This window comes from Telmatherina bonti, assembly GCF_933228915.1.
Source record: "Telmatherina bonti genome assembly, chromosome: 24".
NCBI classification, from domain to species: domain Eukaryota; kingdom Metazoa; phylum Chordata; class Actinopteri; order Atheriniformes; family Telmatherinidae; genus Telmatherina; species Telmatherina bonti.
In genome coordinates, this window is record NC_136633.1 from 12911272 (window position 1) to 13055450 (window position 144179).

The following is a 144179-nucleotide window of genomic DNA, read 5'->3' on the forward strand; positions in this document are numbered from 1 at the left end:
TTTTACTTGTCTTCTTTGGGCATTATAGCAGCAAAATGATTGGCTGTGTTGTTTTTTTTCCTAATTGAAATTTTAAAAAAAGGCTAGCAAAAAATGTTTTATACATTTTTTTTTGTTAATTATTACTCTTCAAAAATCAGCAACATTGACGAATTGTGAGAATTGCAATTCAATTTAAATCGGCACCCAAAAAAAATCGAAATTGAATTGAAATGGGACAAAAGAATATCATCACAGCCCTAATACATGTGTATGTATGTGTACTGCTAACATAGGTCAATGTATGTGATTGTAGACACCGCTTAAAAGCCCTTAACCATGATTGTGAATGTCACTCTATGCCACACTGGTTAACGTTTACAGACAAAACTGTGGATATAAAACATTAAACAGCAGAGAAAAATGAGGAACACTGAGCTAATGGTCTTCCACTGCTGCTACAACTTCATTTCCATGTTGCTGCTTACTGTTAGAGCCCTGTCCTGAATTAAATAGATTTAATGCCGTGCTGACTCAAGATTTTTAAAACATGGCAGTCACAACATTTCAACTAGTCTATTTGGTCTCCATAACCACACCCCCAACCTACAACATAAGCGGTACTTTGCTCTGGTCCAGCAAAGAACTGCTATGGTTTAACACAGTTTTCTGAGCGCTTCAGCAAATTCTTACGCAGGCAAAACAGAAATGGCTCATTTTAGTTTAGGTTCTGGTTTCAAACCAGTACCAGGTCTGATTTGGTAGAAAAAAAAAAAAAAGTGAAATACTAGTGTGTATGTATGGACAACTTTGCATCACCATCACGTTTTTTGACAGCAAACATTGACACTGGTTTCATCTGCATCTGTCCAGGCAATATTCATATGCAAAAGCTAAGGTCTAGTTTATCAAATTAACGGGTTTTCCCTGTTTTTATATCACAGTGCGATCTGTGTGTTTACAGAGCTAAAGGTTACAGCTGTCATTTCAGTACAGCTCTTCAAAAATATTCTGATCAAATCAGCATTTGATGCTGCTGGCTTTCGAAAAAAAATGAACACAAACATAAAATGGATCCTTAAATTAATCCTTAAGAAAAAGGTCCCCCACACCAATTTTGTCCTCTGTGCACTGATGTGTTTTGTTTTTTTTACTTTATCATGAAAAAATGTTGAGAAGATATGCCTCCAATAAATGAGGAGGAGAGGTATGTGGCGCCTGACAACATCCCTGCAGAGTCATTGTCTATGATTACAGGCAAACAAGAAGTATTTCAGCCAAATAGGAATGCAAAACTGACCCGTCTGAAAAAAGTCAAAATGTAATGTAGCTGGTATTCTCACAAAACAGTAAGGAAAAGATGCAGCTCCGATGCAAACATCTGTGGGAAAAGTACAAGTTTTGGCAATCAGCTGTCTTGTATGTTATGGGAACGTCATTTAAAATTCCATCCAGTTCAAGACTTCATAAAACAAGAGGGGAAAGGAAGACATTTATGCAGAAAAACACTACTGATGCTTCAGACCAATACAGCCTCAAAAGGAAATTTCAAAATTGTTTTAAATGAGAAACCACATCAAAAAGATTTCTCATCTTGAGATGCTTGTGTTACTAAATCTGTGGTCCATTAAGGATGGCTGTTAATGAAAATGCTACATCTTGATGTCTAGATTTTAAAAGAAGAAAAGCACAGAAAGTAGCTTGTCTGCATTTCATAACATGGTTTTAAGTCTGGGTGTCATTAGGTGGTGCATACTACGATATCTGTGCAGTGTTTAACCTCTTATGGGAATAAAATGTGTCATAACAGTTATAAAGTCCAATATAAACTGATAATTAGATATGAACATCTAGTATTAAATGTGACTGAAACAGTAGTTTTTTTTTCTTCTTTTTTGCAAGTAAATAATATGTGATTCTTCACCTGCTACTCGTGATTCAGGTCAGACTATGACAGTAAAAGGATGCATTAAAAACCACTAGCAGCTGGATTGTGAGAAATTCTGGCCTAGTTCTGTACCTAGTCAATGACTTGAGTCTTCAGTGAGTTACAAATGAATAAAGCCAATTAGAAAAGATAACAGTGGGGTAAGGTGTTTTTGGATTTGTCAGACCAAGTCAACAACCAAAGCCCAAAGCAACCTGAAAGATTTAGATAATATGCTGACCCCTTGATGAGTCACATCAGACATGTTTCAATAAATATGAAAATTCTTTTGTTTTTGAGAACTGCATTAAAACTGCAGCTGAAATTGTAATGGGCAAAAAAAAGAGTATTTATGATGACAATGTTGCTGCCAAATGTGTATGATGAAAATTTAAACATGTTTGTTTAGATTGTCACATTTCATATATGGGGGCTAGCTACCTGAGAAATTAAAGGTTTAGGTGATAGTTGTGGGGTTATACTACATTTACTTCTTGTAAAAAAAAAAATAGATTCTTTCCTTTTGGTTCCTTGTTACTGCTTCCACATGTTGAAAACGTTTCATACTAACATTATATTTGTTAACATGCAGACTTAAAGGATAGGAGTACCTTCGGGAGAAGGACACCTCATCAGTCGTTTTTGAACTGTAAAAATGGATTGCATATGACATTTGTCTTCTGTGGTGCTGAAATGGTGGAAAGTCACTGTTTTTACTAAATAAATTAACATATGAGGTAAAAGGATGGAGGCAGGGATAAAAAAAAAAAAAAATTTAAAAAAAAAGAATTAAAAACAGTGATAAATATATCATGTAGGCTAACATTCAGAAAGCACTACTGGGCAGTTCAGGGCATATTTATAATCATAATGCCCTTAACTACTTTTAAGCATCTCTCAGGATTTACCATTGCATGCAGAGCTGCACATTTCACTGATGTTTTAAGTGCAAAGCAGGACCTGTCATGTTAAAGAGTAGGTGCCACTGCTGCACAAAGCATCTGCTGTTAGGTATGTGTAACTGTGGTTATTATAAGGGACACAGACTGCAACACAGAAAAGGACGAATCCCCTGATTTATACCTGGTTCACACCATATAGATCAGATCCTGCATTTCACATAATAGCATTCACATTTAGCTGTAACCCAGTGGAGCTGGCTAAGGCAAGCGTTAAGGGTAATTTAGCCACAACTATCCTGCAGCAGCCTTCAAAGTTGACAGCTATACCACTTGGCTTGATGACAAGACTTTACCCCCGGCGCTTGAGAGCATAACCAGCGCTGCTGAACGCCACCAAAACAACCATATGTGCTTAAACGTAAGATAATAGCCATTTAGCTTGGTGAAGATTAGCCAAGCTACCCATCAACTGAGCCAAATGTTGCTTAAATATTGTTTTAATGGCGTTTGTTGTTTTTAGTGTGAAGCAGGGCGAAATATACAGATTAAGCCTCCGTGTTGAAAAAGCACCGCTCAACAAGCCGCATCAGTCTTGTCTGACTGCTTTTTGATGCATTGGATCCAGCATCTGAATTAGCTTGGGGTTAGCATACGGCTAGCTACAGCTAGCCTGCTAGCCACAGCTAGCCTGCTAGCTTGTTGTAATGAAAATGAATTAGACGATCAGCTCGGCTACGCTAATCACCTTTAGGCAATTAATCAATAAGTCGTAACCTGGGTTGTACGAGTTGAAGACCCGCAGCCCAGATTTCGACTACAAATTGTCGAAGTAAAAACCACCTAGGGCCGCGTTAGGTTTCGAGCCAATGGGGCCAGGCAAGGCCAGGGCCAGGCCGAGTTAGCACGGGTTAGCTTAGCATGCCAGCTAACAGCCGTGCAAACCCGTTGCGTTTGCAGAGCAGCGAAGAAGAAGAGGAGACGCTTTTCAGGCACTATCGTTTCTGTCTGCGTCAAATCAAACCGCAAACTGCTCATTCCCACTCGGACAATTCAGTCAGTACGTACCTGTGCTGAAAGTGCAAAACAGATTAGGAACAGAGCGTTTCTAAGTGAAATAAAAATAGGAATAAGAAGCCTACCCATTAGTTCTCTGCCTCTGCTGGTTCTCCTACACTGGAATATTGGAAATGATGGAGAACCGCAGTGCGCATGCGCGGCGGCATCAGCCAGCAGATGGGAGAGGTGATGCACGTTTCCTCCAGAGCGCACATACGTGAGCTTTGCATGGCAAAAAGTTATGAGTAAAACCGTTACATGAGCGAAGAACAGCTGGATATGTGGGTGGGATGACTCACAGATCTGCAATAAGGTGGCACCGAGGTGTTAAACAATACCACAGTGGTCAAAACTGAACAATAATTGAGAAAACACAGCAACAAAAATATGGAAAACATTAAGACACAGCAGAAGAACATGAAAAAAGAAAAGAATCAAAAGCTTTTCACAAATTCACAAAAAAAAAATAAAATTTAATAATATATTTTTATGACTCACACAGATCTGTAATAAGGTAGCATCGAGTTGTTAAACAATACAACAGTGGTCAAAACTGAACAATAATTGAGAAAATACAGCAAAAAAAAAAAAAATCTGGAAAACAATAAGACAACATAAGAACATGAAAAAAAGAATAAAAAGCTTTTCACAAATTCACAACAACGACAAACAAAATAACATTTAATAAAATACTTTTATGACTCACAGACCTGCAATAAGGTGGCCGAGATGTTTAACGATACCACAGTGGTCAAAACTGAACAATATCTGAGAAAACACAGCAACAAAAATATGGAAAACATTAAGACACAGCATAAGCACATGAAAAAGAGAAAAGAATAAAGAGCTTTTCACAAAAAGAAATTAATAAAATAATTTCATAACATAAAATGTGATATGATTTTGTCATGCTTGTTGTATTTTTAAGATGTTTTTATTTTATTTACCTATTTTCCTGAAATCATATTTAATGTTCTCTCTGAAGTTTGTGCGTTTACAAATATTGTGTTTTTGCTGCTCAGAGATTTGTACTGTAGTCATCACTGGTGGTTTTTACAGTCAGGTCTGGGGGTCTCTGCAGGACCCCTGAAGTATCTTTATCCATTCTTATCTATTTTTCTTTGGCATTCTCTTTTTCTGTTATATTGTAAAGTAAAGACCGTGTCATTTTATTAACCATTACAGTAAGTCACAATATATTGTCTTGACCGAGGAAGAAGGTTATAAAAGCTGAAAATATGCATAAAATTAATAAGGTCACAGAAGTCACATATCACCAAAACATTCTTGTTGTTAACAACATGTATAAAAACAAATAGTACCACTTGTGAAATAAAAGATGCCCGAACAAGGTAATTAAAATTAATAAATGTCAAAAACAAGAAATTTGGTCACATGATGAAGATGCAGCTGTGAAGGTCAAACCTGAGGAGGTGTTAAATGAGTGCATGGCTGCAGCAAATGGAGAGTTTCATGTGTTTTTAAGGACAAACAGAGGACACCAAATGTGACCGGAGGGTAATATTTTACTGTTATATGACATCACAAATGTGAGCCCAAACTCGAAGAAGATTTGTGATTTAGCTGGTTGTTTATTGTGCTTTTTTTTTTTTCATTGGTCAAGAGAAACGTGCAGGAAGTGTTTGATGTATCTTCGAGGACCCTCTATTCATTGTGAAATAGACAAAAAAATGATCTTGTTAAGTAAAATATATAAACCTGTTTATCAAAAATGAGCAGTGAATATTCCATTAATTGTAGATTAAAAAAGCTTTTAAAAATATATCATGTTTAACTACATTTTTTAACAGTGATCAATAAATACTATTTATTTGACTTAGTTTTGTTGTAGCAAAATAAATAAGCGAGTTGTATAAAAATAAGTAACATAATACTATTGTGTATTTAACGCTTCCTTGGTGTAGGTTTTGCTGACAAGTAAAGCTCAGGCTTATTTTTCAGAACAAAATTGATGTTAAACTGACTACAATGCTGATTGGTGCTAGCTTTTCAGTATTACAAGGTTAGCTGTGATAATGATTATAATATAATAGCAATGCCATGACTACTATTGCTAATAATAATGATAATGACGGTGCATATTATTGTTGATCAATTATGTTGTTGATTATTCAATTCAGCTTTATTTGTATAGCGCCACTTCACAACAATGTTGTCACAGGGCACTTTACATACACAAATCAACATTCACATCATTTCAAGCTAATTCATACATATCCTATAATAGAAACCCACTGATTGCATCGAGTCATGACTTTGATCCAATCCCCCATCCTGAGCATGCACACGACGACAGTGGGAAGGAAAAAACTCCCCTTTAACAGGAAGAAAACCTCCAGCAGAACCCGGCTCAGGGAGGGCAGCCATCTGCCTCGACTGGTTGGGGTGGAGAGGACAGGAAAGACAGAACAACATGTACAACTGCACTTAATCAGGAAGACCTGCGGAAAAAAGGAGAAATAAGTCAGAGACGGCAATATTGTCATATATTTATACATTAATACATTAGAGAAATAAATCAAGGTACATCTCAGTTCATCAGGTAACGTCCCCATTGCAACATAAGTAATGGGATGGCTAGACTACCCATAACTAGAGCATAACCTGGATAGTTGGGTCCCGTACATGCAGGCTCCAACTCAGGAGATGCTCATATCCTAACTATAAGAATCATGAAAAAGGAAGGTTTTCAGCTCGATCTTAAAGGTGTGGAGGGAGTCTACCTCCCGAACCCACAGTGGGAGCTGGTTCCATAAGAGAGGATCCTGACAACTAAAGGCCCTTCCTCCCATAGCACTCTTTGAGACTCTGGGAACCACAAGTAAACCTGCAAGAACGATTATGTAATGATAATAATAATAATAATAATAATAATAATAATAATAATAATAATAATAATAATAATAATAATAATAATGATGATATTAAAACATATAACTATGTAACTATGGCGCTATAACACACTCTGCCAGCAGGGGGCAGACTCGAGCACAAAAGAACAAGACGTGTATGATAAAGTTACTTCCTTTGCCTCTAGGCGGCGACATTTCCACATTTGTTTCTTGAATGACTTTTACTAACTTGTATACGACATAAACTGGGTGTAGTTTAACAGAGAACAGTTAAAACATGCTGTTTTGTTGCTAATTAAGTATGTTTAATGACAGTATCACTGACGCTAGTATCTTCCGTTACACGCCACAGCCAATCAGAGTGAAGCTACAACCTAAGCAGGAAGTCGTCATCAAAAGCGGAGCAGCATTCCCGCGAAGATTGAGAGGCTGTCCTGCTGTTTATAAAGGTATGTTTGTCTATTTTTGCACCTTTATACATCTTTATTAAATATATTTCTTTAACTGGGTTGTCAAAGTCAGTCTACTAACAAAAACACAGCATGTTGCCAAGTCGCAGCCCGCTGCTTCACGTGCTGCTGTATGTAGCATGTACAGAAAAACTACGCCAAACACCAGTCTTAAATTAGGAGATATTAGTAAATTCTTCTTTTTGGCTGATATATTTAACATTGTAATATGAAATAAGACGATTTATAAAGCTTAAGAGTCGTTTTTAAATTCGGCATCCACAAAAACAACAAATAAGTTTTGCTATATTGTAAAATGTTTGGTTTAATTGTGAAGCAGATTTATCACAGTCCTAGTTTGCTCATTTCTAGTTAAATCTCTATTTAAATAAAGGCTATTTTAGGCATTAACTCTACGCCGAATGGGAGATATTTTTAGCCCTAAAATATTATTTCTAAAATAATAACTTTTACCAGTCCGTTTGTTCCCTGTATATGCTAATGTACTGTGATGAAAGCTTCAACCACAGTTAAGTCAATTAATAATTTATAATTAATGATTTATGTACCTGTACTACACTAATGTCCTGTCTCTATTTAACCTGTTTGCAGGTTTAGTTTTACATCATCATGAGTAAAAGGAAAATTAAAGATGTTCATCTGCCCACAGGGGAGTGCATCAATCAGGTTTGTTACTATTTTGTCCTTTATTATTATTTCTGTGCTGGTGCTGAGATGACAAGCTATTTTTTGTGTTTTTTAAAAAAAAATTATTTCTATTAATTAATTTTCAACTAAAGGTTCATCAGATTTTAAGGGAGCGGTTTTGCCATCAAAGCTTTCCTAACAAGCCAGAGGGAGTGGAAGCTCAACACAAGTAGGAGCATTTTTCATTATCGTTTTTTTTTTTTTTTTTTTTTTTGGTCATAGAAATTAGTTTAATTTAAGTTTAAAACATTTGTTAGTTTACAAAACAAAACACTCATTTAGCATGTTTTTAACCTGGACAGATCAGCTGTAATATTCCTGGCAGTGTTGCAGCTACAGATTTATCTAAAGTGCGATCTGTGGTAAAGACAGATCTGCAGCTTGGTGTGCTTCAGTGACCCACTTTAGTCTTACCTGGCTGCCATCCTGTCCCAGTTTGCAGACTGGAAGAGCTCCCAGCTGACTCGTGCATGGCACAGGTGCTGCTTCTTGAAGCAGATTGTGAAATCCACCTGCAACACTGATGCCGTAATGAATATGTTCTCATTACATGGAGTTGCTGCATTTAAAAGGAAGTAAACTCTTTAAAACTTTGTATCTCCAGACACCTGGTGGAGCTGCTGAAGCGGACGGTCTTCCACGGGGAGAGTAACTCGGTGCTGATCATTGGTCCCAGAGGGGCAGGAAAAACTATGGTGGGTGTCTAAGAGAATAAAGCAGGATTGTGTGTAATTAAAAAGACAATAGATTGATGAGTTAACTGTGTGTGTGTGTTATAGCTACTGAAGTGTGTGTTAAAGGAGCTACTAGAAGAAAAAGAAGTGCAGAAGAATCTTTTACAAGTTCATCTAAATGGTAACTTTTGACTGTGTCCAAGATTACAGCCTACGTTATTCATAAAATATAAATATTTTACCATGTTTTTTTTCCTGTTTGCTGCAGGTTTACTACAGACTGATGACAGAATAGCACTAAAAGAAATAACCAGACAACTCCAGTTGGAAAATGTTGTCGGTGACAAAGTGTTTGTGAGTATTCAATTTTATTAAGAGGTTTTTCCAAAGAGTGAGGAGAAAAAAATGCAGCCAAAATATATTTTTGTGTCATTTTAGGGAAGTTTTGCAGAGAATTTGGCTTTCCTGCTGGATGCGTTAAAAAAAGGTGAGAAAATGATTAATCATACAAGATTTGGCTCAAAGTTCAGCTTCTTTTAAGAAGGTGATTTCAAACTCGATGCTCCTTCTGGTGTGGTGAAGGTGATCGCAGCAGCAGCCGCCCAGTGTTGTTTGTCCTGGATGAGTTCGACCTTTTCGCCCACCATAAGAACCAGACTCTGCTCTACAACCTGTTTGATGTCTCCCAGTCTGCCCAGGCACCCATTGCTGTGGTCGGCATAACCTGCAGACTGGTGGGTCCCAAAAAACCATTATGCTTATTTAATTAAAGGATATATTAATTTTAGTTAAAATTTTTATTTGATACTTTTTTATTTTCACATTTTGTATTGTTTTTATACATTTGTGTTTGAAGTTACTTTACTGTTAATTTTATTTTAAACTTCATTTCATACTTTATTTCTATATTTTTATTTTTATATATTTGTGTTTTAAGTTAATTTAATTTTAATTATTTTAAATTTAAACTTAAATTTAAAAGATTTATTTCAAGTGAATTTAATTTTTTTTAAAATATTAATTTCAAGTTTAATTTAAACTTTTTTTTTTTTTTAATATATATATTTAATACTTTTTATGTACCATTAAGTTTTAATTAAATTTAAAATGTAATTATTTTAAGATAACATTTCATGTTTTTATTTCAAGCTATTTAAAAAAAATTTTTTTTTGCTTCCATTTAGGATGTTCTTGAGCTTTTGGAAAAGCGCGTGAAGTCCCGGTTTTCCCACCGTCAAATCCATCTTCTGAGCAGCCTGACGTTCACTCAGTACGTGGAGCGGGTGATGGCTCAGCTCAGCCTGCCAGACCATTTCCCAGACAGCAAATTTGCTCAGGAATGGAACGCTGGGATACAGGTGAAACAATGCTGCTGCTCAAATATAAAAAAACAAAAAACCTTTTCAGTAAGTTCTTACATTTAAAGTCCTTCTTTCTACCTTTAGAGTCTCTGCGAGGACAAATCGGTTGAGGACGTTTTGCAAAGACACTTTAATTCCAGTAAAGACTTTCGTTCTTTGCACACGCTGCTGGTGAGATAAACACACACACGTTATGACCGTGCACTTCTGCAGCATTTAAATAACAAACACTGCTGAATGTACGTCTATAGATGTTGTGTCTGAGCCGCGTTTCTGTTGCCAAACCCGCCATCAAAGCAGCCGAACTGCTGGAAGCCAGTCGTCTCTGTGTCGTCGATGCCAAGGCCAACATGCTCCACGGTGGGACCCAAGAGACAGAAACGTCTTTGTGGGAACTTGGAAACCTTTACACAAGCCATATCTGTGTTTTTCTGCTTCTCTCCTGTAGGTCTGTCAATCCTGGAGCTGTGCTTGATCATCGCCATGAAACACCTCAACGACGTCTACGAAGGAGAGCCGTTTAACCTCCAGATGGTTCATAACGGTACGACCTCATGTTTATATATGCAAGTCAAATAAAAGATTCAGACTCAGCTGGTTGTTCTGGAAATCTTGTGTTCAGAGTTTAAGAAGTTCCTGCAGAGGAAGTCGAACTCCATGTACAACTTTGAGCAGCCTGTTGTCATGAAGGTGAGAGCAAACGGGACAAAACGCCAACAATGTTCCAGAAACCAGCCCCGTCATTTCTTGCATTATATCACCCTACAGGCCTTCGAACACCTCCAGCAGCTGGAGCTGATCCGGCCGGTCGACAGCTCATCGGCCAAAACTCAGAGGGAGTACCAGCTCATGAGACTCATGCTGGATCACAGTCAGATCATGGAGGCGCTCCAGAAGTACCCACAGTGTCCCACTGATGTCAAACAGTGGGCCATGTCAGCGTTTGCATAGCTGTAGACGAAGCAACGGTCACATGGTGAGACATCTCCTGTCAACCAGAATTAAAGCTTCAATTCTTCCTGAGTGTTTAGTTCATACATGTAATGTAGGTTTTAATTCCTTCTATAAAACCAAGGTGGGAATCTGATGTTCAGCTCAGGTATCTTCAGGTCAGGTATTCCCTGCTGAGTGCTGCCACCTAGTGGTGGATCTCTGCCTCTACATTCTGCCTGCACAGCAGCAGAAACTCTTAAATCCTTGTGTTGAACATCATTTTCCTGCACAGCACGTGCAGTTTACATAAACTGTGAGCAGGTCTGTCAGTGCAAAGCCGGCAGGAGATTTCTATGGTTTATGATCATTAGTATCTGAGGGTTTTGCAATACTGTGCAAATGCCTATTAAACAAGGGTTTAAATTGAGTATACATTAAAATGAGTTGATAACTTCTATGTAGCAAGAATTTTTACGGCATGTAAAATTGTGCAGATTTTTTGTAAACATACAATTAAAATGTTTTTAGTTGCTTTTTCGAACAGTGGGTTGTGTTCGGACTCATTTTTGCACGTAGGAAGTTTCTAAGGGCCCCTTGACTTGATGTACAAACTATGTAAGAAAATCGTTAAACCTTCATTAAAAATACTTTTTTTCAAATGTTGTAATAAAATATAGCAGTAATATAAACTGATAAACCATTTATTTTAAAATAACCTAGTTAGATGTATGCACTGATTTAACCCTTTATTGGCCACTCAATGAAATATCTATAAATTAGAAATTTTAACCTAAAATTGTCCTGGTACGAACCAAGACCTCCATTCTGTTATATTAACAAAAAAAAAAAATAGTTTCATACTTAATATGAAAGGAAACGAAGTGATAAAAAATGGTAACTTGCCCCATAAAGGGTTAAACACAGCCCTAGATCTTTATTATTCCCACGAAAAGCTTTTTTTTTTTTTTTTTTTTTTTAAATCAGCTTGAAGCAAAAATAAAAACCTAAAATTTGCAATCAAATGGTGGGGTCCATGCTATTGTCTCTCATAGGGCCTTAAATTCCTGGCAGCACCGCTGCTGGAACTGAACGGTTTTCTTTGGCTGTGTGTGTTCAGGACTTCATATCTAGCTGAAATGACCACCTTCATTTCACTTCCTGGGCAGTGGCACCAGATTGCTGGTATGCTCATCCTTTCATCCACCAGTTAAAGTTTACTAGAACATCACACTGCGAACCAGCCCACACCATGATGCTCCCACCCCCCAGACTCCCCTGCTGCTGGTGGTTTTTGTGTCAGTCTTGATCTCGTCTGATCAGACTACAGCCTCCCAGTATATTACAGGCTTTTACAGCGAGGTTTAACCTGCATTTTCTTGAGTTCAACCAGAGTTCATTCTTCAAACAGGTACAGCTGCAAACCATTCAAGGTCTTTTAGAAGTGCTCTAAATGTGTAAATTCTTCACACACATCCTGTTAGCAAGGAGCTGTGGTCACATTATAGCTGAGGCAACATTCAGAGGTCTTTCTATGACATCAGTGTGTTTTACAAAAAGATTGCAAAGGTCTTAAGAGATCTTTTCTTTGACTGATCATGACGTAAGAGACTTTTTTTTTGGTCATGGATTGGCGCTAAACCTGCTGAATTTACCCCCCATTCCATTTTATTATTCATAACTTAATTTCTGATTATATTTGTTCATTGTATGGCTGGATGACTTCGATTTCATGTCAGTTGTCCCATTAACGATATATTCTCTGTAAAAAAGTAAAATAATTTTAGCCACTGTGTAAACGCACATAATAATACAAATGTACAATAATTAGCTGTGAGTACACCAACAAAAATATCTGCTTGGATAGTCTGTTAAAAAAAAAAAAAAAAAAAGTCCTTTAAAAAAACTTTTACCTTCAAGACAAAAACAACAAACATCCACAATCTAAAAACACATTTATTTACATGACGTGGATCACTTCAGCTGATAAAAACCACGGTTGGCCAACGTTAGCAGATAGCCACAGCGCTGATTGGGCATCGGCCGTCTCCTCCACCATGATGCATTCAGGGTCTTTTCTCTGCGCTGCTGATTTTCCTGCATTTCATACACTTGCCTGTTTGACATCAGACCTCAGTTTCCATTTCCACTTCTTTCATTTATTCAGTAGCATGAAATTTATAGTCCGGGGCGAGTCTCTTCCAGCTTTGAAAAGCCCTGCGAGCATCATAGTCATTGGAGGTTGCAGAGCTCAGATCAGCGCTGCTGTTTGAAAGCCTTGAGAACTGTGGGGTCAAAAACTCTTGTAGTGTTCATTACTTTCTGATTTTAAGTGTAGAAGTTTCATGCCTGGCGACCAGACTCGTCAGTCCCCGCAGCACGATCGCTGCAGTTCAATGTTTCCTCTAAAACTCTTACCAAGAGAGGGGAAAAAGGAGGCTGAGATGCTGGAGTAAAATACCAGTAGTGTATGATTGTACCATTACAAAGGGAGGGGGGTATTGCAACTGCTCTTTGACAGCAACCGTTGGGGGACCTTGTGGAATGCCTCAGGTTGAACGTTCAATACTTATAGTGCTTCTCTGAATGCTTTTAAAAAGAGCCTCTTGCTTTCAGCTTCCACAAAGCTCAAGCGGGATTATTTGTCACATTTGTTGGGGAGATTTTCTTTAGGGGGGGGGGGGCTTTCATGCAGCTAGGCCACACCCAGCCCAGCTGCTGATGAACGTAGAGGAAACACTGAAGTTCAACACGTACTTATAAAGATTCAGCTCAGAGTATATAGTCAATACAGGTATTTATGTCTGTACAGATCCTAGACTGCTTAAAATAGTATGGAGGAGGGAGGGAGGGAGGGGTTGGGGGAAGGGGCAACAAGACACAAATGTTTCACTGGTAGTTTATATGCACAGCAATGTGAGGTGCTGGGCTGGAGGAAGTCGTGGCAGAAAAACGTAAAAGCCTGCAGCCAGAGCGAACCCATCCATGCATCGGGAAGGGAAGGAAACTTTTTGGTGCAGTGAAAGACGAGATTGTCCGTGATCATTAAAACGAAGAGATTAAACACACACGGGAAGTTTGTTTAAGATGAACCGAAATGCTTCTTGCAGATTGAGGAGCTGTTGTTTTGTGCTGTGCATTGACTTGCTTGCCAATAGATGCATGAATGAGTCGCCACACGTGCGGCTTTTAGCATTTTGCTACAGGACAGGGCACAATCACACAACACCAGCCGAACGCGAAGCCCTCTAACGTTACACGGGGCCGGGGGCTTAATCCATCGAAGTACACACACTTATATATGGATTCAGGAGTCTGTAGAACATTCATTCTCGGTTGTTTTGTCCATAGACTTAATAGAAAGAAGCATGTTACAGTTTATATCTTTTTTTTCAATTAATGAAAGTGTTTCCTGAATTATTACCCCCCCCACCCCCCACCCCGACCCCAAACCCCAACCCACAACAACAACCATAAACATTTTTCTTAGTTGCACCTGATCTCTTATCCCCAAAACCTCAGGCCAGTAAATTAAAAAATAAATACAACATACCAATATGCAAGGTCACGTAGTTAAAAAGGAAGAAAAAAATATAAAGAAAAGCAAAAATTAAAATGCTACAAGTTATTTGCGTGTGTGTGTTTGCATGTATTGAGAGTCACTCCTGCAGCTGATCCTGCCGAAGTGTTGGGTAGGTTTGCAGCACTGGTTGCATATAACTCGCTTGAACTTAGAAAAGCATAGTACTGAATCCCTGAACGGTGTTTGTCGGCCAGGGTTGGTTTCCTGCACGCAGCTTAAACTCAACCCCGAATCTCTCTCATGCTGGCATTTTCTGTCAATATTTTCCTTTTTCCTGACAGACGATCAACTCGGTGGCTGAAATACTGTTTAACTTTGCATCACAAACAAGAATAATACTGATGTCTCCAAACATTTTGCTGTCAACTGAGAGGATGGATGGGGGTGAAAACGAGAAAGCTTCTTTAAAACCGTCTTTTGCTGCAATCTATTCAACTTTCTGAGCACAGAAACACTCGTTACTGGTGGAAAATGGCTCGAATATTTTGGTGCATTTTGGCCACAGTTTCTACCCCAATAGAAATCCCTGCAAGTGAGGTAGTACTTGTTGAAGGGCTGCTGGGGAGGTTTGCTGAGCTGATGATCCCTGACTGTTCAAAGCCTCATGACGACCTTAAGAGGATGGCGGGAAAAAAAAAGGAAGCAACAGCTTGCAAATATTGTTCTGGTGCTACAGAGAGTAAAATAAGATGATGGCTTCAACTTCCTTCAGGTTAGCTGAGTTGTTGCAAAAGCATGTGCGTAAATAATGTCTGAAACTCACTCTGAGGATCCTTCAGGGTTTTTATGTTTTCATGGGGAAAGCTTCCTGTTGGTCATAAAGGATTCATCAGGACACAAAGAAGTTTTCTCATCTTTCAGCCTTGATTTTAAACTGCGACCAGGGAAACCAACCCTGAGCTTGAGGAGAGACCGCACTTCTGCCGGCACCAGTGTTAAAATGTCCCTCAGAGGAAACAAAGACCCCCTTCCTCCCACCCAAAGAAAACACGTCACAGCAGTGACAGATACATCCATTTTGCCTGACATCTACAAGAGGAACTAACATGGATAAAGTAGAAATGGCACCAGGATGAAGGAGCTCATCGAACTGCCGTGTTTGGTTAGTATCGGCGCGACAAATAGAAAACTGCACCTTCATGGCAGGTTTTAGAGGCCGAAACGACAAAAAAAAAACAAAACATGAGATGATTATCCATCGAGGTTTGATGGTGATGAAGGTACAGAGAATTGTTAAGAAGGGATGAGCTCGGTCTAAAGGACAAATTGGATCAAAGCCGACCAGATTAGCTGCGGTTTGCAGTTTAAACACCTACAGCTGCTTATGTGTGAGGATGAGGAAGAGACGAAGGGTGTGGTGAGTAGCAAAGATTCCTGAGGTGTATCAAAAAGAGATCAGACGCTCTTAATGGTACGAAAAAAACCAAAGAAAATGTGCAATCAAATGAAAAACAAGCTGGCTCATCTAAGTTACAGAAAGGGCAGGAAACACTTCAAATCCGAAACCTCCGATAAAATCAGATCATTAGAAAAAAAAAAAAACGGGGCGACTTGTTCCACCAATCTGCTTTTTTCCTTTTTGTTTTTGTTTCCTCTTAATGAATTACACAACATGAAAGTGACTTTCAAAGTAGCAACAACTGTGATGACCTGACATCTCGGTTCATTCAGTTCTCACAAGCAAAAAGAAGCTTGTCAGCAGTCGTCACGGCAAACCCCCCAAAAATAACCTCTAAAACGACAACTTCGTCTTTATGTGGCTGTTTTTATCCCGCTGTCGATAAATAAAAAACTTTAAACCAAAGTGGAGCTAAAGTACATGACAAAGGGAGGAAAACCGTGTGTGTCGATCCACCGCTGACTATGTTTACCCATGAGCCGACATCGGCTCGCCTGATGAACGGTTGAGGTTGTGAGCTGTGACCGAGCAGGGAGAGGAACTAATTTTAACCATGTCCATCTGAACTGAGGTATACCTGGTTGAAGGAGGTTTATGGTTTTTTTTTTTTTTTTTTATACCGTCGTAATGCTTGAAAATGGACCCACCCCCCCTCCCTTTTCCAACCCCTCCCTCCCAAACCTTTAAAATAAGCTTGATTACGAAGTTGTCAGGGTCCATGATACACTATGTACAGCAGCATTACACTATAAACATTCAGAAGCTGTTGCTTATTGGCAGAACGATAGTCGTCTCTTCAAAAGAACGCACACAAGAAAACAGCAAATGTATCGAGAGCCGGATGCTCGTCTTTTTTTTTTCTCTCCTTGTTTTGTTGGTTTTCTTAAACACTAAAATGCGGCGAGAGTTCGTTTCTCTGCAGGATCGTCTCTGCATAGGAATCCGTGCAGAGCAGGTTGCCCTCCTATGTGTGTGTGTGTGTGTGTGTGTGTGTGTGTGTGTGTGTGTATGTGTATAAAAATAATACATGATACAAGTGTTTGTTGAGTGTCGTCGTCCCGTGACACAGCATCCCGAATTGTCCGCTGGGGGGGTGGATGAGTGAGTCTCAGCTTGCGGGAAAATGTTCAAATCCTCAGGCACACGTATCAAAAACATGAGGTGAATGTCGATCGATGTGGTGAGGTGGGCGCAGGGTGTTTCCTGAACGCGAATAGCGGCCCGCACTTAAAGGAACCAAGAACAAAAAAACGAAACAAAAAAAAACCAAAAGAACAAAACAAAAAAGAAAAAGTCTAAACTAGAAGAACCCCCCTGAGCCAACCGACCAGGGTTGGCTGTTCATCTCCTCTTGTCGATTTCCAGAAGCTCGTCTGGTTGTTGGCTGATTGGCTGATCATAAGCTGGACTCCTTGGGGGGAAGGTCCACGTTTGTCACCATGGTGACGACGGTGACTATCTCCTCTGGGCCGATGATGGGTGCTTGGCGCTGCATTTGGCCGATGCGCTCCTCGACGCAGCCGGCGGACAGGCGGGCCTCGGCCTCGTGGTCCCAGCAGTCCTCGATGGTTTCACAGAGCATGGTCAGACCCTGGAGGACAAAGAAGAGCCAATCATTCAGTTTGAACATCTCCTGCAGACACTCACTGAGCTCATTTCCTAAAAAAAAATGGGAAGACATAAACTTCCACCTTTAATTTGTTTGTTTGATGGAACCGATCGGAACAGGCACACGGGTAAGTTTCCGAGATGTGATGGCCTTATGCGTGCTTTGTGGTCATGGTGTCTTTATGTGAGCTGTTGCAGGAATTGCTGTCATTGGCTAATTGGCTGACAGCATTTATCCAGATTTGGAGCACCTAGAGCCCGAGAGCTTAGGACATATAAGCCCCAGTATTCACCAGCTTTATCTCTGCTCTCCTCTACCTCCTTTGTTTCTTTTTAGTTTGGTCAACAACAACGCAGCCACTCGCCATGCTCACTAATATTTCCAGTACTGGTTTTACTTCTCATCCATAACCTATGGTTTATATTTGGTTTCAAATAATTTTGTGCTTTTAATTGGCTTTTGGCCTCTGTCCTCTTTTTTTGTAAGGGCCCACAAGGCAAGTTGTGGCTGTTTTTACCATTTTGAACAGCTTCACTCCATTTTGAACTATACATGTTTTTGCAATGCAGAACATGCTCAACAAAGCTGGAAAAGAGGCAAAGAAAGAACGTGTCGTGGAAATTTTACGTTCTGACTTAGATCTTTATATATTTCATATATGGGCAGGTCTGAAGAGGTCACAATGAACTCAAGCTTGGTCCGCTTATCCTCCTTAAAAGGCATAGATAATGTGTAGCGACTGAGATGTCTGCATTCAGACATCTGGCATCTGATTAGCTAGGACACTCTTCCTTTGAGGAGTTTTACAGCTAGGTCAGATGCCATGGTGTCATTAGGGAGATTATAAGTTAGTGGTCAGGTTGGCCTCATATTATTCTGTTCTTTCTTATTTTCTGTTCAATAAACTTCGTAATCTTTTTCACTTCAGAACCAGACTCCTCGTCATTTTTGATTTTGGAGGATTTAACCACAAATTAGCTGGTGAACACTGAAAAACAGGTTCACCCAGTCTATACAGGCGGTCCTTGATTTGCAAACAAGTTCTGTTCCTATCACTGTGGCATAGCCTGAAATTCTGCACAAGTCAGATTTTTATCTTTAAATACCCCATATTGCCCCCTTGATCACTAAATGATTATCTAAATACATGTATTATACATCATTTTAATAGAAAAACAGTAGAGGCAATTAAAATACGCACTAGGTGTCGGCTCAGCCTCCTAGTCACACGTTGTAAGATAGATATTAACTGATATTAACCCTCGTAACTTCAAAACTTGCTTAATTTGTTTTAAATTTACATATATTTAATGAGCGTCATAAAGTCAAACGATGTAAGTCGAGAACCGCGTAACCCAAGGACCGCCTGTATACTGTATGCTTTGTGGACATGGAGAAAGCGCTCCGCTGTGTGGAGAGTGCTATGGGAATTGTGATTTGGAGTTGATTGGGAGCTGGATTTTGTTCATAATTTCAGGTAAGTAGGGCATCTGGTCAGGAGGCCTCCTGGACATCTCTCTGATGAGGTTCAGGTGAAGACCAGGACCTGCAGCTGCTTAAAGCTTGTTCCATACTCCACGAGAAGCAAGAACTGAGTTCTTGTTTTCGAGGCTGCAAGAACAAGAAAAAAACGCCTTGTTCGGCAGGTCCATACATACTCCACGAGAAGCACGTCTGCAGCGGGGAGGGATCACTGCTGGGGGGGGGCGATGTCTGCTTTATATGTGCGAACCAACCCGGTTGTTACCTCCGCCGAGGTGGTTGTTTTCCCCGGCGTCTTTTTGCTCAAGATAACTTAAAAGGTTTTTACAGATTTTTATAAATATTTCAAGAGTTGTTGCAAATGTAAAAATGAAAAACTGATTCAATTCTGGTGATGATCCGGATCACCGTTTGGATCCAGGAATTTTTTAAAAGGATTCTTTAAATATTGTGTTTTTCTAGTTTCATATTTAACGAGCAACTTTATCCGCAGCAGGGCTGGGTCCGAGTGTTTTAATGCCACATGTAAAAATGTTCGTACTTTCTCACCACCTCGATCAGCTGTTTTATCAAAACAATCCGTTTTGCCGGCAACAGCAAACACACGGAAGCAGCAACTCCGCTTCATGCTTTCTCCATGTTAACCACGCCCACCTCAAATGTCCGACCAATCACACGATACTTCTCGCAGCCCCGGAAGAAAAAGTTCTGCCAGCCCGGTGTGTCAAGAACTTTCCTCAAACACGTCCGCGAGAACAAAATGACGTCATTTTCTTCTCGGAGCCTCGAGAACAAGAAAAAAAGTTCTTGCTTCTCGTTGAGTTTGTAACAAGCTTAAAGCTGCTGCCCTACGACCAGACCTTGAATAAGCAGTAGAAGCTGGATGATGGATAGATACTGTTTGGAAAATAAAGATTCTGATTAAGAAAGTTTTTGCCACATTTTACAAAACTTTCCAGTGTTTTATGTGGCACAATTGTAGTCATGATAAATTATCGTTTCTCTGCATTTCAATGTTGAATATTTTCCTCAAGATGATGTTTCCACTGCGACAGCAAACATGAAACAAGCTGAACACACCACTGCTATTAAAAAAAAAAGAAAAAATAAGAAAAAGTGTCTTTTCATCGCTCACCGTGTGTTTCTGCCAACACTCCCGCAAGCAGGGTCGCAGCTTCTTATGCACAACCACCTCCTGCATGTCCTCCAGAGACGGGTGCTGACCCACCTCCTCCTCAAAGGGGAGCATGTACTCGTCTACAGGCCCTGCAAACAACCACGCAAACCCAACCTGAATTAACATGTAAAACATGGGAGGAGATTTTATTTTAAAGCATCAAACTCACCATCAGCTGCAGTGCACCGTGACGCGAGCTCCCAGAGAACAAGGCCGAAGGCGTACATATCGATACGAAGGAAGGAGTCGCGCTGAAAGTTGATAGCGCCCTCCAGTACTTCAGGAGCCATGTAGCGTCGGGTTCCCACCTGCAGGATTCATTCAGTCAGCACAGACTAAATAAAACTTTAAAAACAAACAAACATCCACACTCCCTAAACGCTGGAAAGCATACCTGTCCATGTGTGTCCCCTGCTGATTTTCCAGCCTCAAACTTCAATGCAAGGCCAAAGTCTGCTATGCAGGCTGTCAGGTTATTCTTAAGGAGCACATTCTTACTCTTAATATCCCTGAAATGCAAAAACATGAAGAGGAGAGAAGAAATACTTCAGAACAGATCTAACTAAAAGAAGAACATTGTTGTGCTAAAAGCTGGTGCAGACTTTATACACAGTGTACCTGTGGGCGATGGAGGGCTTGTGTCCATCCTTGTGTCCCGGGATGTCCTCGTGCAGGTAGGCCAGGCCCCGGGCTGCTGACTGAGCGATGTGGCAAACTTCATTCCAGGACACCACGTTGGCCTTCAGGTAGTCAGTCAGAGATCCCTGAGGAAGAAAAGAGTGAGCGTCCTGACTTTAGATTATTGATGATAATAGAGAACATCCAGTGGGTGAGTTCACTCCAACAGTAATAGTAAAAGGTCCTGAATATCTGAAGAGAGATGGGTGATTTGTAATGACTCCGACGTCCACATAAGATGCAACGTTTCCATGGTAACGGCAACCCTCCTGATGGATTGAAATGTTTGGGTGGGTCAGACTCCATAATACAAAAAAAAAAAAAAAAAAAACATTATCAAAGTTGTGCTTTATTGCAATCTGTTAACACAGGAAAAAAAAAGGCAGAATATTTATCTCCCGGGTGATAAAAGAGATTTACTACCTGGAGCTTTTTTTTTTTTTTTTAAAAAAGTTAAAACATTTCCCAACTTCCTGCACAGTTTTGGCTTTTCTGTGAAGAATGGGGCTCCGATAAACTGAATTCATTTATCTACCTGTAGTGCTCTTTGATCACTTTTTTATCAGTGTTTTTTATCAGTTTAATTTGCAGAGATTCATCTTCTGCCACATCTAGGAGCCAAATAAATCTAAATGCTGCATGCCGTTCAGCCTCATAAATAATGCATGTCAGTGTAACACAAGGTCACTTCTGCAGAGGCAAAAAGACAGATGCAGGTAAAAGGAAAGACCACTAGAGGGCAGGAAGCTCCAAGAGATGAAGAGAAATCCCATCGATTCAGCTGTTCTGCTTTTGGATTAAAGTGTCTGCTTATAACCCCCAACCTTTATCTGCTTTTGCTTTTTTCCAGTTGACAATCAGTCAATATCCCTTTGAAAGTTAATATTCACACTGTATAGACATAAAATTATAACTCGGGGAGTTTTGGAGGGCCTTTAAAGCAAGTCTCTGCACGCTGCTGCTGCTGAATGCATAAAGCTTCTCAGATATATCAAACACAAGGACATAAATCATTTCCAAAGACGACACTGAACTCTGATATCGCTGCTTCAGACAGCAGAGCTGCAAGTGTCCAATGTTTTGACACCTGAAACCGCAGCTTTAAAATCCTGAATTTATAATATGAGGTTGCACGACCCTTCCTCAAAAACTTGCTTCTTTAATGTTATTTCTTCCTGAGCGCCTGAACAAATCAGAGTGGCACTCGTAATCCCTCCTGGGTTAAGTGGCTTTTCCAAGAGCTGGATTGCTGCCTCGCCTCCACACCCCACATCCTTCAATTCCTCAACCTTTATTCACATAAGAGAGGCTTCTTAAGCACGTAGATTCACGTTTTGGGGTCTGGAGGGGAAATTTAGGTAAGCGAGGCGTGCGACAACCACTCTCAAATGACCCTCAAAACACAGAGGCACTTAAAGCCCTGAATGCTGCAAAGACTGCGGCTCAGCGAAGCACGATGGGCACAACAGAGATGAAGCCAACTTTCAAACACGAGGAAATCTTTAAGACGAAAATAAAGCAACACGGCGAAGTATGGATCATTTCTCAAGACTTTCGAACAGAATCAATACGATGCAGAGGTGTTATCTACATTCCCCCCCCTTTTCTTCTTTGTTTACAAGTTTTGCACTGGATGCCTTGGAGGTTTAAGATCAAGAAAATGTAATGAAGAGAGATAGTATTGTCACAAACAAGCTGGTATCTTGCAGAGAATCAGACATTTTGTTTACAAACACGGGGAAACATGCCGGAAGCCGATTTGTTATGAGATTTTTATACTTCATGCAGGTTTTTCTTCTTACGACTAAAGGAATAACCTCAGCTGTTACTCTACGTACCTTGTCATGGTAGGCGGTGATGAGCCACAGCTCCAGGTTGAGGTTGTTGTTCCTCTTCTCCACGCCGATGAAGTGGAGGATGTTTTCGTGTTTCATGCCGCTCACGGTGTAGATCTCATACTCGTTCTGCCAAGACAGCTTGTCCTACACACAGGCGCAGAGATGCAGAAGTTATGAAGATCATTGATAGACGGATAATTTAGAGTTAAAATCCGACTGGATGCGACTCTGAAACCTGGATTGGGAAGATCTTCACGGCCACGTATTCGTGCAGCAGCTGGGCCTTCCACACGCAGCCAAAGCGACCCCTGGCTTTCACCTCAATCAGCTGCAGCGGTTTGTGGCCCATCACCGGGGACGGGGGTGAAGGTCCGGGATCCTGAAGAGAAAGGAAAGACAAAAACAGAGGGGAAGTGTGATCATCTTTATTCCTCCGAAGCATTAAAAGCTCACACTGAAGGTGACCAGGCTTCTGGCTCAGAGACAACATTCCTGAGGATCTCAGGCCAGCAGAATCACCATCATCTTCACATCTTAAGACTCATATTTATAGACCTGCTTTTATGTGATCATGCTGTCCTCTTACTGTTTTGCCAACACCTGTTTTTAGCCTCTCTTTGTCTTCAACTGTGGCGCCTTGCTGCTTCCCCCCCCCCCCCCATATTAGGAGGTGCTAACCGTCACCATGGATGTGAAGACTTCTTGGCTGTGAAAACACAACGGACCCAGTAGTATTTTGGATCACTACGTTTTAAATTAAATTAAAGCCCTTCGGGGCTGCATTTGCTGGAGTTCGCAGGAGCAAGGCTGGGACAGGAAGGTTGCCAGCTGGAATCCAATGAGCAGCTGAGCAAAGCTTGAAGACTGACAATCTGGACTCTGGATATAAAGCGCGGATAAACTACTGATGTTAAGGCTTAATTACAGTTTATACTAAGCTCTGAGAATATGAATTTATTTTGTATTTTAGCCCAAACTTCACCTTTATTTCTATACTTTACTAATGTAGTTAAGGGATTTCATTATAAAAGGTTTCTGGTTTTGTGAGATTGTTGTGCCGTGTCGCGTATATTTTCTATAATCCATCGATGTTTAGGTCTGTTAAGGTTGGACGGAGGGAGCAATGCATAATCTCTTCAGTTGATGGGGTCGTTTTTGGATTTTCAGAGCGATTAGGATCGTAATGTAGCAGAGGCAATCATCTTTTCATCTTCATCTTCCTCTTTTTTTTTTTTTTTTTTTTTTTAACTTTTTCACTTTGATGCCGCTTGCATAACTTGCTGGTATTTAAAAAAAATCTATTCTTCCCTCTTCTTTCCATTAAAATATTCCCTTTGCCGCTGGCTATGACACAGACTAATTTCCTAAATGTGTTGGACTACAATAAACTTAATTCAGAAGTAGAAATTTAAAACCAGATTTTTTTAAATTGCAGACTAATTTTGCAGCCTCCAAAAGCCAAATTGACATTCAATCATTTAATGACAATGCATCAAAGATATTTGTCAGGTTAAAGACCCATTACGTAACTTTGTGACCTTAAAACTCTGGGACTTGTTCATTGACACAGTGACATCTATCGTGTATTTCTGGAGCTGCGTCCCGAAGCTGAGAAACTGCACTATACAACTTTATTTATCCAGGACGCTACATGACGTTACGGTAGAGTTTCACTTTACACTAGAAAACGCATCGGCTGTTTTCGACACGCAACGTTGCTGATTCATATTAAAAGAGAGAATGAGACAAAACAAGAGTTATTGTAATTGTAAGATTGTCTTCTGCTGACTGGAGAAAGCCATTAGGTCAGGTCGGAAGCAAGATGGAGGCTGAATAATCGTGATAGGGGGTGCATGACGGAGTAAATACCAAAGGTTCTGTAGTGTCTCTAAATGTTGGTAACCCAATGAGAGAAACACACCGAACTGCCTTTAGCTACTCTGTAATTAACCAGGCTTAATTCAGGAGAAAAGCAAATCTGAGGCTGCAAAACTAAAATGTGACTTAGATGTGTTCCCATTGACTGATTTGAAGAGAATAGACTATTTCCAAACCAGAAATTATCCTCAGTTTGGGGGAAAAAAACAAAAACAAAAGGAAAAGAAGAAAATGGAAAATGTTCTTTAATCTCAATGAATATCTGGGATGTTATATTTGGAAATCTGCTTTTTATTGGGGTAATTAAATATTTTAAAAAAAAAAAAAAAACTGATGGAAAGTTGCGTCATTTTAATGGTTACCAGATGAGCAAAGTTTTGTTTGATTCCCACCTAGGGGCAGTGGTTGCAGAGTGAAGGATTTTGGCTCATCAACCACCACAGATGGATTTGTGTGCAGTCTTTGAAAGAAAGTATTTCCCTCAGAAATACTGCTACATGTCGGTAACAGGCTAGGAGTAGTTTTCCTAATCACAAAGAACTGCAGTGGGAATCTACAAGAGAAAAGTAAAGAAATGAACGAATGATTCCTCCAGGAAAATGTTTTTATCTCAATAAAAGAGATGCTAATAGTTGGCAAGAGGCTTAAAGAGGCTAACAATGAGGACAGTGCTGCAACAAGCGGCTCATTCCTCAGATTGTTTCACATATTTCAGAGTCCGCTTGAGAGGCAGAACAACAGCAGAACACGTAGGAGGGGAGAAAAGAAAGACAAGGAAAACAAGAAAATTACATTATCTAGTTTCAGCATTACAACGATCCAACGAGACCAGCTACCATGGGGTCTGAGCACAGTTTCAGAGACGTTTATTTGCTAAATTCCTGCCACTGGATCTTGTGGTGAGTATGTAAAATAGCTTTTCTTCTGCCGACTCTTTAGTGAAGCTCACATCTGTGCTGATGTGGCAGAACTTCACCATTTAGTGGTTTTTAATGGCTTAAAAACCACTAAGGTCTGAGACAACGGAGGCTAAATGGTTAAGAAACTGAGACTTACGTTTGATGCATAGTACAAGGACGAGCAACGTGGAAACAGAGTTTGTCAGAGAAGTGAAACATGACATGTTTTTTCCAAATTACATGATTGACATAAGTGCTTGTTTTTTCCTTGATTAATACAGTAATTAGAGCTGCTCGATTATGACAAAAATTATAGTCTCGATTATTTTGACTGAAATTGAGCAATTAACGCAATTATCCAGTATTTTTAAACAACAGTGTGCGTCGTGGTGTTCTAGACTCCGTGTCGTGCATTATAACCGTCTAATGGACGGTTCCGAGTTCTTTAATCCGCTTTTACCGCTTATATAGGAACTATTTTATGTTGGCCTCGATGTACGATTTATGCCAAATAACCGCTGTCAGGCTACAGCGCGTTTCTCTCGTTCACCTTTTAAAAAACAGCTGATTAACGCGTTGCTATGGTAACGCTCCGTAATGGTTTAACTTTAGTGTTTAACTCGCCAAACTATGAATACGAAAATAATGCAGCCAGTTCTCACTGACAATGGTATAAACTATGTTTAGGTGAACTTCCACAACCTACTGCAGTTATTCTATATTGACCTGCAGCCGGAGCCGACTGAGACTGGCCGCCTGGGAGTGCTTTAGGACGGGAGAGGCTCCCGCTGCTCCTTCCTTACAGTAACTGCAGAACAATATGTGCCTTCAAGTCAGTCGTCAGAACACCAGAAAAGTCTCGTATAACTCCAGTAAAAGCTGCTAGACTTGTAGCTAGTTGCTTTTAACAAAAAAAAAAAAGTCGCCAGACTTAGCGAGAAAGTCGCCAAGTTGGCAACAGTGTCTGAATGAAACCAAAGCGGCTGTGGGAGCAGTACCCAGATCGTACCATTTATTAGGGGTGGGAAAATCGAATCGAAAATCTGGATTTTTTTGCTTCACAATTTTAAAATAGATTTTTTTTGTTAACAAATCTATTTTTTTTTTCAAACAAACAAAATTAATCCAGTATAAAAATGTTGTCATTTTTCTTGTTTTTATTTATCTTTTTACTTGTCTTCTGGGGCGTTAAAGCAGCAGAATGATGATCTGGCTACTGTGTCGTTTTTTTCTAATTATATTATGAGCAAAAAATTAAGTTTTACACATTTTATTTTGTTTTTAATCTACACAATAATCTACTAATTAGCGATATAAAAGAATTGTGAGAATCGCAATTTAAATCGAATCGGCACCCAAAAAAAATCGGAATCAAATCGAATCGGGACAAAAGTGTATCGTCACAGTCCTACCATTTATCACATTTTTTTTTTTTTCTTTTTACAATACTACAAGCAGCTCTCTCTCAGGTCTTTCATACCTCTCTGCCTCATCTCCACTGTTCCTATTAACTGCCATCTCTTAATTACATTAGAAAGTGCTTTGCTAACCTCTAATGGTCCTCTCCTGCTTTGTGGGAAGCAGGTATTTAAATTTTCAGTGTTAGGCAACTGCTTGGCGCTCATAACGCTTTCATATTTGCATCGCGTGGTCGTTTCCAATGGTTAGGAAAGGTAGCTTATGAGATACTGTAACAAAAATCAGACAAGCTGACATTTTCATGTCACTGTAAATAAAAAAAACAAAAAAAGGCATGAGTCATCGCGCCTGAGCGCCCTGGCAGGTCAAAGCGCCTCCATGTGTCCTGCGTTGATGCTAATACCATTTAAACAAAAAGCCAAAGCAAGGAATCCGAGCGTTCCAAATGTAAAGTAGGTTAAACATAGCTGGTGATCGGGATTAAGCTGATCACTTTCACATGTGACTTCACAGAGAAGGACGGAGGGCGAGCAGGGATACAGAGACGAGACACAGACGAGAGAGAGAGAGAGAGGGCGAGCGAGAGGGGATGGGAGGTTAAAAAGAAGCATGCAGTGCAGGAGTCACATTTCCAAAGGATAAAAAGGCAGGGGAGAGAGACGAGCACATGACTGATGGCCTTTGATGAAACTAGATATGCTGCTGTATCTCAAATCTCAACTTCACCTCCATGCCTCTGCGTGGCGTCTGTCAGGGGGGGGGGGGGGAGCTTTCCCTGTAAAGATGTTCATGTTTTCACTTGATCTGGAAGCGCTTGATAAGCGGGAGGAAACTTAAAAGACCCCGAGGCCTGAAGGATCATCCCAGACACAGTGATAATATATGAAAAAATGCACGCTTGTCAACCCCAGTCTGTTTTTCTAACCTCCCATAAAAAGCCTGGCCCCTGTTTAAGTTGCAAGGTTTCGCTGCAGATACAAGCCATGGAAACAAGTCACACCTATGAGCAATCTTTGTCTACTGGGGGAATAAAAGGAAGATCTTAGCACACACATATTATCTCTGCTTAATTCACTGGAGGACAACTGGTGGTGGCGTCCAAGAGTTCTTACTGTGGAAAAATAAGCTGAAGCCAAAAAGCACGAGTAATAAAACGAGAGGAAGCAGTTTGGAGGTTTTATTCCTGCACTGAAAAGGTTATTGTAGCTCGAGAAGCAAACTTGTATTTCAAATGGGTTTGATTTTTATCAAGTGGAAATTTTACAGGTGATCGTGAACTTGGGCCTTTAAATAAAGTCCACAGTGTCTGCAATTCACACGCTTTTACAGCAGGAATGGTTAAATTTTCATGTCAGATTGTGTGTCGGCCTATTCAACTAAAAGCTCTCGAAGAATAAGACATAAAGAAGGAATTTTTTTTTTTTTTTGTCCATGTGCTGCAAGAGTGAATGCATGAAGGGGGGGCTGGGATGGGAAGTCATGTTTACTTAGACTAACAGAGAGCTGTGAGGCAGACCTGCTGTCTGCATACTGCTTTCACACCAAACGCCAGCCAAATGACGGGGAAAATTACCCACCGTGGTGCTGAGGTTGGATTTCAGAGCAGCCCAAATGGGCTCAAATTGGAAACTTTAAAAACACTTTCTTGAACACATTGTCAGCACCAAAATAAAGCAGCTATGGTTTCACAGAAATGCTGCTCTTAACATCTGTTTCCAATGCTGTCTTGGCCAACAGTTTTCTCTTTTTTAACTTTTCTGACATCAAATTTCAGCAACCTTTTTGTCTACTGGCGACTATGCTGATAGTATGTGACCTGAAGTTGACTGGGTCATGATGACAAAGAATGTACTGGACTTGAGTTATTATATCAGAAAAAGGGCCTGCAGCTGGGATTTATTCATTATTAAAGTCAAAGGATTTGAGGCTTGTGAGGCCATTGTTCCAGATCCGGTGTTCTTGAAAATCTTGGGTCCTTTGGCAGCAGTGATGGCTTTTTCATTTCACTGAATGGACTCTGAGCTGGTTTTTTTTTTATTCATTATGTTGTTGTAGATCAAACACAGACTAGATATAGGTGAATGTGGGTAGACAGAAAACATGAACCTTGAAATCTGATAAAGGAATGAAGCATTGTCATCTTTCCAGTAACAGGCAGCAGATTTTAAACTTGATTGTTGGATGCTCTTAACTCTAAAAGGTTTGACTAACTCAGCCTTAATGAAAGAGTCTATAAAAGTAACCGCTACTCCATCCTCCCATGTCCCTTAGACCAGAGATCCCCAATCATGGTCCTTGAGGACCGGTGTCCTGCAGGTCTTCCAAGTGTTCCAGCAGCACCACACTTGATTTGAATCAATGTGTATTTAGCAGACATGTGCAGAGCTTGTCCGAGTCTGAGTCAGGTGTGTTCCACTTGGAAAACCTGCAGGATACCGGTCCTTGAGGACCAGGGTTGGGGATCCCTGCCTTAGACATCCAGAACTAATTCAGCCATCTGATCTATTGATCAATTCATTGTATCCATCGTATCCAGAAAGATCTAGAACTCACATTTATCAGCCCTGGTTTCAATGTTCCCACTTTTGAATTTTACTCAGCAGCTGTCGTGTTTTAGTTATTTTCACCATCACCACATTCCTGCAGAGCTGACATGTATTTTTCGACAATCCATGTAAAGTCCAAATGGCACTAGAGGTTTATGGGTTCCTATCAGCTTCCCATTTCATTTCTGTCCCGTCTTCTGCCAGTAAATGACACTTTTTCGGTATTCTCTGAACATTTTGCAACACTAGCACTGTGCTGTTTCCGTTTTTAAGCATTTCTGCCCATTAAATGTTTCTTTTAGTCAATTTTGCCTCCAGTAATAAAGCTCAACAAGGGAGGCCAATTTTGTAGCACACTGTGGTTCTTTTTAAACTTGTTACTGGGACTTCTGGAGTAATGATGCGCTCTTTTCACCCCTTTGTCAGAACATGAACTCATGCAATAGTAATGATTTGAGAACAAGTTTAACAAAGCATTATGTCTATAGGACAAGCTGCTTTTTTTTTAGAGAACAATAACCACTAGGGGTGTGACGATAGGCTTTTGTCCAGATCCGATTCGATTCCGATTTTTTGGGTGCCGATTCAATTTAAATTGCGATTCTCACAATTCTTCGATATCGTTGATTTTTGTAGATTAAAAAACCCAGATTTTTCAATTTGATTTTCCCACACCTAATAGCCAGTGTGCCAATGAGAAAATATAGCTTGTAGAGCTTTGAGTTGCCTCTGAATGGAGATGAAGAAATCAAATAAATTAAACATATTCTGACAGTTTAGTTTAGATCTGAACCTTTACAAACCTGCAAATAAATTTCTAACTATAATGTAAGTTTAGAGGGTGTTTTTAGTTAAATTAGCTTTAAAATAATCAACCAAGAAGCAACCACGACTCAAAAGAAAAATGAAACTTCTAGCTGGATATTTCTGAGAAATACAGAAACAAAGCTTCCTTTCTGTTGTTTACCAACTTCTTGTGCTTTCTGTCCGTTATCTGATCCATTTCAGCCAGTCCGTTAAAAGAGATCATGATCTCCAGTTGCCCTTCCTTCAGTGAAATGAGCCATTATTTCTAGATTACAGACTCTATTAGCAGCAAACACACAAAAGGAGTCTACAGAGCACGTCTCCAGAGCTATTAAATATGACAGGGAAGTGCAAAGGAGAGCATAACCAGAATAGAATACCTGCTCTCTGAGAATGTCGACACCTGTCAATGAAAATGGGTCAACGCTTGGTACTGAAGGACTCCCTTGGTGCCACTTTTAGAACATCTATTAGGGTTGCTGTCTGATACTGTCTGCTCAAACATTCCTGCTGCTTCTGTGCTTGATAACCCAACATTTTTCATTTCTTCTAAAATTAGAAAAATCTTCAGTCATAAAAGTAGCCGATGTGTTATTCAAGGCTTTAATCATTTTCCAGAAGTGCAACCAAGAAGAATCCATCTATGATGCCTGACAGGCTGAGAAAATAATGATCACATCTGCACAAATATCACAGAGAAACTCCCGTCCATTGAACATGCTCCATGAAAGGTGCTGAAAGCAGCAGCATTTCTCAAGGCTACAATAACAAGATGTTATCAAGCCTAAAGGTGAATTCCAGTGGAGTCACTAATCCAGGCCAAGACAGAGATGACTGACTTCAACCCTGATGTGGATATGAAAGATGACAGCTGGATCTGATGATGCCTGCCTGATCAGCATGGCTTTGTGTTTGCTGATACTAATCCTGGACCGCTCTAGAAACGTGTTGCTGCAGGACTCATCCGTCTTTTGTTTCAGGGCTTCGGCCTGCCTCGGCCAGGCCAGGTCTCCCGTGGGAGTCACCAGATCCGCTGTCCGATGGCAGGGCACCGCGGCCTCCAATGGAGGCACATTACACTTAGTCAGCAGACCACAGGAAACAGGAAAGCAGAATGTGCTGCTTCACACCGTTCTTCTCAACCTCTTAAGCATCTCTTATGGCCTAATCGGGTTACAACTTCATCTATCACATCAAAAGGGTCCTTCAAGCTTGGTTTAGTCGTTTTTGTTTTTTGTTTTTTTTTCTATTTCGGATTTCTCTGCAGATAAAAACACAAGCATGTCTCAAAATGTCAGGTATGATTGTTGGGTACAAAAATACAATAAGCAGCTATTCTGACATCTTAAGGTCACATCCTGTAGTTGCTATGCTTATAGAAACTTGAGGCCATGTGGAAAAAAAACTACATTTGTTGACGTGACCTTAAAAAGAGCACAGTTGAACTGACAGTAGGCCGCAGTCTAAACTTTGAAATGTTTTTGTTTAGTGAGCTATTCACATTCTTTATATAAAGAATTGTCTTGATGCCTGCAGTCATGTTTCAGCTCCAATTTGGTCAATTCTGAGCCAAAGTACATTTGAGAAGGGTTTTTTTTTCCCTCTCATACTTAAGTAATTCACACTCTCTGGCTTGAAAAATGTTGCAGATAAGTGGCAATGCTCCCACTTATGCAAAATGTATCTGTACTCCCCCTCAGTCTGTACATGAGATGGAAAAGCAAGCTGTGGTTTCAGTTTCAAACACCTCGGCTGTCTCTCCATATAGGAAACCAAAGGTCTTGCAGACACCACTCTCGGAACTGGGTCACATCACAAACAGTATGTTGCATAAACATTACAAGTGGACATTCATACTTAAAAAGATAAAATAAATAGAGGAGGGGCTGCATTCAAAGCCAAGTTGGCCATTTTCCACCATGCATGATGTAATTCAGCAGGGAACACAAAAGACATCCATCCATGCATTGAACCCAAGCAGAACAAGAACAAGTAAATAAGAGAAGCGGAAAGAAATGTATCAGCGACCGAGTAAACAAGACATTGTTTAAGCAAACAAAATGGAGGTGTGGGATTGAAGTGGACAAGTCAAGCTCTGAATCCAAAAAAGGGGGGAAAACTTTTAACTTCAGTTAAAACTGCTCTTACCTCCACCATAATGTGAAAGGCGTGCTTGTTGAGAAGGAACATAAGCAAACAGAGAAATTATTGCTACTTTCTGTCAGTTGGTGGATGAAGCAGAAGCAGGTTAAAAGGCAGGCGAAGATGGGCCGCGTATGAACGTCCTTTTGGTTCCCGCTCACACTCCAGAATGGGACTTCCAAAGGTTTAGTTCGACACTTGGTCCCAGAAGGGAGCTAAATGAAGGCAAGATGATTTAAACCAATGTGAACAACTGGAACACAGAGTGAACCATGTGTGAACAAGAAAAGATAACAGAAACCAAATAAACATGAAGCGTAGTTGACAGCATCAGCACACTACTTCAAATTCATGTTACCTCAATTCAATATTTTCAAAATTAAACTTGGTCATTTGTACTAAGAGCTTAAATAAAGACAATAATTGCACTTTTTAAAGATTTTTTGGGAGTTCCAGGATATGTTTAACTTTTCATCCAAAAGGCTTCTTGAGTTATAACTTGTTCACCTGACCTTTGTGTAGCTTGTTTAGGTAGTTTTTTTTTAAACGAGGGGTTGTTTACCTGGCTGATCAAAACTGGTTTGGTCTTAAGGTCCAATTCAAAAATGGTTGAGAAACTCAGGTGGTCTTCAAATATGCACTTAGTGTAAATGATCAAATCCTATTTAAAAAAAGAAAAAAAAGGAAAAAAAAGAGGATAATAACCCACTCGGTACTTTATTAGGTCCACCTGTTGATTGCTTGTTAACACATAACTACTCAGACGATCATATAGCAGCAACCTAATGGCTTTAGTCATGTAGTTATGTTCAAGAGGACTCACTGGGGTACAAACAGTGTCAGAATGAGGAAGAAAGGGGATTTAAGTGACTTTGAATAGGGTTTTGGTCTCATTATTTTAGAAATTGCTGATCTACTGGGATATTTACTCTCAACTATCCCTAGGGTTTGCAGAGAAGAGTACCGAGTGTGACTCCAGATGCTGAGGCTAAAACTCACAGACTCACGAGATGGAAAAACATTGCCTGTTCTGCTCAGAATTTGGAGTACACAATAAGAAATCCTGGCTCCATGCTGTCCTGTATGAACAGGTCAGGCTGCTGCTGGTGTAATGGTGTGGGGGATATCTTTTTGGCATACTTTAGGCCACTTAATCCACATTTCTAATAAGTGTTTTGGTTTGGGTTGGTACGTTTCGGACGTTTTAGTATGGACCAGACAAATCAAGTGAGCCTTCACCCAACTAAGGGCAGCCCAGAAATTGTGTAGTTTGGTTTGGTTGTATGTAGAAATTTTTGTAAAAATGTTGGCTCATTAAAGCTTTTTTTTTTTCTTTTTTTTCATTAACCTAATTTGTTTGATTAAAATGTGTTATGCTGTTTTGTTTTTGTTTTTTTTTTTTAGAGGAAAGATATGTTTAACAGTTTGTAACACACAACAGTGAAATGGACAGAAATGTAACTGTAGAGCTTGAAGGTACAGTATGAGCACAGAAACACTGTTCTGAAGTTATACTTTAAGACCACTTATTAAAAAAAAAAACAACCAAAATAAAACAGCCTCGGGGTAAAGGAGAATTCAATATGGTGCCAAAAGAGACCGGCATGTGACGTCAGCTTCACATTCTCCAAGCTGCTGATACAAGAAACAACAAGTTTTTGGTACCAACACCACAACGGTACATTCTTGATAAGATTAAACACTTTCGACGGGAGAGAAAAAAAAAAACACAACATAAAAATAAATAACATAACCTTTCCTATCTCAATTTCTCGCACATTTCAACAACTGCTGGAGGCAGTGAAAGAGTCAAGTTGAATCATAGCTCTGTCTCATAATTTCTAGAAAGGCACATGCCAAAATGGTACATGGAGCAGCACGCTAATCCCTTAGGACTGTTTTTATGGGAAAGCTACACCCAGACTAACAAAAGGCAAGACTGGCTCTGACATAAAGAAAGGAATGACATTTTGGCCTGAATTGATCAGTATGATTGATAAAAGATGAGGTTGACAAAAGAAGGCTAGAGTTTTATTTAAGTGCCTGAGCAGAGGCCTCTCAAGCTGTTTGTATAAGCTGTAAATAAGGACCTGGTGGCAAATTTGCAGCCCCTGATGGACTGCTGTCACTGCAACATAATTTGGTCTTTTGAACATTTTTTGGAGTCTAGAAATTAAATGTATGTTTAAAAAAAAAAACAAAAAACAAAAAAAAAACTACCATGCTTTTTTATGTAAAAAAGAAAAATCACCCATCTTCTTAATTTTGTGCAATTCAAGCATACTTGTGTAAAATAAACAAATAGAGCAAGAGCACATTTAACTTGGCTGGCCTTCACTCTTTCTTCTAAAATTTGCTCCATAAAGTTTTCAAGTTCATAACTTGGAGAAGAACGCTTGTTGTTTGATGCAGCTGAGAAATAAATATGAACAAGGCTGAAATGGCCAAAAACGCACAAAATGACATAGCATGAAATATTTGTTCTTAAGCTTACCAGGCAAAACATTCAAAACAAATTTTTATTGGCGCTGTTGGCCTGGCAAGTGCCAGAAAGCCCTTGCCAGGCCAACATGCCAGGACCTATTGAGGTCATTGCTGTGATTTATCCCTGATCAGGCTTACTGGGGATGCCCTAAATGAATAGGCCCCCGTCCTATCCCAAACAAACAAAGATCGAAATAGACACAATGATCATAAAGAGAGAACGGATAAGAAGAAATGCAAAACAGGAGATAAGAGACAAAATCACCAAAACCAAATGACAACTATTGAAATCCAACAAAAATGTAAACAAAAACAACCATGGGAGGACAAAACAAGAAAAAAATACACAAAAACGACTAAAATGAGACTTCAAACATGACAGAGAGACTACAAAGGGATGGAAAATATCAAAATCGGATAGAAAAAAATTTCCAGGGATGAAACTACAAAACCACAAAAACTAATAAAAGATAAAACAAAAGGCATAAAGTGGGTTTAAAGAGCTGCAATATGACAGTAAGGAAATACCACAATACAAAACAAAGTACATGTGAGACTAAAACAATCACTAACTAACAGAAAAAAGATTAGAAGCAACCTGAAATCTATTTCAATTTACCACAAATAGACACATAAATTATTTTAAAAAATGGTTCGAAAACCTCACAAAGGTCCTAGGACACAAAACAGTAAAAATGAGACGTGAAATGTGTCACAAGACAGCCACAAACTGAAAAAATATGATCAAAAAACATGAATGAACACAAACACCTGATTTAACAACCATCCTAAGAAATTCAAAAGTACCAACAATATCACAAAAGAAAGACACAAACACCCCAAAACTGATTACATACATTAAAAAACTGCTTGTTTGTGTTCAGATCCAAGCTTCTTGCTTACATCACAGCCAATTAGTTTTAATTATCTCAGATTAAATGTGCGCAAATGTGATGCAGCAGTTTTACAAGCAGAGCAGCTGCAAACAGGATGCTTGAAAATCTAACAGGTGGGGCCAATTTGCTGCTGTCACATTAAAAATACATGACTACCTATAGCACATTATGCTCCAGTGACTGCATTATAGAGCATGACGCAGCCTCAGTAAAGTTCTGACAAACATACAGCTGGCGTTTCACTCATCGCTGCAAGCTATGAAACAATTCCACATTTCTAAGTGTCTCTTTCAATGATAAATCATTCCAGGTACATCTGGTGAGGCGTTTGTTTGCACTGATAAAAATAAATTCAATAAGATCCAGTTTGTTCTTCTATGTGTGTGTGAGAGAGATCAGATTTGAAAAAAATAGGTGAAAATCAATATTTTCTTGTGTGTATTCATTAAGAAAGCTATTTCACTTTCTGATTCAGTAACTTGTGTCGGAAAACAAGGTGTTTCTGTGGTGTTTTAAGGTGGAGTATGTAAGATTTTCAATATTTTCAACATAAATTAACTAAAGAAATAACTACAATCATAATTAGATGTTTTTTTTAAACATGTAGGTTACAGTCTGTCCATATTTGATGTTATTAAATTACAAGTTTAATTAATGACAAAGACCCTTCTTAAATGTTTGCCTACCAGTAAAAAAAAAAAGTGCTTTTTGTCATTTGTCATTAATTAAACTTGTAATTTAATATTTTTAATTTTATAATTTAAATTTAATCTAATTATGATTAAAGTGATTTTATTAGTTAATTTATTTTGAAAATATTGAAAATCTTACATACTCCACCTTTAAGTCTTCCTTGTTGTATGTTTTTGTCCGAGCAAGCTGCGCGACTACCTCCCAGAGTCGCCTCGCTTCTTTTTTTAAACCACACAGCCCATGATGTTGTACAGAGAAGCGACAATCTCAAAATGAAAACTGAGATGGAAATGTTACAGTCCAAATCTTGCTCCTTAATCAGAAGCAAAACAAAGCATGCACACAAAAACAGCAGCGAGTAGGAACTACAAACATGTCTGCCAGGCGTTTACTGGCTGTTTACTTCATCAGAAATGCATATAAGCTGAGTTTTAAATACATTACTGTGTGTGTGTGTGTGTGTGACACCCCCCCTTCACGCACACACACTTCATCGGATTGCACACACCTAACATGACTTAATTTGCTCCATGACGGCTACTTCATTTAATTACATCCCCCGGAGACTTCAAGAGTCTTTCAGCTTGTGTTTTATTTTATCATTTGATACGCGATCCACTCCTTTTAAGGTCCCAATCTTGTTTTATGTCCGTCCCCCCCCCCCCCCCCCCCCACTCATTTATCCGTTTCCAGGTAAGATGCTCCATAAGCCTCTTACTGGTGTGGTTTTTCCAGTGCACATCAGCTTTGTTTCCACATTGCATTGTGTAACTGTCTTTTTATCTCTCTGCTGCTAAGCTCCGGCACTGTGCAAATACAATAAGTAAGTTAAGAGAATTGCATGTCTCTCTTCACTCCCCCCCCCCACCCACCACCTCCATCCTCGGAGGCAGAGCTGCGAGCTTCTCTGTGTTTAGTTTTGTTTGCCTATATAAAGCCTCATCAATAATGCAGAGGCCCCTGACTCCTCTTCCATACGGTGGAAAGCTCTGCATGGCTTTTCTTTTTCTCCCTCATTGCCAAGCTGCCCAGAGTATAGCTGGGTAAAAAGCAGCCCCCCCATCCAACAATCACAGAAACTAAATTAATCAGGAATTTGGTGAAATATCTTTCTTTTCAGGCCTGGAAGACGGGGGATTTGACAACTGTCTTAAAGGTTTAAACAGGCAGCGAAACCGTGCTGTTCCAACAGAGGCAGGGAAATGATCAAACGTGTAGATATCAGGTTTTTACATGAAAAGCAGCTATGAAGAAAAGAAAAAAAAAAAATGCTGGCAAGCAGAGCAGGAAAAAAAAGCAAAGAAGCCTTTGTGTCAGGAAGCCCGTTGTCTAACACAGGTGGAAAGTATTTTGCCAACACTTTTCCCCTGACTGTAACCACACAATTCGCGCTTGAGAATTTGATTATTTTGTGCTTATATACAATTAAAAAACTGTCTATCTCAACTCGGAGCAAGTCGGTGAATCTCACAAGAGATGTGTCTGTTCTCAAGGAGATGACTAGAAAAAAAAGACAAAAAAAAAAAAAATGGTTGCTTCTCCTTTGACTCAAATCTGAAACAAGAAACTGTAAGAAACAATTATCCCTAATTAGACTCTCAGCAGTGTCCCTTCTTGCTTGCTGTAGGCCCGCCCCTCTGTTCCTACAGACTGATTGAGCCAATTGATGAAACCAGATCAGGGGTAAGTTGAAGGTTGGTCACACAGAGAACGCAGGATGCATCAAACACCGTTCTGCATCCAGTTTAGGCTCTAAGCTTCATTCTTTTTTACTTTTGAGCTCTTGCATTTGTGTAACCATCACCCGAAACGATCTGACACGCAGGAACTGAGGCGTTTTACATTTCCCTTTTGTGTGCAATTAACAGATAAAGCAGGAGCTGATGGTGACTGTGGCTGAACAGACAGAAAGAGAAACTAACTGCATCCACAGCAGCTTTGAAGAAATGGGACACTACTGTCCTGTCACACGATATGACTGACAGCCGAACTCTGAAAAGACGAACACGGAGGCAAAAACAAACAAAAAAATTTAAAAAAAGAACAAAAAAAACAAGACCCCGTTCTGTTTTGTAACCCTCCATAGACTTACATGTGTGGGGACGAGGGCTGCTGGGTAGGCCAGTTTGTGGTGCCGCCACATCCAGAAGGAGAAGAGCACAACGGCAGTCAGGCCTATGATGGGAACCAGAGAGTACAGTAGAGTGCTGAAGAGCTGGGGCTTCTGGGAAAATGGGTTGGAGGTGGCTGCAGGGCAAAAGAAATAAAAAAAGAAAAATGATCAAGCTGGAACTTGTTTTTATCTTCACAGAAACTCAAACTAAAGCAAAAAAACATTGAAGAAAAAAAAAAAAACACAGAAAATCTCAACAAAGAGGCAGGAAGACAAGAAAACAGCACGCCTGATTGACTTGACATTGAGCTAGCTTCATGGCTAAGTGCAGCACTAACCCAGCTTACTGTGCTTAGAGATCATATCAATGCGCGCGCACGCACACATGCAGCAGGATTAGCAAATCCATCTCGTGACATAACGTAATCCTCCTGCCAAAAATAACAGAGCTCTGAACTGTGTCCGACCCTGCTGTAGTCGCCGGGTGACGCCTGCTGGCTCAGCCCGTCCTGCCATCACAAGGTGCGACCGTCTGATTCTGCAGTGCTGTCAAAGCACCGACGTCCAGACGCCGACCACTGCTGCCATTGTCGGGGCGGGGTGGAGTAAGGGGGAGAGGGAGAAGGGGTGAGGGGCTGCACCAGCTGCACCGACTTGCTTTCAGGGTATTTGTGAGGATTTTGTGTTTGTGAAAGTCAAATTCAGAGGGAATACAAAACGACAGAAGAGCCTTGTAGCGGTAAAGTGCTAAGTGCAAGGACGTTGGAGAAAATACAGAATATCTTCTACAGGTCAAGACTGTGACATTTTATTTTATCCTTTTAAAATAGACATGCATATGAAGGATCACCTTTTACATTATACAGGGAAATCAGACACCTTCCTCCTTTCATCCCTGTTATCCATCGTTCAGACCCGTTTTACCTGCTGCTTCATTTTGAGCTGTTTACCGTTTCAGATTTTTCAGATTTACATCAAAAAGGTGGCTTTAAAAGGCACAAAAACCTCATTTTACTCATAAAAACATCTACAGATTCACCATCCATAGGCAGCTTCCCATCACAAGACTGCAGACATGGTCCAGTCTGCATAAATTGAAGTGCATATTTCTGCCGATGACATAGCATCAATGTAGTGGAGCCTTTAGGTTGCATGTACAGACACTGATGAAACATTTGTGCACAAAGAGGGGTTGTGTAGCAAACACATGACAGCCTGCTGGTGAGTTAACAGAATTTCAGGGATGTAAAGCTTTAGTGTGCGACTTTATCTGCAGAGACGCGCTGACACAAAGCAATGCAACTGCTCATATATTTCTCATGCTTTTAAATAATTCCACAATTAATCTGACTGACAAATTTGAAGTGTTCACGTCTGCATATATATATATATATATATATATATATATATATATATATATATATATATATTCCTACTTTTTGGGTGTTGATTCTCAAAATTCTTTGATATTGCTCATTTTTGTAGATTAAAAACAAAATAAATGTATAAAACTTTTTTTTTTTGGTTTCAATTAGGAAAAAACAACACAATAAGCCACACCATCATTCTGCTGCTAGAATGCCTAAGAAGTAAAAAGATGAATAAAAATGATAAAAATGACTAAAATTTTTATAATGGATTATTTTTTATTTATTTGGAAAAAAAAAAAGGATTTTTCTTTTTTGTTTAAAGAAATTTGATTTTTTTATTTTTTTTTTTGACAATCTACTTTAAAATTGTGTAGCAAAAAAATGTGTAGATTTTTTTCCACCCCTAGTATATATACTAAAGTCACTTAATGTATCTGTGATTTTACACAAACATCTGCAGAGTTGCTTAGTTGTTGCTCAGCGGTTCACACATCCCATATGAACACGTGAACTTAAAGCCGTCCTCTTGTGGTTGGAGCAACCATGACACACAATGATGCTATAAAAATCAGGCCACAGCTGTCACAAAACAAAACCCATTAGTTTTAACCTGGCGGATGGGAAGCCCTCTTCAGGGAAGGGATTGTTAGCATTGTTAAAAATTATTACTGAAACTAGGGTTGCAACGATTACTCGGGTAACTTGAGTAATCAGAGTACAAAAACTGGCACAGTTTAAAATGAGACTACATCACTGTTTCAATAAACATAAAATATTTAAACTATTATCAAAATATATATTTAAAAAAACCCCAACAAAATCTGTTTCTTACGGTGTATGACTGTTTCACCCGCTTCTAAGTTTCTAAGCCCATAATGGTTTAAACTTTGAAAGTTGTGAAATAAAAAAAACCATTTCCTGAGAAAAAAACAGCAATTATTTGCTCATTTATAAAAATGCCTTTCATGTTGCATTTTACACAACTGATTTAATTGTTTAAGAAACAAAAAGTATGATAGTTAGAGTACTTGATTACTTGTAGAAATAATCAAAAGAGTACCCGGTTCCAAAAGTACTCGATAGTTGCAGCTCTAACTGAAACTTTGTCTGAAGCTACACCTCCTCTAAAACACTGCGATGGTTTTTTCCAATCAGAATAACCTGAAGTCTCACGAGGTCACTTCCACTAAAGACTAAACATGCCTGGAACGTGATTTGGTGAGGTGGAGTCATGCAGTGTAAAAACAAACACAGAGCCTCTGGACAATGGAAAAGGTTTTGAGGACGTCCATGCTGTTGAAAACAAAGGTCACTTTGGACTGTTGATCACAGCTCCTTAATGAATGGATTGGGGATTTCAGAAACTGAAGATTCAGCGTACAAACATACAAATTATGTATGTGACTATAAGTCTGCTTGTTATATAAAGTAGTCTCTCCCAGGACAGATCATAATATTCAATGTCTTTACATACCTAAATTACACATATCCAGCTGTACAATTCAAATATACATTTTTCCTTTTGTTCCCCTCACTCCTCGTGAAAAGATCCATTGTTTGGCGAAGACAAACTTAAAATGACAACTTCATTAGTTCAAATGCCATCAGATAAACACTCTTCAGAAGTCAAAGCATCGCTTTATTTTGGTCTTTACGCTGCCCTTTAAGCCCAAACCCGAGAGGTAATTTTCATCATTCCTCAAATGCTTATCTATATCTCAGCTCAGAAGATGGCAGCTGCCCAGCGTGCAAGTATCTTATGTCACACACTTTGCGCAACACACACCAGCACTTTTTTTTTTTTGGATTTAAACAACTGGTGCTCAATTTTATACACAACCTGTGTGGTAGAGCTACTGGTTTATAACGTTACTGGTTTAAGTAACTGAACAGAGTCAACCTAAAACACACAAGTCAGGAAAACTAAACGGATAGACAGCAGTGGGTGCATCTCCCAGTGGGATGCTGCTGTGTTGAACTCTACGTACTGTAGGCGGGTGATTGGTGCTTGTCGGTCTGCCGGGTCGCTTCGGGAGCGTACAGGAACCTCTCGTTGCACATGTTGCCTTCACAGCAACAGAAAAAAACGTCGGGACTCTCCTTCCTCTCCACACACTCGTTACTGTGAAGAACATGAAGGTAGGAATTAGAAAAACACACTAACAAATAAACTACCTGCAGTCCTTCTCTGGAAGATGAAAAGGGCACAAATAGGGGGTAAGGGGGGGGGGGGGTATTTCTCAAAGTGCATTACACAGAAATATATGGCATTATGCAAAAAGCATGAACACACACCTACTCACACACACTCCCCTACCCCCTCTTCATTCCCTTACAGCCGCAGAGGACATGAAACAAAACATTTATAAAATGACTCCTACGCAAGCACACGCACACACACGCACACACACGAATGCACTTCCAATCACACACACACACACACACACACACACACACTCTGTTTCACTTTCACACCAGCATCAGATAAAAGCCAAAGGATGTGGCAACCGCCCTCGACTTGCTCTGCACTCTCCAGGGAGGCCAGGCGGCGCCGTCTGAGCAGAGGTACCAGAACTGTGCGGGCTGCAGTTTCTGCTGCAACTTTATCTCAGGAATCAAAGGAAAACACAAGCTGCTTCGAACCAGCATCTGATGCTGGGTTCATGTTCCATCAAGCTAGAAACTTTACACCACCCTCGACTGATATCTGTCTTCTGCTTTGGATCTAGATGGCTGGACACATGCGACCAGCTGAATACATGGACATAATTCAAAGGCTTGTGCATAAGCGCTATATGCTTTAGTCCCGATTCGATTCTGATTTTTTTGGGTGCCGATTCGATTTAAATTGCGATTCTCAAAATTCTTTGATGTTGTTGATTTTTGTTGATTAAAAACCACCAAAAATTAATAAAACCTTTTTTTTTTGCTAGTAATTTTTCTTGATTTCAGTTCGGAGAAAACAACCTAGTTGCCAGACCATCATTCTGCTGCTATAATGCCCAATAAGACAAGTAAAAAGATCAATAAAACCAATAAAAATGACATAAATCTATACTAGATTAATTTTATGAGAAAAATAAAAATTTTTTTTCCCTTTTTTGTTTAAAAAAAAAAAAAAAAAAATCGATTTTAAAATTGTGAAACAAAAAATCCCAATTTTCGATTTGATTTTCCCACCCCTAGATTATATCCGCTTTTACCACAATGGATATCTCATCGGCTGAAGATGTCAAATTGTGCTAATTTTAAAATAAAAAAATAAATAAATTAAAAAAATCTCATTGAGGACAGGTTTTTACCGTCTATGCTTATTAGGGGTGGCAAAATCGAATCGAAAAATCGAAAATCTGAATTTTTTTGTTTCACTGTAAAATTGTAAATTTGTAAAATCGATTTTTTTTTTTTTTTTTTGTTTAAAAAAAATCGTTTTTTTTTTCAATGAAATAAAAATTATTCTACTATAGATTTGTCATTTTTATTGGTTTTATTGATCTTTTTACTCGTCTTCTTGGGCATTATAGCAGCAGAATGATGGTATGGCTACTGGGTTGTTTCCTCCTAATTGAAATCAAGAAAAATTACTAGCAAAAAAAAGGTTTTATAAATTTTTTAGGGTTTTTAATCGACGAAAATCAGCAATATCAAAGAATTTTGAGAATCGCAATTTAAATCGAATCGGCACCCAAAAAATCGGAATCGAATCAGGACTAAAGCACATGGTCACAGCTCTAATATAATCCATCTTAATCCAGCGTACCTGTCGTAGCAGTTGATATCATCCAGCCAGCATCCTTGCTTGACGATCTCGATGTTTCCCGAGACGTTCTTCCACGTGGCAAAGCAGTGCCGCCGCTTGTCGTTCTCGCCGTAGCACGGTTCGATGCCGCTGCGGTTGGTCCGCTCCTTCTCCCAGTTGGAGTTGTAATAGGCACACTTCTGCGTCTCTGAGCGTCCCAGGATGGCACCTAAAGAAAAATTTTTTAAAAATACTTTATTTGAACTGCTTTTATAGCTGAGAAAGCTGGCAGTTTTTCCATCTACATACTTCCTGAGGGAGACCAAACAACTTGTCAGGTAAAGCCTTAAAAACTCGGGGAAGCAGCTTTTAAATTAAGAAACTGACAACTAATGTGCCTTGGAGATGAAAAAGTTATTTTCCAGCCTTGATAATGCCTAGTCTTCTAAGAATAGTCACTGTAAGGAAGTTTCTTTCCGAGTATAAGATGAAGGGAAGTAATAAAATTCACTTCTGTGGCGTTTTTTGATTTGTATTCCAAGAATCAGTCTACGACGACAAACCAATGAAAAATGAAAGCCCCAAATCCAGAAACCGAAATCCGGCTCACAAACACAAAGCCAGTCGACTTCTTCTCCAAACTAAAATAAAAAATAACAGGGCCTCTCATTTCCAGCAGATCAACACCGGCAGCGTGTCTTTGGCAAACCGATATCTGGGGAAAAGACGGCGTGACAGCTCGTCAGTTTCCTGTTGCTGCGGCTGCCTCTCATCGCCCGTCAGACTTAGTCCAGTTTAGACTCCTGACAAGACGTGAGGACTGAGTCTGTTTGCTTGTGTGTTCCAGACAACAAAACAAAGACAAGTCCGCTTCTAACTTACACAAAAAGGTGTAACAGCGTTTTATTCTTTTATATATCAGAGCTGAATCTCCATTTTGAGCTCAGACAAAATTCATAGCTACATTACTGACGTATTTAATTTCTCTCAAAACCTTTCTGCTGAATTCTACGTTCCACATCCGCAGAAGTATTTCTGTAAAAACATATTAGAGCTCCCATGAGGAGGGTGTCAGTTTGTGTTTGTAAAATCTTGCTGAACCTGCTAAAAAAAACAAAAAAACAAAAAACAAAATGCTTCCTCTCAACCTGCAGGCCTCATTACAGAGCATGCCGCTAATGGCACAACTATATTTGAACCATTTCCAACAAACTGCTGAGGTCTCAGGTGCCAAAAAATATTCTTCTGCAAGTTAGATGCTGTATTTTGTGGTACTTATGTGCAATTACTGAAGTTTTGGAAGTGCTGGATAAAAACACAGAGGAAACCCCACCAGAGAAGAAGCTTTCATGGCTGCTAACGGGACATTTTCTTTGTTTATTCCTGTTTATTTCAAAATACACTCCCCGAGTTTTCTGCTAACATTTAACCCTTCTAGGATTTGCCTTCTTAACCTAATTACCTTTTATTTATTGCAGCTTTTAATGTCTCAAAAGCGCTCTATAATTTAAGAGAAAAGTACAGAACAAATAGAGAATAATGCTCCAATTGATGTGATTATCTGCTCTTTACTACAGGTGAAATCCAGCCGCGGAGGAGAAGCGTGCTGCTGTCTGTAGTTCCAAGACATTAGGGTTTAGCTTGAGTAAAGGAGGTTCATTTAAGAGATATGATGTATTTTTCAATAAGAGGAGCGCTTAAGTAAAGCCAGTTAATGTCACTCGGGCCCAGGAAGTGCTGCGGGTCTTTTTTTTTTTTCTCCCAACGACATTAACAGCTGCAGATGGAAGTGAGCACAAAGTGTCTACTTCACTGGCAGGCGAGGTCGCGCTGCCTCTTTGCAGCCCTGACAGCATTTTTCTCTCGTCAAATCCATTTCCCATGAGGCCTTGAACTATTTTACAGTAACAGGTGCAGCTGTGAACGGCAGCCTGTGTGACTGAGAACAAATGGCAAAAGAAAAAGAAACACAAGCTGGTAAATGAGTGATTTAGAAAAAGCAGAAATAATTGGTTACTTTCAATGGCAAAAAAAAAAAAAAAAAAATGAGCGTGGGAAAAAGATGGAAAAAAAATGTATGAAAAAAATGACCTCATCTGACATGTGGTTCATGCCTATTTTATTTCACTCCCATTTTTACTTTTTTTTTTTTTTTTACACCAACTTTACTCTAATAACATCCCCAAATTGAAGGTAAACAACCGCTTTAATTTGCGAAACATGAGCTACTTGAGCTGGAGAAAATGTATTTCCTCATCTTTTGTTATGACAAAGTACTGGCTGGAGAGAAGCCCTCAAGCAAAACACACACACACACACACACCCACAAACAAGGCTCGTGTGTGTGAAGAATAGTTGTTGAAAACCTAGGACTTCCTAAAAGCTCCTCATTTTGCCTTCGCATGATATACAGACGCTAAAGTCTCGGCCTTACATCATACTTTGATAACCTCAAATTGCCTCCAGTAATGATTCAACCACATCCAGAGAAAATTGAGATGTTTTTTGTCATTTTGCTGACTGATGGATTCCGACCACATATCACCTTAAAGCAACATGAGATAATAGGCTTTATGTTTAGATCCTGTCATAATTCACTTCTGTGTCAAACTACTGGGCTAAATATGCTTAAATCCCTGCAAGTGTTCCCCACTCAAACCAGCCCTTTTAGCAGGGCCTGGTTTCTGTAACTTTGCTTCACTGTAGGGAATGAATGAACAACTCTCCTCCCTAGACCCCGTGGGAGTTTAAGGTGCTAATGATGGAGAGGTATGCTAAGGGAAAGCACAAGTTTAGCTCATTAGCCAGTCCTGGTAGAAAGGCATTAGCCATGCTGGTGCTGATCCCAGTGGATGGTGTGCTGAATACCTGTTTTACAATGAATACAGTGGCTGGATAAAATCCTGCTTAAAGTTCAGCAGAGGCAACTCAGAATAATGTAAGTATGGAGGGCAGAAATCAGAGAAGCAAATGCTGGAGATTTGTGTTGCCAAAACAAAAGTATGAGAAATCTGAGATTATGGTGATACATTATTTAAAGCCCAAAGTTAAGTGGGACACGGGAACATAAAACTTTGTACTTTCTACTAATATTATTACTTCTTTTTTTTGGGTTCTGATATTGACAACCTGGGTTCATTAAGGTTCAGCTGGTCCCCAGCCCTCTGCTCGTTTATCCCTTTCAGAAAGGGTCACACAGTAAGGTTGCATTCACATCATGATAGTCCTCTAGACTCGGTCCGATTGGAGACTCTGCTCAGACCGTTCACGCCACACTTTGGTCAAATGCAAGAAACCTTTACAATAATATATCCCTTCCTACCAAAGGTGGCGCTGCACGAGTATGTAGCAAAAGAGAAGACAAGACCCGCATGAAGAAGAAAGCCCTGTTGTGAGTTAAGCAAAACTAACGCTGTGTTGGGTTTTTTTTTTATGTTGTCTTATGCAAGTATACTGTAGAAATATACTGCAGCAATGGACACAGTAGGAACAGACGAGGCAGAGGACTCTTAACGCAACCGCCATGTATTTACCCACAATGCAATGCTATTTCAAATGCAGAAAGTGACTTTTTTTGTCCACATGAAATGGGCTGAGACTTGCTTTTGTAGAAGGACCAAATCCGCTTCTTTGGTCCAAATCAGAATTTGCTTGGGGTATTCAAATTTGAACTCAGATTTGAATCAAAAAGGTTGATGTGAATGTGCCCTAAGAAGGGTATCGCAAGCAAGCATCAGGGTTTTCTGCTGGCTGGGGTGATTCTGGCGCCTTTGTTTGTTAAAATCTGTTTTCACAGCTCATACTAACCTTCATACTGGAGTTGAAAATTAAACAAGAACAAGTAAAAATTTGAGAACTATCCAAAATTGAAGAACAAATAAAATCTTGGTCTGTTTAAAAAGTTGAAGTAAAAAGTGAATTAAAGCCTTCCTTAAAAGTTTTGCACCTCTTTGTTTGCATTTTTACCTTTATAGACAAATTCAACCTTATGTAAACTGACAAATATTAAGTGTGATGGCTCTCATATTTAAAAAGCAAGACAAGTATGTCGCCTTTGTTCTCCAGTCAAGGCAAGCTGCAGCACTTCAACAAGTCCATTGAGAACACCTCCATTCAGGTATTAGACCGTCTCTGAAAGCGCCGTGAGCCATGTGAACTGCAAATACAGTGCTCTGTTGTAAATACAGCTCTTAAGAGCTCAAATCCATCACTTCTCTGAATCAAGCGAACAATACAGGCCAGCTGCCTATAGCGCTGAGTGCCAAAGGTGGGCAAGGACTGGCTGGCAGTATGGTGTATATGAAGGACATAAAAGCAGAGGAATCAATCTTCTGACTAAGTCGAAGCTTTCACTAAAGTTCACCAAAGCAGATAAGTCCCAGAATGCAAAGCTGACATGAGGGATCGTGCAAGGACGTACAATAGGACTTCCACCCACAAGCATACGGCCAGGCAATAAAGAGAGAGCCTCTTTGTCTCAAAGAGACATTCACACTTGCAAATGTCAAACAGAGTAACACAGGCTCACTTTGTTCATTGTAATAAGATTTGCCAGAGAGAAAAATCAAGAAAGAGCAAAAAACCTGAGGTGACTGCAGGTGCTACCGATGCAAAGTCGTTTTTCAGGAAACGATGCTTGTAACGTACATCAAATTCATTCCGCGCTAAATGAAAAGTCAGGGTGCATGGTTTTCCCCTTACTACTCTTTTCCTTTTCTTTTCTTTTGTTGGCATGGAGAGATTGGAGTGAAGTCACATAAATAAAAACGTTTTAAGATAACAAATCAGTTTGAATGATGTTGGGATTTCTGCAAGCAGCTAAAAACAAAAGTATCATAATGAGTAAATCTTAACAAATAAGGGTTGTGTGATTAATGTGAAACAGGTGCTTATTTTCTAGTCCCATTTCTTTCTTAAACATCCAAACGTTGTCGTCATTTTAAGTTAGGTCATGCATCAATATGGTAATTTGGTTAACAGAGGGACCGTAAGTCTTGCCAGCTTTTCTTTACAAATATCAAGTTAGACAATTTCACATCCCCGTAATTTCTACATACCGAGACGGCCGTTAAGCTCCCTGAAAACCCTGCCATGCCAGAATAAATGAAAGAAAAGCTGAACAAAGGAGTCAAAGCAAAGTATTGCTCAAAGGAGGGAAAACGAAGTGTCTAAAAGCAGCGGTATGCCATCTACTTTATATCAACATGTCTACTTACATGATAATAATGACTGACTGTGAAACGTTGCTAGAAGCTAAGTTAATGTGGAGTTTATTTAGAAAAGAAAACATCTATTTAAACTTCCCATGGAGCCCCCCATGCATCATGCTTTTGTGATGCTTAATTGATCATCTCTCGAGAATACAGCCCTTTGTCCTTTACTTCAACGCGAATCTTTGCCTCTTCCAAATGAAGTACAATCAGTCAAATCTCTGTATCACCTTATAAAATGCACCCCCCCTGACAATTTCCTTCCCCCTTGTGAAAAGAAATGACCTTACAGCATTAAAAAAGGCACATCTTTCTCTTCCACTTGAACAAGTGATTTATCAAGTTTAACCGTGACCTACTTTAACTGTGGACATCTCGGGAATGTATAACGTCTTAAAAACCTGACCCACTTCTCAATCCACCGGGACTTTTCGGAAAACCTGCCTTTCACCCTCCCCTTGACCCTCGCCGGACTCTTAAAATTCGCTCTGACATTTACAATTTTACAGTCTGGGCATGTAGCTGATGCTTGCATCTACATTAATTAAGTCTGTGGAACACAAGAAATAAGCTGTAAGGGCGCGAGATATCAGGAGGACGATACAGGAGCCTTTTTAAGCAGCAATTAGACTGCAAACATGTGGATGTGATTCACCAGGGAGAGCGCAATAGGAAGATGGAAAAGATGGGAAAGTTGACACGGAGGCTGTGACTGGAGGAGATTACTAATTATCTGCAGCCGCTATTGAAAATTCAATCTTTTGTCCGGCAGCCAAGAGGTCACATCAGTTGGAGGCAATTTGTAGCACCTGAATCTGAGCGTTACATACCCGCAGTCAGTCCCTGACACCGAGAGCAGGAAGAGGCAGAAGGTGATGTTTACCGCTATGATAACGAGATGTGATAGGCCCAAGACTGATAAACAGTCAAGCTCCTGGTGGCCTGAGTTCACCTGAAAGAAACCTAAAAACGCAGAACTTTCTGAGTTAAAGCTATTCAACTAAAACCTGAATAACTGACTAAATCACACATCAAGGAAAGCTAGATTATTTCTCTCTGATTACGTTATTTACTCATCTGTTACCTTGGAATAAACTACGTAAATGTACAGCAGGTCTTTCAACAATAAAGAACATCCATTTCACAGGAAAATAAAAGTACTGTTCGCTTGTGGCTGTGGATGCTGTTTTGTGAGACAACTGAGGCTAAATGGTTAAGAAATTGAGACTTACGTTTGATGCATAGCACAAGGATGAGCAACATGTAAATAGAGTTTGTCAGAAAAGTGAAACATGACGTGTTTTTTCCAAATTACACGACTGGCATAAGAGCTTGTTTTTTCCTTGATTATGCAGTAATTAGGGCTGCTCAATTATGACAAAAATTATAATCTCGATTATTTTGACTGAAACTGAGATCTCGATTATTTAAACACAATTATCCAGTATCTATAAACAACGCTGTGCATCGTGGTGTTCTCAACTCCGTACCGCGCATTATAACCGTCTAATGCACGGTTCCGAGTTGTTTAATCCGCTTTTACCGCTTATATAGGAACTATTTTATGTTGGCCTGGATGTACGTTTTATTCCAAACAACCGCTGTCAAGCTACAGCACATTTCTCTCATTCACCTGTTGAAAGATAGCTGATCTGAACCAGCTGATTAACGCGTTGCTATGGTAACACCCCGTAACGGAGGGATATTACAGCGTTTAAATCGCCGAACTATGTATACGAAAATAATGCAGCCAGTTCTCATATATGACAATGGTATAAACTAAGTTTAGGTGAACTTCCACAACCTACTGCAGTTATTCTACATTGACCTGCAGCCGGAGCCGAATGAGACTGGCCGCCTGGGAGTGCTTTAGGACGGGAGAGGCTCCCGCTGCTCCTTCCTTACAGTAACTGCAGAACAATATGTGCCTTCAAGTCAGTCGCCAGAAAATTCTTTAATATCTCCAGTAAAAGTCGATAGATTTGTCTCTAGTCGCTTTTAACAAAAAAAAAGTCGCCAGATTAAGCGAGAAAGTCGCAAAGTTGGTGGCACTGTCTGAATGAAACCAAAGCGGCTGTGGGAGGAGTTTACAGCGCAGCGCTGCAATGCCAGAGACGCTCGATTAGCAGCTGAAGACTTCAGGAGAGGAAACTACAAAGAGAAAAATAATCGCATCCTTTTATTTTTATGATTGTTGAAAACCTAGATCGCAATTGAGACTAAAATCCGATTAATTTTCCGGCCCTAACAGTAATATAGATGCAACTTGTTGCTGGACAGTAATTATTGTTCTTTCAAACCCTCTTTTGTATTTCCTACTGTATCTATTGTTAACTAAAAATGAATATATTATTGGTCATTTATTTAGAGCAAAGGAATCTGTCTTGATGTTGCATATGTATAGATAGAAAGAAGCACACAGACATAATTCTAAATACCAAAAGAGATCCTTGCAAATGTACATAATGTCTCAATTGGTTGATAAGCAACTGATCCAGACTCTATATATATTACACAACACCAAAACCTCTCATTTCCTTCAAAGAACCACAACGAATCCCCTGAAAATAAAATTTAGTTTGTGGAATATTCACTTAAATTTGTTTTCCATCACCTCCTTGACTCAACATATTACACAAATTGCAAAATATAATCAAGAGCAATTTCTCCTTGAAGCCTTTCCACAGATGTTGGCAGCTTCAGCTGATTGACACCACAAATTCTCTTTCTCATAGAAATGGCATTCTATGGAAAATACAGGCCAGATTTCCACAGAGGAAACTAAAAATTACAAGGGAGAGGTGCATCAGATCTGGTGTGTTGGCACAAGTCTTGCATGTTAGCACATGTTAGCAAAGTGAGAGGTTTTACAAGGTGTGAGCCACGAAGCAGAGAATGTTCTGGTCTGATCTGAAGCCAGGCCATGGAGGTGCATGCTGGGTGATAAATGACCACCAACTACCAGCCAAATGTTTAGAAAGATTTTAACTAAGCCACTTTGGCAGGTAGCCAGCCAACGCCTAGTGGTTTTGTTCCATCTACTCTAAAGCTAAAGCTGTCTGGTGAAACAGAAAGTGCTAGTTTCTGAGCCCACATGTCCCAAAAAATGCGTGTACATTTTTTCCCCTCTGTGTTATGGCAGTTACAACATCCTACCTTCACAACCCTGAAAATAAACCAAATTTATTGGCTGTAAACGACTCAGAAAAGCTTTGTCGTTAGCAGTGACGTTCTCCCACATGCCCTTACTTTTCAGGTTTAACTGACAGCTCATATCTGGGTCATGAAGTGCTACACAGTAAATGCTCAGCTGTTGAAATCCAGAGAAAAAAAAAAAAACCACACCAGTAATTCAAATTATAACTCCAACTTTAGAGTTATCAGTAAATAACTATTAAAATTTGACATTTCACACACATGAAGCCTCCATTGTGTGTGTGTGTGTTTGGCCTGATAACTTTCAAGAAACCCATTGAGTAATATCCATTTTTCTATCTGTAGCTGGTCACAGGGGGCATGCTGAGCAGCACTCTGCTCTGTAGCCTCGTAATGAAGTGGCATTTTGGCGGGCCGGGCCTGCACTCGGCACTGTGTGCACTGAAGTAGGTAAACAACTCATTCATCAAGGCTTTTTTTTGTGCGCCTGCCAGGAGCGGGGATTGTTCGTTATGATGGAATTTGTTCAAAGGATCAACTTATCATCTGTGTCCGGACATAGATTAAATACATCGGAGGTGATGTATGGTTGTTTGTGGCAGTGGTTTGTGTGGCCATCTCCAACAAACGATAGGAAATAAAGAAAAAAAAGGAAGGGTGGGAAAAAAAAAAGTCAGATTGAGTGATGATTTTTGAATAGAGTTGACTAATGATGTCAGGCGGAGGCCATGGGTCAGAACCTCATCCACAGAGCTGATCTCTTCCCTTCCCAGTAACGCCTGTTGTTGCTGCTGATGCAATCTGACACTCCTCAACATGCACAACTCAAGACTCAACTAAATACAGCTTTTGCATGTGTGAACAGCAGCATTCATTTCATAGAAAACTTGTAATCACAGTACTGTTAACACCTTGCTGCACTCACACGATTACAAATGTGCAGCAAAGCAGTAGAAGAAGAGACGCGTTGAATACATTGACTGTATAAAAAGAGATGGACGTAGCCTCCGTGACGTGACCCATAGGTTTCTGAAGAGCTGAATTGAAGCTCGGTGGGCGGTTCCTACCATCGCCATCTTGGCAGGGGCATGCGTGTCGTCTCGCCCGGAAAATACAAATATGGGCAAAGAGGAGGAGCTGAGAGGGGGGCTGTGAGCGTCATGGTGGATGATTGACATCGAGTGAACTCCGACATTTCGGTAACTAAGCACTAACCCGGAGATAACAGAAGCTAACCAGCTAACGGAGGTAAGCGAGCTAAAGCTAAGTCACATTGTTAACCGGCTAAAAACCACGGTTGTTCTACATTCTTCTTACTTTAAGCAGGAGATCGGGTACCTGTCAATCAAAAGGACACACCCCTAAATATGCAGAATTTCAAGATTTAATTACTTTTAAACGGGCAAGTTAGAAAAAATTCAATCTCCCCACAGTTGTCATGAAGGCAAACCTGACCTATAAAACCGAAAATGGTTTTTTGTACCAGGCTGTTATGTTTATTTCTGCTGTGAAGTTGGTCTTTTTAACATGGGAGTCAATAGGGATTTGCTCTGTTTTGGAGCCCTTAGTGCGGGGGTGTCAGAATCCAGTCCTCGAGGGCCGGAATCCGGCAGGTTTTTGTTGTTTCCCTCCACCAACACAGCTGATTCAAATCAATGGATCCAGTAGCTTCTTGTCAACCTGTTTGGATGTCGGTCAGGTGTGTGTTGGGAGCATGGAGACAACAAAAACCTGCAGGATACCGGCCCTCCAGGACTGCAGTTTGACACCCCTGCCTTAGTGCATGAAGGGGGAACTTCAGTTTTATGCACTTCCGCATAGGCTTCACTTTTTACCGCCGGAGGTTTCCGCTTGGTTGAGTACCAGGCCGGCTCACAGTGGGTCAGATCAGAGATATGGATGAAGAGAAATAAGAAGAATTGACATGCCTTTGGGGTAAAGTTGGGTTGAGGCTGAAATGTTTTGTAAGCTGTCAGGCCTGGTTTGAGCAACAGCCCAACACAAACCAGCCTAAATTTCATTCCTGTGGAATATTCTCCTTCAGAAGGTGGTTTGTCAAACTGTCTACTATTAAGACCATTTCACATAGCAACGTGACATTGTGGCCAAGCGTGTGAGAGTAGCTGATGGGTGAGAATAGTCCATATTCATACCAGGCATCTGTGTTGAGGATAAATCACATTTTTTTGTGGTAAGTTAAAACTAGGTCACTTCCTGAAAGCTAATTTTCCAAACACGGTTCTCTCTGATGTTAGAGACAATCTGTGGTATCACATGGAAAACATTTGGGGTTTTTTAGGGGGGGATGATTAAATTTGTTGATACAGGGTTTCCACGCAATGTCAAAACTTAAATGTAAAGTAAAAGTACTTGGCAACAGTCTGTTCAACAACAGACAACAGCCTGCTGATATTCTGTTGTTGCACCATAAATAATCAATGAAAAGTACATTTTCAGGTAATTTCAAGCCTAATAAAATGTAATATAATTTCCTGTTAGCCAGCATCATTTTGTAAAAGCAATAAGGACAATTACTCTGATAAACAAGCCTGAGACCACTTTAATTAAAACAGATAACATGAGAAGATTGAAGCATTTTAATTGTGTAATAATCTAAAATTCCCATTGTCAGGTTTATGTAGCCCTTTCCACAATCTGGTAACAGCCTTAATAATCCCTGCCCTTTTGAACAGATTGTGAGCATCGTTAAGTCATCCGATCGATGCATAAAGCACTGATTTTTGGCCTTTTGGGGATATTAGATGCCGAACACTTATTAAGAAAATCCATTAAAGCAATGCGTGTCTGTTTGTAATTTCCCTGCAAGATGGGGCATTATATTTGCAACCAAATAAAGCAAAAACTGCAGGATAAATACATATCACTAACAATCTAAATGCAGCTATATATGCCCACATCGGCCTTCAGTCCTGTCTCCCTGAGTCCAAACCGTGGGCACTGCAAGTTAGAAGTATGTCCCACCATTTGCCTTCAGGGCAGCTCCTACAAACACAGATAAAGATTTCTTTTTTCGTTTTTGTATTTTAAAAAAAAACTATGTATAGCGGTTTGCCATTCCCAGACATTAGGCACCAGGGGGAGCATAGGGGACCACTTGCTGGGAGTTAGCACCAGAGTACACAATGTACTGTTTTAAAGTAGCTAGTCTTGCGATCCCAAGTGTCTCACAATCAAACGACCTGTAGGAAAAGTAGGAATATATCAACATTGAAAGTTATATAATTGCATTTTTTTTTTCTCCCACCAGCAGAAATGGTAACCTTGCAGCTGAATGAATAGCGGTCTGAGCCTGGAGACGCTCACAGGCAGACACTACTTTACAGTAGACAGTAATTTAACAGAGCAGCCTGGAACTCTCTGGAGTGCTGCATTAATGCTCAATCAGATGTTGTCGTGACATGGCAGGGGTGGTTGGGTTGGCTCTGGTGAGCTGGTCACAAAGACTGCACTCTTTCCATGGCAGGGGAAGAGGAGGAGGAGGGGGTTGGGGCATTAAAAACCACCGCACTCAGCAACTGAATCCAATCCCTCTAATCCTCGCTGGTATGCCCGAGCCCATTGGTCTCCGCCTCAATTAGCGCTGATGGAGCTGGTTACTGGACAGGTCAGGAGAGCACCTGAGTCTCTCGCAGAGAGCCTGTGCATGAGAAGTGAGTAGCGCTGTCGCCCCATGTCCCGTGTGCACGACGTGCTGCAGTTACCCACTGCATACCGTACATTCCTCGAACGACGAGCAATTTAAAACGCCTTGTTATCTCTAGCAGGGTACTGTAGTGGGATCTGTAACTCCCCCTCCCTTCGTCTCCTCTCAATCCCTTCTGTGCTTGAATTGCTTGGATTTATTTGAAGGGTGTGTTAAGTGCCACTTGGGTTTAAAGCTGAATTGTGTATTGAACTTGCTGATATATTACAATATCTCTGAGCTTGCACTATGGGCATTTCAATTCATTTCTATAAAACAAGTAATCAATGAGGGAGTGGGACACACACAGATGGAGACTGGCAGAAAAGCCATTACATATGAAAAAATTGGCTTTTTGTGAATTCAGTGAGAGAGATTACCCAGAATTCCCTGCTGTAGAATGACTGAATGCGCTTCAAACATCACAAAATGATGCTGACTTGCATTATAAGTCATGAAAACACAAGAGTACTTTATCTGTCTGCAATTTGGCTTAAACTACACATCAAAACGTTACATAAATACACTCTGTGATAAAGGTTAGTCCACACTTGATTCCCATGCTGCTGTTGGTGTAACTAATGCATCATCCCAATGTGAGTCACCTCTCGTGGTCTCCAAGATATGTTGTGTGCCATTCAATAATGTCCACTGTTTGCACTCGCCAGCAACACATTTGTACAAGGCAAACCAACAAAAGCTGGAAGTCAATAAATCCCACTCTTTCATCCATCTAGCCATCCAACGACCTCACTGACTCCTGACTTTATATTTAGTGTAAACTAATGACACATACTGGTCACGAGGCACTGCAGTCAAAATAAAACACCAACACTAGTGTATTTTTATTTGAGATTATATTACAGGTGCAGGGAGCAAAGGATTTGACTGTGATGCATCTAAAGGGTTTATACTTTTGTTTATCAGTAGCAACGATGATGTCTAAGCCCCCTTTTGGGTTTCATTATCAAAAGAAAAAAAGATTTTAAGACAGAATGAATCCCTTCCTCAACTACTTGACACGTTGAAGGGCAGTGCTAGAAAAGAGCCACTAGTGTTAAAAGCCTTCTTCAAGAGCAGAAATGCCTCAGAATTGAAAGTTAGAAGGCACTTTTAAAAGCTCCAACATTCAGCACACATTCCTGTTGAATCTCTGTTGTGTTGTGTCTACTTTCTTTCAGTTTCTTTTCAGCTATAGCATTTTAGGGTAGCAAGACAGAAAGCAACAATGGCGGGATGATGAGTCCACAGTATCACAAGTAAACAAGAGTTCATGCCAGCCCACTCAGTTCCCAACACACCGTCAGTCTTTTGTGACTTTGATAAGAGTTAAAGTGACCTTCATAACAGAGAGAAATCTTAGCAGGAGGTGGCCAAAGACAAAGAAGAGGAGGAAGAGTCTAAAGGAGGGAGCATAAAGCAGGCGAGGACCCCTGAGAGAGCCTGAAACAAGAGCATGATGAATGTACAGCTCGCAGTTTTTAATCAAGGATCAAAGCTGGGCCTCTCCGTCTGAGCAGCCAGTCTGTCTAGACTAAAATTCTCCCAAGCACATAAAGCAACATCTGCAGGACGCATTAATTACAGTAAAGGACCAATCTCTGGGGTACCAGTAAGTCAAGCGATGTAGACTAATATAAAATAGTTCTGTATGTCTGGACAGTTTGCAAAGAAAACCTTTTGAAGCTCCGAACTCACTGGTCTCATCACTTCTACCACTCATTTTAGTTTCTGTTAGCAGTGAATATTACCTCCGTCAAAGACTATATTTTCACTCGTGCTTCACTAGTTTTTTAAGTTTACAACTTTACACAAAACTACTAGGCAGATTTTTACTTTTTTTTTTTTATCCTGAAATCGAGTTTCATCAAGATCCAGGGATTCTTTATGAATGCGAAATACAGCCATTTTTAGTGCACATAACGCTACAATAATCAATCAGATCAGGATGCGAGACCAAAAACTATGTAAGTTCTCAACTGGTTTTATAGGATATCAAAGAGTAATCTAGATCCAAGCAGAATTGGGGATATTATTATCCAGAACAGGGAAAAACAGTGGATCTTTGAAATTTTCAGATAAAATGTATTTTCATTATTATTATTAGGGTCCGAGCCATACAAAGTATGGCAAGGCCCTATTGTTTTTTATTATTATTATTAATGATCACTTATTATTAATGATCACTTATTTATTAATAAGATGAAATTTTCAAATAAAATGTATTTTCATTATTATTATTATTAATGATCACTTATTAATAAAATATAATAACAATAATAATAATAACAATAATAATAATAATAATCATTATTATTATTTTAAGTACAATTTTAGATTTAAACACAGAAACAAACATTGAATTGAAAGTGGGACTATAAAATTGGCCAGAAATCACTATACGAGTATAAATGAGCTGCTTGGCGGAGGTCTGCGCTCTCAGAGTGCTTTAGCAGTTACAAAGGTGGTCATACTTCAGACTTTCTGCAATTGCTTTTGTCTGGCAAAACCTCCAATAATCTCAGCAGGTAATAGTAATATTTGACCTTTTAGTCAAAGTTCAGGCCCCTGTGGTCTTTCCAAAACACCTGTCTCCTATGGCTACATAGATGAGGATCATCCATATTCTGTAATTATTTAAATCAATGTGTACACACACAGAGAGAGAGGATACATGAAAAAAAGAAAACAAAGATTATGGTGTTAATTCATTAAAAAACAATTACAATAAGAAAAGGAAGCGTACAACTTGAGCAGTCTTGCTCCGAGCATAGTGGTTGTTCCTTTAAGAAAGTGACGGCTGAATCAAATATGCATGACTATTATTCCCTTCAATGGTTCTTCACTGACGCCCTGTAACAACTCAGAGGCCTGCAGCATTTGCAAATAATCCTTTTTCATTTGCAATATCAAATATTTACTATATTAGATGGTGACAGACTAAGAAATCTGCACCTCCCCACACACAAACACACACCACCACAACCCCCACTGTCCTGTGCAGAAATGTTAAGTGGAATGATAACAGGAGCAAGTTGAAACACATCCCCACTGCAGAAGAAAATCCCCCTTATAACCAACTGGGGTGTTTTGATGATTTTTAATTGTAGTGAGTGTGTCGGCAGCCATTCATGTGGCGAGTGTGCTTAAGAAAGCCTTAGGTCTTGGAAGCACTGCTGTTCAGATTTTAAATTAGGTAGTAAATATCAAGTCCACACAAGACAAATAAGAGGAGTCAGGTTAGAAAGTGATTAAGGTTCTAATAAAAACAAAGGACAAATTATTCTAAATTAACATTTCCATAGTTATTCTCCACCAATTCTCTCCAAAGTTATGCCTTATCATCATCATCATATTATTATTATTATTATTATTAGTGCATCTTCTTCAAAGTTGGTCAATCAGTGATTCTTGAATCCATCTAAGTTACATATAGTGTGCACAGAGCACCAAACACCTGGCTGTGGGCTAAATTTAACCAGTACTCTGGCTGGGTGAGGGTCATAATTTCCCAAGCCAATGCTGGTAATATCCAGCCTTGGGTCAACATTTCACCTCAGCCAACATTACTGGAGGGGTGCTTTGTTTTTCATGATGTTGAAGCACAGAATGATGCACAGCCCAGCGAGGAAACAGTCTGCCTAGTTGGGCCCAATGGGAGATTGGGGCTACATCTGGCCTTAACAAATACACCTGTGCTTTTGGAGCCTAATGCATAATGCAGGAAAGCATATGAGAAATAGATAAGGGAGGGGAAAATGGAACAAGATCTGGTAGCCTGTCTTTGACCACACTGGAAAGAACCAAACTGGAGCTGGACGTTGTATATATTTGGCGAAATGACAAAAACCTGCTTCTTCAGTGTCTTCTAGCTACTCAAACCCTAAATATTCAAATATCTTATTAAAAATTCACAAGTATATCTGCAGGTAGGGCTGCACAATTAATCAGATTTTGATTGTGATCATCATTTTGGTGGCCACAAATAAACAAACCTGATCGTCAACGATATTTACATTCATAACGCAAGCTCTCCTGCATGTGTCTCTGATCACTGAGGTTCTCTACCAGTAGACTACCAACCACCAGGGGGCGAACGCATGGTTAAGGCTTCATTAAGCTGCCTAAATACCAAGCATGAAGTGGTAAGATTTTTCCTGTTGCAGGTATAATGGATTTTTTTATTTAAACAGCTGATTGAGGTGGTAAAAAATATGAACATTTTTGCAACATGTGGCATATATATATATATTAAATAATTAGTGTAGAGTTGCCAGGTAGGTTGTTTACAAGTGGTGCATTAAAAATACATGGTTTTTTTTTCCCAGACACAATGAATAATCGTGATTAATAATCGTGATTACAATATTGCTCAAAATACACAAAATAATTATTATTTTGGTCATAATCGTGCAGCCCTACTGGAAAGAACCAAACTGGAGCTGAAGATTGTATATATTTGACGAAATGACAAAAACCCGCTTCTTCAGTGTCTTTTAGCTACTTAAACCCTAAATATTCAAATCTCTTATCAAGAATTCACATTAGTGTATCTGCAGGTTTAATTTATCACTAATAAACATGACTTAAAAATTACTATGTCGAGGAAGGGGTGTCACTTGCCAAGAAAAGTAAAAGACAGTTTTCACCCTTATATTAAAAATAAACACTGATAAGTCTTACTTGGATGATTCGTCAACTTGACATAAAAGACATTAAAAACTTGGAAGCCTCCAAAAGACCATCTGAAGTAACCCTACCAAATGAAATAATCTGCCCCTTTCTTTCTTTAGGACTGAAAGAAATAAGAGTCACATATGTGGAGCATTTGATGACAGAAAACTTGATCTGCTGGTAGAAACATCTACCTAAATAGTGCAACTGGTTATCCCCAGTTTAATGAGACAGAACACATGGACACAGGACTGGTGATCTACGCAGTTCAGAATCTGTTTCAAGTTAAGTTTGATGTGTAGCAGAGCTGGCACTAAACCTCAAGATCAGTTCTTCTGCAGAGGATTGTTGAGAGAGGGGGAAAGAAAAAATAACAACAAACAAAAAACCCCAAAGCTGCTTCGTCCTCGCTAACCTTACACTGGTGGGCAAGAAGATCAATGGTTGTGTGGAACTGCTACAGAATACAAAACAGGAAAGGCTAAGGCCGAAAATCGAATTATCTATCGCTCATCTTCCTTTGAAGAAATATGACAGGTAGTGATGAATTACCAGAGTTAGAGTCGTGCCAGAGGAGGAGAAAGGGAACGGATTTCCTGTTGTTTCATATTTAAGTACGTTCAGCTCAGAGGATCATTGTGGGGGAAAAAAGTAATGGCCGAAGGATCAAACGGTCTTTTCACAGACAATTACTGCATAAAAAGAAAAGGACAAAAGCAAGTGTTTGCTGTTTGAGAACATATCCAAGTGCTCAGAACAGGCTCAAGTGTTGATACTTCCACATTTTTTGAAATGGAAAACATCAAAATGAAAACAAATCTTCACAACCAAGCTTCTCTCAGCCCTCGGCTCATGTTCACAGTGAATCTCTGGATGTGTTGTTACTTGTGAGGCTGTACTGTAAATATTTACCAATTTGCAGTTCAAGCTCACATTAGATCTAAGGCAGAGGTCCTGTCAAACAGATGATCTGGTTTCTGAATGCACAGACTGCAACTTCAAATTATCAGCTGCCTGAGAGAGAAATATCTCTTCCAGTTTTAAAACTCAAATCAGAAAAGAAGTGCCATTTACTGTCCTGCAACATCAACAAGTTGGTCCATCATGTGTTGTGGCAGCATTTAGACATTCCTGTGTGGACCAAAACACTGAGCAGCTGCTGAATGCAACATTACACCAGGTCTCTTCGAAAATAGGAGCACCGCTTATGTTATAAAAGCAAGTAATGTGTGGTTTTAAGGCTAATCTGGACAACATTAAAGACTAATAAAGAGGTAAAAATGCTGTTTAGGGAATACCACTTACTGCATACAGTTAGATTTGGCACAAGTATTAAATGATATGAACAATATTTTGCATGGGAGTAAAATAGTATAAAAGTAATACATTTACAGTTTCATTGCATGCAAACGGATTGATAGGTAGTAATTCATGACTGCAACAGGGCTACATGCAGCATGCAAAAACAGTTAGCAGAGGGGTGCAATCCGCATTTAGTGCAAAATTCATGTCAGTACTTTAGGTAACACTTAATTGGCAATGATTATAAAAGGTTTTGCACCGAACAATATTGCCAAAGAAAACACGTCGGTCAGCAACATTTCTCTACAACAGCCGTATTACACAACAGCTGATGTAAAAAAAAACAAAACAAATATCCTTATTGAGCCGTAATCGGTGGCCTTGGCACCAATCATTAAAAAAAAAAAAAAAAGAAAAAAAAAAGAAAAGATGAAAATAAAAAAAGCCCAATTTAAGTGGACTTCTGATCAATTGGTTGTTTTGGCCTGAGAAATGCAACATCCCTAATCGTAACACTAATTTATCAACGACCTTTCAGAAAACAGGTGAAACATTTATGTCACAGGTGTCAAACTGCAGTCCACGAGGGCCGGTATCCCTCAGGTTTTTGTTGTCTTCATGCTCCAACACACCTGACCGAAATTCATAAACAGGTTGACATGAAGCCGCTGGATCCATTGATTTGAATCAGCTGTGTTGGTAGAGAGAAGCAACAAAAACCTGCCGGATACCGGCCCTCGAGGACTGGAGCTCGACGTCCCTGATTTATGTCATTCATCATCAGTAACTTCAGTTTCATTATTAATTCATTTGTCTCATAATGTCAGCAGAAAATTAATACACAAAGCATGCTTATCTCAATTTCATCTGGAAGAGAGTACAATTTATCTGTCTTGAGGAAGTGTATCATTTCATTATTATTAACAATACAAAAAAAACCCAGCTTTATTTATCTGTTACGTAATGTTGCGACAACAGCTAAAACTACAGTATCTGTGGACAAAGTCCCTTTTAATTATTCATTCATTCATTCATTATCCTAGCCGTTTAGTCCGATTAAGGGTCGCAGGGAAGCTGGAGCCTATCGCAGCAGTCTTTGGTCAAAAGGCAGGGTACACCCTGAACAGCTCACCAGTCCATCGCAGGACCCCCTTTTAATTAGAAATACTGAATTTATCCTGACACCTGAACTATACCTCACCCACCCACTCCATGCAAAGTGCCCTGCCCTTATCAGAAGTTCCTTAGTGGCGACTTGAGCTGTGCCAATTCAACTTAGGTTTTATACAGAATGATTATTGCACCTCAAGTGGAAACCATTCATTTCCCCACTTCAGACAGTAATGAGCAAGTAGAATAATCATCTGCTGCACTCTGCAATACAGGCAGCACCTGGCTCACACTCGAGGCAACCCTGGCTATTACCGAATTTGAGAAGCCTTTTCATTTTCACCCGAATGCCTAAAGACACTCCAGGGCTCACTGAAAGTATTCTACTAAAGTATTCTACTGTGACTTGCCAGCTTATTTGACTTTTTTTCCACTCTTTAAGTTTAAGCTAGAGCTTTTTTTCCCCCTATAAAAATGCAGACATGCCGAATATTTCTATGAACCAGGTCATTAGCTTCTTTTTTTTTGTGTGTCAAAACTACATAGAAAAACAAGTTTCAAGCATGAAAAACAACGAGCTACATCTAGGAATTTTAAAGAAACCTAATTCTCTGTGTAATATTAGTGCATCCATCCAGTAACGCAATTCTTGCCCGCATACAACAAGAGAAAATCAGCCTCAAGGTTTGATTTCTATTTTGCAAACTGTGGTTAGGAGGCAATGCCTCATGCCAATCAACTTTGCAGATAAGACAAACGGCCACAGTTATAGCTGGAATCTACAATCACTGGTTTGCAATTTGGCACCTTTCTGTCGTGTGAGGAAGTTAACAGCACAACAAACCCACACTTGTCTCAACATACCACTGGCATTCACACTTTGCTGACCCATCTGAGAAACACTGCCTAATAATACAAGTGCCATTATGGTCATGTAAGGCTGCAAAAATGCCGTTAAATGTTCTATAAAACACCACTTTACATGGCACATACTTATCAGAACTGGAATCTGTGCAACTAAAATAAAAACAGCCCATCCATCTTGCTGAAGTGACATTTAAGTAGCATTTCTTTCCAAATGTTTAGCTAGTGAAAGTGGAGTACAAACCAGTAGAGGCAGATCTCCCTGTCATGCAAGAACTGACTTTCAAGTCCACCCACATCCATGTAAATGTTGTTGTGCAAGGTTAAAAAAAAACATTTTGAAAAGGCACTACTTGATTGACCTTTTCTCCTTTTAATCTTCTCAATGACCTTCATACATCCACCTTTCCGAACATGAGAAAGCGTGATGAATGTTTACCAAAACAAGAAAAGAAAACTCACTTTGATGCAAACATAAAACATGAGAAATTATAATTGCCTTAAACAAATGCTTTTAATTTATGTTTTTATGCAAGATATTATCTTTTTTTTTTTTTTTTTTATCTTGAATAGTACACATTAAATACAGTTTAATTTCACACCACAAACCTAGTGTTACCCAGTGTTTCAATCACTCTCATCTAATGTTAGATTAGATTTATAATCTAATCATTTTCACTACACAGGCTTCTTCATACAGTCTCATATTGTCTCTTCTAGCCTCCTAATGAACTTAGCTAAAGAAAACCCAATTTGTACCAGCATGTCTCACTCATAGCTCCACAAAGGCCCCTTGAGAGCCCAAGGCCCCATCTTGAGCTGGCTTAAATATGCAATATACATAACTACACCAGGAGGCTGGAGGATGCATAGAAAGGGCACGAACAATGAGACAGAAAAGCCGAGGGATTGTGTTTTTTCCCACCCTTCCCACAGGGCTGCATTACATTGCACTGCATTCTTCACACTGAACAAGCTGTGTTGCACTCTGCAGAGGTAAAAAAAAAAAAAAAAAAAAAAGTATGCATTGCATTGACAATAACCCATGTATACCCCTCTCCACACCCACCTGAAGAGCAGGAGATGAGGAAAACGGCGAAGGCCAGTTTTGTGGCGTCTCCCATTTTCCATCCGAATAGGATCCTCTCACTAGCAAGAGAAATAAAACAAGTACAACGCCTCCAATGTCACCAAAAAACAAAACAAAAAAAAAAAAAAAACAAGATGGGAGTTCTTTTAAATGTCTTGTTGCAACCTGGAGCACCGTCTCTGGAAAAAGGGCATTTAAAAAAAATAAATAAATCAAGTCAAAATCCAAAAATATCCCAGGCTCACTAGTCCAGAAAAAAGATGGGAGGATAGAGAGGAGAAGGGGATGGTTAGTGGTAATTCCAGGTTTTACAGGCAAGCAACCGAGGGCGACTTGATGGCACCGAAGCCAGAGCTGTCGTGTATTTGCCAGGTCTGCTGCTGCATTGTTATGAAAAGATCCCTTATGCCTGATAAGCAGCTATTTTCAGCACAGCGGCACAGACAGCCGAGCCTCAGCCGGGCAGGGCGAACATCCATCGGACTGGAAATCAAGCGCACTCCCAATCAAACTTCTCCTCAATAAGCGCATTTGCATTGCTAGAAAATGTCAAAATGCAGCCAAAAAGACCATTCCTACTATTTAATGTAAAATAACAACAGGTTTGATCGGTTTATTGTTGGTATATTCCGTGTGGAAGCTCCAGCTTCGTCCGACAGTCCGGAGGGGTAACCCGGCCACAACCACGGCTCCGTCCGCTCCGATCACTACGGATCCAGGCGGTGTGAAAACCCTCTCTAAAGTCAGTCAAACAACCGGCCACAGTCAAAGTGGCTTCAATAAACAAGCGGAAACGCTAAATAATGATCGCAATAACCACCAAAGCTGCGGTTAATCCGTGTCGAGTTCAGGACGAGCTGGAAGTCCGTCTCCTCCTCGCCTCTCTGGTCGGGACCATTTCAAAATGGCGTCATGGGCTCCTGTTAGGTTTGCTGAAATGATGCGTTCAGCTTCCGGTGGGAATTTCAGATCCAAAATGTTGCATTGGGAAAAAATAGAAAGATAAGACCATTCCCACTATTTATCACTATCAGGATGTGAATTATAATATTAATAAACACCATTACTTTAATTAGAATTATTCAGATCCGCATAAAAGGTACGAAAATGTACAAATTCACACTTAAAACTCTGAACAACTGTTCATTTTTTGGGTTTCGTAATCATTGCATATTGGTTTTCACATTTACAAGTCAGTACAGTTTAACACATATGCTTCTTTTATATATATATAAATATATATATATACATACATACATATATATATATATATATATATATATATATATATATATATATATATATATATATATATATATATATATATATATATATATATATATATATATCATATTCATTCATATCCTTTCATTAAAGAAGGGGGAAAAAGCTGACTGTAAAATAAGCTGAAATTGACAAAAGTAAAAATAAATGAAAAATTTATGAAAATCATTACAATATTTTCTAATTCTGGTTCAATAGAATTTTTTTTTTTTTTAAAGCAAACAAATAATACAATGTATTTAATATTACATCACTCATAAACTAATATTTTGTTGAACATGCTTTAATGTTTCAGCTCCAGTCAGGTGTTTTCTGTTCCTCTCAGTCAGACTTCTGCACCTGTTGACAGGTATTTTGTCCCACTGTTCAACAGAAAAGTGCTCTTATTTGTCCAGGACCAATTTGTTTGTTTGCTTTTTCTTGTCTCTTCAACTCAATTAAATGAAAAAACAGTGTCTTATATTACTAAATGATACTTTTGCCAATTTTTTAGTTATTGTTCCTTTTTTCAGTCCAGTTATTTGTTGTGACTGTTGTAAATTCAGTCTTTTTTTTTATTTATTTATTTTTATTAAAAGGTATGAATACATATGAGTTTTCTTTACAAAGCATGGTGATTTGAGAAGACACAATTAATAAACACTTTTATTTAGCAGTGACTTATAGGTTATCAAAACTGAAAACTACGATTAATCATACAGAGGTCATATTTCAGGGAAAATAAACTCTACAATCTCATCGATTTAGTTCGGTTTAATACTGAAGGAGAAATCTGCGAATTTCCGGTATGAAACTAGGTAACTATAACTAGTTTGCCTGAGCAGCTTTACGAGCTTAGGGATTGTTTTTGTTCGAGGAGGCTGTTTGCGTTTTACCCCGACGCGTGCCGCAGCGGGAAAAGGGGGGCGGAGATTTGTTAATAAATAAAGTTTGCGTTGTTTTCTCTTGCAAACGAATTTAAAAAAAAGACTATACAACCCATGTAAATGCAAACTACAGTATATATATATGAAATGGACACCATAGAAGCCTCCATAACCAATTATAGTGATGTTTTTCTGAGGTTCAAACCATAAAACATATCCTGTTTCCAACCAAGGGTATGCCCATCAACGCATTGGTATACTATAGCATCATGTTGGAATATGTGCTACTAAACACTCACATGTTATATTTCAACATGTGTTAGTTGCAAAGTAATAAACGCTGAGAATACCATGATGTACCAATATAGGTTTGGCTCACTCCCAAATCTATGTGACACTAATCTCTCTAATAGTCTGGAGCAGATCTCCAACTATAAGCACTGCTAAACGATTAGGAGGTCAAAGTTCTCGGAGGATTTCTCTGCCACGCTTGAAGCTGAGTCACCTGTTCTATATGGGAGTTTTGGCTTCCATCTTTACCAAGACATCTGGTTACATTCAGGTCTTTATAGCTAGAGACACCAGCAGAGACTTGGTTGAGGAGTTCAGTTTGTGCGCCCTAGCAGGGATTTCCAACTTCTATAAAAAGCAAAAACTTCCCTCTGTCATGGAAAAATGTGTAGTGTGGTGTTTCTCATTTAATTTATTAAGAGGTTTTCTTTGAAATACATGGCTCTCTTGTACGTCACAATGCTGTGAATAGCTGTGGTCACCACCACTGCATAATCAGATTACACTTCACCCTTCAGAGCCTTTCTTGCATCACAGGAAGTTCTTACTTTAACAATAGCTGCATGATCACCTTATACATCACCTGCTGGCTTTTGCATACTGCATATGAGGTTGAAGATTAGGTTTCCCTCTGAGGAATTTTCCATGCTGCATACTTGCATCAGCGCTCAGTGACAGCTCAACCTTCCTGCAGCAGCCATAGGGGAAGAGTTTGCTTCAGTTTTCTTGACTTCCACGTCTTACCTTAACTGCTGCTTTTCCATTCATTACAATCATTTCTCAATTTTTTTGCATGTGTTTTAGTCTGGTTTAAATTCCTAGACCAGAGAAGACACATGAATATGGATTATGTATATCTTCTATATATCTTCCTTTGTGGGGAAGACCTACAGTTCTGCTCTCAGAGATTTACTGCCAAACGTTAATCCCATTACTCAACTATCAAATGCCAAATCCTCTAATGGCATTACATGTGCCTAAATTACGTATGATGATGCTTGCTAATGAGAGCTCAGCTGATATACCTTACTGGAACCAGTGGCCCTTGTGCATGAGTAACCCCATGGCTCTGCGGCTTAATGGACTCAGTATTGAGTGTCAAGGGAAGTCGAATTTATCGACAAAGTGCTTTTAACAAAAAGCAGATTGCTTTCAAAGTGCATTGCAAAGCAACAAAGGATCTAAATACATCTGAAACTGTGAGCAAACACGGTTAAATGTTAATAGTCAAAGGTTCATAACGTGTGACAGTGAGAGCTGCAAGACAGGACACGGAGCAAATGGACACTTTAGGATTCAAGCATGAATGATGAATGGAGGATGAAGTTTCCCATGCAGACCTCAAATTAGGCTGCCATGTCGTATCTGAAAGGGTCACGTGAAATAGGCACTATGTCACTGTTTAAGTCAGAAATCAATATATGCATTGATACATAATGTATCACAAGAGGATAAATATCTTTTATTACTTTAGAAATGGTTCTGATGGGTCAAAGAAGTGGAAGTGCTTCCACCGGTTTATAAGAAAGCAGAAGTTCTTCCTGAAATAGACAAATAAATGAAATATTAAAATGCATTTTTATAAATAAATTGTGAATTTAAAAAAAATATATATATACATATTTATGCACTCTTCATTCATGTCTTTTTTCTGCTGCATTTAGCAGAGTCTTCACAATCCATAAAACAATTGGTAGCAATATTAAAGGTTGCTGTCAGGGGAAGTAGAAGTTTAGTTTAGCTTGATTTGTATTGTTCCAGTTAACAAGAAAGGAATATTAAACTTTTAAAGATAAAAAAAGGAAAGTTTGAAACTTATTTTAACCTCTTTTGTGTCATGCCTATTTTTTCACACATTGGCTTGAAAATTGCATGTAAAATGAATATATTTATGTAACCGCAGAGTCCATCTGAATACTTTTTTGGAGTTTGCAAGATTTGTTTAGATGTATGCATATCAGTACATGTGTTACTGTTGAGGAATAAATAAAGATGGTTTATTTAGATGTGAAAAGTTTCCAGCTCACCTAAAAGAAACAAAAACAACACTTTCAGGATGAATATAATTGGTGCAGTCTCTATGAAATAATAGCACAATATTTGAAGATTATCTCTGCTAAGGGCATCTCTGAAGTGAAGCAGAACATAATTAGAGAGGTGTTAGAGCAGATTGATTAAAGAAAGAAAGAAAGAAACAGTTTTATGTGTGAGCCAAAAGGCAGATTCTGGTACAAAATCACTCCAATGTTCTCCATGCAAAGCCAGGGTGATGCCATCCAAAGTCATTTAGACGGTGTCTGCATAAGTGCAAAGACTACAATCTTAGTTTTATTTGATTTTATAAGGATAAAATTCAGTCATCCAGGCCATCATGTCATTAAGACACCTTTAATCTGACTAACTGACTATCAAATTAAATCAAACTTTATTTATAAAGCCCTTTTCGTACAAAAAGCATCACATCAAAAACAAGTCTTTACACACAAAGATAAAACCTAACAATTTTTTAAACACACGTGATTATAGTTGCACTTTCTCTGTAATACAGTCATGCACTCACACACACACACACACACACACACACACACACACACACACACACACACACACATCAGTAAGAAAATAAACAACTGGTTTGACTGTGACTGTTTAGTTTAATCAGACTTTATGGCTGAGTATAGCGGAGGATCATCTGCATAGAATTGAAAAAAATGCCATAATGCCAAATTATTTTACTTAAAGGAAGCGTGTACAATGTGAAAAGTATCAGTCTTCACACAGAACTTTGAAGAACACCATGACCTACCCTGGTTTGTGAATAGCTTCCACAGTTTTCGTGAACAAACTAGAATCTATGTGACAGATGAAAAATACTTTATTGTGAATATAAAATAGTCATTATGGAAATATGACTTAAACCAGCGGTAAGTTTAACCAGCCTAATGCAGATACTTTGATTGCAAGAACAAGTTCAAGCCTCTGTAACACAATATTGGGGTCAATGGTATCAAATGCAACACTGAGCTCCAACAGGACAAGTATAGACACAAGTCCGTTACCTAAGGCCATGAAGGGAACGTCGGTAACTTTCACCAGTGCTGTTTCTTTGCCATGATGTGCTCTGAATCCTGATTGAAAATCATTAAACAGATTATTTCTGTACAAACGGACACATGAAATTAATTGAGTAATAATGTTCATTCATTTTCAGTCATTTTAAGAATAAAGGGGAGATTGGATATATGTTTATATTTAACTAAATGCGTTTTTTTTTTTTTTTCAAGTACCGTAAAAGCTTGATCACAACAACCTTGAAAGCCAGCAGTGCATAGCCTTTTAATAGAGATATAATGATTAATTTTCACATGAACGTATGAATTACTCAGTGAGATAAAAAGTCTGGCAGAGACTAAGTAATGGCTAAGTGGATGAGTACAAAACCAACACAAGTGGTTTCTCTAATTTCCACATTCAAAAGGACTCTAAATGACCGAGGGACAGAACTAATTAATAACTATGATTGGAAGTAGCTGCCGATTTTTTTTCTTTTGGCCTTCAGCTGTTCTGGGAACATGGAAATGTAAATAATTTGATTAACTAATGCTAACATGACCTTTCTCAAGCCAAGTTCTTGAAAGATAATGGGTAAATAAAAATGACAATCAACTAACTAACAACAGCAACTTATTGTCATAAAAGTTTGTTTTCTGACTTTTATAAGGTTTCAATTTTTATTTTAACCTTTTTTAGTTATTAATTGTGGTGATTGGGAAGCATACACAGTTTGTACGGCACTCAGCAGATGGGACGCTTCAGGGTGCAGGACAGCAACCATGTCTCCTGGGTTTAACCCTGAGATGTCATAGTTTTAGATTACTATTTAATTAATCTATATTCCAGATGTGAGAGCTGCCCCATTAAAAGGGTGATGAATACTTTCTTGCCTCATAAGACCAGGTTCTCTCTATATAGTTAGGCTATTATTGATGCAATCATTTATGTTTTCTGGACACCACTTGGACAACCAGTGGTTGAAGGATGACACACAGCCTAACATGTTATCGTTGGTGAGGGTCAACAGGGGTCCAAAAGAATACAATGGAGTCTGACACGATTTTGACAAAGTTACACACTGATGGGACATGAATTTTCTTCACCATTGATTGGTTTAACTAGATGTCAGTACTGCTAGCATGTAGCCCACTCTGACCCCTGGATGTATTTGACTGTGGTGGTTCTGATGCCACTTTTTTCTCCATGAAGTTGCCAATTATCACAAATGTTTTTCTTAGCATGTGTGTTGCTGAGTGGAGGATATTAATTGGTAACATGGACATGTTAGACTGCACTACACCTTGAGTACTCGTTGCATGGGAGGTGCAGAGGGACAACTAACAAGTTTAGCTAGGTGCTTTGACTACTTTTGACTTTACGTTCTACGTTTCCAAATTACAGCATTACCTGTGAAGCCAAGACAAAAATATGTTTATTCAATGTTTCATTATCATTAAAAAAAGACAACTGACTAAATTTCTAACACACAAGAAAGCAGGAGATGGAGTGAGAGAGCTAGCTGCCATGCTAATGGATAGACTTTATAAACCTATAAAGTAAAGATCCCATAACTAGTGGGTATAAGTGGAGCACAACACAGGGGTGTTAAACTGGTAATGGGGTGGAAGATATAACTACTAAGAGTAAAACAAGATTAGCTAATTGTTCAACAGAGAACAAGCAAGATAAACAGGAAGTGATGTAATACTCTTTACTGTGGATATCAGAACAAACCCAATGGGTACCGATAAATGATTTCAGTAAAGTGGCACTTATCAAGGTGTGGGACTCATCAAACAGAAAGGAAACTTCGGTTCTGAAAGCTGAATTGTTGGAATCAGGAAATATGGACCATTATAAACATGTTGCCAGGATATGTTGTGATTAAAACTTTGAATCATGTCATTTGTATAGATGCTACATAACATAACAATGTACCTCCACCCCTTCCTGGCAAAGGCACGCAGGATTAGCAATTAGGAACAGTAGAGCGTTTTGTACCACTGTTCTCCTTTCCAGTCCTCAGTTAATCCTTGACGGCATGACCACAGGTTGCATATTCACATGCGCATGCCCCCAAGAGTGCTCATCTTTCCACCTACTTCTTACTAAATATTTCTGATGTTTATTAGTTAAGTTTCTCTGCAGGTATGTTTGATAACGGTTGTGTGTGCGCGCGTGATTTTTTTTTAACCTTTTTTTTCTCTTTCTATATTGTTATTACTCCATTTTATATATCTTTTTGTACTGTAATACTGTAGTAGTTTATATTGTTTTTGCAAATAATGTTTCTTTTAGCAGCTTAGTCATACGTTTCTCTCTTTTTCTTTCCTTTCATTTTCTTTTCTTTCTTTTCTCTTGTTCTTTTCCCATATCTGCCATATCAAAACTGATAATGATTTCAATAAAAATAATAATAAAAATATTCAGAATATCAAGGGCATCCACATTGTACATGACATGTCTCCCTTGAAAGAGCAAATCTGTCTGGCAAAAATATGGCTCACAGATTGTTGTTCTGTTTGCTGTGATGGTGGACAGCACAGGTGTAAAAAAAAAAAAAAAAAAAAAAAAAAGCAACTAGGAACAATGTTTGGATTTGCTGCAGATATCTTTATTCATAGGTGGATACCTTTATTAATTTTGTAGAGTCCATGCGCCAGTGGTTCAAGCTGTTTCTGTGGCAAACAGCGGGGTATGTAGAATATTTGGCACCTGGAGCCATTTAGCATGTTATTTTGTTCCAGTGATGTAAAAATCTACTCCAGGGTGACATATTGATGAGTTGCTCATTTACCTGTCACTCCAAATAAGGCTTCCTTAATCTGCTATACAAACAAGCTTCATTCTTCTGTAAAGACTGGATTTTGGAAGCTGCATGCAGGGATTTTTCCCATTCATCCACGAGAGAGTAAGCGAGATCCAACACTAATGGCAGGCGATAAGTCCTGGATCTCTTTAGGTTAGGGTTTGGGGTCTTTTCAGGCCATTCAGTGAAGTCGCTGCAGCATTCATGAAGCTGGGATTGTTTACTGGCACTTTGTCACACTGAAATAAAGACCAGGCTGCTGGCACAAAGTTGTTTACAATGAATATTCCTCCAGTTTTTGGTTAATAAAGTACACAATATAAAAAGACTGCAAAAGTCTTATTTTCAGCTTCTTTTGTGGACCAGATTAAAACTAAGCACTTCTACAGCATTTATGCATCACTGGGAGCCCCTCCTGTTTGATGGAATGCATGTGATTAAAAATATGCTCCTAGCAGGTACTTCAGTAGCTGCAACCATGTGCGTTTTCCTCTCCTTTAGCTCTTAAGGCTTCCAAGGAAAATGATTTATATGCCTGCTTTGGGCTTGTCGTGATGCCACTCAGAGCGATTTATCTTGTCTTGGCACTGCTGCTTGGTAGCAGTAGCTGGCTAACCTCCCCCTCCCTCCTTTCTGTTGTTTCAGCATGAATGATCTTCTCCATTGACAGCTTTGTTCATCCCTGCAGGCAGACCTGCACCTGTAACCAAAGCCTGGTGGATACCGGCCTAATTACCGTTCTCATCTGGCACCCAGCTGCCTTCCTTGTCCTTGCGTGAACTTGCACAGCAAAACCTCAGAAGAGGAGGTATTAGCGAGTTAAAAATGAGCTCTGGCTGCTGTAGCTGCACCTCGATAACCATGCATCTTCAAAGCGGCACAGATGGAGCTGAGGAGAACGGGCTGTCATGTTCTCAAGGTCAGGACAGGACATCAGATCAGCCGGAAAAAAAAAAACAAACCCAAAAAACCCGCACTAAATCTTCAGCGGCATCGTCAATTGTTGACGACAACCCACTCTTATGTCATGGCAGTAGGTATCACTGTCTTCTTAATCCCCAGGGTGTCTGCTGTGATCACTGGCAGCTACTGTTTTTAAACTGAAACACGCAAGAGCTGTCAGCAGCAGCAGAGCCTCGCAGCGCCACGCTGTAAGGAGACCAAGCTGCTTGTGCGCCACAGGTTGATGAGTTCAGCTTGCAAACAGAAAATCAGCATTCAATAGGATCAGACCACAGTAAATGAATGCCAGTTTGTGTCCATGTTTACTGTGAAGGGTGTTGGCATTGAAAAAAAAGAGCATGCACCCATCTCACTACTTGAATAGAACTCAAGTAAACAATATTTCTTCTGCTAGGGTGAATATTTCCAAGCTGAATGGAAGTATTGAACATTGGATGATGATGCATGCAGCCGAGATGGATAATCTATGGTACATCTTTGAAGGACAAACTTATTGTGAGGCTTTAAGCTCTGGCCTTAAGCAGTGTTAATTAATTCTGATCTGAGCCCTGTGTTGTGCACACTCATATCAAGGCTTGCTGCAGCTGATTTTATATGCAAATCTTGACCTTTGTCAAGCTGTTAAATAAATGCTGTACATCTTGTTTCTTTCTTCCCATTCTTATCCATTAAACAGTTGTTTGCACAAGATTTGCTGAGTTTCCATTCAGATTATGTTTCTTTGTAGTCATTCTGAAGCACCAAAGCAGTCGTGAACCCTGATCGGTCTTTCATAAAATTAGATTTTTTTGAGGTTGGATCAGATGCCAAATGGTCAAACGCAGATGAACAGAGCTTATCACTCTTGAAATATGACTTGTCCTCTCCTTTTCTTCTCTCTGTGGAGAGGATTTGGAGGTGACACGGTGCTGACAGCTCTAAATTTAATATGCCGCATTCCCAAACATATGTGTCAGGATGACCGAGCTGGATTGAAAATAACACCACGTTGTAGACGTAGCAGCCGCATGCTCCGAGCATGACATGACTCTTATGCAAGAGCACAATGAGACCATGATATCTGGGGAATGCAACTCAACACCCTAGTACTTTTTTAGACAAGTTGTTGCCAGCGTTTAGGACAGGGGTGGGCAAGGCCGCAGTCTTGCAAGTGTTAGCAGTTTCCCTGCTGCAGTACACATGACTCAAATCAATGGCTTATTAGTAGACCAGTGCAGAGTTTAATATCAAGCTCTGCACAGCTCTGAAGTCTGATTTGAGTCAGGTGTAGGGAAACTCCAAACACTCACAGTACTGCGGTCCTCCAGGAACGGAGTTGCCTACTCCTGGTTTTGGCTGGCCGCTGGACATCTTTTATAAAAGAAAGTGGTGCAGAATATGGTGGAAGTGTGATTGGAAATTGAAATTTTATATTATAAAGTGATAAGTTTTTTTGTAAAACATGGAACTTCAGTGGTATTGTTTGTAATAATACAATTCTTTGAATGAAGAAACTGTGCATGCAGCAGAGAACGCCTAATTTTACAAAATATGATGAAGCTGTACTCCATATCATGTCGAGACCATAGACTGTATGTAGACATGGACGAAGCCTCCGTGACGTCACCAATAGGTTTCTGAAGAGCTGAATTGAAGCTTGGTGGGCGGTTCCTACCGTCGACATCTTGGCAGCGTCATGCGCGTCGTCTCACCCGGAAAATACAAATATGGGCAAAGAGGGAACTGAGAGGGAAGCCGTGAGCATCATGGCCGAGCTTTCTGTAGCTAAAAGCTAAGAGCTAACCCAGAGATAACTGGAGCGGGCTAAAGCTAAGTCACGTTGTTAACCGGCTAAAAACAGCGGTTGTTCTAAGTTCTTCTTACTTGAAGCGGGAGATCGGGTACCTGTCAATCAAAAGGACACACCCCCAAATCTGCCGAACTTCGAAATTAAATTACTTTTAAACGGGCAAGTTAGAAAAAAATTCACTAGCCCCACAGTTGCCATGAAGGTAAACCTGACCTATTAAACCTAAAATTGATTTTTGAACCAGGCTGTAAACATGTTTATTTCTGCTGTGAAGTTGGTCTTTTTAACATGGGAGTCTATGGGGATTTGCTCTGTTTTGCAGCACCTAGTGGATGAAGGGGGAACTGCAGTTCCGCATAGGCTTCACTTTTTAAGGAGGTTGTCGCTTGGTCGAGACATACAGAGATTCTCCTGTTACATGTTGGATGACATCATAATGTTGACGTTGTACCCCTAAACCAGACAGGACTATATATTTGTGCCCGGAGCAATGCAGTATAATTTTATAGTAGTTTTTAGAAGACAGATAGGACAAAGCTTTACAACTGGTACATGTTGTCCATGAACAACTCATACACACACACAGACACACACACTGTGTGCAGACAAGTGACTTACTGTGCACCTCATAGCTGTCCCACATTCCTACTCTGTGTACGGCAATAAATCAGAGTAAAACAATTAATCATTGAAAAAAAGAGCTTAAATGTTTCTGCTTGATGAGGATAAAAATACAAACTCCCTAAAACATGTTTCTCCGACATTAGTAGGTCATAGAAACATCTGCAAACTTTATGTTTCACATTTTGACATGAAAACATATCACCAGGCAGGACTCCAGATGCAGACTGGGAAAAAAGGAACCCATGAAACAATCCGGCACGTCACAACGGGGTGGAAGATTCTGGCAGGCAATATCAATGATGTACTGTATCTTCAAAACTGCATGTATCTTATCTAAAAGATAGCAGTACTTTGTGTCTGAATGACTTAGAAAGGAATTATCAGGCCTAGGGCTGAATTGTGGTGTGATGATTAGCATTGCAGCTTCACAGCAAGAAGGTCACAAGTTCAAACTATGGCTGGAGAGGGATTTGAACAGTGGCCTTTATGTTCTCCTGATGTATGTGGGCACTCTGGCTTCCTCCCACTGGCTAAAGACAGGCATGTAAGGTTAATTGGTCACTTTAAACTCTCCATAATACTAAGTATGAGTGGTTGTTTGTGTTATGGTGTAGTGGTTTCATGTGTTTTCTCAATTCTGCATTCCTCTTTTATTTTATTCCTCTCTTTTGCCATGTTCATGAGGTTTGTTTAGTTCATCCGTGTCACATGTGTCTGGTTGTGTTCTGTGTTTTTATACCTCTCAGCTGTAGTTTTACTTTGCTGGTTCATTGTATGAGTTGTAGTTGTCTGCCTTGGTTTAGCCATCAAAAGAAGATTCCCAGAACCTACTCAGCATTCTGCCTCCATCTCTGCATTTGGGTCCTTACCTCCACGTCTCCACAGTATCCCTTGACAGTTTGTCTCTGTGCTGGTCCTGCGATGAGACTGGTGATCTGTCCAGGCTGCATCTTATCTGCTAATCACTGGAATAACTAACCCCATGCAATGCTAAACTGGACTAAGCAGTATAGAAAATACTTCATCATTTAAAAATCTCTGCCTTGAGAAATTTAGGCTAATAGAGAACCCATTTATTCTGCAAAAACAGGGTACAAAGGGTCAATGAAAACAGAAAATAAATGGGGGACCCAACAAGCGCTGATATGTTTAAGGGATTCAGGGATAATTGTACTTATGGCATACATTAATGAAGAAATACAACTGGGAAAGGGTGGTAGGAGGTTTAATGCCGAGTAAGTAAAGCTCAGTTTTAAATATAGGAACTTTTCTTGAGCATCTGCAGATCAACAGACACCAGGAACTAATATTGTGGGTTTTCCCTCCTTTACATCCCTTAACATGTGTTCCTCAAGGATCAATTTTAGGGCTATATTTAGTTTCATATGTGCTTCCTTTCAGTTACATCTTTCTTATTTACACTATCTTATGCCATTTCTATGCAGATGACACACAAATCTATCTGGCCTTAACTGCAGAAGACTCCACCTCAACCAAATTGATCCAAAACTGCCCTGAGGTGGTAAAATGCTGCATGAATAGCAACAGCTTTAGTTAAATGACAGCAAGTCAGAGACAGCTATTTTCAGCCTCCCTAAGTCCTCGAAAGCCTCTTAGGACCATACTCATTTAATTCTATGACTTATGCCAGGAGTAGGGTCATTTCAGATTGCGAGCTAAAATTTTATTGATAAATTAAGTGTTTTTTTTTTAGTTTTTTTTAAACTTAAGATAGATTACCAGCTTTCCAGCAATGAACTGTAATCAGCTCTTCTTCACTGGAGGTTTTTTTTTAACCAAAGGAGGCAGAAATAGTCTTTTCTATTAACAGATTTAGCTGAAAACATTGTTCTTATTTGCTTTTAACTGCATTTATCACTTTTATTTATTTTATTTTTTATATTGTGTACGACACTTTGGTCAACTGTGATAGTTTTAAATGAAGGTAAGCAGAATGTTATGTAAAGAATACCTGTCTACCCTGAGTAGGTGAAATGTTTGATATAAAACTGCTGTTTTATATTAATTTGAATTATATGCACAAATATTTCCATTTTCTTTTACGTACTCTGAAAGCTGTGCATTTAAAAACTCACCTGCAGTGTTTACAGTACTTGAAAAGCAGCACCTGTGTGGGAATGATGGCTCATCTGAAGTCTTTTCATCACATAAAGCGTTTTATTCACAGAGCAAAAATTGGATAATGGAGTCACAGCACGAAAAGCAAAGGTGTACGGCTCAGTTCCAGGCCTCGGTGTCTGCATTTGGAAAGCCAACGTTTGCCCTGACAGATTCTGTTCAACTTCAGCCGCCCTCCATACTGTGTCATAGCTGACTTTGGACGTTGTTTTAGAGAAAATTTGATTTGTGGAAAAGTAAGTATTGCCTCAGACTTTCAGCTTTTATAATTTTTGCATGTTAAAATGTATTTCTAACTTGACTTTACATAAAGTTTACTGTGAACAACTTCTGCCTTTAGCCCATTGTTCCTGTGATGGCTGTGTCTCCAGCCACACATGGGTAATATTAAAATGCATCACACATAAACTTAATTTACTTTGTTCAACCAGGATTTAATTTGCAGACCAATTTTTTTTTATTAGACATTAGTTTCATGTAGCATCACAACTATTCTGAAAAAGCGCACATTTTAGTTTATGTTGTGATGGTATAATTGTTTTTCATTTGTTGTTTTCCTTTGAGTTTCAGTGGCTCCAGTACCTTGGCTGTGAACCAGCAGGTGGCCACGGGATGGAGCCAGCTAATTGGACCGAACCAGTGGCAGAAATGGGAGGGAGAATTTAGGGGTTTTCTTCTGTTCAATTAGTTAGGGTTTTTGTGTGTTATCCCCTTTGTCTGGTTTTGTTTGGGCTGATCAGCCACTATTAAAGTTTACCCTTGTGTGTCATTTGTTAGGTCAGTTGTTTCATTTTGTTGCTTGAGTTACTTCTGTTACAAATTCTTTGATTATAGTTTTGTTAAGTCGACCTCTTTTATAGGCCTGATTTATTCATTTATGTTAAAACAACTTTTTCATTTTTGGGTCAAAATAACAACCCTATTTTTTTTACTTTAAAACTGTGCCTGACTGTGCTTCACTGCTCAGCCCATCACAGTTCCTCTCAGTTCCTTTGTTCAGTGTTCTTGGACTTTTCTCGTCCTGCTGCTGTATTAAGTAGCAGAGAATCTGAGAACTTCTTGATAGAACAGAATTGCAAGGATCCAAATATCAATTTGCACGATTAGTAAAGTTTCACATTTAGTTTGAACTCTTCAACATGGTCAGTGTCTTTTGCTGAGTGAAGCTTCAGGAAGATCTGCAGCAGACTGGCTCAGAGGATGGAGTCATCTTCTTTAGTCTGGTCCAGACTGACTCTGCCAGGATTGACTGCGGTTGGTTTCTTCAAATTTAATCTCAAGTTAAAATTTCTTTCACAAGTTATTTTTTCACAAAAACAGTACCAGCAGCATTTTTCAAATCAGTCAGCCTCAGCTGCTTTGTGCTTATAGAAAATACGCTCCAGTGTCACCATGCACAGAACTGTAGGATTGATACGCCGTTTCAGGGGAACCAGCGTCCTCCTCACAGCAGTTCATCAGGGGCCGTTGTCTTTTTAATCTTAGTCTTATTCAGAATTTCTGACGAATATTTAATCTATTCTTCTTTTCACGGAGTCGTGTACTTGGTTTCAGCAGGAGCTTCGTGATCAGAACACAAAAAGGAAATGACAGATTTTCATCCTTCGTTTCAGAAAGAAACGCACCACAGAGAACAACCTACTTCTGCAGAAACTCTTCCAGATGATGTGCAGAGGATGTGCTTCTGGCTCACGGTGGTTCAGAGATAAAGGACTGTTTCGGCTTTAAGTAGAAGTAAAAATAATTGCATTTACAGCGTGGTAGGGAGATGATCAGGATAATAAGCCAACAGGAGGTGAAGTGGTAGCTACAAATGAGAATACATGTAGAGTCACTGGATGCAGATGCAACACATATGTGATTTTAAATAAAACTATACAGATGGGTGATTCTTCCATGTCTAGATAAGAACATCACTTTCCTTGTCAAGGTAGTGATTGTTGGTCTGCGTTGTTGACATAAGTGTGTCTCTGCTTTATTCAGTCAAAACATTAAGGATTTAATTTATTGTTTTAGAGTAGATCTGCAATCTGATCTGAAAGATTGTTGGTACATTTTACTCTTCTTGTAATAAATAAGATAGATTGTTGCTAGTTTTGCTTAAAGATCTATCAAACAAATGGTTTAATCCTTTATATTTACTTAAATATCTCTGTTTTTCAATGATGTCAGAATATATATTCATCAGTCAGAAAATAATACACACAGACAAAAAAATAATGGATTTGAGTACATAATCAAAATATCAGAACAACATTGAGGTAATATGTAGGTTTAGTATGGTGGTGTAGTTGCTGCTGACAGTCTGTAGACTCTCGAGTCTTCCAACATCTCTCTAAAATATGGTGGCATGAACATTTAATGATCAATAGTTTTTAAATTCATGATAGGTGTGAAAACTTACACCAAACCCAAGGTAAACACCAGTGTCTGAGCCTAACACGTCTAAATCTGAGCTTCATTTGTTGCTTATAACAATCTAGTGATGATTTTGCATCGTAGTGACTCTTTGCTTCTCTTGTGAGATTATGTCAGTATGGATACTGCTTTCTGGTGCGTTTTAAACATGGTTTTACACAGTCAACTTGTGAAAAACCTGACAGTGTCAATGGAAACAGCAGCCTAGTTAGGCTGCAGTGATGTCCTAAGTCCACTTACTTTTGATTATTAAAGCCTCAATACCATTAAGACTGACAATCTGTGAAATTTGAATAGAATAAAATGAACAAGTACAAATAAAAAACAACTACAGGAACATCTGTCATCTAGAGGTTCAGTAACTGTGTATAAAAGGAACATTTCAGAGTCAGAGCCTTTCAGCTGAAACGATGGACAGAGCTTAACCAATTTGTGAAAAACTGCATCTAAAATGGTCTCTACCTCAAAATGGCAGAAGCAGATGGCCGGGCCACCCACCTTGAGTCTGGTTGTGCCGACCATTTTTTTCTTTTTTTCTGTTAAATAGATATTTTAGCCTCTACTATTCTCTTGTGCAGTTTACTGTGAAGGATTAATTCAAAGATAAAATGCAGTCCAATCTCTCGATATCTAGAAATAATTAGTTTTGATGAATTAGATTTACGTGGACTCCAGGATACACCAGGCCTCTAGCTGGCTGGCCGGATGGATGGATGGATGGATGGATGGATGATGTATGAATGAAAAGAATTGTTAAAAATTAATTGTTAAGAATTGTTAAAAGAAAAAAAGGTATTTCATACCTGTGTTTCGTTCTTAGTGTTGAGTGCGTAGATGATGCCATCCAGTTGGTTTACTTTGAAATAAGGATGGGGTTGGGTTAATAATATTAATTCTTCTTCCCACTCCAATTTTCTTTTCTTACATGAAATTCACCATAATAGTTGTTTAGTAGATGTTGTAAATCTGGAGTATATTTTCTGTTGTTGTTTCTTGGATCAGGCTGGTTGGACGGCTGGATGGCTGGCTGGCTGGCTGGCTGGCTGGTTGGCTGGATGGATGGATGGATGGACAGACGGCTGGCTGGCAGGATGGATGAATGGATGGATGGATGGATGGATGAATGGATGGATGGATGGATGGATGAATGGATGGATGGATGGATGGACAGACGGCTGGCTGGCAGGATGGATGAATGGATGGATGGATGGATGAATGGATGGACAGACGGCTGGATGGCTGGCTGGCTGGCTGGCTGGTTGGTTGACTGGCAGGATGGATGGATGGATGAATGGATGGATGGATGGATGGATGGATGGATGGATAAATCTGAGGTGTTTCCTCACTTCCTTTTTAGATTCTCCTCTTCATACTTCTCTTCCAAAAGACACCGTGCAGATTTTCACAGACAGCAGATGCTGGTGTCTAGTAAATCCAAAGCACCTCATTTTTTTGAAAACAAACAAATGCTGGAAACACAAGTATGACCTCTTTATTTCACGTCCATCCTTTATTACTGATCAGATTACGCTTATAATGACCACTCATGAACATTTGGACAAAAGGACATGCAGAAGACCATAAGTGTGCAATTTATAAAAGACAATGGTCTGGTTTTTCCATTATTGAAATCTATAAGATGACTATATGAGCTATTTTATACATGAAGTGCTTTTTATTTGAACATGTAATTAGGTACAACGACTCAGAAGATTGTTCCTTAGATTTTATACCATGTAAATTCACTTGTGATGGACTCAAAGAAGAAGAAAAATGCCTATTCAGTGTTGCTGTTTGCTCCTAATTTGCAACAAATCTCATGTTATGTAGTCAGAGATGACAGTAAGCAATGTTCTTGACGATCCTGTGCAGATACATTGGTTGTATCTGCACATGTTTCTCTGCTTGGAAGAGTACCCAACATACTTGTTCACAACATCACAAAGGGTCAGACTGGAAACATGCACGAGGACATTATTAGAATAGGCATCCCGTCTTGTCCCGCCTCCGGCTGACTGGAGCTCCTCTTATTTTTTACTCTCTGCCACAGCAGCGTTTTCTAAAACTGGCTGACATGACGTGATGCTGCCGGAGTTAGAGACCGCATCACGGGTTTCCTTCCAGGTCTCAGCACTTTTGATGTCAATTGTGTCCTGACAATGATGGGAACGATCTCGCTGCAAAAACTTTCGCTAAAATATGTCTTGTTAAAAAGGTGAAAGACTGCATTTACATTTGATTTCTGCAGGTATGGAGAAAATGTAGTTTTCTTGTGAATTTTCATAAAAATGAAAAATCAGCTAAGTCATCTGAAGAGTTCTTGTATTCTCACTGGAAAAAACTGAATATTTGGAGAGAAACTTTGGGTCAAAGTGTTCAGAGAGCCTTTTCAAGTTAGAAGCACTTATGGGAAAAGGGTGTTTACCAATGTCAACAGTCCAGAGGTGGTTGTTCCAGGCAGCTCAGTGTAAAGTGAGTGTAGTTGTTGTGTCACAGAGTCTTGGTCCTCAGCCCAGACTTCCCATCCATGAGAAACTCAGTGAACACATGTTTACACGGCTAGCAGGGTATGAATTACTGCCTCCTGTTTGGATCCAGTCAGATGGTTCCATGGAGGCTTATTCAAAGTCCTGTGTGTGAGAGTGTGTGCAGTCACAGATAATAGCTCTGGCCTTCCAAAACTGTGTGACAGCACTCAACAGCTGTACAAGACTCTGCCAGACCTTCTCTGTCTGCCTCTTTCCAAGTCCGTTGCTCTTATCCTGTGTCCTGCTGTTCGTTTACTTGCACTTTCTTTTCTTTTATCAACATTTCTGCCAGCTTCCCCTTCTTAATCTTTATGCACACTGTTAGCTTTCAGTCAAGTGCATTAAATGAGATTAAATTATCCAGAAAAAGGCAAAATTTTATAAAATGTTCTGCATTAACCTAAATCTGTGATCTTAACCTGATGGCCTGACCTCTGTCTTTGTTGCCTGTTTCACCCTTTCTTTCCTGCAGCAGATGGCCATGTGATACCGACCCCTCTGCAATAATCCACCGGGGTCATGGGAGAGAGAAATCCTGGCAATAACATGGCTTTTACATGCAGATACAATGTGGCTCATCTGTACTATTCTGCATGTCAGCTAATGATGAAATGCATATTCAACACAGAACCTGCCATAAATCTACCTATCCATGAGATCTCTGATGTGATTTTCTCACACATGAACACTCATACAACATATGGAGACTGTTAAATTGTCAAAGCGTATTAATTAGCTTTACTCAAAGAAAAAGTCCTTGTCCCTTCTTAGGAAATGTTCCAAAGTAGCTTTTAGGACTAAAATTTATAATTGCATGTGTACAAAAAAATAAATCTGTATTCATGGAACACGTGCAGGTCAGGTATATACACATTCGTAAGAATGAGCTGTTGATACATCCCGCATCTTCCAAACCACCATGTTCCCTCTAATTCATGGCCATTTGCATAGACAATTGCCCTCAATTAACCAGATCTGGTAACAATACGCCCCTTTAGAAATCACAGACAAATTGCTCTGCTGTGTGTCCTTGCCAGTTTATGAAGAAGACAGGAAAAAAAAAAAAAAAGTTTTCTCAATATACAAGATACCTCCTTTAGAAATGCAAAATCATTTATACTAAAGATATTTTGCCGATGTATGATAACCTTGTGTCTGCCACAGTGCAAAGCCCAAGACTTAATAGGATAAAAGTAAACCATGGGGAGCAAAATGCAATTGATTTGATTTTACAGATCAGTAAAAAAAAATTTCAGGTCTATCACCGGATTGCTGTCAGTCACGTCATATGTCGGTCTAGAGCAGCGGTTCTCAACCTTTTTTGCAGCACAGTACCCCATTGTCACAATGAGATGTTCTAACTCTGCTGTGGCTTATGGATTAATGACAGCAAACATTTGGGTAACTGGTTAAATTGGTTTATTATGTTTTATACTGGTAAGACAAGTGGTAAAACGAGTATACAGAGTTTATTGTATTGTTTTATTGGTTCATGGTGTTTGTGTGAAGAAACCTGGAGTCATCCATATTAGGCTTACCTGTAAAGATAAGACAGGAGGACTGGGTAAAATAGGTTTAAGGCTCCTGAAGGATGTTGCAAGAAACTTGATGTTTTACTTACCTCTGACTGTCTCTGCTTTCCAGGAGTGAGGAATGGAGAAAAGACACCACAGGTGTTCAGGCGCCCTTTAATGGTTCCAGGGGGAGGGAACTGAAGCAGTGGAGTAAATGAAGGGGGATTATGTGGAGAATGGATTCTTAGAGTGGGGTTAATCAGGGGCTGGATAATTTAAGTATGGTTGTTGGGGTGGTTAGGGCTATGTGAATATATATATATATATATATATATAATTTCTGTTAAAATGTTAATGTAAATATCTTTGTGTTTTCTGTGTGTATAGCTGTTTTGGGAACCTGGGGGAATGGTATGGTCCAGTTAAGCTTGGTTATATAAGCAGGCAGTTTTAATCAGTCGGTTTGGTTCTTTGAGTATAGCAAATTAAGGTTGACAACTATATGTCCTGCGATGGACTGGCGAGCTGTCCAGGGTGTACCCTGCCGTTCGCCCAGTGCCAGCTGGGATAGGCTCCAGCTTCCCTGCAACCCTGAATTGGATTAGAAAATGAATGAACTATATGTCTAGTTGTTTGCCTCTTCTGTGTGCTTCCCATATTGTTTGCCTCCGAGACTGCTGACTGAAGTTCACACCCATGTAACAACACTTCTTGCTCCAAGTAACCCCTAACCACTGCAAAGTGTCTTTGGTTAAGAAAACACATTAAATACAACATTTCTTTCATTTGTGTTTGTTTTATTAAACTTTAACCGTGTGAAACAATGGCAATTGGTTTGCACATCTCTACAATGCTTCAACCAGGACTCCATTGATTGCGTTGTCAAGGCAACAGTGACTGACGGATATGATTTGGCTCATAACGGGTGGGGTTCAATTCACGTTGGAATGTGGGATTTTGGGCTGAATGAAATGTAAATCTAAATGTAAATTCAGTTTATGAATGTACACTTAAATTTATTGACATATATTTAAATAAAATAACACAAGGATGTTTTAAAGAAAACATAAAAAGATATATGTTTTTAAAAAAAATTCACGAACCCCGGGAATGCCTTGAAGTACCCCCAAGGGTATGCGTACCACCATTTGAGAAACAGTGCTCTAGAGGTCTGACGACGCAGCTATATATTTTATCAATTACACATATAATTCCTTGAGTGCACTCAGAGGATCAGCAAACACCTGATCTCCTCAAGGTGGCTTAGCAAGCCATATGCACGTTGTGTGAAGTCTTTATGTCATGAATTTACATTAGAACAAGCAGATGGTGAGGTGTTAATAGTCCTCCCTAGAGACATCGCCCCTGCAAACATTTTGGTAGCCTGGTAGTTCTAGTGTTAAGAACCAGTGGTGCTAATCTAAATGCTAACATAGATGTTAGCACATTAAGCTTTCATATTACAGCGTGACTCACTTATCTAGGTGGGTTTTTAGGTGGTGGAAGAAGTTGGATGAGATGGATCAAACATCCTGTATCTTTATACCACAGATGTTGCAGTTTGCTGCTCTTTTATAAGATCCTAGTGTGAAGTCTTTATACCTAAAGGTTTGACGGTAACAGACGTGCTCACCATGGTTACCATTGTTATTGTTTGTGTAATGTCATGTCAGTGTTGAATCTGGAAAAGTAAAAGACACACAGCAAGCAGCTGATCAGAGAGAGAGGAGATTACAAAGAAAACTTTAAGAATAAATGATGAGATTTATGAGTTTAGGTCAAATCTAAAATGAGGACATGCTAACATGCATTGTAATAAAATTGGGTACACACAATAATCTCCGATATCTTGCGTGAAACCTCTTGTGATCAAACATGATCTAACAAAAACAAAGACCAGACATAGCAACAACTGGAAAACATAACGCCCAGGATGGCTTGGCGGAGACGCTGACTAAACATTCTCTCTCTCTGCGAGTTGGTCCTTCGTCTCTGAAGTCCACCAGACTTTTACGTCCACCATGCTTGTTCTTGTTTTCATCTGTACCTCATTTCCCAATCAGCTTGCTCTCTTTTTTGAATCCATTTCATTTCACGTCACAATGCACAAAGCTACAACTTAGGAGTCATTGCCCTCAGCACACATGAAGATATTTGGTTGGAAATATTGAACAAGTTTAAAACTTGTGATTTTCAGCCCTGACACATTTGGAGCGGATTGTTGGGACAACCCCACTCTTAACATTCCCCAGACGACAGGATAATTTTACTGGATAGTCTTATAAGACTTCAGATAATCAGGTGTTTTACCATCCTTGGTCTGGAAGAAGGAAAAGCAGGACAAACACAGCATGTTTTGTACATGTTTGTACCCAGTTTAAGGTATATAAGAGGATAAATGTGAGTGCCATGCAGCAGTTCTGAGTCTGAGCCAAGCGGCAACTTCCGGCGGTTAAAAGTGAAGCCAATGTGGAAGTGTATAAAACTGCAGTTCCCCCTTCATCCACTAGGGGCTGCAAAACAGAGCAAATCCCCATTGACTCCCATGTTAAAAAGACCAACTTCTCAGCAGAAATAAACATGTTTACAGCCTGGTACATAAATCCATTTTCAGTTTAATAGGTCAGGTTTACCTTCATGACAACTGTGGGGGGAGTGAATTTTTTTCTATCTCGCCTGTTTAAAAGTAATTTAATCTTGAAGTGCGGCAAATTTAGGGGTGTGTCTTTTTGATTGACAGGTACCGATCTCCAGCTTTAAGTAAGAAGAACGTAGAACAACCGCAGTTTTCAGCCAGTTAACAACTTGACTTACCTCCGTTACCTCTGTTAGCTGGTTAGCTCCCGTTGTCTCGGGGTTAACTCGGTTAGCTTTTAGCTACAGAAAGTTCGGAGTTCGCTCGATGTCAATCATCCACCATGACGCTCACGGCTCCCCTCTCAGCTTCACCTCTTTAACCATATATGTATTTTCCGGGTGAGACGACACGCATGCCCCTGCCAAGATGGCGATGCTAGGAACCGCCCACCGAGCTGCAATTCAGCTCTTCAGAAACCTATGAGTGACGTCACAGAGGTTTCGTCCATCTCTTTACATACAGTCTATGGTCTGAGCCCATCTGACCCAACATTTTCTGAAGTTATGTCACTTTTCTACTTTGTTGTCACCTGCAATTGTTTGTTGTAAAAATGCATTATTAGGTTTACAAATGAAGAAAAATAAATGATTCAAATATGAACACCTAAACAAAATAGCAGAGGTGAGGCTTAATGCATGCATTGAGTGAGTGAGATTATGCAACTGGCTTTAGATGTAGGCTTCGTCTTCTGTCTATATACATTTTTTTTTAAATTCATCAATTCAATAGTTTTTCCACTTTTCACTTAAGTGGTGAAGCACCAGCTTTTAACATTTTTTTTTTTTTACCATTAATTGAAATATCATGATCATATCAACAAATATAATTAAGCCATATGACTCAGTTGGTACAATGAAGAAGACTGTATAAGATCCATCCAGACTCTGGTTTTCCACAGAAAAGTTCAATTACCTCATTAAACTTATTAAAATTACACGCTGTCCTTTTCCCCACTGTTCCCACACAAATAATGATAATTTCATTGGAAATGGCATGTCTTTGACTTCACTTCAGAGTCCAGTCTTGAGTTTTGTGCACACAATGGCTTCATGGTTTGCACAACACACTCGCTGTGCATGTTGTAGATTTTGCAAACAGCGTGTTGCGTGGTTTGCAGATCAGAAAGGTGAGCAACGAGTGTGACAACATTTGAATTCCTCACACCACACCATGAAGGTCAGACATCACAGTGAAGCAATTAAAGGAAAATTACATTTTTCACCGGCCGAGACTGACTTTTTCGTCAGCTGATTGATTTATTTGAATTAATAAGGTAAGATTGAATTATCTTGTTACAAGGGAAAGTTGTGCTGTAATTCACAAGGGGGCAAAAACGGGGAAAAACATCTTTTTGAGTAGATTTCCGTCTTCGTCATCTCGTGACTTCTAAGATTTCTCTTCTGACTCCTTTATAAAATAAAATAAATTGATAAAGAAGTTTTTAAGTGGATTTTCTCTAAAATGGGGGTCAGTAATGTTTGGATTCCTTTTAGTGATATGAGAATTGGCTCCTCTTGTCTCTCATGTGAATGCCTTGTTAGATTTGGACTGTTACTGAAACTAAACAGAAAATATGATGGTATCTCTACCTCATGGGCTAAACTGATAAGCATTATTTGTGGCTTTCAGAGCTTTTAGAGAGAAAAGAAATGCCTTGTGGGACATTAGACCAGCGGTTTGGGTGTAAAGGTGAACTACAGCCCTTTGCTTCTCACATCGCTGCATCTTCTGAGGGGTCTCATTGTGCTGGAAGGATTAGCTTTACCTTGTTTTGGGACTGATGTCCTCGCTTAGGGTTTTTTTTTTTCTATCAATGTAGAGGAGGTAAAGGAAGGAAGGGAGGGAGAGAGAATGACATCAGTGCTGCCTTTTGGCGCCACTTATCTCCACAGGATCTCCCAGCTGCCCTGGCATTTCCTCAAACGGACCACTATAATACTTAAATGGCTGAAGGAACCATTAAGGAATTCTTCCCAGTGATTGGGCGCTCTCTTACACAACTTTGTCCCGAGTCTGAAGAATTACAGGCTTATGATAATAACCATTATAAATGATCTGTGACCAACAAAAACAGTTAAAGGATGTTTTGGTCTTGCTCAGGAACTGCCTCATGAGGCTTTATTTAAAAGACTTGACATGTTTTGCAGTCTTGGGTAAAAACTACGGAGCTGCCTTTCTTCAAGGATGTTTTTTCAGCTGCTTCATTTAGTGAAAATACTAGAAATTCAACAAAGGGCACAAATCTAATTTATTTTACTATACAGCTGAATATTTTTATGCTTTGTAAAAAAAAGGCCATTAAAAAGTTCAATGTGGTTAAAATTAATGGTAATTTTTCTCAGACTAGGTAGAGAAAAAACTAATGTTGTTGCTTTTCTTACAGCCTGAAGATTTTGAAGACCTCACTAATGAAAAATAGCCTTCATGAGTCAGATTCCAGTTTCTTCATGTATCAGTGGACAGATCTGGTCTGCAGGATGGAGCCTTATCAACCGGTTTTCAGTCAGACTGGGATCATGACTGTTTGCTGCTCATGTGTTTGAGTTGAGTTCAGCCCAAGCGACATAGTGCATAAAACTGCAGTTCCTCCTTCATCCGCTAGGGTCTGCAAAACAGAGCAAATCCCCATTGACTCCCATGTTAAAAAGACCAACTTCACAGCAGAAATAAACATGTTTATAGCCTGGTTCAAAAATCCATTTTAGGTTTGATAAGTCAGGTTTACCTTCATGGCAACTGTAGGGGGAGTGAATTTTTTTCTAACTCACCCGTTTAAAAATAATTTATTCTCGAAATTCAGCATACTTAGGGGCGTGTCCTTTTGATTGACAGGTACCCGTTCTCCCGCTTCAAGTCAGAAGAACGTAGAACAACCGCGGTTTTCAGCCGGTTAACAACGTAACTTAGCTTTAGCCCGCTTACCTCCGTTAGCTGGTTAGCTCCAGTTATCTCCGGGTTAGCGCGGTTAGCTCTTAGCTACAGGCAGCTCAGAGGTCGCTTGATGTCAATCATCCACCATGACGCTAACAGCCCCCCTCTCAGCTCCACCTCTTTGCCCATATATGTATTTTCCGGGCGAGACGACACGCATGACGCTGCCAAAATGGCGATGGTAGGAACCGCCCACCGAGCTTCAATTCAGCTCTTCAGAAACCTATGGGTGACTTCACGGAGGTTTTATCCATCTTTTTATATGGAATCTATATGCACAATGCATCCTGAAGCCTGAGCTCAGCATCACCAAGCCTCCCTTTGATAAATGGAACAAGAAATGTTTAAAACAATTGTCCACTGGAACATTTACAGTATGCTTGAATTCAATTCATTTCACTGTGCCAATTCATGAGAAAGTCATCACAAGGGACTTTTAAAGATACAGATAAAGATAAAAACCTGCATCTGCAACTTCAGAGTCTTCCAGGTAGTTTTTTTTGCATTGCATCCATAAAAAGATGTTTGCAATAGAGATTCTAATTTTTTTTCAAATGTAAATCTCTCTTTTCCTGCAGTTTCACAAACTTGAAATTCTCAGGCAGATTTAATTTTGCAGGATGAAAAAACTTTAAAATATTTGCAAACATTAATTCACAGCAGCAACATCTTTATGGCTTTATATTGAAGCCATGACTATGGAACTATTAGATCTATAGATCAAGTAAAGCTCGGTCACCAAGAGCTTTTTCTGAGGAGAATCATTTTAGATCATAATCTGAATTTAACATGGAGCTGAAGACGGATGATCCCCCTGTCTTTTACCTGACATTAAACCCATTTCATTAATGATGGTGGGAATTTAGCTTATTTTCTTCAGGCAGTCATTTTCATGTTTCATTGCACTGGTAGACTTGAATCACCAGTTTCTGGGGAGGAATGAACTCGTCTGGGATCTGCCTTCCCGCCTGGTGCACTGAAGTGGTCCAGTGTGGTGGACTCAGGATTTGGGCCTCCGTTTTATGCAGCCTTTTTGGTCCAGTTTACATCATTGGACAGGGATCGTCAAGTCTCACTGGAGCGGTTCACAGATGAGTGTAAAGCTGGTTGTGTCCTCTCTGGGTCAAGTCCCCAGGGAAGATCCATACATGCTGGAAGGACTACGCTTCTTTTGTCTATTTTTATTTTATTCTTGCTGTGTTTTATATTTTTAGTTGGGTTTATTTTTGCGTTTTATGTCCCAATACTTTGACGTTTCTTGCTTGACCTTTACGTTTCCCTTTGGCAACCTTTTCATTTTGTTTGTGCTTACTCTACATGTCAGACACAGCTGACAGGGAACATCCAACATATTTTGCAACACTTTTTTTGTTTCTTTACATATTTCAACCTTTGTACAGTGATCCCACTGAATCCCAGTGTTTCATTTTGAAGGCATTTTACATTCTTTCCATTGTGTTCACTAACAGCTTTCTTGTTAAGGCCATGTTTCCTATTAATCACCAGGCTTAGAAGTTAATTAAGGTCTGCAAGTACTCTGTTTTAAATGCAAAGTCTTCAGTGTTTTCCTCTGCTTGTCCAGACAAAACTCTGCATTAACATTCAGGACATTGTACTTATGAACCGTCTGAATGTATTTTCATTTTCAAGTCTACTAAACCAGAGTGATGATCTGCCAGTTGAACACAAATCATGCCAATATTCTTTTATGTGCTGTCCTGTTGATTTACATATAGTTTATGATGCTGGGCATCGATCTCTGTCAGTAGGCGTGCATCTGAAATACTTAGACTTCTACAAGAAAATTCTCATGAGCAACATCACAGGAGAGATGCAGGTCAGTCAAGAGTCACATCAGGGCAGTGGAAAGTCTCAGCTGAATGGTTGGAAAGGTCCACTTCACATTTCTACACAAATACTGAACTAAATTAGCAGAAGTGCTTTACAACCTCAGTAATGACTCAAATTATATCTTGTACTTTGAAATGTTGTACATTTCTTTCACAAACGAAACAGAACCAATGCAATGTTGGCGAAAATACAACAATTAATATGACTGAGATTATGTTAATTAGAATAATCTTTTTGATGTTGATGAGCTGATTTCCCGTACAGTCAAAAGCGGTCCATGGAGGGGTGCTTTGGCAGGTTTCAGCTCAGAGCTGTCAGTTTATGATCACATTGCCTAAGCACAACTCCCAATCACCAGCAACAGGTGAAAAGATCTGAGGCAGACGACATTTCCATGCCAAACTCCTACACATGAAACATGGAGTCTTGGCAAAGTGGAACCCAGAAATGTGGCCAGAACTATGGAGAATGCTGTATATGACTTCCAACTCCATTATACATGCAGGAACGGAGAACAAACAAGAAAGAGCTACTTGCAGCCAGCACGTTAGTGGAAAACATGATGGATATGGGATGAAATACATACTTTGTCCAGGTCATCAAAATGTCAAGTCAGGCAGCAGCATCCTGTAGGAGTTGTGCAATAGAAGACCAATTAGAGCCTACAGAAGAAATGCAATAAACACGAGAAGCTATGAATGCATTGATCATCCTCTCCAAATCTTTATGTAGGAGGAGAAGAGCTTTACTTTTGTTTGTTCTCAAATGCAAGAAGCTTAATGGACAAAAAGATTCCAGATCGAGGAGTAAATATTAATCAGAAAAGGACCAATAGTGCCTATAACTAAGGGCACATTCACATCAGCCTTTTTGAGTTTCAGTCTTATTTTGTCATTTTAACTATTTTGTTGTCTTTATTTTAGTTCTTTAAATGTTGATTTATTTTATTTTACCTGTACAGCACTTTGGTTACTTTGAGGTATGTGAAAGTGCTCTACAAATAAAGTTTTGATTTATTGATTGATTGAGTTGAATCCGAGTCTGTTTGCTTGGAAAGTCCGCTTCATTTGGGGAACTGTGAATGTGCCAAACAAATTCTGATTCAGACCAAAGAAGCAAACTTGGTTCGCCCACAAATGCAGGCTGGACTACAAGAAAAGTCACTTTCTGCATTTAATGTAGCATTGCATTGTGGGTAAATACATAGCAATTGCATTAAGAGTCCTCTGCCTCATCTGTTGTTCATACTGCATCTATTGTTGCAGTGTATTTCTACAGTATACTTGCATAAGACAAAATAAAAAACCCAAAACAGCGACAGCTTTGCCTCCATGTTTAACTCGCAACAGTTTTCTTCTTCATCCGTGTCTTGTCCTCTCTTTAGCTAAATACTAGTGCGGCGCCACCTTTGGTGGGAATGGGATATATTATTGTAAAGGTTTGGCTCATTTGACCAACGTGCAGTGTGAACGCAATCTCTGTCTGAATGGAAACACCCCCTACAACTGAGCAGAGTCCCCAATCGGACTGAGTCTAGCGGACTATCCAGATGTGAATGCACCCCAAATGTTCAGCAAGACTATCATGTCATTTAGTTTCAGGAAGTTTAAGTTCGAACATGACTCAGCGTCATTAAGAAGTTGGCAGTCACATGGTGTGAGGTGTTAAATCCTGATTGGCCGGTGGAATGGTTGGTGCCAGAGGTCACCAGGTAGGAAATTGCCTCCAACTGAATCTAGAACATGGTGGAGCTGGACGCCTGGAGAAGATGGGCAGCAGCTGTCCATTGCAGCCATCCAATGCACTTGATTGTTATTGAATGATCAGCCTTGTCCTGTCCGAGAGCTTCAGTCACGCGGAAATCACCGAGGATGCAAGCATCTTTGTCAGTGCTGGCATAACTGCAAGGATATGGAATAATTAATCTTTGCTGAACTGTTTCTGCTCAACAAACTGCAGCATCTGAGGGCCTGAAGGGGAAAGAAACACATTCTTAAAACTGTATTTTATCAGCACTTAAAAGATAATGTGCTGCAATTGCTTCTTATCTTCTTCTGTTTGTTTATCTCCACTTTATAAACTTGAAAAATCCAGATGGGAAGTTTATTTTGTTTCGAATAACCAAAAACATTTTGGGTTATTTTGCAGCACCAGAGTATCATAAAACATTTAATAAGTAAACCTGACATTTTGTTATATTACATGAGCTAATCTGGAGACTTTTATCCAAGTTTTTAGGATTTGAGGATTTCACTAAACGTGCCGTGAACATTTTTTTCCTGGAAATGCTCCATGACAGTAAACTTTACTCCTGACTGGAGGATGTCTGCTTTCCACTGCAGTGAAAGTAGCTGCACACATTTAGCCAGCTAGCTTGCTACAGTATGCATGAACAATGAACAGTTTCACCTCCATCTCTGTCCTGCACATAGTGGAGCAGGTCACGCAGCGGGTCGTGCTGCTGATAACTGTGACTTTGCAAACTCCAGAAAACTGTTGTAATAGAGATCATTTCAGGGGGATAAAATAATTTCCTCCATTATTCCATACATTGTCTACAGTGATATCAAACAGGTTATATATTTTTTTTTATATTTAGGATTTGGTTTACTACTGTTACAAGGCAACTACATGCCTAAAATCAGCAAAAATAATGCCAAATTTTAGATTTTTAATATGGTGTGTGCACTAATTTTGTTGTTTATGAGTTAATGTGTTAAAAAAAATAAGCCACTAATTTCACAGATTCATCTCTGCTTTAACGGTAAAATTTTTACAGTCCTGGTAAAACTACCAAATGTATTTAATGAAAGCCGCTAAATATTTTTGAGAGTTATCTTGGGATCCTCTGAAATTATCTCAAGATCCCAACCTCCTCCACTTAAAGTTAAGCAACTAGTCAAGAGCTTTTTTGCTACTCGGCTCTGACTGCAGGCTGCAGATCTATCAGTCAGATCAGAAAAATTTCAGTGAGCAATAATTTAAAATAGTCTTTAAAAGTAGATGGTCAAAATGCAAGAAAAGACTATTACAGTTCACCTTTTCCCTCCTCTGATATGCTTGAAGACATGTTAAATCAGTTGGGCTCAGGCCAGCTTTACTGGAGCTTCCCTCTCTCAGACAGAAACACACAGCATGGATTGAAGAGAGAAGTAAGACAGACCCATATAAGCTTGTTTGCCCTTTATTCCTTTATCCAGAGTTCTTTTTTACTTCACTTTTAACAGCGTTCATTTGTTAGAATGCTCTCAGATAAAGGAGTCAAGCATTTGCCTTCAACTTTGTTGCATTATAAATGAAAAGACATGATCCTAGTGCATTAATAATGCACACAACGTCCAGCACTGATCAGTTTTCTCGTTATGTTAGCTGTTTATCAAAGCAGATTCATTTTGCCACATGCTGCCCCCAGTTTGATGTAAAAACCTTTAAAAGAGAGCTGAGAGGCTAACCCCACTAGCGTAGCATGTGTCGCTAGCCAAAATCAATGTAGCATGGGTGAAAATATGTCAAATACCTACAACATGTTTCTGTTTTCGTAAAACACCTTATTAAGGCTTCTGACAACTGCATTGGAAACATCGAACAGGCAACATCTGGGAAGAAAATATCATTTAGATTACTGGAGATGACTCAGATCAGTGTCAGAGTGATCTTAAACAAGCTAGCCTTCAAACAGACAATAACACTTACGGTCTCTTGCTCACAACCTTGCTTATCTCTTCATTAGTGCCACTTGCACAATGAGAAACTTCTGAAAGCTTTGCACACCCAACTCTGAACTCCACACAGGAGCATACACACAGCGGAATGCACTTTCACAAGCCAGCTAGGCACCATAAGACGATTTCAACCCCTCACACACTTATAGCGCTGCCAGCACAGCTTGCCATTAGCCCAGGGTTGGCCGACTCCAAATGATGTTCCCAATCTCTCACACCATCTGCTCCTCGCCTCACTGCTATCGAAAGGAAGAAGAATGCAGCTTCCTCTTCCTCCTTGTCATCCTCCCTACAAGGCAAGCCATCTTGTGTGGAGGTGTGAAAGCTCTGGGACATCAAACCCCTTCAAATTATCTGCAATAGTTGCATGTGTAAACGTCTTCAACTAGATAGGCTACTTTTCCCCCCCTCAAAGATTGGTCATCTTTAGAAATCCGTTCTCTAACAAGCTTTGAATTAAAATGAACTTTAATGTTGTGGGATTGTGTTAGGAATTGCTCAGGAGTACACTGCAAAAACTCAGCCTTAAAAAACAAGAATGAAAAAATATACAAAAATTAGGTAAATGTTGCTTAAAATAGGATAAATTATCTGCCAACAGAAAAAGAAAACCTGGCTTGTCAAGACTTCCCAAAACAAGTAAAAATACTCTTAAAACAAGAGGAATTCTCTGGGATAAAAACTAAGAATTGTCTTACCTTTACAAAAATAAGCATGTGTGTACTCAGTTTAAGATTTTTAATCTTAGATTTCAGTTTTTGCAGTGTAGTGGCCTTCATTAGTAGACAGCTCACTGAAAACAGAGCAGCATTAAGATGTATGATATTTGCAGGTAGTAGTGCAACCGTATCAGTAACATTTACCCTTCATTTCCTGCATGACGCCTGAAAACAGCTTTCACATCACCTGCTTATGAATTCACGGAGCTGCAGCAGCGGAAGAGCCCCTCATCAGTTTTTCTCTCCATGAAGGCTGCAGACAAAAAAACCCAAAAACCGAACAAAAACAAAGGATTATAACAGCAGGAGTTTGATCATTTAGAGAGCTAATGGATAAACAATGTGAATGTGTGACTCTTTATTAATACATGTCTATAAAAAAAAAAAAGATATCTAAGGGATGCGCCAATACCAGTAGGTGTGTTTCCATCAAACCTAGAATTATGCAAAAACTAAATATCACAATAAAAAAAACGCTAATGGAAACAACTACATTTTGAAAAGTGTGAAATGTCGCTAAAAGGTTTTCATGTTCTCATGAGGTGGTTTTTCAGACGTTTCGGTATAGAAACATCACAAAAGTGAAATGGAAACACTTTTTTTGCGTTTACGTATCCTGTGTCGTGACCAGTTCATTTCCGGTAAAGATGGTGCGGTGTGGAACTAAAACATTGAATATCAGAGTTTTAGAAAAGAAAGTGAGGGACAAAAGCTCTGAAAAGATGTGGCATATTCTCTGTAGCCACTAGAAAACCCCAAAATAAGGCTATGCACCTTTCATAAGCCACAATTTTCGTAAAATCGTGTTCCTCTCACAAGATTTTAGAAGACTTGAGGCTAATGGCCTAAACACTGTTCAATGAAAACACCCGCTAATCACACTTGTTTTCTTTGGTCGAAACTTACAAATCTTGCTTTTATTTTGTGAAAAAATGTAATGAAATACAGCTAGTGTCTATCAGTACTCTCTACATGTACTTGTAATAATGATCATTTCAAACCTTACATTTAGAGGATGGCCTAGGAGTGACCCATTTGATATATCCCTAAAACAACCCCTCAGTCACACCTGACTTTCTGGTACTTATTTGTGAGTACAGTTAGTTACATTAGTGCTCGTACACACTCCACACTTTGCCTTCTTGGAAGTTTTTGTAAGATCAATTTGGTCGACAAAAAAAGTCGCCACTTCTCAGTTAGAAATATGAAGGTAAAGGCCATGTTTCTAACTACAAAATCCCAGAATCCCAGTACAGTCTCCTGTCATACATGGCAGTAGTGTGTAATGTTTACAGAGTTCTCCTGTAAGTGAAGTGCTCATCCTGTCACTTTTAATTTATTTCAGGGAATTTTGTAGTTTTCCAGTAAACCTTCTCATGTCTGATTAAACATTGAAATCTATCCTCCCATCCAAGTCCCATTGTCCGGCCCAAATGTCCTTTGCCCAACAACATCCTCCACCTCCTGTTTGGGGATCACTGGTCACTCCCAGGCCAGCTGGGAGTTGTTATCCCACCAGCAGGTCCTGGCACTTCCCCTTACTCAAGTCCTTGCAAGACAGGAAGCACACATTTCAGCCAGTTGCCTTTTTTTTTTCTTTTAAATAAAAAAATCTGTTTTACATTTACTTGCTACAAAACTGTAAAAATTCATATAAAAATGAATGATAATGTTATTCAAATGCAATGTTATTAATAATGATATGTTTCTAAAACATGTTTTCATATCACACACAATTAGCCGCAGCAAAATGAAAACTCAAACTAAAGAAGGAGCCAAATTTTACAAAAACACGAAGCAATGTTGGAGGATGCATCATGAAGACTGAAAACATCTGATGATCTGACCAGCAAATGCACAGTCATTGATGGTTTTTCCTCACTGAGAGACGGAAACCAAAGGTTGAGATTTTAGGGTCAGAGTGGCCGAAAAGTAGAATGACGGAGAACATGATCAGAAAATATAACTGGGGGCAAGATGACATGCACTTCTTTTATAATCAACATGGTCGTGTTGTGTATTCCACATTACATGGAGATGTGGGACTCACAGTGAGTTCTGGTTAAAATCATGATATCTGCATTGTGTAAAAACTATAATCGATTTAGAAGCAGGTTGACCGAGGAGTGTGAGCAGGACTTGACCCAGACGGAAGAAAATATAAAAATCTGTAGGAGAGAAAAGGCTTCCACTCATTTCTCTGTAGCTCTTATCAGAGGAAAACAGAACTGGACAAGTGTAGAAATAAGCCCAGATTTGGTGTTAAATTTGAATTTGGGTAAAATGACTGATTATTTATGTAAGCAGACATTTCTTTATCAGGTCCCTATCTCTGTAACATGCATTAAATTGTTTTTAAACAGTTGTTTTCACTGTATTTTAGTCACCTGTTGCTAGCACAAGTGTGCTCCATCGATAGAGAGCAAAATATGATCCAACAGTACAAATGGCTGTTTAGGTGGAGAACTACCATTAAATGGTCATTTTTACTTTCTTAGTTTTTGAGTTGTAGATTGTAAGGTGTGATTGATGGCTGTAACATTATGCACTTTCCAGATGAAAGGAGAAAGTCTTTCTTAGCCTAATAAGGATATGACTTTAAAGCCCTGGTGTGTAGGAATTACTCCCATCTAATGGTTTGCCAACAGAATGTAAACAACCAAGCAGTGCTCTCTTCTCTTGGCTAGGTTGGAGTGTGACTGAAAAACAACAAGTTGAATAATCCACGGTTGTCGTTGCTCGTGCATAGTTGTGATAAGTGCTGGGTATAATCGTTCAAAAACATTCATTCATTGATTATCCTAACCGCTTAGTTTAGAAATTGATTAAGGAAGCAATCATAGCAGTCTGGCAAAGCAGAAACCATGACACGGGATGCAAGATGGAAACCAAATTAACTTTCTTTAGAGGGATTTTCATTGAAAAATACACCAAATTTGAGTTGTTGGTCTTTAATGGTCAAAAGTTTGCTTTTTTTCATTTGAGGTTTACTGGAAAAGACAGAAAAAACTTAGAAATGAGCATCGATTTGCTTATTATGTCCCAGTTATACCATGCAAGCTTCCTTTTATGGCTTAGAGCATGTTGTTTGCAACTTCATGTCAAAGATGCGTCAGTTCTTTCAAACTGCGAATTCAACTTGTTTAGTTATTATTATATGTATTTTATAACATGGCACTTTGTATTGCACCTTCATCTACAATTTGTCTTCATGTTGTATTGATATTTGCCATTCACTTGACCAGTCAGAACAAACTTAGCCTCAAGCAGATGGGAACTAAAACAGCAGTTTAGAGTTTTTAATCCTCTGGTTGAAGTTTGTTTCATTGCCACTTTTTGTCTGTTTTCAGCTGGTGATTCATAATAACTTTACGACGAAAGACCGGAAAACTGATTCTGAGGGAAAAGAAATGAGTTTACCTTTAATAGTTTAGGCTCTTTAATCAAGATGGTTCATTCGACTAAAGTCTTGACCTTTCATGAAAATTACGTGATAAATAATTACTTAAGAGAATTCCCCGAACAATTTCAGTCGTATATACTCATAAAAAGACAAATGTCACTCCTCGTTTGGTCAGATTTTCCTCTCCTTGTTTGTCCTGGAATCCGAGCATTGATTTGTATCTGCAGTCTGCACACAGACATTGCTTGTCCCCTCAAAGCTTATCATTCCTGTTTCCATTTGTCTTCCATTTTCATTTTCTTCTTCAGATGCAAAATCCTCCATTGTCCCCTCTTCAAGTGTTTACCTGCATCTTAAAGCCATCAAGAAGCGGCACGTCTTTGTGAATAATTTATAACAGCAGAGCTCTTTCTTCTTGCTGAAGTTTTAGATGTAAATTCCTCTTAAGTGCAAAACTCCTCTTGTGAACTGTTCATTGCTTTTTCTCTGTGAGAGCACCATCCACATTTATTTCTGATTACCTCTGTTAGTTTTATTTTTCTTTTTCTTTTGTTGCTGAATACAAATACAAATTTTGTTTGGGAGGATCACATCAAACAGGAAGATTTTGATTAAAATTAACAGATGAATTATTAAACTTGACAAATTAATTTAAAGCTAATTATATTTGGACTCATATTTGTGCTCTCTTATCCTTAGAAATAGCGTGCATTACGGCATGATTGGTAAATATTGTTTAAATTGCCTTAGCAGATACATTAGTACACATCCACACCAGCCTTTTATATTCTAATCCTACTCTGTTTGCTTGGAAAGTTAGCTTCGTTTGCAATATTGTGATCACGCAAACCGCTAACAGAAGATCTGCATACAAATGCAAGTTTCAGTCCATTTGAAACGGGCCAAATACAGGAAGTGGACTACAAAACACGGCGCATTGTAGGTTAAGCACATGGCATTGCAGGAAAATGCAGCCTGAGTGTTAGGCGGCTTAGGATGGGAGAAATAGTTTGGAAGTTCTGGTAGACATCTGATCAGCTGCTATCTGTTGCAGCTCCACATTTAGCTGATACGTACTAGAAACTGAAGTTGTTTTATGTTAACTGACAGATAAACCAGTTTTCTTCTTGGTTGTGGGTATCTTCTTCTCCTTCAGTAATCCTTGGTGTAGCGCCATCTCTAGCTTAGAGCGTAGAGTAGAACATGTTTTTTCTAAGATCGGATTTCTTTGAGAAGTGCATCATGAACGTAATCTCAGTCCAGGTGAATATTGCACTTCTCAATTCAATGAAGTCCCCAATCGAACCAAATCTAGTAAACTATCCTAATGAGGTTGCACCCAGTTTATACTTGTCAAGTTTGGCCCACGTAGCTGCTGCAGATGGAGTGTGTGTTTATAATCGAGTGTAGGGTCTGCAGATGGCAGGAGGGCCGGGATTGGCAGGCAAACTCCACCCTGTGGTGCTTTCTTGATGCTTCAATTCAATTCAACTTTATTTATATAACGTCAAATCCCGGCAATGCCATCTCAAGACGCTTTACAGACAGGAAAAAACATAATAAAAGCCAATTCATAATAGCCTATATAAGGAAACCAACAGTTTTAATTGAGTTGGATCTTCCAACTCAATCTCCCATCCTGAGCAAGCACATTGGCGACAGTGGGAAGGAAAAAACTCCCTTTTAACAGGAAGGAAACCTCCGGCAGAACCCGGTTCAAGGACAGGCAGCCATCTGTCCCACTGTCGCCAATGTGCTTGCTCAGGATGGGAGATTGAGTTGGAAGATCCAACTCAATTAAAACTGTTGGTTTCCTTATATAGGTTATTATGAATTGGCCTTCATTATGTTTTCCCCTCTGTCTGTAAAGTGTCTTGAGATGACATTGCCGTGATTTGACATTATATAAATAAAGTTGAATTGAATTGAAGCATCAAGAAAGCACCACAAGGTGGAGTTTGCCTGCCAACCAGCCTTCAGTGTGAACTAAATAAGGTGTGCCACACAGTTCTGTTCTTGAGTCCTTCTCTTCATGACCTACATCATGCTCACAGAGCAGATTAACCATCAATGCATCAATGCAGTCTACATTTCCATATGAACAATGACACTTTACCATACATGAACACATGACTATCCTTTCCCAATGTCCCTCTTCAACTTCCTCTGAGAACTAAAAGCCTGACCGTCTGCTGGTCTAAAATCAAACAGCTTCAAAATGGAGCTCATGGTTGTGGCTCCTTCAGCAGAAAGTTGGAGATCTTGTCCTGGAGACAGATAGTTGCATGTCATCTGACCTTCCCACATATAGGTAACACTTTTATTTTGTCAGGCTGTTTCCTACAAACCCCGAAAAGTGCAGTGATCACACCAAAGAAAACACCTAAAAAAAAAGCGTTATTCGCACACCTGAATAATAATCGCTTAAGCGGTCCCTGGGATTGGAGGGATAGGCCTACTACAGGAGTTTCTGCCGTAATTTTTCTGAGGTGGTGTTTCCCCTCACGGATTTTTACTGGAGAATGGGGAACTATTCGTATGGCGAACGGTCTTTTGAGCGTGTTATGTCGCTGTTATGTTCAATCGTCCTTTTTCCCTCCAGGTGGATGCCAGTCCTGTCCTCCTTCAGGCAGACGATCTGGGCTCTGATAGGCCTGTTAGGGGTTTTATTTTTCTAAGTTTAATGGTTACCAGTTGAACTATTCTACTGTGGAAAAAGACTTTGGCTTTGGTTTGGTCTTTGAAGCATTTTGATGTTTATGTGGGTTCTGTGGTGGTGTGCACAGACCACAACCCACTGACCTCTCTTAACTCCATTAACTGTCCAAACCAGAGGTTAAGATGGTCTCTGTTGCTGCAGTCTTACTGGTTGGACATTCGTTCTGTCAAGGGCTCAGACAACGTAGTGGCGAATACGTTGTCTTGTGCTCACCCTGACTGTTAAAAGCGTTTGCTTTCCTTGTCTGTTTTTTTTACTGGAACCCTTTCCTCCTAATTTGCTTCCCACTGTTACCAGGTTGCTGAGGACGGAGTTACGGTGAAGCGGACCCGTAAAGTATGCTCTACATCTCAGGTCAGGTTTTTTTTGTCCTTTGTACTGTGGATGGGTGGATATCATGGTTAGTGGTATTGTATTTGTGGACTCTTTATATTTTTGTATGTTCTGTTTGTGTTCTAGGGTTAAGCCTCCCTTCTATGGTGGGGGGTGTGACGGCTCCATGGGGTTAGTTTGGTTTGTTTTCCCTTTCACTTGTGTTTTTCCTTTTGGAGTAGTAGGTGGAGCTAATCAGCCCAATGAGGATCATCGGGCCAGTCGTCTTTATATATATATATTATCAATTGCAGCTGCTGAGCCCTTCCTTTCTCCCTTCCGGCTTCCCCGCTCGGTTTGGTTTTGTTGGGTTACATTTTTGGTTGCAACTTGACTGCGTGCCGCTCCTCTGTTATCGCTTTTGAGCCGAATCATGACACAGTGGATAAAGAATCAGAATTCTTATGACACCACTACACTGAAAACATCCAGTCCATGTGATCACCCGGAGCTCAGTGTTACTTTACACACAACCTATCATGACATGCGATTAGATTGACTGGAAAATTGAGTGGGAATCCAATCCAGTTCTAAATGGGTTTTGAATGCTGTTTGAAAGACAGGGTCTACTTTCTGTCAATTCTTAACTATAGATGCACTCAAACAAAGATGACACACAGACAGAGCTGTCCAAAACAGCCCATTATTCAGCATCAACTTCCTCCCACTAGCTGAGATCATGAAAACAAACAAAATATCATAATTAAGCAGATGTCACTCAGCCCTATATTTAGTCTCACCAGGGGGTTCTGGTTGGTTTTATATAATGCTCAAGAGTGCGTCTCCACCAATCAATACTTGCAATACAAGAAGCTGAAAACATTGTGTTCAGAAGCAAAGATGAGAAGACATTAGTGCCCAGCAATGCTAAAAACAACAAACCAAGCCATAAATCTCGGTGTCATTTTAGACTGAGCTAAATTTAAAGTCAGATCAGCCTTTAATGATTATAGAATTTAGAAAAGCTTTCTTCTGCATTTGTTTTCAGTCAATTGGTGACTGCAATGAACTTTTCATACATCTCTGAGAAAAAAAAAATGCAACTAATCCAGAAAGCTGCTGCTTGTGTCCTCACAAAGAGCAGTTTTCGTGTTTCTATTCTGACTTTTTGTTCACCAAAGAATTGATTTTAAAACATTACTTCTGCTCCTCTGAATGGCACAAAAAGGCTCTGGGTCAAAATATATCTCCAATGTGCTGATGGCAAATGATTCACCCAGACTTCTAACATCTGGGTGAAGTTTACCTCCTGAGAGTTAAAACGAAACAAAGAGAGTCAGGCTTTTGGATTTATGCTCCTGTTATTTGGAACAAGCTATAAGAGATAAGATTAGCTCTTAGTGTCACGGTGGCAGTGGGGATGTGGACCCAAATGCAGGAGTGGGAAAGCCAGGATGCAGAAATCAGACGTAGTTTAATGCCATGAACGTAAGCGAGGGCAAAACTAACAAAACTAACAAAATGAACCAGCAACTGACAACGCAAACCAAGGATTATAAATACACAGAAAAAGAAGCTAGACACAGGTGAAACGAATCAGAAAATGAAACCAGGTGAACAGGAACCTAAACATGAGGGCTAAAGAAGGAAAACTACAAACCAAAACAGGAAACCAGAACTAAGGAAAAACACAAAACATATCATGACACTTAGAACAGATTTAAACCCTTTAAAGCCCAATCTAAGAGCAACTGGGGAGAAAAATCCACTGTTTAAAAAACTGAAATCCTTATTTGACCTTTTAACAATACCTCATTAAAAAAATAATTTATTTTATTTATTTATTTATTTATTTTTACCATTTATTACTACATTATAGGTAAAAGTTATTGTAGTGTAGTCTGCTTTCTGGTATGCAGCAGGGTGCAGGAGACCAGTATTTTATGGTGTACAACAGGGTTTTGAGTAAAGCTCCTACCATAACGTGATGACAATGTGTCTGAAAATGTATGTATCAAATATGACACGCTTGACTTTATAGGGTTAATTATGTTAGAAAGTTTTTCTTTAGCATTTTATTTAATATGTATATTGATGATGATGGACATGAAAATGACACTGTTGACATCTGATGGATTAAATGTAACTCACTGTATGGATCCACCTGCTGTATAAAGTCCTGCTTTGCTTCAAAGGGGAATTAAAAAGAAACAATGACAGGCTTCAACGTGTACAGGGTCCTCACACATACACAGCACCAGCAACACATCACTCCCACCCTCATCCTTCTTTGTATGGCTCCCAATCAAATACTGTGTTCGCTTTAAAATCCTGCTTTTCACTCATGTCATTAACCTCACTGACCTCCTCCTGCCACACACCATTGCACAGAAACATCAGCTGCTCTTCAGGCTGCTTTTCACCACCAACACTCTGGAGCTCATTACCTGCTGATGACTTGGTCCATCTCTGGACACTTAACTATTAAACACCATCTGTTCAACACTGGTCTCTTTACTTTGTCCGTGTCCATGTTTAATTGTGTGTTTTATGTAACCCCACCATGTGAAGTGATCTTAACCCATAAGAACCCAGCATGACATTCATGATAAATACAGTTTTTTAGACATTTTTCACCATTTTATTAGCTGAAAATCTTTATTTTCTGCCCCTTATTGGACATGAGAAAGCAGAAGATTACATTATATAAGAATTTTGACATCACATTATAATAAATTGTAAATATCCCTAAAGAAATTGGGTACCATTTTCTAAATATTCTGTTAAAGGGACAAATTACAACCTCATAGTCAAAGATTTGGACTTATCTGGTATTTTTTCATGGGTTGGGCCTTTATGGGTAAAGATGCAATGCAAAACATTGTTATTCATTGTTGTTTCGATTAATTTTAGAGCTTCTGCAGTTTCAATGATTTTTTTTTAAAGCTTTTTGCAATATTTTTTGCTGTTATTCTCCATCAATCAGTTACCAGGATTGTCCACTAACCAAAGACTGTCACCTGCTTGGTGAAATGAGTATTTAATCTCTAAATAACAAGACTGGCAGCTGAGTTCAGCATGTCATCCTGCTTAAATGCCAATGGTTGAATGGAAAGTCCTCCACTTCACTATGGATAAATCCACTTTTCATGTTCACCATGTTGATGTTTTAATAAAATAAGGGGAAACAGTGTGTTTTTTCGGACTATAGTCTAGTATATATTTGTCCTCGTCAGGTGTTTTTCTCATATTTTTAGCAGGAAGATGTTGTATGGTCAACACTTTTGGACCGAAGGAGATGCAGTAAATCGCAGCTGATACAAAAATCTCAGCCGTATGAAATTTGATAAACTTTCTTTGCAAAATCCACCACTTACAAAACAAATTATATAATCAGAGAAATGATTACCAAACGTCTCTTTCAGCTCACAGTGAGACCAGAATGTGTGACTCTCTGGTGAAGCAGACTGCCAGCAAAAATCAGCTGTCATGAGCCGTCCATTCCAGGTCTCTGCTAATCCAGTTACTGCAGCTCCCTTCCTTTGTTTGTCTTCATGCCTGCATGTCACCTCGCTCCCACCATTCAACACTGTCAGAAGACTGTCCCTGCACCTGCTTGGATCTACTCCCGTCGCTGGCTTCTGCTGCTCTGTATTCTGGACTTCAGCCATGCGAACTGTGCAAGATTACTGGACTATCTTCATGCAAATAAATCTTTTCCAACTAACCCCATCTTCCAAGTTTTCTTTTAGCTTCTAGTTATAAGTCACAACATAAAAATTTCCTCCATTTTATGTTTTTTTTTTAACCAGACATGAAGCAGAAACTCATAACTTTATATAAAGAACTTGGATTTCCAGCACCAACATGTCCAAATGCCATTTTAGAAATGCCTGCTGTTTCTGTGCTCTGGTATAACCTGCATATGTGAGCAAAGCGGCGTTGCTATGCATGAATGTACAAATGCTCTTTGTGAGTTCAGAACTCTTTAAAGGTGGAGTACACTCTCAAAAATAGAGGTACAAGATAAGGATATTTCTGTACCTATAAGTACATTTTAAAGAAATGTTCTCTCAAAAGTACAATACTGATCTTTAAGAGACCAGAAGCACACCTTCAGAGTACGAAAAATGGTTCAAAGTGACATAAAGTACAAATTTGTACCATTTCGACCATAAGGGTACCTGCAGCATTGAAAAATGTAATGTTAATGGCTGTAATGTTACAAACTAGAGCAGAGTTGAGTGATGACAGTAGTACTACTTAACAGTCATTTACTACATCAGACAATGAAGGTCAGATGCTGCAAACTAAGTGTATTACTGGTAAGTATTTTGAGTCTTTGAAGATTATTTCTAGATTAAAGATAAGATAATATTGCTAATTGGACCAGGCCTAATCCTGTGGAAAACATAAAAAAACATAACTTGATAAGGTGAGGTTGAACTTGATAAGGTACAAAAATAGACCAGAACTGAAGGGTACAGAAATGTCTCTCAAAAGAGTACACCCCCAGCGACAAGCATTTGTACCTTTTTAGGTACAAGCTGGTACCTCTATTTTTGAGTGTGTACGTAAGGTTTTCAATATTTTCTAAATTGATTAACCAAAAAAAAAAAAAAAAAAAACTACAATCATAATTAGATAGTTTTTTTTTTTTTTTTTAACATGTAGGTTCCAGTCTGTCCATATCTGATGCGTTATTAAATTACAAGTTTAATTAATGACAAATGACAAAAAGCACTTTTTTTTTTTACTGGTAGGCAAACATTTAAGAAGGGTCTTTGTCATTAATTAAACTTGTAATGTAACAACACATCAAATATGGACAGACTGGAACCTACATGTTTAAAAAAAAACTATCTAATTATGATTGTAGTTATTTTTTTTTCGTTAATTAATTTAGAAAATATTGAAAATCTTACATACTCCACCTTTAATGGTAGGTCTGAAAAGCCATGAGCTCATCCCTGGTATACCCTGGAAGAGTGGTAGCGTTACCTTGCTCCTGTACCACATTCGACCCTGACTCCATGGATCTGCCTCACCCTGAAGCATTCAAGACTTTCAGTAATAAGGTCTGGCTCTAGACTTGTTCCACACCTTATCAGATTGCACAAGGCCACACAATCATCCAAATCATAATCTGGATCTCCTCCAGGCTCCCCTGCAAACTCCAGTCTTGAGGCATCTGCAGCAGCATATAGGGCGAAACCTCACCTCAAAGTCAGCTGTGCTGCCCATCTCTGCTCTACCCCACCTAACTAATCTGTTATGAGGTGACAAAGGGGATTGTTGTCAGCTAGCACTATAACTTTAGAAGCCAACAAATACCCTCTAAATTTTTCAGCAACTGCCCATTTTAGGGCAAAAAACTCGAGTTTTGTGCTACTGTAGTGCTGGTCATTCTTTTCTGCATGGCGTAGCCTATGACTAGCGTATGCTATGACCCGCTTGGTGTCACCCTGCTGCTGATACAAGACAGCACCTAAACCATGCTGACTGGTATCTATCTCTACTATAAAGGGCTGGGTATCATCAGAAAAGCCCAAAATAGGGGTAGAGGTAAGTGTTTCTTTCAATTGTTCAAAAGCTGAAACACACTCATGAGTCTATCTAGCTGTGAATTTGTCCTGACCTTCCTAATTTTCTGTCACAAATGTTCACCAAGTCATGCTGTGGTGATCTGTGAGAAACCCTTGATATACCTCCAAGAACCACAAAATCCCAGAAACGTCTGGAGATCATTGTAATAATTTGGATTTCCAGCACCAAAATGTCCAAAATGCCATCTGAGAAATACATGCTGTTTCTGTGCGCTGGTATAACCTGCATATGTGAGCAAAGCTGCGTTGCTATGCATGAATGTACAAACGCTGTGCACCACGTCCAGCGTGCTGGCTCATTTATGAGCAGATTTTATCAGGACAGGTTCCAGGACGCATGCTGTTAAGCGTTTCTCAACAGCGCTTCCAACGACAGTTAATGTGACACTTTTGTTTTCTGTAACTTTCTGACAAAGAGATGGTGTGCTAATTAAAAATCACGGGCTGCTGCCACATAATGAGCAGGGAGAGTTGAACTGCAACGTTGTGTTGTCAGGATTGGGAAAAGGAAATGATGTGAAACTGTAGGCATGGAAAGACATTTAATTATTAAATGGTTTCAGTTCAACTTGAGCTACAAATCACTCCTACGCGATTAAAACCAAGAAACACTGAGCTGCAAGAAGACATGTCATATAGGAGAAGCAGCTGAAATGCATTTTCTTTTGCCAATAGATACAGAAAAAACACTAAATATATAAAAGTTATAAAAACTAGCTGAGAATCATGATGACTTTCTGATTTATGGCCTCAAAGTTGTTATTCAAACCTCTACACTATAGTTCTTCAGTACTTGCTTATTGATTATTCTGGACTATTTGGTATATAATTCCTCAAATATAAGTAATCTGGAATCTTAATGGATTGTGATATATACGAAAAACCATGAAGGATTAAAAACCTCATTAAAAAAATGGCTAATATAAAGGTTTTAACACCCGATTTGAGATTTTCTGGTAGTTTGTTCCGGATATTTGTAGCTTCAAAACTGTATGCTGGTCCTTGTGGGAAACAAACGTGACCTGAATGATCATGAAGACTTGGTGGCTCATATGGTGCCAGCAGATGTTGAATCAGAGCCGTTCCGTGTGTCGTACACCAGCAGCAAAGTCAAAATCACATGTTTGATGCACAAAAAGCTTGTAGGATTTAACAGAACTGCAGCAATGGTTTCCATTTTTATGGTTTTTGCGATGAAAAGACCAACAATGTTCTGGATTAGTTGCAGTTGCCTTAGGGATTTTTTTTATATGGATGCCTGTAAAAACTGCATCACAGTCAAGCCTGCTGAAAATCAGTGCGCGAAGTTTTTTTTAAAAACATTGATTAAGTCATCAGTCTCTTCATTCTCCGTGTATTCTTAAAGGTTAATTCAAGTTTTGCTTTAATCTGATTTAAAATATTGCTCAGAGACCTAAATAACACCAAAGTTACTGTCTTAATCTTGCATTTTACATTGCAGACTGAACCTGGGCATTAATCTTTCACAATGATTTTAGATTTATGCATATTTTGGTGAAGTAACTCTTGTATATGTAAGTATTGACTGATCGAGGCACCTCAGCTCAGTATGGTAGCAGAGTACCCTGGTGGAACAGTAATAGTTTTTTTCTTTTATTATCTAGATAATTAGGCTCTGCATTTCACCCTTCTCTTTTTGTTTTAACAGAGTGGGCTGTTATATTTCAGTATAAAGGAGTTAAAGACCTTGCTAAGGGTCCTTCACTGGTTCACTTACGTTGCTATCCTCCAGATACAATTCTGTAATCACTAGGCTACCATACCCCCCAAAAAGATAAAACTGTCATGAGCATAGTTATGATAAAATGTTTAATTTGTTTCCATGATCTGAGCTGTTGGGAGTGCAGATGCTGAATTAAAGGGGCCCTAAAATAGAGGCTTGTTGAGTTTTCAATGTCATCTTTGTTTCAATGACTTTATTATTCCCACATTATGAAGTAGCTCCTATTTTACATGATGTAGATGGTTGGTGTGAGGTAGAGAGACCAAATTTAATTTGTTGTTGGATCAATTTTAAGCCTAATTGTGTTAAAAAAAAATGCTGTGGCATTCACTTGACTTTTAGGGTGACAGTTGTTAACTTTCAATAAATAATTTGGATTTCCAGCATCAAAATGTCCAAAATGCCATTTGAGAAATACATGCTGTTTCTGTGAACTGGTATAACCTGCATTTGTAAGCAAAGCAGCGTTGCTATGCATGAATGTACAAACGCTGTGCAAGGTAGCGTGACCAAATTTAATGAAAGTTGTTGGACAAATTTTACAGAGAAGATCAGCTCTAATATATGTAGCCTGCAATAAGTTACTTCACAGGACACAATAACTGGAGTTTTTTTTTTTTTTTTTTACAGTAGTTTATTTCTAACTGTTCCCAGTCCTGGGTACAGTCTACTTGGCAAACAAGCCATAGAAATAAAAGAAACAATAAAAAAAAATACTGCATAGGACTCTGGGCACTGGCAGTAAAACATATAAAGACACTTATTTAGTGGTTATCCAAAGCCTATTAACTGACATATGTAAAATATAAAATTATGCATGCTCTTACATATCAGTTCCTTTTTTACATGAACTGGAAACCAGTTCACTCCTTAGACGGCATGGCAGTATCACTCCTGATCACACACACGCCTTCTGTATAAACCATTTAACAATAAACAATCACATCGAGATACAAGCAGAGAACATCTCAGATGGAACCTCAAATACACATTTTGCCAAAAGCAGCCCATATTTACCTTTTTTTATAGGGACAAACTTTCTATCACCAGAGGCTAGTTTCTTACCAGCATCTTCCTTTCCTTTCCAGTTTGGTCAAACAGGAAGAAGGGCCAAAAGGCCTCTTATAAAGTGTTTGCAGAAAAGGTTTCTACATCTGGTGCATTGTCATCATTTACAACATGGCATGATTTTTACATCTCAAGAAATAAAAAACAATGAAAACTGCAGGATGGATAAACCATGAATGTCACAAAACACACACAAAAAAAAAAAAAAAAAAAACCCACCAGAACATTTCTTTAAAAGACTTTTTATTCTTAAGTGAGAAATTATTTTAGTAATTTATCATCTGGATACACACACACACACACATATATATATATATATATATATATATATATATATATATATATATATATATATATATATATATATATATATATATATATATATATATATATATATGTGTGTGTGTATATACGTATATATACATATATGTATATATATATATATATATATGTGTGTGTATATATGTATATATACATATATGTATATATATATATATATATATATATATATATATATATATATATATATATATATATATATATATATATATATATATATATATATGTGTGTATATATGTATATATACATATATGTATATATATATATATGTATATATATATAGCTTTACTGACTCAAGACAAGACAGACAAGTGAGTTGAAGATAGCCACTACACAGCCTGCCAGACATGAAACAGCGTTGTGGATCAGCTTGATGAATTAACTGCGTCTATCTTGAGCGATAAAGAAGTAAAAATGCACCTGACGAAACGCTCTGCATTAATTAATCATGCAACTGCTCAATGCATGTTTAAAGACCTTATAAGTGATATTGATGATGACCGGTTCTCCCTTGTAAAATATGAAAGCACAGTAAAGACCTCTGTCAAACTGTTGTGTGTAATCTGCTTCTTTGGTGTTAAACTGGATGAAATCACCTCACTTTGCAGCTGATTAACTTAACGGGAGAAACAGCAGAATGTGGCTGGACATAAAAAAAAAAAATTTAACTTGGTACAGATGGCTGCAAAATTCTGTGTTTACACACCCAGCTCCTAAAAAACCTAAATCTTCAGCTGCTCCAATGTGTGCCGTTCAATCCAGACAGTGAAGCTGTTTTTTTTTCCATTCTTTTAGGTGGTTTTTGCACGGTGCCCTTCGCTGTCATGGGTATGCATCGACTTACACCCTTGTCAGTCCTGAAGTGTCTCTGATGCTCGTAGTGGTACATAGCTTTCTATCCATGACTGCTGTTTGTGCACACTCCGGCAGTAAAATGAACTAAAGCTTCACTTTCAGCTGAGCAAAGATCAGAGATGCTATGATGCTGAAATCCTGCACCAGATGTGCAGTGATCCACTTAAACAAGCTGTTTCGAAATGATCATTTCTGCAAGAATTCAACAGTATCAACAAGCTAGCTCAGCAGGGCAATTCATTTGAAATGTCTGCTTCTTGTCTTTGGCTCACTCATCTCCTGAGTGGCTGCTCTTGAAAAAAAAATCCCTGCATCAAATGGACAAAATACTAGCGATAGAAATAAACAGAAGCTGTTTTGTTACCCCTGGTTGCAATCCATTATGGCCTCATCTTCATAATTGCACTTGAGGAGGCAAAAAGTGCAACAGAGACTTCCAGAATACAACCAGCTATAGAAAGGGAGACTCTCAATCACTGAAGAAAGCAGTGGGGACCAAGCTTTCAGAGAGCTTTTCCCCTTCGCTCTGTCTTTACTTGCGATGTTTTTAAGCAACGCTTATATGGAACGGTTGTTTTTAGTTTTTTTGTTTTTTTTTCTTTACAAATGAGCCTAGTCAAGTCCAAACTAAAGCATGGGGACACACATAAAATATGAACTAAGAAGAGATCGAACGTTTATTCAGCGAAGATTCATCCCAAACAAGGAGTGCTTGAGGTGTCACTTGTATGCCGGACTCAGTGCTAATGTTTGGATATGTGAGTTTTGTTTTTCTGAAGAACAGACCTGCTGGTGAAGCGAGGAGGACAAGAGCAGGAGACAGCTTTTGTTATGCGTTTCACTATTGGAGTTTAAAGGGGAAGTCATTAAACGTCTCTACACTGACTTTCATTTGTGTTTGTCAGTTTATTATGGCCGATGTTTAACTCATATGTATTTCCTACTTCATGTATGTTTTTGAAAGTCTCTGTGTTGACTGTTTTTATTGTTAAGGACTTGCTGCCTTTGTAATTCAAACTTTAAAATAAACTACAAATCTAGCTAAGAAACAGCTATATGTGCACGCACGACATAATTTTTTCCCCCCTAATGGTGCACTATTGAAATGTCTTGCTTAGTATTTCTGCTTGTCTGCATTTATATCTATTTTATTATGTGTGAGTTATGAAGGAAATAATAAATGTTTTACCTTTAAGAATTGCTGATCTTTCACTGTGTTTTTCCATGATGAAATGGATTATTGTCCTGGGCGTCTGCTAATATGAATAACTGATAACTCTGCTAACTGAATCAGAGACTCAAATGACTCAAAAACATGATTCTCTTTTGTGAAAGTCTCCTTTAAACTTGGCCATGGCTGGAGGGGAGCATTAGTCTTTTGACCAGTGTCCATGTTGGCGCCCTTGTCATTATGGTCTGGTCAACTCCTGGCACGGACGACCCCCATGATCGTGTTTCCTCTGAGCTCAGCAACATATTACGAGGTGTATATGTGATGATTAAGATTGGGGTGTTGGAAATGGTTGTTGGGTGTGTGTGTGTGTGTGTGTGCCTGGTTGAGTGTGTGGGGAGGAGGTAATGGGTTATTTTTTTTCAGTGCTTTTAAAATCTGTAAAACACTTTATTTTATTGTATAAAAAGTGCATTATAAATAAAGTTTGATTTGATTTGATTTGATTCAGTACAAAGAATAATTTCCCATTTCTATTGCGCTGTGGATGCCTCCTCTCCCCTCCTTCTCCTGTTGCTCCTTGAAACACAAGAAACAAGTGTGTGAAACACAAGGTAAATCTGATTGAGACACATCTGAAGCTGACAAAGATCAAAATCCTGGATGACTCTGAATTCTGTCTGGAAACATTTTGTTTACTCTCAAAAAGAGGTAAAAGTTATAACCAGAGATGGCATGTGGTTATTGAATACCTGATGATGTAAACTGTACAGGTTGTTAATATTACTTCGTAGTGTGGAAAATGAGCCCTGACAAGAGGTTATACATATAGATGCGTGTATAAGTACACATAGTGCAACTATACTGTAGCCAAAGTACACATCTATCTGCGTCATGAGAATGTGTTTATTTTATTATGTGTATGTACGTATATACATATATATATATATATATATATATATATATATATATATATATATATATATATATATATATATATATATATATATATATATATATATGTATATATATATATATACATTTTTTTTTTCTCTCCATTTTTGGTCACTTGTCTCTGGTAACATGTTCTGTTTACTTATGTGTTTAAAAATATAAATAATAAGTTAAAAAAAAAGAGGTAAAAGTTGATTCAATTCAATTCAATTCAACTTTATTTGTATAGCGCCACTTCACAACAATGTTGTCACAGGGCACTTTGATGTCTGCTCACACTGGTGTAAAGAGGAAGTGCTAAAAAAAAGATGTGGTGTGTATTGTTCTGCATTTCTCATAATTCCCCAGTTTTCTCAGTTCCTTCCAGTTTCCCAGTCTCTGGTGATGAAAAACTGTCCCCACATCATGATACTGCCACCACCATGCTTTATAGTGAAGACTGCGTTCTTGAGCTGAGAGGAGTCTTGTCTAAGAGATGTTTCCCTGCCTTTATATTCATAGCACAAATCATAACTTGTGTTGCAACAGTGTAAAAGTTTGGTGACTCATCTTGTTTATGATGACTTGATTTGTTCATTCTTGAGTGGGCTTGACCTGTGACCTTTCTGATGTTTTGCAGTGACCAAAAGACCGAGAAATCCAGGATCATGGTAGGTTTAACAATTTAATCCAGTTAAGATGCTAATCGTCTTGATGACAGCATGACCTCAACTTTTCTGCTCTGTACACATTTGTCCTTCAGTCCCACTCGACAACCTCGTCGTGTACACACACTGTACACAGCTTTGCACTCGCTTGTTACATCCTCAGCTACTTTCCTGCATGATGGTTTATGAACTTCTCAGTCGCATCTTGAGTTTTTGTCTTTCTACATCTTTGACTAAGTTTTCCTGTTTGGCTTTTAGAAATACAAAAGCAGCTCAGAAGATTAACCATCAGTGACTGACACAGCTTCTGATTCTGCACCACTTATTGGCTTTGTCTGAGATTTTCTGAAACACTTGTGGTTACAAAGAAATACTAAAGCCAAGCTGAATGAAACTCAGTGAACATTCACATGCAGGGCCTTAAAGAGTAATGAAAGGACTGGATGAAAACTGAATGCTTGTGACCTCCAGGCCTTCAGATGTTAATACAATGAAAGAAAAGATTACCCACCTGAAATCACTGCATGGGCTCAGGAAGAACCTTAAATCCACAAATGAGGGTTAAAGATGTAAAAGAAGAAGCCAATTTAAATGGTCCTGGGCAAAGTACACTGCAAAAACTGAAATCTAAGTAAGATTAAAAATCTTAAACTGAGTACACATATGCTTATTTTTTTAAAGGTAAGACAATTCTTAGTTTTTATCCCAGAGAATTCCTCTTGTTTTAAGAGTATTTTTAGTTGTTTTGGGAAGTCTTGACAAGCCAAATTTTCTTGTTCTGTTGGCAGATAATTTAGCCTATTTTAAGCAACATTTACCTAATTTTTGTATATTTTTTTCTTGTATTTTAAGGGTGAGTTTTTGCAGTGTAGAAAACTACAATTTTTTTTTTTTTTTTTTTTAATGGGGGGAAGGGGTTAGGCATGTCCTACAGACTAAAGAAGAGAGGCAGCATCCGACTAATTTTTAGTGGACAGTATAAAAACCTGCATCTCTGATGGGATGGGGTTGCATTAGTGTCTATGATGTGGGCAGCTTCCACATCTGTGAAGCTCCATCAATGCTGAAAAAGTACATGAAGGTTTTAGGCAAGGCAAGGCAAGGTTTATTTGTATGACACCTTTCATGTAAAAGACAATTCAAAGTGCTTTACATGAAACATTAAAAGCATTACAAAAAAGAAGAAAAGAAAATACAAATAACAAAATCATGATAAAATCATAAATTATATTAAAATAATTACAGCAGAGCAACATCTGCTCCCATCCAGACAACGTCTCTTTCAGGGAAGACTTTGCAGATTTCAGCAAGACGATGCTGAACCACATCCTGCATCCATCACAGGAGAACTGGTCTGCCTGCAGTCTAGACCTTTCACCAGTACAAAACATATGGAGCATCATGTAAGCAGAAATCCTGAATAAGTGCAGTTGTACATGTTGATCTGTCTTTCCTGTCATCTCCACCCCAACCAGTCGAGGCAGATGGCTGCCCTCCCTCAGCGGGTTCTGCTGGAGGTTTTCTTCCTGTTAAAGGGGAGTTTTTTCCTTCCCACTGTCGCCGCGTGCATGCTCAGGATGGAGGATTGGATCAAAGTCATGACTCGATGCAATCAGTTGGTTTCTACTATAGGATATGTACACTGCAAAAACTCAGCCTTAAAAAACAAGAAAAAAATCTACCAAAATCAGGTAAATGTTGCTTAAAAAAAGATAAATTATCTGCCAACAGAAAAAGAAAATTTAGCTTGTCAAGACTTCTCAAAACAAGTAAAAATACTCTTAAAACAAGAGGCATAAAAACTAAGAATTATCTTACCTTTAAAAAAAAAAAAAGCATATCTGTACTCAATTTAAGATTTTTAATCTTAGATTTCAATTTTTGCAGTGTATGAATTGGCTTGAAATGATGTGTATGTTGATTCATGTATGTAAAGTGCCCTGTGACAACATTGTTGTGAAGTGGCGCTATACAAATAAAGTTGAATTGAATTGAATTGAATTGGATTGGCCCTGCGATGGACTGGCGAGCTGTCCAGGGTGTACCCTGCCTGTCGCCCAAAGCCAGCTGGGATAGGCTCCAGCTTCCCCGCGACCCGGAATGGATTAAGCGGTTCGGAAAATGAATGAATGAGTTGAATTGAATTGAATTGAATTGAATTGAATTGAAATCCAGCAACCAAGATCCAGGACTGTAGAGCAGTTAGAATCCTGCATCAGAACAGAACAGGACAACATTCCTCTCCTAAAACTCCAGCTAGTCTCCTTACTTCCCAGATGTATACAGACAGATGTTAAAAACAAAAGATGCTACACAATGCTAATCATCATCCTGGAACGACTCTTTACAGATGGGTTGTTGCTACCAATTGAATATGTTTTTTAAAAAGCATCACTTTCTGTTATTAATTATATTTTACACAGTTTTTTTTTTAACTGAGGTTGCGTTTATTTTTGTTGTTTATTTTGCACCTCAGGCCTACATTTAGCCTTTACGGTGTGAAACATTGGTTGCTTGGCATCTCTGGTGTGTAACGGTAAAATGGTGCTTCAGAAACTGACAACAAATCAATCCAAAACTCAACACTTGACTCAGTTAGATTGTCTTAATGAAACATGTGCAGAAATGAGATAATTTCCTAAATGAGCAAATTCCAGTTTTGCTTCGAGACCATTTTTACACCAGCAGACATTCCGCTGTTTTCTGCAGCACAGGTTGGTTTGACAGGAAACCTGCTTATTATCTAACTGGGAAATAGGATAAAAGCCTCAGCCTTTAGGCCTTTAAGGCTCTTACTAATCTTTTTCCTTCATGCTTTAGCAATAAGAAACTCTCCCACAGCAGGTGCTCACCAAGGTGTTGCAAGCACCTGCCTATACGGTGAGACGTCCACTAATGCCAACAGCAGAAAGCTAAAGGTTACAAAGGCAGCGCCTCTAAAAACATCATTTACAGGTGTATGAGGAGCGATGGCAGGCTCGATGATGTAAAGCCAAGAAAGAGTGGCGTGATGAAATAGGCACAAATAAGTGGTAAGAAAAAGATAAACACAAGGGAGGGGCCATTCCTCGATGTCAGAGCTGAAAACGGAGCATTTGTTTAAACTGGAATATAAATGACGTGTGTTTTATATATAGAAGCAGGTGATGTGAGTGGTTTTGTTGCAGGATCAGGGAAGGCATTGAAAGATGTGAGCACTGACACACACAAACGCAAAGCATTTTTTTTTTTTTTGGTCTTTGCTGTCATTGCTGATGGTAATCCCAGCTGCTAAAGTGTTGCTGCGTTTAAAGCCATCTGGGTTACACTGAAAATAGAAGTGAAATAAGGGACACAACTCTCCAGGTTTTCCATGCATCCCTCCTCCAACACACTCGACTCATATTCTTTGTACAGATGGGCTGTTGCATCCTTCTAATGTGTGTCAGGTGGACACCACTGCTGTAGAGGGATGTAAGTGTGCACATACATTTACCAGCTACTTCATTAAGTCCACATTGTTAGTACTGGGTAAGTACTGCCTTAATTCTCTGTGACACTGCATGATTCAACAAGATGTTAGAAATGTTTGGTTCATGTCGACATGATAACATCCTGCAGTTGCTGCACATTTGTCACAGTAGCAGATAGGGGTGGGAAAATCGAATCGAAAAATCTTCACAATTTTAAATTTTTTTTTTTTTTTTTTTTTTTGTTAAAAAATTGTTTTTTTTTCTTTTTTTAAATAAAATTAATCCACTATAAATTTTTTGTCATTTTAATTGTTTTTATTGAACTTTTTACTTGTCCTCTTGGGCATTATAGCAGATTTTCTATTCTAGATTTCCCCATTGCAAAGCATTGTCCAGTGAATCTTGTTTTTGATCATTTTGTACTCCTTTCTGTGAAAATGCATTTAGATATAATGCTGGCATGTCTTCAGTTACTTTTCTTTGGCATCTTAAATTATGATTTAAGTTGGGCTGTGTAATTTCCAGTGAATAATTATTATTATTGAGAACATCTATAACAATATTACTGACACATCATTATAGAAAATTAAAATATATATTGATGTGAAACTAATTTAATTCCTTTTTTGCTGTTTGTTTTGGTTGAGTTACACCAGAATAAGTGGGAAATAAGGACTTTAAAAGCATTTAATGTTTTCGTCAGATTAAATTAAATCATGATAATATCGTATAAGTGTCATCAGCACATCTTCTGCATTTACATCTGGTAAAATCTTCAGTAACTGGTGAGCACCTACATTTAATGTAGTGTGGCTGGTGGGGCCATCTAAGTGGTGATAGTGGTGTTTCTGGTTCCTGAGACGCTTGGTTGGTGGGTATTAACCCACCTTGGCCTGCCTTTGATCATGGTTGCATTTGAGGATCACGCTCATTGCTGATCACCATTCTTACCTGATATTTTGGCCCCACATTTACCAACCTGCATTCTGATCCAATCACTTGTCCTGTGGGTTTAATACCTACAGTTTTGTTTTTGTGTGTGCTGAGGATGTTTTTGCTATGATTCTTCTGTTTTTCCAGCTGGTTTGTCTTTTTTTTTTTAAAGGTGCTCCTGATGATTGTCAGCTTTGTTTTCTTGCAGAGGCTGCAGGCTGTAGCAGCCTGTGTGGTTTTTTTTTTTTTTTTTTACTTTTATGTGTGGAGCATCATTATCTCCGGGTACCCCCATAAATGGCATAAATTGAAACACAACCTCGGCAAACAAACTTATTTTAACAGCAAAAAAAACCTTATTTCTAAGTTTTATTTCCTTTTAATAAATAATAATAAAGAAACACCATCAAGATAGGTGGCGGCATATTTTGTATCACACTGTGTTGTAATTTAATAACTAATTTAATTGTATATTAATTGTAATTGTATGTAACCAGTAATTATAAAGACTAGTGTAATGCCATTCCTTAGTTACTGTACCAACATATGTCTCCTTGGCATGTACAGGTATATTGGACCGGTAAATTGTAGTAAGAACAGTGATCACAAATCTGGAAACTTTTTTCATTTTGGGACTGAAAATGGCATCACTGTGTGTTTTGCATTGTTGTGTGATGACTCGGTTTCTACAAATAAATGGTCCTTTTTCAGGACCAATAAAGTTTTTGAATATGGAGTCATCTACAGAGCTTGATCACAAGTTAATGTAATTCTGAATCAGGAATGTTGGAGCAGAGAAATATCTCAAACATGCAGGGCTGAGTGTTCCCGGGTCACTTCTCGGAAACCCTGGTTTATACACAGTAACTAATCAAATGATGATTTGTGTTCATGGAGGTCCAAATTGCAAAATACAAAGCTGTGACATGCTGCTGCCTTTAGAGAGACGCAGCACTCTTGGCATTTTCCCAAAGAAAAATACTTCTGCAAGACCGCAGACAGGCCTGCTGCAGACTGGTAGTAATGCTATTAGATTAACTTATCCTGCTGGTGTGGCAGTATTAGATGGGTAGTTGCGTTGCTGGCCATTCAGCTGATGGGGGCGACATATTTAAACAGCGGAGCCAGGTACTGACAGCAAGCGCTCACCTGTGTGACTGATTGACTGCGCAACTTCCGGCCATTACTAAGGTCCCTCGCTGCTTCAAAGCGGAGTTGGCCGTATATTTGCATCGCTGTGGTAGCGCACCACGCTGCGTCTTCTCCTGCTCGCGACTCCTCTGCGAGACTAACGCTGCATCCTGGGGAAAATCTGAGAGCTGTAAAGCACAGTGGTTCTGCAGTCAGCGGATTGCTGTAATGCACTGGATGTGCCTTGGTTGACTACTGCTCTGCTGATCTCCCTAACATTGCTGCTGCTTTGCTTACTGTTAAAGAACTGCTTGGTTTTATGAAATTCGCCGGTGCTGACGTGGCGGAGATATTACCCGCTCCACCAAGCTGGAGTTTGCGCTGCTTCGCCTTCACGGCTGCTGCGTTGGAGTCTACAAAGATTGTGCATTAGAGGCGATGTGTCACTACTCGTTGCCCTGCAGCTGACCTGCAGCTGTTCCTTTTTTTTTATTGTGTTAAGTGTGTTTTAACATTTTTGTTTCTTTTTATTCCTAGTGGTCTGAGAGCTTGTGGTGGCAGTGGTGCTGCCTTGGTGTCGGATCCCGTTTGGTGTGATTACCCACTCCCTGTTTTGCATGTTCATCACGTGTGCCTGTGTTGTGTGTCTTGGGAGATCGGAAAAAGTCCTTCACGTGTGCCTGGGGTGGCCCTTACTGTTTTGTCGGATTCCTCCACCTTGGCTTAGCCCACTCATCCCCCCGGTAAGCTCAATGCAGACTCTTTTTAGGTAATTGTTTATCTCAATGTTTGTTTAAATAAAATTATTTCTCTTATAATCGGACACTTGTCTCAAGCTTCTTTTAGTATAACGAACCTGAAGGCCTTGAGGTCGGGGTTGCTTACATTAATCTCGGGGTGAAAGTCCCAGAGTGGCGTTGTCAAAACTTAATGCACACACTTCCCCCGTCTCGCCACAAACTTGGCGTTGTCGGCAGGATTTACTTTAGTGCATGCTGAGACAAGTGTTCCATTTACAGTTTTTATTTTTTATAAATGTGTTTATTTGTTTAAAGGGTATGTTTTTAGTTTTACTTGTTGTGTAAAAGCAAAGCAGCAGCATAATTTGGTTGCATTGAAATTGGATCCTCTTGGGTTTATTTCTTCCTAGTTGGGTATAATCTTTGTGCGTACATAATCATGGATGAAGAGCTGAGCAGTCTGCGTGATTTCGTTGCGCAGCTAAAAGCAGACAATGACCGGCTGCGACTTCAGACTGCTGGTTCTGCTTCAGGCACATCTGCTACTGCCCAGGTTACTGGTGCTCCATCCCAGGAAAGGTTAATCTTTCTCCCTAGAGACAGGAACTGCCCAAGGTTCAAGGGAAAAGGTGGCCTGAGTTTGAAGGAGTGGCTGGAGGAGGCGCAGGCATGTATAAGGGCTCGACATTTAGCAGGTTCTGAACAGGCCTTTTTCTTGTTCGATCATCTCGAAGGTGAGGCCCGGGAAGACATTAAATACCACTCCCGAGCAGAGCGGGAGGACCCAGCTAAAATAATTAGTGCATTAGAGGAGCTCTATGGATGTTCTGATTCATATGTGGCTTTGCAGGAGGCTTTCTTTTCTCAGAAGCAGCGGGAGGGAGAAACATTGTTGGAGTTCTCCTTGGCTTTACTGGGGCTTATGGAGAAGGTAAGGCTGAATTCACCAGACGCAGTGCTAAATGCAGATGTGTTGCTAAGAGACCAGTTTGTGGAGCAAGTTCTGGATTGTGCTCTCCGTCGGGACTTAAAACGGTGGGTACGTGGGCACCCAACAGCCACCCTACTTGATGTCAGGGGGGAAGCCATAAGGTGGGAGCAAGAAGGTTTCCCAAATGCCATGAGAGACCGCAGTCACTCTGTCCCTTCAGCATTTGGAATCCAGTACGGTGTACACTGTGGCCTACAAAAAGGTGAACCTCCAAAGACATCTGAATTGAGTGAAATGAGAGAGCTGTTGAAACTTCAGCAAGAACAGCTGACTCGACTCACTCAAAGTTTGGCTCGTTTGGAGAATACTCACCAGCGTAGCCACCCCTCTCGCAATCGCACAGTAATCTGTAGGCGATGTGAGAAACCAGGTCACTTTGCAAGAGAATGTGATGGAATGCGTGTCTCACGCTCCCAGCCTTCATCCCAGTCCAGTAATCAGTCCCGTTCTGTGTCGGAAAACTAATGCCCACCGAATTGCAGAGCCACAGTTCTGGTGGGGCATCCACAGGCTCACTCGAGGCCACAAAGGGTACAGATGCAGCTCCTAAACTAATTTCGTCGTGTCCACACATAGAGGTGGATATGGGGGGAGTTGATGTGCCATGTTTGGTGGACACTGGGTCCATGGTGTCTACAATTACTGAAAGTTTTTTTTCAGCAGTATTGTAAACCATGGGGACAGGAGCGCCTCCAGTCCTGTAACTGGTTACAGCTTAAAGCAGCTAACAGCTTGTCTATCCCTTATGTGGGATATCTGGAGTTGACTGTTCAGCTTTGTGGGAAGTCGATGCCTGACTGTGGCATCTTGGTGGTGCGTGACCCTCCTGGCACTGTGCGGTCTCAAGTCCCGGGTGTTTTAGGGATGAATATCATCCGCAAGTGCTATCAGGAGCTTTTTGGACAGCATGGGGTGGGGTTGTTTTAGTCCCCTCTAGTATGTGAAGCTCCATCATTTGTTGTACAGGCACTGCATAAATGCCATCAGGCTGCTGCACAGCCTTTACCAGAGGTTCCAGGGATGGTAAAAGTTCGGGGTAAGCGTGCCTGCTGTATCCCAGGTGGTACAATGAAGCTGGTGACTGCCACTTGCTCAGAGCAGTTTTCTGGGGGGACTGTGCTCTTTGAGCCCTTGGATTCTGGCCTACCTGCGGGACTGCTGGCTTCCCCTTCATTGGTTCGTGTCATCAGAGGTACGGCTTATATTCCAGTGGTGAATGTCGGTTCCACAGATGTACTGCTTTATCCCCGTACTCTGGTTGGCACTCTGGACCTGGTGTATGTTGTTAGCCTGCCTGCAGGTGTCACTGAGGTGCCAGCTGGGGTGGTCACAGTGAGTTCACAAACCGTTGTCCCCTCTGTGCAGGACCAGATTGAGAGCATGAGTTTGTCTCAGTTACCCGCTGGCAAACAAGGACAGGTGATGAGGTCTCTTCTGAGGAGCTATACATCTGTGTTTTCAGCACATGATGGTGACTTGGGGTGTACCAACTTGATCACCCATGATATTCCTCTGACAGACGAGGTTCCAGTTAAGTAGCGTTACAGATGTATACCACCCTCTGACTACGAGCTGGTAAAAGAGCACATAAATCAGTTGCTCCAAGCACAAGTGATCCGTGAGAGCAGTAGTCCATATGCCTCACCGATTGTGCTTGTGAGAAAGAAAGATGGTAGCTTGAGGATGTGCGTGGACTACCGACCGCTCAACAGCAAAACCAGAAAGGATGCATTTCCTCTGCCACGCATTGAGGAATCGTTGGATGCCCTGACTGGCGCCCGTTGGTTTTCTACCATTGACCTGGCTAGCGGGTATAATCAGGTACCAGTCACCGAAGCGGATAAACCCAAAACTGCCTTCTGCATCCCTTTTGGGTTGTTTGAGTGGAATCGGATGCCCTTTGGGCTTTGTAATGCCCCTAGCACCTTCCAGAGGTTGATGCAACGCATCTTCGGGGATCAGCAATGTCAGTCGTTGTTACTTTACCTCGATGACATTGTGGTGTTCTCCTCCACAGTGCAGCAACATCTGGAGAGGCTGGATGTGGTGCTGGGACGGCTGAAGCAAGAAGGCCTGAAGGTGAAATTTAACAAATGCTCCTTTTTCCAACAAGAGGTGCGGTACTTGGGTCATATCATCTCTGACAAGGGGGTATCCACCGATCCCAGTAAAATAGAAGCAGTGGTTGGCTGGCAACCACCGGTTACGGTCACTGAGCTGCGTTCTTTCCTGGGCTTTGCCAGCTATTACCGCCGGTTTGTAGAGGGGTTTGCCAAGTTGGCTGCCCCTTTGCACCGATTGGTGGCGGAATATGGTAGCAAGGGGTCTGGGAAAAAGGGAGAGATGGGTGTCTCTGAGGGCTGGACAGCTGAGTGCCAGAAGTCCTTTGAAGATTTAAAGGCTAGACTTGCTACAGCACCTGTCCTAGCCTATGCAGACTTCTCTCTGCCTTTCATTTTGGAGGTGGATGCAAGCCATAATGGCTTGGGAGCAGTCCTGTCCCAAGAGCAGGAAGGAAAGGTACGGCCGATAGCATATGCTAGTCGAGGACTGAGGCCCACTGAGCGCAACATGACAAACTACAGTTTCATGAAACTTGAATTTTTGGCTCTCAACTGGGCCATGACCGAAAAGTTCAGGGAGTATTTGCTGGGTCATAAATGTCTTGTGTACACCGACAACAATCCCCTTAGCCATTTGTCTACTGCCAAATTGGGTGCTACTGAGCAGCGGTGGGCAGCCCAGCTTGCCTCCTTCGACTTTGACATCAAATATCGGTCAGGAAGAAGCAACAAAAATGCTGATGCTCTCTCTCGTCTGCACTCACCTGGCACCCAAGAGGTTCAGGAACTCATGTCCGGTACCTCTCTACCAAAACCACTGCACCAAGCCTTACACCGGGGAAATGGGGAGGTGACTCAGGGTTCTGCGACTGCTTTGTCCCAGCGTACACCTACGGATTTGTGTACACTCCAGCAGGCTGACCCAGTCATAGGGGAAGTACTGCCATTCTGGAGACATGGGCAGCGTCCAAACTCTGTGCAGCGAAAATCACTATCACCTCTGGCGCAGGCCCTGTTGCAGCAATGGAGCCGCCTGACCGAGAAGGATGGTGTGTTGTATCGTAGGGTGTACCGGCCTGATGGTGCAGAGCTGGTGTTACAGCTGTTGTTGCCTGGTGGCCTGAAGGAGGAAGTGTTGACCCAGGTGCACCAAGAGCATGGGCATCAAGGGGTGGAAAGGACACTCGCCTTACTCAGGGCACGTTGCTACTGGCCAGGTATGTCCTCTGATGTGGCTCATTGGTGTCAAGCCTGTGAAAGGTGCCAAATAGCCAAGGAGACACGTCCAGCTGCTCGTAGCCACATGGGGCACTTGTTGGCCGCACGACCAAATGAGATCTTGGCTATCAACTTCACAGTGCTGGAACCAGCTCGCAATGGAATAGAAAATGTCTTGGTGTTAACTGACGTTTTCAGCAAGTACACTCAGGCAGTTCCCACTCGTGACCAACGGGCAGCCACTGTGGCACAGGTGCTGGTACAAGAGTGGTTTTCCAAGTTTGGAGTCCCTGCCCGGATACACTCCGATCAGGGGCGAAGTTTTGAGGGGTTACTCATCCATCAGCTCTGTGGCTTGTATGGAATTGAGAAGTCTTGAACTACCCCGTATCATCCAGCTGGCAATGGGCAAGCTGAGCGCTTTAACAGGACGTTACATAACCTGTTACGCACTTTGCCTGCGTCACAAAAACTAGACTGGAGCTCCTGCTTACCACAGGTGCTTTATTGTTATAACACCACTCCTCATCAGACAACAGGCAAGTCGCCTTTCTTTCTGATGTTTGGCCAGGAACCTAGACTGCCAGTTGATTTTCTATTAGGCAGGGTGCAGGATCCCATTGGGGGGAATGTCCATGAGTGGATCTTAGAGCATCAGGCTCGGTTGGAGCTGGCATTTGAGGGTGCCAAAGATCGATTGAAAGCTGCTGCTGATCGCAGAAAGCGCAACCATGATCAGCATGTCCGGGATCCTCCTCTGGCTGAAGGTCAGTCTGTGCTTGTTCGTGACCTTAGTGTAAGGGGACGGCACAAAATCCAAGACCTGTTAAATCCAGTGGTGCAGCGTGTCCTGAAGGCACCAAAAGAAGGTGGGTCAGTCTATACAATTGCCCCTGTAGATGACTTAACAAAGATCAGGCACGTTCAGCGTTCACTGTTAAAGGTCTGGGTTGCAGCATCCCCACCTACTGCCATTCTTTTAGCCAGTCCGCCGCATGATGAACAGCAGACTGCAGATGATTCACTCTGTAACTACGATCTGTTTGTTGCACAAACACCTCAGGTATCCGTAGCTGCCCTAAGGGGTCAACCAGTTCACCTGACTGAGGACATACCCTTACCCTCATGTTCTCAAGGGGGTCCTACCAGGGCTGTCAGCCCTAGTCCCCAATTGTCCCCGGAGAGCCGTCCTTCTGTCTCCGCAGTTGCTGAACCAACCCAGCCAACTGGTGGGGGTGTTGTGGTTCGATTGTGGCAGTATTAGATGGGTAGTTGCGTTGCTGGCCAATCAGCTGATGGGGGCGACATATTTAAACAGCGGAGCCAGGTACTGACAGCAAGCGCTCACCTGTGTGACTGATTGACTGCGCAACTTCCGACCATCACTAAGGTCCCTCACTGCTTCAAAGCGGAGTTGGCCGTATATTTGCATCGCTGTGGTAGCGCACCACGCTGCGTCTTCTCCTGCTCGCGACTCCTCTGCGAGACTAACGCTGCATCCTGGGGAAAATCTGAGAGCTGTAAAGCACAGCGGTTCTGCAGTCAGCTGATTGCTGTAATGCACTGGATGTGCCTTGGTTGACTACTGCTCTGCTGATCTCCCTAACATTGCTGCTGCTTTTCTTACTGTTAAAGAACTGCTTGGTTTTATGAAATTCGCTGGTGCTGACGTGGCGGAGATATTACCCGCTCCACCAAGCTGGAGTTTGCGCTGCTTCGCCTTCACGGCTGCTGCGTTGGAGTCTACAAAGATTGTGCATTAGAGGCGATGTGTCACTACTCGTTGCCCTGCAGCTGATCTGCAGCTGTTCCTTTTTTTTTATTGTGTTAAGTGTGTTTTAACATTTTTGTTTCTTTTTATTCCTAGTGGTCTGAGAGCTTGTGGTGGCAGTGGTACTGCCTTGGTGTCGGATCCCGTTTGGTGTGATTACCCACTCCCTGTTTTGCATGTTCATCACGTGTGCCTGTGTTGTGTGTCTTGGGAGATCGGAAAAAGTCCTTCACGCGTGCCTGGGGTGGCCCTTACTGTTTTGTCGGATTCCTCCACCTTGGCTTAGCCCACTCATCCCCCCGGTAAGCTCAATGCAGACTCTTTTTAGGTAATTGTTTATCTCAATGTTTGTTTAAATAAAATTATTTCTCTTATAATCGGACACTTGTCTCAAGCTTCTTTTAGTATAACGAACCTGAAGGCCTTGAGGTCGGGGTTGCTTACATTAATCTCGGGGTGAAAGTCCCAGAGTGGCGTTGTCAAAACTTAATGCACCCGTCTCGCCACACTGGCATCACTACACATGAAAAAAATGATAAGATAACATCAAAAATAGGCACTTTACTCCGCTTAATCCAACTAATTTCATGGTTAACGAATATGGAAACCTCATTATATGTTGGACCAGTTAGAGACATTTTTGTCCCTATTATTCATTTAGACCTAATCGATGAGAAAATCAGGCTCTGGTTTGAAATTAATGGAATTTTGTCAAATTTTCATTGAAAGCAGTGAATTGTTCTCAAAAGGACAACCTTAAAGACAAAAAATCAATCACTACAAATAACAAATAGTGGTGCTTAAAATACTCCCAGATCACAAGACACACAAAGAGCACTGACATTTTAAATAAACAAACTCTGCAGCCAGTACCTCAGCAGGCAGGAGTGTTTCCAGACAAAATAGCTCCACTGAGGCTGCTGAGGCACGAGCCGGCCATTGTTCAAGATGTATAGTTTGATTATAAAAGTCTGGTACATAAGCAGCGTGAAAAGCAAAATATCACATGATCTTATCCTTTTATGCAATCTATTCCTGCTACCGGCATGCAGTTGGAAAATAAACTGCACCAACTAGTAGCATTTATGTAAATATGTGGGTGTGCCTATTTACGCATGTGTAACAAACACTGATCAAGTGTTTTAGGCATGAAATGGCACAAAGCTTCTCTCCTTCCTTTTCGATGTCAAACAAAAGACCAACAAAGCAAAAAATAAGAAGGTATTTCTTTAATTCTTTCAGTGCCAAAGCCAAATTTAGATCCCTTTTTTTCTATTTCGACAACCAAATATCTGCTGTGACAATACCAGTATGACTTTGCTGGGCTATAGTAGAGCTTTACTTATATAAGGGGCATCAACTGGAGTTGTGGAGCTCAACAAGACCAACTAAAATGTAGTTAATGTAAAACAGAGGCTTAGCAGGGATATGAGGTTGAGGCATCAGTGTGATCACATGAGCTCAGCAAGTCCTTTAACGCTGCACCTTACATGAAATTCCCAACTTACTTTGTGAATATTTGCATTTTTAGGGATTAAAAAAGAAATTGTCACTTGTAATATATTGACTATAGCATACAGCCGACAAGAGAAAATGAAAAAGTAAAAAGCTGGTGTAAACATTTGATTGTGGAAAATATTCTTTTTATTGAAGCCAGGCTGAAGCGGTCATGTTTTGTTGCTTACAGCTGAAGTGAGCACATTCCTCTTTGCTTTTGTCCGTGAAACATGGGAACAAAGAGAAAAAAAACCATTCCTTACACCATTTAAACTTCATCTTAGAGGACTAAACTCCCCTTTAAAGAACTTTAATACCTTGTTGGGAATCCCTGCTGGATCCTCTGGGAGTCTTCTATGCTTTTCCACAAACCTCAAGGCTCTGTGAAGAACCTTTGAACAAACTCTGCAGCCTTAAGAGGATAAACTTTCAGCTTGAGGAGGGGCGCTTCTCCAAAGATACAAGCTCCTGGATGCGAAAATCGATCCCCCCGCTTCAGCTTGTCTGGGATTGTTTTCCCTCTTTTACTCAGCAGCAACAACAAAAAGCTCAGAGTTTGGGAGGCGTTGCAGCAATAATCAATGTTGGCTTCCTACAGTGGAGCAGAAACTAATGAGGAACACATCTTCAGCACCACAGGGATAAATTGTATTAAAATATCCCAACAGAAAACACAGTTTGGACTTGAATCAGTGTTTACTGAAGTAAAGCTGTGACACAAATCATTTGATTCTTTTTGCTTTTTCTTTTTTTTGCATTAGTCACTGCTTGGCTGTTGGTGAGGATTTAATTTAGAACATAAAGTTTTTCTTTCATCTTCTGTCTTTAGCATCATAACTTTTGCGTTCTTCTGCTTCCTAAAACTGCTTGATAACGTCAGCTAACCTTGAAACAAACTCATTCATTACACGACATCAAGACAGTCTCTTATCTTCTCCTGGGTTTTACAATACATTACTCAAAAGGACAAATGATCGGTCTAAATGCTTTATTTTCTCACTTTATTGAATTTTTTTTTACCTGTCTGAGAAATGCAGTGTTTTGATCCTTTTGTTTGAACATTTTCTCTGCATTAATGCATAAAAGAGCATGAAATGACAAATAAACACTCACCAGCTGTGTTTTTAGGTCCACCTGCTAGTACCAGGTTGAACAGTTTTTACCTTCAGGATTGTTTTAATTCTTGGTGACATAAGTTCACTGGCAGATTTAACACTTTTTCATGGTTTGGTAAAAAAAATGGAAAGACATGGTGGCACCGGACTCAGCGCAATATGTGAAAATCCTCCAATGTTAAAACAGAGTGTACAAATTATTTATAAATTCATTTTAAAATTATTTATCGTATCATTAGCCCTTCTGGGAAATAAAAAAAGAATTCATTCATTCATTCATTTTCCGAACCGCTTATTCCAATTCAGGGTCGCGGGGAAGCTGGAGCCTATCCTAGCTGGCTTTGGGCGACAGGCAGGGTACACCCTGGACAGCTCGCCAGTCCATCGCAGGGCCACACAGACAGACGAACAACCACACTCACGCTCACACTCACTCCTAGGGGCAATTTAGAGTGACCAATTAACCTATCATGCATGTCTTTGGATGGTGGGAGGAAGCCGGAGTACCTGGAGAGAACCCATGCATACACGGGGAGAACATGCAAACTCCACACAGAAAGGCCACTGACCAAACCAGCCAAGGATCAAACCAGCGACCTTCTTGCTGTGAGGCCACAGTGCTAACCACTGCGCCACCGTGCAGCCAAGAAAGAATTTAGACTTAAATAAAAAAATTAAATCAAAATAAATACAGAAACAGAACTTAAATGACAATACAGAACTGATAGATCTTTTTCATTTTAACAAGAGCTGAAGATGATGGTTGTTGTACGGAGCTGTGAAAACAAAGAGCTTTTTCCTGCTGTTTCTCAAAACTGAGGACAACTGCATTGCTAAGATGAGCATCTTTACTTTTGATATGTAGAAAAAAGTGAGAAGCAGAATAATTTCACAGTGTTTCTGTACCAGGATTTCCATTATAGTTAGTTTAATCAGAATTACCGATGAAGCTAGAACCACTCTGGGTGTGTAGACCTCTGCAAAGTCATTTTTATTTTTGCCAGTGATTTTAGTTTGAGTGAGAAGCTTTGCTGGCAAAATCATTTCTATCTGCCTATCACGAAGAATCCATCCATCCATTGATGCCAATTATCCAGGGTCGGGTTGCAGGGGCAGCAGCCTAAGCAGAGAAACCCAGACTTCCCCCTCCTCAGCTACATTTGTCAACTCTTGGGGCATCCTGACCAGATGCCCGATCCACCTCAACTGGTTCCTCTCTATGCGGAGGAGCAGCGGCTCTACTCTGTTCTCCTCCTGGATGACCGAGCTCCTCACCCTATCTCTAAGGGAGAGCCCGGCCACCCTGCGGAGGAAACTCATTTCAGCCATCTGTATACGAGATCTCATTCTTTCAGTCACGACCCACAGCTCATGATCATAGGTGAGGGTAGGAACGTAGATCGACTGATAAATCGAGAGCTTTGCCTTCTGACTCAGCTCCTTCTTCACCACGACAGACCGGCGCAGAGCCCGCATTACTGCAGAGGGCAATCCACCCTATTCCGGCTGAGGACCATGGTCTCAGATTTGCTTCACACTCGGCCACAAATTGCTCAAGTGAGAGCTGGAGATCCCGACCAGATGAAGCCAACAGGACCACATCATCTACAAAAAGCAGGGACCCAATCCTGAGGCCACCAAATCGGATCCCCTCAACACCTCGGCTGCGCCTAGAAATTCTGTCCATATAAGTTATGAACAGAATCGGTGATAAAGGGCAGCCTTGGCGGAGTCCAACCCTCACTGGAAACAAATCCGACTTACTACCGGCAATGCAGACAAAGCTCTGACACCTGTCGAACATGGACCGGACAGCTCGCACAAGAGGGTCCGGTACCCCATACTCCCGGAGTACCAACCCACAGGAGCCCCCAGGGGACACGGTCGAACGCCTTCTCCAGGTCCACAAAGCACATGTAGATTGGTTGGGCAAACTCCCATGTGAAGAACCCTTTAAGACGAGTCCTGGATCCAGGCAGTGATGTAGTATCATATGTTGCATGGTGAGCATGTGGAGAGATACAAATGTGTCCACAGTCAAGGTTACTGCAGGATAAAAAAAGAGGCCCTGCACTGATCTTTCAACATTTTTATTGAATTTGCATCACCTACGTCAGACATTTTTTACTGGTATTGATTCCGCTTTCAGTGTTGTGGGGAAAATTTTGACCTGCCGCCTCTCTGTTTAGTGTTGTCCCTTTATAAAGTAATCACATAATAAATATATAAACACTCACAAGTACATAAAAAAAGAAACCTGTGAAAGAACTGATGTGAGCTCCTAGTTCCCTGCTTTGCATGTCATATTACAACTTACATGAAAATGGAAATTTTTTTCTGCAGTTTGTTTGTGAATTTGCATTTTTTTCTAGCTTCACTACATCCTGGAAAGTCAGATGATATACTCCTGAACTGCTTCTTTTTTAAACCAATCATTAAACATGAACTTTTTTCTAATCTTGTGCAAAAACTGCAGAGGAAGTGAAGGAGTAGAAACCTCCTACCTGGGAAAGTTTGGATGGTTTTACAACCCCATCCCTACATGTGCAAACCATCCCAAACTACATGAGAAGCAAGATTCAAGCTCCCTTTCACTGTAGTTTAGATCAAACACAAAGTTATGATGAGTTTGAGTTGTCTCGTGATGGCTGAAAGTAGGTGATGTCATTCAGGTAAACTCTGGCCTCTCAGTGCAGTAGCGCCCACCTCCCCTCCCTTTTAGAAACTTCAAATTCATTGTGAGTTGTACAAACAAAGCCTGCAAAATTATAACAATGAGCTGTACAAGGCCAGAGAGCAGTTTTTATTTTAGATGATAAACAACAACGTCAATGATTCCCGCACTCTGTTTGCTATGACTGAAAAACTTACGAATCTCCAAAACAGTTCAGTCCAGAGCTCTTTTCCACTGAGAAATAAAATGAAGTTTAAAAAATGTTATGCCACACAGTCAAACAAGAAAATTAGTCTATGTCCAAAACTTAGAAATAACTCTGTTATGTCAGAAGTTCATATCATTGATTTGAAATTCCTACAAGAATTAGTTTGTCATTTAAAATCAACAGCATGCTCTCTGGAAATGATACCATCCGACCTCTTAAAAGCAGTTTTTACGTCTGTAAAAAGTGATCTCCTGCTTAAAGTTTATCTCATCTTATCTCATCTGATCTCATCTCATCTCATCTCATCTCATCTCATCTCATCTCATCTCATCTTATCTTATCTTATCTTTTACAATCAAGAAAGTGATCTCCTGCTTATTGTCAACAGCTCCTGGCATCAGGTATTTTTTCCCATGTCTCTAAAGATTGCTGCCGTTAAGCTACTACCAAAGAACAGGACGCTATGCCTCTGTGATGATCAATTACAGACCTGTCTCTCACCTTTCTTTTATTTCCATGATAATTGAGAAAGTTGTGTTCAATCAGCTTAATGACTTCTTAAATGAAAATGGAAATCCTGATAAATTCTAGTCAGACTTTTGACCTCATCACAGCACTGAAACAGCTCTGGTCAAAGTCCTGGTTCTGCTGGATCTCAGTGCAGCCATATAGTCAGTTTGATACCGTAGATTATAGAATCTGACTGGAAAATTAGGTTAGACTTTTAGGAGCGAGCCTTAACTGGTTCAGGTCCTGTTTAGAAGGCCAGAGTTATTCTTTTAAGACCAATGATGTGCTTAGGCAAGAGTTCGAAATGATAGTACATGCATTTGTGTCCTCACGACTAGACTATTGCAACAGCCTATTGACGTGTCTTAACACAAAAGCACTGGCTCTTCTTCAGACAGTACAAAACTCAGCAGCGAGGTTTCAGACCAGCAGGAGAGCCCATATCACACCCGTGTTAAAGTTTCTTCACTGGCGTCCAGTTCAATATTCTAATCGTTTTAAAATCTTAGTGCTTACTTTCCGAGCCCTGCATGGACAGGGCCATGGTTACATTGAAGACTTAGTGAAGCCCTACAGTCCGGCTCGAAGTCTGAGGTCGACCGGGAAACACTTGTTGATGGTCCCACAAACCCAATTTAAAACCCGGGGAGACCGTTCTTTTAAAGCAGTTGCTCTCCGTCTCTGGAATGAGCTTCCCCAGGATCTGCGCTCTCTGGATTCAGTAGATGCTTTTAAAAACCTCTTAAAAACATATTTCTTCAGGTGAGCATTTTAACTCCAAGAAGACTTGGTGACACTGCAGTGTATTTAGACTGTTGTGTTTTATCCAAACGTTTCAGGTTTTCTTTGTTTTTATTGTTGTGAAGAACTTTGTGCCCTTGTGTCTATGGAAAGCACTATATAAATAAAGTTTATCGTATCGTATCTTATCTTATCTTATCTTATCTTATCTTATCTTATCTTATCTTATCTTATCTTATCTTATTTTTTACAATCAACAGCAATGAATCTGAGCAAGTGGCCATTACTTGTGGAGTCCCTCAGGGGTCAGTCCTTGGCCCTTTTTTGTTTAACTTGTATCTGTTACCCTTTGGTCAAATGATACAGAACTTTAATGTCAATTATCACAGTTATGCAGATGACATACAGCTTTATGTGTCATTGTCACCAGATGACTGAAGTACAATAGACTTACTGTGCCAGGGTTTGGAGCAAACAAACATCTGGATGAGAGAGAATTTTCTACATTTAAATGAAGTGAAAACTGAGATTATTCTGTTTGGTAGCAAAGAGAAGAGGGTCATCATTGGTAAACACCTGGAGACTCGAGTTCTTACAACTACCAAGCAAGTCTGTAACCTTGCAGTGTTGACTGACTCAGATCTGACACTTAAAGGTTTAGTCTCCCAGAAAGACCAGGAGAAACTCATCCATGCATTTGTCTCCAGTGGACTGGATTACTGTAACGGTCTTTTAACAGGACTTCCTAAAAACAGCATTAAACATCTGCAGCTCATCCAGATGCTGCTGCAAGAGCTTTAACTAGAACTAAGAGGTCTGAATATATCACACCAGTTTTAAAAATTTTACACTGGTTTCCAGTCAGTCACAGGATAGATTTTAAAAATGCTGCTGATTGTTTACAAATCCCAGAATAGTTTAGGACCAGAATACATCTATGTTCAGAGAATATAAACCAAATAGAGCTCTTTGATCCGAAGACTCAAGTCGACTAGTCCAGACCAAAGTAAAGGCTAAACAGGGAGATGCAGCATTTTGCTGTTATGCTGCAAACAAGTAGAAATAAACTTTGACCAAATTTAGATACCTTTAAATCTAGATAAAACATTTATTTTCTCATGCACATATGCAAGAAAAATGGCAACTTTTAATTATCTTAATCAAATGTATTATTTTAATATGATCTTTACTATTGTTGCTGTCCTCTATACAACACCTGTAATGCTTCTGATGTTTTTATATAAAGCACTTTGAATTGTTTTGTACATGAAATGTGCTTTACTAATAAACTTGCCTTGCGTTGCCTCTCCTGTTGCTCTAGGTCAGAGCGTACATAACAGTAAGTGAATCCTGGGAATGAAATTCAACACAAATCCAACGTAAACTTTTCCTGGACAATTTTTTATATTCCAGCCAGATGAATTTTGCAGCTCTTTAAAAGAGGACATGTCCAGGTAAAAGAGAACGTTTGGTCACCCGAATGATGTCATTGCAGCATCATAGACGTCTTCTATCCACGTGAGCCAATCTCTATCGGCAACCAATATGCTTATTAAACCTCAGCAGGACACTGTCTTCAGTAAAAATTCCTTTGATTACACTTTAAATTAATCTTTACTTGAGTTAAAAGATCTGAAGGAGATATGACTGTTACACCATTGCAAGCAGTTTGCTGCAGGGCCGTAACCAAGATTTTCAGGGACCAAAGATTATTTTCATTATTTTTATTTGTGAATCCATCTTTTATTTCAGTGCTCTGAAGGGTTATTGGACATAAACGTGATTTGTAGAGACGTCCAATTTTAATGGCAAATATTATTGGCCAATATCCACATTAAAATGCAATATTGGAAATTATTAGTATCTGTTTTCACTTCTTTAGTGACAACATGCACTTATTATATATCAAACTCTTCAGTTATGTCTCCTCTACCACAATATTACAAAATATAACAAATTCCATGTATAGTTTTCCAGATATTTTTGTTTATTTAGCACAACTTACTCCAAAAACATTGGTATTGGTTGATATAGGTATTGGAAATTAAAAGTTGGACAAAATGTGTATATTGGATATCTGTAAAAATGCCAATATCTAACATCCCTAGTGATTTTTTAATACAAGTCTAATGTAAGGACATAAAATTGGGTTATGAACCGAGGGGGTCAGGGCTCTAAAATAGAAGCCAAGCCAAGCCAACTTTATTTTTAAAGCATGTTACAACAACAGAAACTGCACAGATTGCTGGGCATCTGTAGAACTGCTCCTGCAAAGATTTAACAAGGTGTTGAAACATTCCTCACATATTTTGCTCCATATTGACATGAAGCATCATACAGTTGCATTTGTTGGCTGCATATTCATGATGAGAAGCTGCTTTGTTGAACTGAGATCTGGTGACTGTGGAGGCCGTTGGAGTACAGTGAACTCATCATCATGAGGAATAAGACAGGTAAGTTCTTGGGTAATAATTCTTAGAATAAAAGCTCTTCTGAGAAATAAATTAACTTTACTGCTTTCATGACGTGCACACAGCAGCAACCTTCAAGAGAAGGTGGTGTTAGTGATGCAGAGTGGCACCATGAAGGGTGATTGATGACTTTATCATTTTCATCAGAGGTTCAAAAGTGCACTTGGCTGCTGGAACATAATAGGATTATCTCTCAAATAATCTTCACTGAACACAGTTTTGATCATGCAAGAGCACACTGAATGCATAGCACGTGTCAACAGCTGAAGAGAGAACCCAGGCTTATGAAAAGGTTAACGATACTTGACAATAGTGTGTATTAAATCAACTGATAATGGAAAGTTACATAAGTTTAATGTTTACCTCTTTACAAGTGACTGAGCTCTTGTCTTTCTCTGATGTGTCCTTCCTTCCTCTATGCTCCTCACTGTTCTTTAACCTTTAAGCATCTCATTATTAATGCTTCAGCTCTAAGTGTTTATTATAGCAGCAGCTGCAGCACTTCCACCACTGTAATCAATTCTAATTAAAACCTTACAGTCGGCTTAAAATACAGTCTTGAATCCTACTGAAAGATGTGCTTCCCTCAGCCACTTTCAAACAAAAACACCTATTTTATTTTTGTGTTACATTTATTTATAACTTGGCACTTAAAAAAGGGAAAAGTAATTTAAATGATTGTTTGCCTCTAACAGGTAGGCATTTGTAGAGTCTTTTAGCTAAAATGATGTGTAAATATGCAAGTGAAAAAACATTAATGCATGGGGAAATCCTACTTATATGTGCATTAACAGATAGTAGCGACACAATTACACACACAGCAGAGTCCAGCAGCTCTGACAGTGATGAAGTAGAGAGTGTGCGTAAGCCAGACAGAAAGCAGTGATGAACACAGCTGCAGAAACAAGAGGAAACCACCAGGGGAAAGTCGGGCTGCAGGGCAATGTGGGCCTGCAGAACAAAGATAGTGTGCACAGGTATTCTCAGCACTGAAGGGCATGCCCCTTTGTCTGAAAAAAAAAGGAAGTAATTGCTTTAAAACACATATAAAGGTACAAATATATGGGTTCAAATGTCTGTGTAAGACAGAGTTGGAAATATTTTAACCACATTTTACAAAAACAGATTGTAAGGATTTCACAAGGCTGACATAATGTCAGTGTATTAAACACAAGGGTTGCAGAGTACTTTATTTATCCCTGTGGGAAAATTGTATTGGAGCAAAATACATTTAATGTTGCAGAAACATTAAATTTCTTTTGGATAAGGATTAATTTATTTACTTTGCATACTGTACTGTACATTTATTGTTGTACAAGTGATGTGGGACAGTTGAGCAACGTATATCACCTGCCTGTTCACAGTGAGATAGTGCATGTGTGTCTGGGTGTGTGTGTTGTTTTTTTGTTAATATGTACCAGTGGTTATGCTTGTGGGTTTGCTGTTTTCTGAAAAATGAAATTGAAATTATTTAGGCTATATACACTGCTGGGACTGAAAGAAATAGGATACTGACAAAGACGCAGTCCTGACTGGTGCAATGTCAGCAAAATCACATTGTTTTTCAAGCTTCACCGCTATACAATCTGTCCTATAAATGGCATTTGGTAAATTAGACCTGTCTTTTATCTACTGCATGCACATTTTACTCATTCAGCGACAAAAATGGTTTATATTCCATGTCTCATATTAGAACAAAATAAGCTCAGTGTTTTTGCAATAAAACTTATGACATTATAACGTCATATGTTTTATGTTTTTACGATAAAATGTGATAAGATCCCATTTTTCCTTTGTTCAGGTGACGGCTTTAGGCTTCCATAGTTTGATTAGTTTGACTTGAGCTTTGTGTTAAAACTTCACCTGGAGAAAGTGGGGAAGTTCAGTCACTCCACCTTGTTATGTCATGTCATGTTTTGTCATGTCATGTTGTGTCTTGTCATGTTGTGTCTTGTCATGTTGTGTCGTGTCATGTTGTGTCATGTCATGTCATGTCAAGTTGTGTCATGTCATGTTATGTCATGTCATGTCATGTCATGTCATGTGTCATGTCATGTCATGTCAAGTTGTGTCATGTCATGTTATGTCATGTCATGTCATGTCATGTTGTGTCAAGTTGTGTCATGTCATGTTATGTTATGTCATGTCATGTCATGTCATGTCATGTCGTGTCATGTCATGTTATGTCATGTCATGTCATGTCATGTCATGTCATGTTGTGTCAAGTTGTGTCATGTCATGTCATGTCATGTGTCATGTCATGTCATGTCAAGTTGTGTCATGTCATGTTATGTCATGTCATGTCATGTCATGTTGTGTCAAGTTGTGTCATGTCATGTTATGTCATGTCATGTCATGTCATGTCATGTCGTGTCATGTCGTGTCATGTCATGTTGTGTCATGTCATGTGTCATGTCATGTTATGTCATGTCATGTTGTGTCATGTCATGTGTCATGTCATGTCATGTCAAGTTGTGTCATGTCATGTTATGTCATGTCATGTCATGTCATGTTGTGTCAAGTTGTGTCATGTCATGTTATGTCATGTCATGTCATGTCATGTCATGTCATGTCGTGTCATGTCGTGTCATGTCGTTTTGTGTCATGTCATGTCGTGTAATTTATTTGTGTGGCACTTTACAACAACCCACTGGTGAACCAAAGTTCTTCACAAAAGATCAAACAACAGTTTAAAACACACCTGAAAATAAGTACATGAATAAATAACAAAAGCTCAAAAAGACTAAATAAAAGGACAAAAGAAAAAAAAATAAAAATCAAAGTGACTAAAGACGTGGCAGTGGGGGAGCTTGTTATACAATTTGGGTGCACCAACTGAAAATGCTTGGTCCCTCCAATGTTTGATAACATGAGGTTACAGGTCATTTAAACTATAAATTCTATTGCCTCTAACAGCTGTATTACTAAGCTTTGGTAGGCTTTCACAGTGTGGCGCCCCCTAACAAAGCCTAATAACAGTCAAATTGCATCCTGTCTCTTCTCTGAACTCTCTCCAATCAGTAAAAGTCAGTCCGACTCTTAATGTTGATCTTTTCGTTGCTTCTGTCTGTAATGTCCTTTTGACTGCCTTTGCTGGATCAAAGTCCGTCCAGATGTGTTGACATGCAAATGCAAAATGCAGCTGTCATGCAATGCTTCGTCAATGTCAGATCCATGAATGTGCAGGATGAATATCAACACGACATCAAAACATGTCAGAAGCACAGAGTTTTAAGGTCGAAAGGTTCTGTAATAGTGCTTCAATAGCTCATAGTGCCAATGATCTGTTTCGTAGTAGAAGTACATCATATGGATTTCTTTAAGTTCTTAGGTACTCAAACACAAATCTTTAGTAAAAATAGTCCTTTTTATAATGTAGTTAAAATCTTTTTTAATTTTATACACAAATGAAATGAATAACTTTTGAAATAGTCAGGGAATTTATCATTATTCTTGACATTTTAACTTTTTAATTGCAAATGCATTGTGTGTTATAGTTTGCACTTTAACTCGGCATACATCAAGATACTGGAAAGGAATCAACATTTTTAAAATACGGACTAAAAAAATCACGCATTGAAGGTCATCGGCATCCATTAAGATGCTTCTTTTTGTTCCTTTCACAGACTATTTACTAAAGTGATTTTTTTGAATCACTGCTGAGCCTCTGGAGATGCTAGAGGTATAAATCAATGAAGCATCTGTGAAAGGCTGGAGCTGAATCAAACCTAATCAAAGACATCCGTGCTCTTCCTCTAATACCACGCCAACTTTCTACATTAGACCATCACTGCGGTTTAATAGCATGAAGCGATAGTTAGATCAGATACCGTGTTGGCAGCGGCTTCCTCTGTCTTCCCAACGTTATCAAGCAGCATGTTTGGAGCAGTGATGACAGCGCTGGCACAAACAGGGCGCACTGGAAGCTGGCCTCAGACCAGCGGTGTTGAGTGTGCATGTCGGTGTGTGGCGCCTGCCTGGCTTTTTGGCTGCAGCTCAAGGTTGAAGCCTGTTGGAATCAGAAGATTATGCCTGCAGAGTTACTGTACATATCCGCTGCAATAAGCATCCTTTAGTGTCAAAATGAAGATGTTTGAATGATGCATGTTGGTTGTGTTTTTTGGGTAATTATATATTTTAGGGGGCAAAAAACTCCTTCATGTGCAGCATGTGAGCTTGACCACAGCAACCTGGAGACTATGAAATGACAACAAATACTAATTTGATTTAATTTACAAGTTATGAAAACACAAGTAACCTCAACAACATTATATATTTTTAAAGGATCTCTGATCAACTTTGACATTGTGCCCAAATTTAGCCTTTCATGTGTACTTTTCTGTTTATTTCACTAGGAAATACAATTTTAAACAAACTTTTGGAAATAAAGATGCAGATCTCGACTCTTGACACCCCTTATTGCATGTCTGCCACAAGTATTCAACCAGCTACTCTGTCCTATTTGTACAGCGTACATGAATCCGCACGTTGGGCATGTTTTCAGGCGTGCTGGTACAGATATACAGTTATTACTGCAAAAAGGAAAAAACTGACAAAACAGATGTGTCAAAATGGACAGGGGCTTCAAGTTCAGTTTATATTCCTCTCATGAATTTTGTCTTTTTATGGCTGCTTTGTTTTATATTTCACCTGTCTTTACTTCCTGCAACCGTTAATAGGACTAAGCGGTTCTGAAAATGACTGACTGACCTGTCTTTACTGCCAGTTTAAGCACATTTGCACTCATCAGTTAGGGTGCAGTACAATAGTTAATGTAATTACCTTCCATTCTCTTTTACTGAGATCTTTGGCTGGATAATGTCATGATTTCATAAAGAGCTAGAAGGGTAAATTTGTAAGAACGGCCACTCTAAGCTGTGAGGCTGGCATACTGCACAGAAGCTGCATTTGTTTAATGAATACTCATACAAGAAGAGTTAATCTCTAATTGAATGCAATCACATCATGCAAGTGGGTGTATCATATAAACCAGGCATGTGCGTGAACTCTAGACCTCTAGCTAGGCAGGTGGTTGCAAATTGCACCAGACATACAAATGATCATTTAAATATATAGGCAGGTAAGTACCTACTTAATCTCACACAATCAAGCTCATAAGACACCATTTAAAACTTACAAAGCTACCTAAATTATTCAATAGTAGTCCTCAGGCTATTTAACTTTGTGTGTCATGACAAACAGGAGTGTATGTTGGTGTTTTTCCTCAAAAGAAAGATGCTAAAAATTGTTTAAGTCTCTTTAACAGAATCATCCCTCCTAAAAATGTCAACCAAATTTGTCACGAATGTCATTAATTTTCTGTGAATGTACGTAGACCGCTGGCATAGTGCAGTAATGTAAAAAGGCAGCGTAACAATTTTGCACAGAGGATCGGGCTGGCCATGCGCGAGCACCTGTCGTTGGAATGATATAAGAAAAGGCAGTGCAGCTTTTCTGCCTGGCCAGTAGGAGGTGCTATTGAGTAAATTCTATCCAGCCATGAAAAGCACTAAATACCAGCAGTTTCACATCAATAGATACTAAAGGCTTTCGGAAATTATCACCTGAAAGATTATTCATTCATTCATTCATCATCCTAACCGCTGAGTCCAATAAAGGGTCGCGGGGAAGCTGGAGCCTATCCTAGCAGTCTTTTGGGTGAAAGGCAGGATACACCCTGGGCAGCTCTCCGGTCCATCACAGGGCCCAGAAAAGCCCAGAAAGATTATATTAAAGATAATAACTATTAAAAAGGAAGTGAAAAATAGATAAGCTACTTATTAAAATGGAATGATTACATTTCTTTCTTTCTGCCTCCTACCCTATGCCACTGATATAAACTCACCAGCCACTTTGTTAGGTACTGTGTTCCTACTGGTTTGGACCATAGACTGTATATAGAGATGGACGTAGCCTCCGTGACATCACCCATAGGTTTCTGAAGAGCTGAATTGAATCTCAGTGGGCGGTTCCTACCGTCGCTATTTTGGCAGCATCATGCGCATCGTCTCGGCCGGAAAATACAAATATGGGCAAAGAGGTGGAGCTGAGAGGGGAGCCGTGATTGTCATGGTGGATGATTGACATTGAGCGAACTCCGAACTTTCTGTAGCTAAAAGCTAACCAAGCTAACCCCGAGATAACAGGAGCTAACCAGCTAACGGAGGTAAGCGGGCTAAAGCTAAGTCACGTTATTAACCGGCTAAAAACCACAGTTGTTCAATGTTCTTCTTACTTGAAGCCGGAGATTGGTACCTGTCAATCAAAAGGACACGCCCCTAAATATGTCAAAATTTCAGATTAAATTACTTTTAAGCACGCGACATAGAAAAAATTTTCCACTCCCCCCCCCCCCCCCAGTTGTCATGAAGGTAAACCTGACCTATAAACCCAAAATGGATTTTTGAACCAGGCTGTAAACATGTTTATTTCTGCTGTGAAGTTGGTCTTTTTAACATGGGAGTCTATGGGGATTTGCTCTGTTTTGCAGCCCCTAGTGGATGAAGGGGGAACTGCAGTTTTATGCACTTCCGCATAGGCTTCACTTTGAACCGCCGGAGGTTGCCGCTTGGTTTGGACTCTAATTCTTATTGGGGTAAATTCAACATGTTGTTGGGAACATTCTTCAGCGATTATGATGAGATACAACCCAAGCAGACAAGAAGACAGCAAGTCCCCGACCATAGAAAACCACAAACAAGCTCTAATCTCCCATTCTGCTGACACAGACACACACATATAGATTAAAGCACACAGACCTCCAGGTATACCTACATACACATCTTCAGAATTCACTGGGGGCTGTTAGCCACCCACTGTTTATATTGTAACCACTACTTAATCCCAAATGAAATGTTTCAATGAACATCCACAGAAAGAGATTATTCCATCATTTTGTATTTTGCACCTTAGAGTTTTGCATTATGTAAAAATATTAGATGTTTTGTATTCCCGGTAAAAAGTTGTTTTAATAAAATAAACTTCA

The 144179-nt window shown here is 39.6% G+C and overlaps 2 protein-coding genes across 2 annotated transcripts; one reads left to right on the forward strand and one right to left on the reverse strand.

Annotated features, from left to right (window-relative positions):
- Positions 1–7142: 7142 nt before the first annotated feature.
- Positions 7143–11083, forward strand: orc4 (origin recognition complex, subunit 4). Its single transcript, XM_079263932.1, has 14 exons — positions 7143–7186; positions 7799–7873; positions 7987–8063; positions 8499–8589; positions 8674–8749; positions 8837–8922; positions 9007–9055; positions 9151–9302; positions 9753–9926; positions 10014–10100; positions 10181–10289; positions 10378–10473; positions 10552–10619; positions 10698–11083. Exons 2-14 carry the CDS (start codon positions 7817–7819, stop codon positions 10878–10880), a joined length of 1305 nt encoding a protein of 434 aa, XP_079120058.1. The 5' UTR covers positions 7143–7186; positions 7799–7816; the 3' UTR covers positions 10881–11083.
- Positions 11084–16541: 5458 nt separating this feature from the next.
- On the reverse strand, positions 16542–65602 carry LOC306774060 (activin receptor type-2A-like). The gene is made up of 11 exons (XM_079264043.1): positions 64700–65602; positions 43633–43840; positions 41861–41994; positions 38482–38636; positions 22861–23004; positions 22626–22769; positions 20728–20873; positions 20504–20618; positions 20279–20417; positions 20068–20198; positions 16542–17432 (listed from the first exon to the last, which is right to left on the reverse strand). The coding sequence occupies exons 1-11, from the start codon at positions 64752–64754 to the stop codon at positions 17238–17240; spliced, it is 1566 nt and encodes a 521-aa protein (XP_079120169.1). The 5' UTR covers positions 64755–65602; the 3' UTR covers positions 16542–17237.
- Positions 65603–144179: the final 78577 nt, after the last annotated feature.

Coding starts and splice junctions, on each gene's coding strand:
- LOC306774060 (XM_079264043.1), bottom strand. CDS start 64,754: ATGGGAGACGCCACAAAACTGGCCTTCGCCGTTTTCCTCATCTCCTGC. Junction 20,874..22,625: donor TCACCGCCTACCATGACAAG/GTACGTAGAGTA, acceptor TTTCTTCCTCAG/GGATCTCTGACTGACTACCT. Junction 17,433..20,067: donor AGTGTTGGCAGAAACACACG/GTGAGCGATGAA, acceptor TTTGTCCTCCAG/GGTCTGACCATGCTCTGTGA.
- orc4 (XM_079263932.1), top strand. CDS start 7,817: ATGAGTAAAAGGAAAATTAAAGATGTTCATCTGCCCACAGGGGAGTGC. Junction 8,923..9,006: donor TTGTCGGTGACAAAGTGTTT/GTGAGTATTCAA, acceptor GTGTCATTTTAG/GGAAGTTTTGCAGAGAATTT. Junction 10,290..10,377: donor CAAGGCCAACATGCTCCACG/GTGGGACCCAAG, acceptor TCTCTCCTGTAG/GTCTGTCAATCCTGGAGCTG.